This window comes from Leptinotarsa decemlineata, unplaced genomic scaffold (genome assembly GCF_025532065.1).
Source record: "Leptinotarsa decemlineata unplaced genomic scaffold, Ldec_3_MD MMD2_tig00000035_RagTag_RagTag, whole genome shotgun sequence".
NCBI lineage: Eukaryota > Metazoa > Arthropoda > Insecta > Coleoptera > Chrysomelidae > Leptinotarsa > Leptinotarsa decemlineata.
The window spans coordinates 23,335,433-23,446,847 of record NW_027412540.1 but is presented as its reverse complement, the minus strand read 5'-3'; the positions used below and the strand labels follow the sequence as shown (position 1 = coordinate 23,446,847).

Genomic DNA, 111,415 nt, shown 5'->3' with positions numbered 1-111,415 from the left:
ACAGGTTCTAATGTTGTACTTGGAACCAATTCTTCTTATCCTCTCCGATAATCCTCTGATGTAGGGAAGTGAAAGCACTGGTTGTGACGGCTTCTCTTCCTTGCGAGGCTCCTGCTGTCTTTTGGCCAAAGTCTTTTCTACCATCGCTTTGGAGTATCCATTCCGCTGAAGATCACTTTTGATGATGTCTAGTTCCTTCTCGAGACCTTCCTTTGTATTACAAAGCCCAAAAGCACGGTCTAATAGAGTCTTGATGATTCCTCTTTTTGTCGATTGATGGTGGTTGGATTCGTGGTTCAGATACTGTCCCGTATGAGTGGGTTTTCGGTATACAGATGTTTCCCACTTAGTGTCGGTCCTCTTCACCAAAACGTCTAAGAATGGCAATTCATTGTGGATTTCCTTCTCCATTGTGAAAGTGATGGAAGGTCTCACGCTGTTGATGTGTTTCAGAAAGGCGTCTAGTTCAGTATTCCCATGGTTCCATATTATGAAGGTGTCGTCAACATATCTCAACCAGACTCGAGGTTTCTTGTGGGCTTCTTCAATGGCCAGAGTTTCAAACCACTCCATATATATGTTGGCTATGACTGGTGAAAGTGGCGATCCCATTGGCAGTCCCTCATCTTGTGTAAAGAATTCGTCCTTCAGTTGGAAATAACAGTTTCGTACACAGCATCCTAGTAATTCCATAATTACTTCTATAGGTAGATTCGTTCTCTCTTTCAGGTTCCCGTCTTCGGATAGCTTCCTCTGTATGATTTGGAGTGCTTCTTCGACCGGAACGTTGGTGTAAAGGCTTTCCACGTCGAAACTAATTAGTTGATCTTCCTGTGTGACTTCAATTGACCCTAGTAGTTCGACAAAATGTCTTGAATTCTTCACAAAAGACGATGTTTTCCCTTGTAATGGTTGTATTAAGGGAAGTAAAAATCTAGACATGTTTTGAGTAGCCGAATCTCTGGAGCTGATGATCGGTCTAAGCGGAACGTCCTTCTTGTGGATTTTGGGTAGACCATACAAGTGAGGGGGCTTACTGTGGTGCGGTGTTAGGCATGATCTTTCCTTGTCCGAAAAATAGACTTGGTGTTTTTTCAAAATCTGGTACAACTTCCTTTCGATTGATGCAGTTGGGTCCCGTACGATCTTTGTGTATCGTCCCTTCTGCAGAACCTCTTCGATCTTCTGTTCGTAGAGAACGGTATCCATTACCACAGTAGCGTTTCCTTTATCTGCAGGTAGGATCTTAATGGTGTTGTCTCTACGTAGGCCGTTCAGAGCTCTACGTTCTTCCTTGCTGATGTTAGATGTTGGAACTGGTTCTCGATCCAACTGTTCTCTAATTTTCCATCTGAACTCTTCTGCCTCGGTCTGGTCAATAAGGGAACTGGTGGATTCCACTGCAGTAATTATCTCCAAAGTGGGCACAGATGTTGGCGTAATGGCAAAATTCAGGCCTTTCCTCAACAAGGATTCCTCTATTCCCGTGAGCGGGCGGGAACTCATGTTGATGACGTTGGTGGCTTCATAGTTGTCCTGTTTTCGGTCTGTATTTGGGCATTGTTTCCTCACTAACTTCCCCCACTTTCTGTTGTGGGTATTTTCCAAGTCTTGGCGGATCTTCAAGCACGTTTTTAATTATTCTTTTTTACTTGTTTCAGGGATTTCAAATCATTTTATATAATAGACAATGGAAGTCCGAACTAGTGAAAATGAGACTTTGCCGAAACGTTGTGAAAATAATCCTTATGGGGAGAAAATACACAGAACACGGAGCGAAACCCGAGAAAACAGCTCATCATATATATATATATATATATATATATATATATATATATATATATATATATAATTAAAATACGGTTTTGATAGCTTTTTGATAATAAATTCTAACATGATTTTATGCTATGGCAGGGATATCAGTAATGAAACTTTGTGATCATCTTGATCATTCCTGAACCATATTTGTGTGTTTCTTGTGCACGGGGAAACCAGCAAATCAAAAATAGCAGAGCATGTTTGGACCCATCAACTAGCTGAGATCATATACAGGGAGGAACAATGGTTGTTGTTGTTGTATTTTCTTCAGATCATTATGACATGTCAATAATAAAAATAACAATAAATAACTATATAAATATAAATAAATAAACATATACCTATCAAATAAAACAGGCACTATACAAAACACTACAAGCGACATACTGATGCAAATTTTAAAATCATAGACAAATTATTATAAAACAACATAATATAATTATATACGATTAAAAGGTTCAACATAAAAATATGAACGAAAAGCAGTGAGAACAAGTTATATCAAGACATCCCTTTGCAGGAACTCATCTAAGCTATAATAACCCCCGTTCGTCAATAATTCTTTGATATGGTTTTTGAAACTTACTAAGTGAAGGTCCTTGATATCCTGTGGCAATGAATTATAAAGTATGATGCCGTTATACTTAAGAGATTCCTTGAATGTTGAAGTTTTGTGTTTTGGGATGGTCAAGTGTTTAGTTTGTGTTGCATAATTATGAGTGACTGACTCGTGATTGAAATGAACCATGTTGTATCTCACATGGAGCAGAGGTTTATAAATATAGATACAGGGTGAAGTTAATATTTTATATTTTGATAATAAATCTTCACAGCTAGATCTCGGTGTAATATCAAATATGATTTTATGATTCCTTTTTGTAGAATGAATACACGTCTTGCGTCAGTAGAAGTACCCCACATTAATATATTTTGAGCTATGTGAGAATAGGTCAAAGAATAATAGACCATCTTGATACCATCTAAGTCAAGCAACTCTTCGAGCTGCTGTATTGTGAGGCTCATAAGACAAGGCTTTATCTAAGTGCATACCTAGGAGTTTGGCTGTATCAGATAGTTGGACGTTTTTAAGATTCAATGTCTTTCTCAAGGAGAAACCCAAGTGAATTATTTTATTTGCATTCAGTCTCAATTAGTCTGAAAGGTGTCCCCCTTCAATTAGAAATCGACGTGTCCGAGCTTTTTTTAAAAATCTTAATTTTTATATTCAAAAACGCCTCTGTTAATTTTTCGTTGTTACACACTGTAGCTTCATCTTTCAATAATTCATAATTAAGAAAAGTTCAGCTTACAAAAGTTCAAAATTCTGAGATAGGATTTTGTTTACGAGATAATAATTTCAAAGATGAGGGAAGTAATTAACTCATTTAGTATTCATAAATATTAGGTTGTTTCAAACCATCACAGCAGAGTCCTATTGTGAGGAAATCGACTGAATGTACCGAAAAGTGGTTAACAAAAGAGTCAACAGAAGAGGTATGATTCTGCTGCACGCCCGTTTTAGAAATCATCGTCCGAAAATTAAATGAATCGAGAATCAGAGTTCTGCCTCACCCACCATGTTTCCCAGACCTGTCGCCAACTGACCGGTGGAATATTCTCCAATCAGAACCAGGCAAAAACGTCCTTCGTCGACTTTATCGAATCCCAAGAACACAATTTTTATGCTGACGGAATTAGTCGACTTGTGTTACGTTTCAAATGTGCACTTTTTCCAACGGCGCTTGAAATTAAAGTATTACTGCGATATTGCAGTTTAACATAGACTCATAAAAATTGGCAAAACGTAAATCATCTAAAACAACAAATTGTTCAAGCCAGTCTCAAGTCACACTGTAGCTCAATGGACTAACACCTAGAGGAGAACAACTACTACCCTGGCTAGTACCACGAAGGGCGTTCGATTATATCCGACAGGTGTCATTACAGGCAATACAACTGCCGCAATTGATGTTCAATTAGTGTGGAAGTTGAAATTGGCCTAAACGAATGGTTCCTTTAGATTTATATGGTTTGATTTATAGCCAGTCTTTAAGTATGCCCCCTTACTATATGAGATGGGCTAAACTTTCGAAACAACTCAATACTTGAATGATGTGAGACTATTTATTGCCTTAAAATGATGTTTATATTATGTAACGGTAAATAAAAAATTATGCCACATCATCACAATCTTTTTCTTTCTTGTGTTGAAAGATTTATAGATACGTTTTGACTTTTCATATTCACTGCAGACGCGCAGTACAGAACACTTGTGTCGTTATATTTTCGTCACATAAATTGTCGTAGTACTCATTCAGCTGAAATTATGCAGACACAAACAACACTCTTAAATCGTGATATATGCTTCAGCTGTCTCTGAGAAAATTCTATTTACGCTCTTTAGTTCATGTAGCTCGGTTTTAATTTATATACAAGTTGTATTTGCAGATTTTTTGGACAGGAAATAATGTATTTTTCATATATCGTTTGAACAGTAGAAAACTAAAGTAAGTGTCGATTTCTTGATACATTTTTTGTAATAACGAAATCCTTGAGAAGAATTCAAAGAACGACAGAAATGTATTTTTCATATACAGTGCATTTCTTTAATGTCTCCCCTCCTTTTATTTTTTGAACGGGTCAACACAAAAAATTGAAATTTGAGATTAAGAAATTGATGCATGAAAAGTTTATTTTGAAGAAAAATTGACAGATGAAACTTCCAAGATGGCGGATGGGCGCCATCTGGGAAAAAAAATTAAATAGAAAGGGGGGTCTTATGACACATCATTTTGAAGCTCATGACGAATACTTCACAACCATAAAATATGGGGTCAATATCCTCACCTACTACAAAATGGCGGAACATTTAATAATTTCTTGAAGACAAACATTAATATCGATATTTCTAGAAATATCCCTATTTATTTGCCATATTTATAACAATTCCAACAACGCGATAAGGTTTGTTGAGTTATTTTTTGTTTATAATAACTGTGTGGAGACTTTTGAAGAGGAATAGGTATCATCCACACAAAATTGAAATGGTACACCAATTAACTGAAGAAGACCCTGATTGCAGAGCATCCTACCTATCTCAACAATATTTGTTTTAGTGACGAATTTACTTTTTTTTTAACGGCAATGTTCACAGACAGAATTGCCATCAATGGAGTGACACCAACCCTCACGTTTTCCGGGAAACACATACCCAATATCCAGAAAAAATTAACGTTTGGGCAGGAATATTGGGAAACCATATTGTAGGACCTCTATTTATTGATCAAAATCTAACAGGGGAATTTGAATATGCTGGAAACTACTGTTGACCCTCTCATCACTAAAATCGTCGAAGCGAATCCTAATGAATTCGATTTAGATATTGTATTCCAACAAGATGGAGCACCACCACATTACTCCAGACAAGTAAGAAACTATTAGGATACTACTTTGCCCGGTCGTTGGATTGGCCGTCGAGGTCCTACAGAATGGCTAGCCCGCTCACCAGATTTGACACCTTTGGACTTTTTTTATGGGGCTATTTGAAGCAAATGGTGTACGAAACTGAACCCGCTTCAATATTGGATATACGGCAGAGAATAATAAATATTCGTAGAGATATTGACGTTACTTCCTTCGAAAATGTTCGGCGTGAAATATCGGATAAGCTGTTCATATGTCAAGACGTTCAAGGCAACCATTTCGAGCATCTTCTGAACTGAACTCAAGCTTATTACCTCATATTATGTAGTTAAATGTCAATGTATTCAGGCAATTATAAAAATTTCCGCCATTTTGTAGTAGTTGAAGATATTGACATTATATTCCGGGGTTGTGAAGCATTTGTCATGAGCTTCAAAAAGATGTGTCACAAAACCCCCTTTCTATTCATTTTTTTTTTCATGGCGCCCAGTCGCCATCTTGAGAGTTTCATCTGTCAATTTCACTTCAAAATGAAGTATTCATGTATTAATGTCATTATACCAAATTTCAATTTTTTGAGTTGACCCGTTCAAAAAATAAAAGGAGGGGGGCATTAAAGAAAAGCACTGTAGAATTCTTAAACTGTTTTTTCTTCAAGTGAGAATAACTGCATTTTTGCATTGGCAAGGTGTGTCTGCATCTATATATAAAGTCCGATAATGATATCTACACACAATTCCGTTGATAAACCCGGATAGAAACCGTTGTGTGAGATTATGCTGTATTGACTAAGGAGTAATAATTTTAGACAACGCGATATGCATTTGACGAGTATGGAATGTTTTGTTCAATAATCAAACTTCTTTCATTCCGGCAGCTACTTCATTATTTTAAATCCTGCATATGCTTCCGTCTTAACTCAATTAAGCTGCGTATTATTATGAATATTGTTAAGATTAACCTTTCTCGGAGCAACTGTGATTAAAGTTTCGAACTGCTAATGAAATCCACAAAATGTAAAATATTTTACAATCAAATAACTAACTGAGCATATTCATAAATCAGAAAATATATTTGTTAAAATCGTTATGAGCAATAAGTACTTTATATGTGAAGTAAAGCCAGGAAAAAGTGAACAACGCTGGTCTCAAAGAAATAATCCAAGAAAAAATGAGAATGAGATTCGTCCTCTATCTACCTATCTATAATTATCAGTATGAAGATATTTTCAAAAAATTCACTAAGAAACAATAAATATTATGATTTCAATGTCAATTTTAATCAAAGCTGACTCACAGTTCATCCAAATATATGTTCAAAATGATTACTTCCACCTCCCGACAATGAATAAAGTCTGTTTACAGAATTATTTCACACATTTTGGAATATTTCTGGGATAATTTCTGAGCAAACAGCTACCCGTGGGCGAAACCTCATTGTAATCAGCCTACCTCTGGTAATGCGGGGCTCTGCCACAGGTGACCAACTCTTCCCTTGCTACTCGTGGGAACACACATATATGAGAAAAAAACAAACAGACAACAAAAACCAATCCCAAAGCTGGACAGAAGTGCTCACCTCAATCTAAGGCGGTGGCTGGGGATGAACTGAAATGTCCACCCCAATCTACCTCTTGGATTGAGGCTGGACATAGCAGATCACCTCGTGATGTAATTCGAAGGCCAAGGCGCAAGCAAAAGGAGGAAGAGAGCGATGGAGGCAGGAGTGGCAGCAACTATAAGTGCACCCTCCTTCTTCCCCACTCCACCTCCAACAGCACTTCCTGCGGCGGGCGCCAAGAGCTCCGCCTTAAATAAAGGCAAGGAACCGGCTGTCCTTGAAGGAAAGCTCCCTCACTTGTGCATCTCTACGGAGGGAACCCCAAGAATGTTGAAGAAGCTGCGCAATGACAGTAATATCACTGCACCTTCCAAAATCTTCGCGGAGGCCACCGTGAGACACCTCAAGCCAAAGAGAGTGTGTGTTTGGCGAGTCTTGGCCTACACCTGTCAATATTGAGGAGATGTCTCCTAGTGACCTGTCCACCTTCCTGGAAAGGACAGGATGGACGATGACCTAGGAGGACAACTACTCGGGAGGATGTACAATGGATCACATGTGGCCTAAGTGCTGTGGGTCTACACTCGCCCTCCCTACTCTACAGATACAGAAGCCAACAACTGGCATTTCATTCCTTTTCATCGCATTTTTATGAAAATTTTCATCATTTGTATATAATTGACATATCACTCACTTATTGTTCAACACATTATTAATTCCATTTCACAATTTTTTTCCACAAATTACCGTTCGCACAATTATTCAATATTCATTTTTTCTCAACTTTATTATTTTTACATCTATTTAACTAACTCAAACAAATATTTCTGTCCGAAAGTTTTAACATTCTTCAGACATAAATTAAAATTTATCATTTTGAGTTTTCAGAATAGGTATTTCCCAAAAATTTATTTTTATGGAGCATCTATGTGAGCGAATTGTCTATTGTCCATTGTCAAGATGAAAATCATGGTGGTTGGATAAATAGGTTCTGGAAGCCATATACATTAATATCAACAGCAAAAACAGCACATTGTCTTCCGACAGTCCCGTTTCTCTGCATATGATGATTCAAATGACAGTGACCTGTAAAAAAACCTGTTAGACATCGTAGTTCGGCATCAAGCTTCGAAGGTTGAATAAACGCCTTGGATTGAGCCAGTCCTGGAAGATTCTGCCAGAAGTCATTGTTCATCTGTCATACAACGAATAAGTAAAACTACAAATTATATTAGTTATAATTTTGATATAAAAGATTCTAATTGGCTTAAAGTGCCCGATTTTGCCAATTCATTTGAAGTTGGCAAGCAAATTATTATTTAAATAGCGGGATTTGCATATGCTTCCATATGCGTTGAGGACAAGCGTAATTCAATTCATCCCTCTCGAATTATGTAAAAAAATGATCATCTAACTTATGTGGAGGAAAACTTTCGAAAGATCTAAATAAAATAAACAAAACATTTTTTACCAGATTCTTAAAAATCAGACAACTTTCCACGTATCAGAATTCATAAGAGCTATTTCTGAAAAATATAAAGATATTAGATTCCATTTCATAGCAAAGCAAACTAATTTTGAAGAAACAAAAAGACGGTTTTATAATAAATTGATTATTTTCAAAGGACATTAAATTTTTACATTTGTTCAAGTACATATTTGATATACCGAACATAAAACCTTTTTTACTATTTACTGTAGATACGTATCGATAGAAATTAAATGAAGGTGTTATCGTCTTATTATGTTTTTATTAACATTAAATCCATAACGATTCATACGATTCTAGATTTGTACTTGAACCTGATGTAAGGACCTGGCTTCGGCTCCAATACCCCTTACCGCACTTCAGGCTTCACTTGCACGCAGCTATAGTTTACTTATGCACATTTCATTGGTTTCTACGTCCATGGTATAAACCAAGTTTCTCTGAATAAAAATTGTCCACCGAGTACTAGGTATACTACACGTTGTGTTCACTAAGTGCGGAAACCGGAAATAACAGGGGATGTATATATATAAATGGTTCATTTGCATTTGTATGTTTAGTTAGAATGAATAATTTTTATTTCAAGGTACGTTCAGTACCGGCTTATCGGAGCCGCTTTCAGATGTCATATCAGCAGGTACATAAATAAAAACTAATTACTCTAGGTGAAATAACCCGTAAGTGTGTTGGTGTTTTTCAGATAGTTCAGTTTAACATTCGTTGAACATTTGTTTGTCTACAATGGGAATATTTGCAAATAACTTATCTGATAAAAATTAATGGCGTCACTATTAAGCCTGGTGAAAGTCTCAGTAATAATATCAGTGGAAATTTGTCTATACTATTATAAATGTGAAAGTTTGTGAGGATGTATGCATGTGGTTCTTTCACGCCTAAACGACTGAACGGATTTAGATGAAACTTTACATAAATACAGCCGATTCTTTTATCATGTGGTAACATTACTATACAGGGCTTTTCATGATGAGCGTTAATTAGCCGTTTCTGACAAACTATTCAACGGATTAACCTGAAAATTTCACAGTATGCATAAATCAATAAGACCTACACGCCTAAAATATTTCAGACGAAGCGGCGTTGTTGCTTTTACTATAAAGTAGCGGCTTCTTTGATTTTTCAAATGAAACACCCCGTATATAATATCATATTATGATTCATTATCACTCTGTCAACAAATTCATATATATTTCCCTATACCTATCTATTACCGTTTAGAAGATATAAATTAATTTCGATATTTTTTTACCAAACATGAAATTTTATAAATGCTGATAATCTTGAACTCTCTTGCACTAAAACGATCAAATTTGAAATGGAGTGGAGTGATACTATGAGGATCTTCACTCCAAGTCATATTTTCATTTGCCTCATACAGGGTCTTCAAAAAATGCAGATACTTTGATCTCATGAAAAAATGAGTGGAACTCAATTTTTTCAAATGGAACACCCTATATATTTCAACATTTTTGAGCTCTACATCCAATTTTAGATCAACTTTGTTCAGATAATACTATTTCTATTTTGAACCGTTTTCGAGATAAACTGTTACAAATGGAAACTGACGTGGTTTTCTTGCTCGTTTTTTTGAATTCATCACTTATTTTGGATATTCAACATTTTTTTTATACTTAGTAATATTTCTTTTTGATCCAGTTTTTTAACTGTCTCAGATCAGTCAATTCGAAATTGGTATGTACCTACCGTAGAAAAAGTTACAATTTGTATACATTGAGGTATTGGTCTCTAACGTACAACAGTACACATTAATATTTTTTAATAGTGTGCTTTGGAAAAATAAATAAACCAATTATTTAACGTCAGCCTTTCGTTGATGGTTTTGACTGATTGTGATAGCTACAAATTATAATAGAATTATGTCAAGATTGGGTTACAGTAATGAAGATTTCTTGAATTTATTAATAATTTATGGTGAGTGTAATAGAATTGCAAGTAGAACATGCCGAGTATTTCATGAAAGATATCCACAACTTCCGAAGCCGAATAATAATGTGATAAATCGACTACTAAAAAACTGTAGGTTGAATGGAACCTTCCGTCCAAAAATCATTCGTAAGAAGACTAAAGTGGATGATGATGACAATGGTATAACAGTTTTGGGATACTTTCATGCATTTCCAAATGCTTCTCTGCACGAGGCTGAAAGGGAGGTAGGTATACCCTACGTGACAATTTGTCGAATTCTTAATGAGCATAAATGGCATCCCTATAAGTTCTACTGTGTCCAACATTTGAAAGAGACTGATTTACCTCGTAAAGTGGATTTCTTTGAATGGTTACTTGTCAAGACTCAAGAGGATGAACATTTCGTTGACAATATCATATGGATAGATGAGGCCAAGTTCACAAAAAATGGAGTTTTCAATAGAAACAACAGTCATTATTGGGCGCCACAAAAACCCCCATGTTGTCGCCCAAAGGGGTTTTCAAGAAAGATGGCAATTCAATGTATTTTGTGCCATAAAGAATGAGTCAATTATTTATATCGAGTTTTATGATGATAATTTGAATGCATCAAAATATGAAGATTTACTAAGGAATGGAATTCAAATGATTTTAAATAATAGACCAGGAAGAGAACGTGTATGGTACCAAATGGATGGTGCTCCACCCCATAATTCTCATTCAGTCAGCGAAGCTTTAAACGAAATCTTCGAAGACAGATGGATTGGTATTAATGGACCTTTTCGTTGGCCTTCTAGAACACCAGATGGCAATCCTTTAGATTGCCATCTGGTTATTATTCTATTCAAAGTGTAATATGACGATATGATAATAAAAATTCGATAAAACGTTTCGTGTCAACATGGCCACCATAAACTTTTTTTGCAAATACGGACCTGTCATTTTCATTACAGATATTGATTAAGCGATAAATTCACAATCCAAGGGTGTATCACATTTGATATTTTTATAGCGTTTTATTTGAAATAACTACCATCATCGGTGACAACAATTTAAAATTACGGTCCTGTTGTTACTTCTTTTGTAAATTGTTTCGATTTCCTCAAAATATAATTCAGACAACCCAATAAATTCGAGGTACGTACCCTAACACAATGAAAATTCGTACTTTTTCGTTTTGTAAATTTTTGTATTGCCGTAATCCTTCTTTCAAGGCTTATTTCTCCCTAATCAATTATAATTCGTAATATTTTTATAATTTCCAATACTGGAAGTTATGAAAATATCGGTTTTTCGTCAAAATTCTATTGTTGTATAATTTGGAAGGATCAAATAGCATGTCAATTCATTTACCATCTTAACGTAGGCTTTGCTTGGTTACTATGGCAGGAAAAATGAATGCGTTGTTGATATCTATTGACAACTGTCAGACTTTTATGAACATATCAAAGATGTATTCAAATGATGAAAGGACTGATATGCTATTTAGTTATGCAAATTCAAATAAAAACCCTCTTTTAGAAAGGAATATGCATGTTGAGCTATACGCGAATCGTCGTATTCCGAACATCCAAATGTTTAGACGATAAGAAAGAAATTTGAGGGACTATGGTGTATTTGACAGAAAGAAAACAAGAAAATGTATAGTTGCTGGAATTGTGAGGAATCAAATAAATGTTATGGGTTAGCAAATATTACCACATAAAAATTAACACAGTGAAAACATCTTTTTTTTTAAATTTAGGATTGGCCAGTTACAAAAATTAGGCTAATCAAGATTGTTCTTCACGAGAAATTGCCCACGAAATGGGGATTTATGTAAAATCCACCAGAACTATTTTGAAAAAGAACAAATATAAATGCTACAGGATACGCAAAGTTCATCACCTCAATGAATGGAATTAGGGACGGGAATGGGGAAGTTGGAAATGTTTAAAAAAAATAATATGGACAGACGAATCAAAATTCACCAACAATGGCTGGTTTAACAGAAATATCCATCATAGGTGTAATAATACTAATGAACATTTACCTACATAGGGAAACCAATTTCCAAGAAAGATTCGGAATAAATGTTTGGTTGGGAATTGTGGAAACAAACATCTTTGGCCCTTTGTTTTACGATGATCATTTGAATAGTGAAATGTATCTTCACTTTCTATTCAATGATTTCGATGGCTATTTAGATGAATTGCCACTGAATATCCGCCATGAAATGCAATATTTTCAATAGAACGGCGCTTCTTCCCTTAATGCAGCAATAGTATGGGAACATTTAGATGCAATATTTCCAAGAAAATGAATTGGAAACAATGGACCAATTAACTGGCCAGCTCCATCTCCAGATCTCACTCCTTTAGATTTTTTTGTCTGGGGATACAGAAAGGATAAAGTTTTTTCAACACCAAGTACAAATATCAACCATCTCAAAGAAAACATTATAGATGCATGTATTATTATTACACCTATTATGCCAGAAAATTGTCAAAGAAATTGTCTGGACCGACAACTTATGTGCATTCAACAAAGAGGTCGTCAATTGGAGCATTTAATGCAGATTGCCATGTAGCTTTGATTTTCCGTATTGGTTTCAATTTTTCCAAAAGTTTATGATAAAATAAATTGTTTTTCTGTTTGATCGTTGTCACTGATGATGGTGGTTATTTCACATGAAACGCCATAAAAATATTAAATGTGATATACCCTTGGATTGTGAATGTATCGCTTTATCAATATCTGTAATAAAAAAGACAGGTCCGTATTTAAAAAAGTTGATGGTGGCCATGTTGACACGAAACGTTTTATCGAATATTCATTATAACATCGTCATAATTCACATCGAATACAATAACATTTTCTCTTTCCATTTTTTAATATTCTCCGAAATAACAATTCCACTCGAAAAAAACGAAAAATAGCTTTTATTGTTTTAGCCGTATAACTCAAGAAGGGCGAGACTACCCGTAAATTTTCTTCGATCATTGTATTGTTCCCGATGACAGGTACTTTTTTTCCCATTTAATTGTCTTCGTATCTGTTATGGTTTAGAATATAGCAATGTTACCATATGATAAAAGAAACAGCCTGTATAGCTTGTTGAAATAATATTTTCAGTTATCAGATTTACCTGACTAGTAGATCATCACCAACATCTTTAAGTTAAACAGATTCTCAGAAATTTTTCAAAAATTCATAAATACATCATATGTTCCAGGGCCGCCTTACCCTAGATTTATTTCAAACTACCTAGAAAATCAATATTTAACTGATGACCCAATGTGTCTTGGTGCTTTTATTGTTTATAGGTAATCTCCAAGCCACAAATTAAAACGACATCATACATTGTTTACAGGAAAACTCTAAGCTCAATAATTTCAAAAACGTGTTCACCTCAGATTTCAAGGCGCGATTTGGGAAAGCCGGTTCTGGTTTATTAAATAAACAATTACAGAATGAGTTCTTATCGTTCATGAGTTGTGAAATAGTCGGTATCCATTTAGTGATCTCAAGGTGTGTTAGTGAAGCGTTTCGTCTAGGAAAAGTTATAGTGAAATAAATCAAATCAGAGGTAAGTACTTTGTTGAAACAGTTTTGGGGTGAAATTTCTCATTTTTTTTCAGTCAGTCAGTTGACTCTTAAAAGCAATTATTTTGTTTTTTCATATAGAATTTTGACTTCAAAAAGATGAAGATGAAATAGTTACACATTTTTCCATATCAATTTCCATCACGTAATTATCTGCTATCATAATACTCATATGCAATCTAGGGTAGAGTTGAAAGTAAACGATATTTTAGTATTTTCATTTCAACAAATTTTCAATAATGTCTTCATCAAAATAGTGCGTTTACTTAAAAGAGTCAACCATACCAACAATAGTATAGCATTTAATTTATAACTTGAGCTCATCAAGTATGGTACCTATCTATAAGCCACTCACTTGAATACATGATGAGTATAGTGATAAAAAATTACTTTTTATCTGAAAATTTCATCAAAGTTATATACTCTATATCATAGAGCAAAATGTATACTGAAATAATTCGTTGAAGATATGTGCCACTGAGCATATCATACCAGTCAATATCACTAGCTAATCTAATGAATATATTATATGACAAAATAATCCAAATTGTTAATATTTAATTTTGGGAGCTGTGTCAATATGTATATGTCGTGGTTTGCATGAAATGGAAACGAACCTGAAATATTTTGTTCAGTAAGATTGCCATTAGGTAGTTAGGTTATGCTAGGAAAAAAGTGAATGGGTCAATTCGACCCTCCACCGCAACCCGCAAGGTTTTATTGTGGCTCACACCCATTCACACTCGACCAAATAAACTTAGCTTCTAAACGAAGCCGACTAGTGTATATGGTGAGTAGTCTTTTAGGTCAGACGGTAAGAGTACGGCTCTGCCAAACTCTGAAAACCTGATTCGATGACAGTGACCTGTGAAAAGATCTGTTAGACATCCTGGCCTTCTAGGCCAGGAATCCAGGCCAGGGACAATCTGTTGAGTCTTCCTATCGAGGAGAGTCGTTTTTTGCAGTTGGCTACCAATTTAGAGATTGCTCGGTAGAGGCCAAGAGCTTCCAATGCCGCTTGACCGTCCGAGAATATTTTTATTGTTTTGTATGAGGTTGGATTCTTCCAATCTCTCCGCATACAATGGGGATTATTACGAGAAACTCATCCGGCAGAGTGCGCTGAGTGTTTGTCACACACAAGAAATGTTCATATGAACATTCCGTCTCAAAATTACCTAAAGAATAGTCTGTTAAATTTATGGTACATTCTTAAGTAACACCTTGTATAAACATGTTTTATTCAGATATACATTTCCATAATAATCCACATTTCTGAATCAGTTTCAATTTCGAAACATTATAAATCAAGAATTCATATAAATAAAAACTCTGCATATTTTGTTTCGGAAGAAATTTATAACGTACTCGCATTAGTCATGAAATATTATTATTAACGAATAAGTAAAATCTCAAATGAAGTGAGTTTTACCAATAAAATTATTTCTTTTGCAGATCACCAATCTAACAGTCACAATGCCAGAAAATACCAGTAAGTAAAAATACGTTCTATTCAGTTGTTAAGGCAGGAGTATGTGAGCTAACTTGTGGCTCTTGCTCAAAACTGTATTTTGGCCAAACAGGGACAATACTTTCCCAAAGAATTAAAGATCATATAAATAGTTTTGTAAATAGAAAGACCACATTCATATTTGCAAAAAAACCTTTCAGCAGAAGGACATGAGTTCAATTATGAATACGACGTGTTACATTTAGAAGAGATAAGTTTGAAACTCAATCGTCTAGAATGTTAAGAAATCAATAGATCCAGGTATAAGCGTAATTTACTGAATGATCAATTAGAATTGAATAACTCCCCGTTACTAAATATTTTTCAAATGTGGAAACTGGGACATTAGCACAGGTAATTTAATTCATTACAAACTTAGGTAAAAATCGGGTACTTGAAATGTAGGTACTTCTGATGATAAAACTAGATATATTAGGCATATTTAGAATATTGTTAATAAAGACACACCTGAAGAAGCCACCGCATGGCAAAACACGTGTTGCGTTTTTGTAAAATTGTTTAGTGAAAGTCTCACAAAGTGTTTTTTAAATACGTTAGTTGAGGCATCAATCATGCCAGACATTTCTCTGGGGACCTACTCCACGGAACACACCTATGTCTCAGGGTTCCTAAATTCATAAGGGAAAAGGAAATGGAATGGACTTTTTCATTTGACACCGACGAAATATGTGAATCAGCCACTTCAGCAGACTATTCTTATTATAGCAGAATTTTAAAATATATCAAAGCAGGCGAGACCCAGTGGTGACATTTTGTGACCTCATTTGGGCAACCAACTGCGTCTGTCACCTCCAATATTCAGCAAGATACATTCAGTATCACTTCCAAACAAATGACGTATAACATTGGAAACTGTCTCGGATTAGCTTCAATTTGATTCAGTCAATATACTTGCTGATTAAGTATATAAACTTTCGTCTTTATCGGTATTTAGTCATCTTCAACACTGCGACTTGAATAACAGAGATATGGTTGATGAGATCATGTGTCGCTTCATTTTTATCATTACGTTGATACCACTCACTGATAACAATAATTATTTCATTCTCATTCTGGCAAATCTAATTCGGGATTCTCAAGTACATGAAATACGGAAACAATATTTTGATTCACGTTGCATCAGTGCTAAATTTGAATCAAGCATTTCGATGTTCTGAAATCATTCTATATGAATGTATACCAGTGACTTGTAAAACAGCTGTCTAGGATCGAAAACTCCTGATTGTTTATATAGCATATCACTGGGATAACGGGGCGGTTTATTCAACATCTGTTCCAAAAATGTTCTTTGAATGACTTCCAGTGGGCGAAGATGTGATTTGGATACCCCACCCCATCCTATAATGCAGTATATCAAATGGCTTTGAACCAAACTGAATTAAATTATATTTTTTTGTTCAATGTTGAGTATAAATTTCAGTTGGCGAAATTTGTACAATATACATCGCAATTTGTTTACAGTGTGCTTGATATAAAAGTCCCATTTCAGGTGAGGATCTATGAGAACCCCTAAATACTTTATATGGTTAGCTGGGGATATCTTGAAGGAGTTTCGGATAGTTATTTGATTGAATTGAGGAGGTGTAGCTTTATTATCAGAAAATGGCAAGTAATAGGTTTTATTGGAGTTCAATGAAAGATGTTTATGGTCGAATCAATCTTTGATTTTTTCTAGATCTTTCTCTGTCAAGTCTTTGACCTCAGACCAAGATTGCTCAGAGTAAAGAATAACAGTATCGTCTACAAAACTTATTATGCGTCCTGCGTTTCCAATCGAAAACAATCCGTTCACATAAATATTAAAAAGTAACGGACCCAGAACAGTTCCTTGCGGCACTCCGCATTCAATTTTCTTCTCACCGCTTTTCATATTCCTTATTTGCACAATCTGTTTTCTACCCGTGAGATATGCCTCTATCAATTTATATGCATTACCTCTTATTCCAATATTTTCCAGAGTGCATAGTAGAATGGAGTGATTAACTGTATCAAATGCTTTTGATAGATCAATAAAAATCTCTAGTGATGGTTTGCCTCTATCAAGTGCTTCGTAAACGTAATTAGTAAGCTGTAATACCACATTTTCGGTGGATTTTCCTATCCGAAAACCAAACTGTGAGTCAGATAATATCATATGTTTTTGTATAAATGAGTCTAGCCTTACTTTGATCATTTTTTCTGGAATTTTACTGAGATTTGATATTAAAGATACCGGTCTATAGTTAACTACCTCATCTCTACATCCACTCTTGAAAACAGGAGTAACTATGGAAGTTTTCAAGCACAATGGAAAGTAGCCGATTTCTACTGCTCTATTAAATATGTGGGATATCGGTTCTGCTATAAACTCAGCCTCCGCGACGGTTATGGAAGATGCAGCGACCTTACTGTCTTTGCGCGGCTTCTTCAACCTTCCTGAGGTTCCCCTATATGAGGTGTTCAAGCGAACGCGCTTTCCTGCAGGAGCAGCCGGTTCCTTGTCTTTATTCAAGGCGTAGATATTGGCGCCCGCCGCAGGAAGTGCCCTTGCTGTTGAAGATGGAGTGGGGGAGGAGGAGGCTGCAATTATAGTTGCTGCCACTCCTACCTCTTTCACTCCCTTTCTCGTTTTGGCCGCGGCGCCGCAAATGCCCGGCTTTGTATTACATCACGAGGTGATCTGCTATGTCCAGCCTCATTTCGAGCGGTAGATTCATCCCCAGCCACCGCCATAGATTGAGGTGGGCACTTCTGTCCAGCCTCGAGATTGGTTTTTGTTGTCTGTTTGTTTGTTTCATATATGTCAGTTCCCACGAGTAGCAAGGGAAGAGTTGGTCACCTCTGGCAGAGCCTCGTATTACCAGAGAAAGGCTGATTACAAAAGAATCGTTCATAACCGCATATCACCCTACGGCCATTTAGCTGTCGGCATGATTCCTTACACCTTAGCTTTGGTAGGCTGGTCCACGGTGGCATGTTTCGCAAAGGCTTTTGGGGAGTTTTAGTTCCCCTCACCCTACTTATTTCTGCCACTGACCAGGAGTCCGGCGATCCCCTCCGTAAGGCCACATATTGGCTTTGCGGACAGGGCCCCCAGTCCCCTAGCCGTTCCCCTATCCGCCACCTGAGGACGCGCCCGATGGGTAGCCCAACCCACGGATATGGCACTGATGTGTCAAATACAATTCATTATTACTGAAACTATATGATTCAGTTCTTCATGAGAGTTCAATAATAACACTCATATTCCCAACTTTTTCATATTTATGATTTATTTACTTTTATTATTTTTCAGATGTTTTTGTGTCCACTCCAGGGGCTGTCCAGTGTGCCATAATAATAGCTGGACAGGAACATACTCATGCTGTGCTTGGTTGCTGGCCATTTTCTGTTTTCCATGTGGAATTATTTGCTGTTGCTGTATGAGAAGAAAGAAATGTGCCAAATGTGGATTTGTTGTTGGCTAGAAGACGACGTAATTTGATACTTTTATTAAACCAACCTTTTTAAGACCTACTTATGATAAGAGAAAATTCTGTTTCTTTTAGGAGAGCGAATAAACATTTTTTATAACTGATTCGTAATTGTTTTCATGTTGAAAGCTGTGGCTTGAGCTGGCATTTGCAAGATGTGTTACCTCTCCATGAAATGGAGCTGCACAACTCTTCGAAATGCTAGCTGTTATGGTGTTGAAACTGAGAGATATTTGTAGTATTGAGATGAGACAACTTTTTGAAAACTTCATTCAAATATCAGTCTCAGTGACATAGATTGCTTCTCGATATGATTTCCTTTAAAATTATGCTAATACAATAACACAAATAACTGATTTGATACATAAATACCTAGATAATACATTGTACAGTGTTCCTAAGAATAAATTCTTTTCAATTTCATACAAACTGAATAGGGAAAAGTGATTTTCTTATAATTCAATGTTAATATGAATCTAGTTGTTCTAAAAGGTTATATTTTCCTTTCTTTGAAAGTTTCTCATATTTTTTGTTTCGCAATTATCGAAATAAACTATCGATAGCAGCAGCGATAATGAGTTTGGAAATGTGTCATATGATATTTTCAAAGCAGCAGCTGCTACTACAGATCAATTATTGCCCGAAAAATGAACGTCCAGATACGAAAACGTTTATGAATTTATCTCGAACTGGATGGATATGAAGTAATTCAAAACTATTACAGAGGATGTAATTTTAGCTCCCAACCCAGAATTCGACATCGGTTGATAATTCGAGGCATTTATCAATAAGTTTTTTTATAAATTATAGACAATTAAAAAAATATGTGACGTGTATATTTTGATTTCATCAACTGAAATCCCTAGTTTGTTCAAAAATGTCCAAAAATTATTCAAAAAAATACTTTCAATTCTGATTTTTCTCATCAAATTGTTGACATTCCTGAAAGATATTTCTATTTATGAATTACAACTTTCTTTTTATTTTTTCCAGTCCTGTTCATGTTGAGTGGTCCAATCCAGTTTCTTATCAACTTTCCTATGATATCGCTGTATAATAAATCACCACCACAAGAGTTAAACAGCTGTAAAGAATTCACGTATCGTCAACTAGATTTGGGACTACTTTTGAACTTCTTCAACGGCTACTATTTGAAACCATTCCATGTATACGTAGGCTACAGTCAAAGATAGTTGCTATTGAATATATAGGTATTAAAGACTATTCATGTTGTTATAAAACATTTATTAAAAATATATACAATTTAAAAATAACATACAAAATTTCAAATGAATTGTTAAATAATTTACGTCTGTACTAATGTTGCATTAACATTTGTTATGAAGAATATCACATGCAGTGTACCTACTCATACCAAGTAATATTCGTCATTTCACAATTTTCATTAGGAAAAAAGTGATGATTTGATCGTCTTAGAAATGGACGAATATACAGATATGAAACATAAATATTCTATCCACCAATACGAATGCATTTCTTCAAAAATAAAGAAATAATAATTCGTTGGATTTGCTCTCTCAGCAAACCTTCAAAATAAACATGCTCTAATGAATTTTCAAAATGAGCTGTACAATGTACCACATCGAGTCAAATTTAATATACAGTTCAACAATAGGATGGGATCTATTCTTGACAGCTCGAATTTTAAACAAGAGCCACATTTTAAAATGTTATTTTATTAACGATATTGTCGTTTGGAATGTGACAACTTTAAAAGACATTTTCATTGGAAAGGGTCAAGAATAGTAGAGCAGAAAAACATATCTTTGATTCCCACGAGTTTCAAAATCCTAAACTGATTCACTGTCATTAACAAAACGACGGTATCGTTTAGATTGTGATAATACATAGAAAAGTCTGAGGAGAACTGGAGGATCCGTCCTTGAGAAGTGAACTCGAAATCGTTTGCAAATATTTCCATGTGTTCAAAAAACACACTTTGAAGTGGGATTTTCACTTGATAGTTTACAAAATCGCGACTACCATATTTCTCAAGTATTTTCACTTTTTAAAGACTAATGTAGGTTCTCAAGGGCAGTGAACTAATGTTATACGTCTCAAATTTGCTTGCAAAGGATGGGGCGTATCTTTCAATCTGAAACATTTACATTTATTTGACAATATCCTCAAGAGGATTAAGCTTATTATTTATTGATATAGAATACACAAACTAGTCAATTACGAATTGCATATCAGTCATTTTCTGCATATGAAAAATAATTATTAATGATTGAATTAATGAAGTTATTGAAAGAATGGTGAACATTGAACTACAGCAATTTTTTATGACAGGTTCTTCCTATAACTATAGTAGATTCTTATATTTTTTGTGAACTGCTCTTGATAGTTATTTTCATTGACAAGATAGCTCAATGCGAAAAAATATTTTGACTACCTAAGAATTTCTTCAACTACTATTTATAGAGCTATTATAGGGCTCAATACTCAAAAAGTGTCATTGGAAGTCGATAGGAAGTGTTTATATTGCATATATTCATAAGGATGACATAGGTTGTTACAATTTCTGGGATGTCAAATCAGTTGGTAATGAAGCCGAGCAAAGGTATCCATGATAGTGATTATTTTCTAATAAAATGTTGAAACTGAGTAATATACTTAAACTAACCGCTTCAAGACTGGAAATTACGGATTGTTAGGAAAGCATCAGTCACAAAAAATTTACATTAGTATTTTTGAAATATTGTCTCGTTCGTTTTCAGTATCTTCCGTTCCGATCGGAGTATTTTCCAGAAAGTTTACTGACTGAATATCGATCGCTGTATCTATCATCCCCATACTTCTCCTCGGCTTTGTAGTGGATTTCCGAAGATCCAATATTTTTTTGCCAGTGATGTGTCCAGTAGAGATCGTCAGGATTCACATCTCCCGGTCGTTTCACATCTTTGCAGATAATAACGCAGTAAATCAAGCTTCCGATGAGAGTGAGGAATCCAAAAATCAGGAATATTATTCCTAATATCCTGAAAAAAAACATGAAGATATCAAAATACGATCAACTCTCACTAACATTGCTAATCTCAGTGATTGCTATAAGTTGGGACGGTACTGTGGCTCTCTGCATGATTTTGAATCTCAAGAAATGTTTGTCTTCTGTGAGAATAAAAAATTCTGTAGTTTATGAATGTATCATTGATTTCAAAATTTGGAAAGGACAGCAGAAGTATGCGACCATGGAATTCTCCATATTCAGTTGATTTTCATATAAGAGGTCTATCGTTACTGAAAGCTTACAATCACTTGGTTTTGTCACCAGAAACTTGAAAGATTTGTCTGATAGATTATAACTAGCCTATGGCTAATATATCATCAATCTCTCATAATTTAGAAGAAGTTCAAAACAAATGGATATATCTCAATATTCCCTCTTCAGAAACTATTGAGCATAACATGATTCATTTGTTCTGTTTGAAATAATATCCGGTGAAATAATACAATGATAGTCATACCATTCAGAATTCCATATCACGAAACGAATTACCGATCATTATCCAATATGCTGAGATTTGGTATTGGTAGGAATCGCACGTTGAAAGGTAACACCTCGTTAATCCTTAGGTCACACAGGTTTCAACTTTTTAGGGTTGTCGTTCGTTGGAAAGTGACCGCTACGCGTTGGTTGACTTGAAAACAGATTTTAACAGACCCTTTTCAACAGTTAGAATTGTTGTCTCATTGCCATTATTTACAAACCCACTTTTATTAGGATTATCTTTCTGGTGAGATCACATTGATTACAGTTTTGATAAGATGATGCTCCGATTGTCGATTTATTCACTCTAATCATTTTTGAGGGTGCTATTTGCACTGAAATAATTTTTGGAACTACAGACGCGCTGATTGTACTACTTATTATTGTTTTGAATGGTGGAATTTGTCATGTTGTTTGAAGTAATATATGAAATAAATATTCAAGTATTTCAGTTTTAGAAAAGAGATTATCGTTTTAGGCAATATCAAAGAATACAAAGCCCACAAAGGCTCATAAGTACGATTTTAGTATAACCTGAAGTTTATAGTACCTACCCTGACCACCAAAGACCGATGACGCCTGTCGGATATAATCCAACGCCCTTCGTGGTATTAGCCAGGGGAGTAGTTGTTTTCTGATAAGCGTCAGTCCATTCAACCTAGTGTGTAGGTATATCTGAGACTGGCTTGCACATTTAAAGTTCATTTCTTTAGATTTGTTTACTGCCAGTCACCAAGCATAGCCCACTGACTAATAAGAAAGTTTTTCTTCCTTATTCGAAGGAATCGGGCAAATTTCAGATATACAGTTGGTTGGTACCTCGTCCACTAGATGGAGTGACATTTTGTTGTTCGCTTCAACTTAGGAAGATGAATGAGATACTCTGAAAGAATTCCGATTTTCAATTATGGAATTTCATTGACTTTAGGTCGATGATGGCCACTATCTTGCACTGATGAGTGGCTAATGAGCCTGAAACCGGTCTGCAAGTGTGCCCGTTCCAAAATTGAAGTTCAACTCTTTCAGTTGTATTGCCATTAAGAAATTTTCTGTGAAGACTCCTGCACTGATGCCTGTCGGAGATAATCCAACGCCCTTCATGGTATTAGCCACGGTAATAGTTGTTTTTGGATAGGCGTCAGTCCATTCAATCTACTGTGTAGGTATATCTGAGACTTGCCTGAACGTTTAAAGTTCCTTTCTTTAAATTTGTTTATTGCCAGTCTTTAAGTATAGTCCACTGTCTAATAAGAAAGTAATAAAATTTTGTCGTACATCGCGACTTCGATATGATTCGGCGACTGCTATCCAATGGGCTTGTTTCATGCCATGCAAAATGATACTGGTTTGCTGCTTATATACTGATCGAGTTAGGGGTATACTATACCTATCAAGCCTAATCGATCCCAAAATCTCTCTATATTTGCAGAAAAAAGAATAATTCGAAAAGAAAGAATTCAAATTGGCCGCGTGTCTGTTGACCAATAAAATTTATCGTGTCTAGAGCGGAGTTGCCAAGTGTATTGGTTTTTAATATCCAATCACAGATCTGATGATCCAATTTTACAGACGCCATTTTTGTTGTTATTGTTGACAACTCGGTGTGAATACAACTGTTACAATTATCTAATTGAAGAACGTTTTTTTTGTAAAAGGTGGGTCTCGGCGGGTGCCTATTTTGCTGCATATTCCGTGTCATTAGTTTACATTCCGAAAAATATTTTTTCAGGTTATTTTTGGAATGATATGTTCCGGAGTAATTCTACATTTCACTGTACATATTTTTGCTTCTCTTTTCAGTCACCATACTGCTTTTTGGCAGAAATGAAATAAAAATTAAATCAAAACTTTTCATCCTTCGATAAAAGACAAAGTCTGGAATGAATGTCATATAAATAAAAGGGACCTTCTAAATATAACACCTACTGTTTCAATTTTTCATTCTTCATTTCGGTATCAAAGTATTGCAAATTTTTCAAGTAAAATTCATCGATCGTTTCAAAATCGACTTGGTAAGTTCTCGGGAGTCAGCTTTAACAAAACTAGGCTCAGCGTTCATTTCGAAATTATTTTAACAAAAATACGAAGTTTGTGGAAAACATTGACATTAGAAAGAGCACATTGTCGCATGCACTACAGAGGGCGCTGGCTGACTGGATGACAATATGGCTAATATGTCAGTAACGTTGAATTTCTTATTTTCGGTGGGTGGCATGAATGCATAATTGATTTATTTTATTAGGGTTCATGAGCATTGGAAAACCATTTGAAAATGCAGCTCGTTTAATCCTATTTAGAATCATATTTAGATGTAACTTGTACTATATCAGTTATCAAGGCAAATATTATTGTCCATTTTTATGCTTAATTCGTGGATTCGAGCGATCTTATTATTGTATATTTATTTGCTTGCTGGCTATATTCTTAAAAAAAATGAATGAATAATTACAGAAAATTTCAATCGATCGTTCATGAAACAAAATTAATTGAATGTTATCATATAATTAATGGTATTATTACCTCAGAAGCTTTTGTTGGATTAGTTCGAGTACAATCAATTCTGTCTATACTTGACCTCATTCAACCTTCCTCTCAAGTTTTGGAAGATTCAACAGATTACCCAAGCGAGCCTATAACGCTTGCATTTAGTAGCTATATTAGAAAGAGATACGTATGTATGTATAATAAATTGCAGTTGTACAGATTGAGGATTGTAGAATAAATTGAATAGTAGAAATTATTCTTCAATCCAGTTTGCTATATTTTTGATTTTCATAACTGTATATTATTAAATAATGCATAAAATCATAGTGTAGGTAAATATTTTGTGATTTTAGATATAGAACTTATTTCCAAACATGATTTTTCGTGTACATTTTATTCCATGCGGATAATTTTTCATTAATTGAAACGTTAACGGGTTCATATACACTTCCATAATTAAATTGCTAATTATAGGCTCCGTGAATTGTACGATTTGGCAACGTTGATTCTATTGATCCTGATTATTTCGATTCTATTGATCCTATTGGTCAATCGAACAAGAAGCGGAAATAGGGTCGTGACCTCACCACCCTACCACATTCGCTTTTTAATAATTAATTTCGGGAAAACTACGGTACTTAGAGAGATGAAACAAAGTGCAATGTTTTTCAATTCGAAATTTTTATCAAGTGAACTATAAACAAAAAATCATAAAACAAGCCCATTCTTTGGGTAACCACATCAAATACCAACATGGAACTGCCGTCGGCCTCTGGTGGTCAGGGTAGGTACTATAAATTGCAGGATACACTAAAATCGTACTTATGGGCTTCTATGGGAAGTATGCAGAATGCTAAGCATCCCCACATTGAAACTAGGGCCTCTCTCGTCAAAGTTTGCTGTTGCCTCAAATCGTCATCCAACATTTCAAACAGTGGCTGATTCAAAAATAAGAAACTTCAGATTTTTTTTTGCAATGATCTTGCTGCAACCAGTATTACTCTCGTCTTGTATGTTGAGGCAGTTTCTGATAACAGTTCTTTGTGTTCGTTTGGCCACCTTGTATATTGTCTCTCAGTGTACCGCACTTATGAATTCTCGGGAGTTTTTTCGAAAATCAACAACACTTAATTTTACAAACTTGAAAGCCCCATTATTCAGATCATTTATGTCGAAATATGTTTTTGCAGTTGTCAAGGGTATCATTAAAGATATAGGCAAAGACAAATAAGTAAATATGGCTTTGTTATTTCTATTAAACTGGCCATGAAGTATATTTCTCTACACTGAAACCTATTTTATTTAACAAATAACGTACGTGTTGAATGTCTAATGGATGACACAATACTCACCAAACATAAAGGGGATCGAAGAACTGAATGACGATAACAAATCCTAAAGTGACGAGAATAATGGCCAAGTTCAATAGAAGCATCAAACAACACATTCCTTTGATATTTGGACAGAATGGGTTAGGTGCTGCCATGGCTTCTACGGTCATTCCGGCTTTTCTGGAACCTTTCGATTTAGCTGTGCTCGCTACAGATGGTGTCATTCCGCTTCTGTATGAATAGTGGCTGGGAGCACGAGCCCTTGAGGTTCGACTATAAAAAAAATGAAGTATAAGAAAGCATGAAATAACTGACTTCAATATCAGGAATATTCCCAAGTTTTATCGCTGACACCAGTATTACCTTTATACAGTGTGGATGTGAAAATTCCTGTTACCCTATTAACTTTTGAACAGACTAAATGCCAAGGTCAGACAACATTTACATTTTTCATAAAAACCGAACAGTATGAGCTTTTCGCCACCAAAAAGATGTTATCAACTTTTATTTCTCGTTTAATGGGTCTTTAATTTCCCTATCCAGTCCATAAATACAGGGTGTAACATAATAACGTTAAATTATTCAAGTGACGTATTCCTGAGACAATTTCAAGAGAAATAGTCTACATGAACTTGTGTCCGGAAATGCTTCGTTTCGGAGATACGCAGTGTTGAAAATGAATTTTTTTGTTCGCTTTTTGAAAATAACTCTTGCAAAAAGTAAGTTATTTGCACGAAATTCGGTACCCTGGGTTTTTTTAGACGCGGGAAATCTAATTTCGTATTAATTTTCATGTAACATCTAGAGGGCGCTGTGTACGGTGTCATTATTTATTTCAAATTGCCCTAACTTTTTTGACAGTAAACTTTTGGTACTTTTCATGAAAACAACTAATTCCAATACCTTTTCCAAGTAAGAAAGGTACACGTCCTCAACAACGCTGGAGGTGATCGTTTTCGAGATATTTACAATTTTCTATATCGATATATATTACTTAGCATCTAGGGCGCTAAGTGAAGTTGCTGAGAACATTACAAAAACTAAGCATGTGGTGGATCTCGTTAAAATAAACTTTTTCCTATCAAATGTTTAACGAAGAATGATTCGTTTTCGAAATACAGATTGTTGAAATTCGGTTGAATTCGGTTTTTATCGTTATTTAATTTTATATTTCGATCGATCAATACGAAAGTCCATCTATAAAACGGAGAGTCCTTCAACAGAAAAACTTAGGGAACGGGGAAAACTATTATTAGGATAAACTATATTCTATAGAAGTAGGTAGGTACCTACTCTTCCGACATATCTTATAGAAGAATTAGCTTGTTATCTTCCTTAGTCTATTCATTTCATTGATGGCGTCATTATTACATGGCCGAGTCCCAGTTAATTTCGAACAGTCTAATTCTTCTATCAGGAGGCCTTCTATTGATGTGACCTACTTGAAGCCACGTACGCTTGGCCGGCAGCGAACAACTTTGAACAAGTATACAACAGCGTGGTCAACCGTACTACCCTGCATTTTGTGAACTGTACAAGCCCAGCATAAAACAATTGGCAACATTCTGCGTTCAGCTGTACCATGGCTAAATTTAGCTGGAAATATCACAGATTTCGGTTGAATAACGTGGATCCCATCTTTGCCGAAGTCGATACGGACTGATGGAATGTCTGTGTCATACATTTGTGCTCTCCGGAAACAGGGCCATATAATTTCTATTATATGACTGATGACATCATTTACTAAACCCTTAGACGCATCAACATTGTATCACAACATCACCTTGGCCCCCACAAATATTTTCATGTCTTTAGGGAACCCCCCAGTCTTGTTTATATCAGATGGTATAATATTATTCAAATTTATATTATCATTTTCTTTTATCACACTCAATTATCTTGTGCAATTATTTAATTACAATGCAAATAAATATGGGTTCTTACAACCTACTACACCATTTATTGTCTTCTTTTTAGAGTCGGGAAGTAGGTATTTAAAGGTGAAAGCTTGATTTAATTTTTTTTCTAGAATTATATTTTTTTATTGAAGCCAACCCTGGATGTGACATCTATTCCATAGTGGGCCTACCGACTGCCTATCATAAACGAATGCGTATACAAAATTTCGTGTCCCTGATATTCACCGCTAAGGAGATCTCTCGTACGGAGCCGATCCTGGCAGCAGCATCAGGTCACGTTTATGATTAACATGCATTGTCATCGGTTCTGGACCAGCATGCAAAATTTCAGGTCAATCGGATACGGAGAAGTGGGTCAAAATAAACTTGCAAGATTTGTTAACATACATACAAGTCAAGTTAAATAAAAGCTTTTGAAAATAAAAGATCGTTTTGGTTGTACAAAAGCGCAAAGAAAAACAGTCCTGGAAAAGTGACGACTTTTGTTGATCGTTCAAATCGTGGAGCATCCAGTTTTCGAGCATTTTCCAATACGTCTGGAAAAAATTCCTAATTTTTTATTTTGACATTAAGTATGCCATATTAGTTACCGTTGTTATCTGTTCTTTTATGCACATTACTTGTTCAAACCAATTTCGACCATCTGCTGGCGACCCGTGACGGCGCACAAGTTTTTTTTCTGTACCTATTTCAATTTAAATATGAATACATTTAAATGATATGCAATGAAGATGATGATATCACCAGTCTTTTTCTTTATAGACGTTATTCCAATTCCAATAATGAAATCGACTTAAAGAATGAGAAACTATTACATCATTCTACATTGTTCGTAAGGATTTCATGAATAATTTCAATCTGTATCAATTCACATGACTGTAATGATGTATTGAAGGAAATAGAAAGTGGTGCCGCTGAACTCAGAAAAAAATTTTTTATTGGCGTTACTAAATCTATTGTTACTGTTATTTCATAGTTTAGGCACACATAAAAAGAACACGTGGTTGGATTCTCATTAGAAACATGCCTCTTGTTTTCTTATGAATGGGTTTCAGTCAATGGAGTGAAAGAAAACAATAAGGTATACAGTGAAATAGTCTTTCAATTTCATTCAAATTCATTCATTACTCTATATTATATAGTTGGATAGTATGCTGTGGATTATTTACTACATAATCTCTTGTTTGTATTTGTCATATATTGTTCAAAAAAATATTATATGAGAGAGAGGAAAAGAGAAAATGGTTGTATGGAAGTAAAATTATCTATTTAATATCGATGAGTTTGATTTAGGTGAAATCTAACATACGCCGACTGTTCAAAAAATAAGGTGAATTGTGAAATTTCGTGGACTACGTAATTTCTTTTAATGATTTTTTCATTATATTGTAACAAATTAAAGAATTAACTGTATTAAACAAATTTATTACCAACAATATTTCTCTAATCACAAACTAATTTATTTACAACACTTAATTAACTAACGCTTAATTTATTTCCACTATTTGAATTTCTTGTTTAGCCGCTCGATTCACTTTCTGAACTGCCTTCTTGGATCGGTAACGGTCTTTTCTAGAAATCTGTAGTCGGTACGGTTCTAGAGTTTTACCGGCGATTCCCGACTGCATTCTTTCGCGATGATGTTTGTTACATGAATCGGCCGGCGTTCTGGTCAGGGGCGGCTTTAGATTCGTTACAATATCATGTCGGTACACACCTTTCGAACACGTTTTCACAGTTTCATCTGTTTAGCAAGATCAGTTTGTTGGTGAGAGGCATAACAGTTAGGACTCTTTTGAGTGTTCGGCGATTTTCCGCTGTCGAACAAAATAGATCGAAGAATTTGCATGGAATTTTGTGTAAAAAATTCAATTGGGTGCTCAAAATTACTTGTGATGTTGACAGTGGCATACGATGATTGTACGCCGTCCTCTCATGGGCCCCTTCAATTTTGGAAACGAGAAAAATTCGCAGGGAGCAATTTTTTTCACAAAGTTTCATGCAAATTCTTTGATCCATCAGCAACACGAAAGTTGCTTGATATTGCTCCAGTGGAAACGTAGTTCCAGAGAAGATACCTCAGCTTTTTCAAGTTTCTTCCTAGATTTGACAAGCTGTATACTATTTGTATTATGCTAACTGTTTCGATTTAACTTTGTGTTGCTAGAACATGATAGAATGGAATAATTGCAGCGAAAATTGAAATGATTTTTTCAATGTGGACGTCATTATTAGATACCCTTAATTACTTTTCCTTCCTTCGGAAAATAACTTGTGATTATGTTGTGATTAATAAAAGTTTAATGAGGCGATTATCGTCTATCGAATAATAGGTAGGACAACGACCTATTTCATCGAATGGTTACAAGGTGTCTAATTTACTCAATTTAGTTGCCGAAAGAAATAATCATGATCACTGGAGTGACGATATCGAAATTATATACACACCCATAGGTCATTTTCCCAAAAGATATAGTATTATATAGTGGTATTTTTCTATAAATCAGTGAAAATTGGTTTGTATTGAAGATATCATAATTGTCGAATGGATTTGAAATCAATGTCATTTCAGTAAACCATGCAAAGATGATGAAAAAATGTATATTAGTTTATTGATTATTTCCATAGACACAAATGACCAAACTACAAGAAGCGACTTTTTATAGTCGTTATGCCATAAAATGGTCTCAATCGAACTCATGCGCATGTTTAACGATCTAACTCCCATAATCACCGTAATTTTTCATAACAGCGGTCGGTATCTCAGCCCATTAGATTGTTCCAGCTGTTGCAACATAGGTTCCTAATTTTTTTAATGCTTTGGGGTCCTTGGCAGAAGATAGGACGTACTGAAAATGGTTGTAGAATATTTTTATTTTCATGGGAAATTTTTTTTTGACTTATTACTTCTCCATTATTGTAACCTAACCTAACCTAACCTAATCCAAATAAACCGGATCTTTTGCCCACTCCAGAACATGGTACGTATAATTGTCCCTGTGAAGATTGTGAATTGTGAAATTGGGAATTGTACATGTTCAAAATGAACTGGCACATCTGTAGGTAGGTATAATAGGAATTCGTGGTATTCATATACTTTCACCTCGGAACTTGCCATTTAAAATGATGGCTTCGACAATGATCATCATTAATTTTTAATGAATAATCACGTGCTGTTGTACAGCCGTGGTGGAATCAAATTACGGAGCGATCCAACCTTCAGTTGTAAATTATGCGATGGCATGCTTGGCATATCCAATGGGTTCAAAAACCCTCTTGGATAATTCTCAGCTTCTGTAGCATCGCGAAGTATATCTACGCTCGATAGATAAACAATAATAGTGGCCGAAAACTGTGTAGGAAGTGAGAAAAGGTTTATTGTGTGAGTGAGACAGGAGACCGGCTTCGTTCTCATTCCTACTCCGTGCTGTTTACTGAGTGAGAAGTGACACCGATTGACACCTGGCGGAAATAGGGGAAAAATAGGGGTTGGTGATAGAAGGGTAAGAATTGAGGGTTGAATGTATTTATTAATGGCATATCGTGAAAAAATAAAAACAAAGAAATTTGTCAAAAAAGTACAAAATCAATGTTTGGGGTAGAACTTCATAAAAATGTATTATTTTTGAATAGATTCTTCATTATCGGTAATTACTGTGGTTGATTGTAAGACCGAGACAATAGGCTTATGACATGAGAACTAAAATACGTATGTTTTCGAATGAAAACTAGAAAGATATCTGGAGAAAACTACAGCGATTGTTGTTCCATGTCTTGTGGTAGGCTCATTTTGGTTATTATTCCTTCGTAGTTCTAATTTATCTTGTAGAAAGTTTACCAAGAGTTGTTCACTTTCGAACGCGAAATTAACATTGACATCTGCTAAAATTACTGGCAACGTATGATAACAGTTTTCTCCTAATTCTTCAGAGTGTACTCGACCGTAAATGTGTTCTTGCACCCCCCTCTCTTGCCCGTACAGTAATATATGAAACGTAACTCTCTCTCTCTCTCTAACTTCACTAACTTGTACAACCCTCTCAACTTCCGTTCGCCTGGCCCGATCACACTTTTCGTAACGCTCTAGTCACGCATCTTACTCCCCATGTCAAGTAAAGACGTTTTACTTCAATAAAAACTCTTCATGAAGATACGTAGAGCATATGCGAAACCCAGCTGTTATACTTTGAAATTTGAATACGGCGTTAAGAAGTGTTTATGACTGAGTGATTTTGGGATCGACTTTGAAACGATTTTATTCTACCTGTTGCTGAGGAAGGTACTGCTGTATTGAATTGGAATAAAGTCGAAAGATTTATTTTGATCAATAACTTTGCTGGTGCTAGTATTGGTGACGTATAGTCAACTACGTCTCGATATCTAATTATTTGACATTCATTACCTCATTTCCGAAGGTGCCTTATACGCTCCGCTAGTGACGTAAATATCGGAGCCATTTGTGTCGTATCCACTTCCTCGACTCAAAGCAGAAGGAGCTCTGTTGGGCGTGCTGTGGTGACCATTTTGATAACCACCGTTTTTTTGCTGGCTATTGTATTTTCGTCCGTTTCGTTCGTTAACTATCGTATATGGCTGTAAAAAAAATAATCAGATTAACCTTGATTGAAACGTATTTCGAAAATGTGCACAACAATGGAACAGTATATTAATTAATTAATTAATTAATTTATTGCACTTATGATGCACTGTTTGGAACCTTTGGTGTAGTAATGAATATTACTGGAGTTTTTTCCCAGCAGCAAATCGTTATTTTCAACACCTCGACACGTGTTTCGATCACCAAGTGATCATCTTCAAAGAGGAAAATTAAAACTAGAAACTAATGCGAGCTAGCCCTATTTATGCTATAAAAAAATCAGCAGTCGCCCATCATATTTTGCAACAAAAGGATTCCACAGACTTCAGTTCATTAAGATTGGTTAGACAAGTTAACTATAACAGGCAACTAGATGCCTATGAGGGTGTAGAAATAAGTAAACACAATAATATTATGAATAACGATGACGGACCTATACCAAAGAGCATACTATATAGCTTGTTAAAATAAAATAATGTTGTTGGGTTTACTGATTACTACATAAGGACACATTGCAAAAATAAATTTGGATAGGCAATATTGTGAAATTAATTTTTATGTAGCTGAAAATTGTTTTATATAAAAATATATTGTAAAATAATAGATAAGGCAAAATTGTAGAATAATTTAGGTTGGTATACCTGTATGGGTGGTACGCCTGGATGGTTTACCTGTATGGTTTACCTGTGTCGAGGTGTTAAAAATAACGATTTGGTGTGTGTTGGAAAAAACTCCAGTAATATTATTTATTTATTGCACGATTAGGGATACAAGTTTTTAAATCTAAGGAAAGGTAACCTTATGTGTATTCAATGAAATTTTTGTTACCAACTTTGGACAATCGACACGGTTATTGAATATTTTGTACAACATCAATATATCTGACATTTTTCTCCTATCTGTAAGAGATAACATGGAATAATTTTTGAAAACTGGACGAGGATTTCCATTGATCATAGAAATGTCAGTTTTACGGATTAATTGTTCGACGAATTCATCTTGAACACTTTTAATTCTCTGTTGGTAAATTGTATTTCGCCGACTCCAAATGACAGATGCAAAGTACAAACGACTATATATATACAAGGTGTTTATTAAACATGCGGCAAAAAAGGGACTATTCCTTGGACTATTCTAAAGATATTTTATCTTCTGATGATTTTTGACAGGGCGCTTTGTTTGGAAGATACGGGACGAAAAAAAATTCGACTATAACAATTTCGGTAATTTTGAAACTATTAACGTAGCCGAAATAAAAGTATAGCGTACTACACTGGACCAACCAAGTCATAAAAAATCTGAAGTCATCAGTTTATTGTACTCAAGTGGAAGATTTGAGAAATCGAATATCTGCTGGGTGTAACACAATCAGAAACGATCCTGATGACTTTGAAAGAGTTCGGGAGTCGATGAGAAGAAGATCGGATTCTTGCAGTCAAGCGGGTGGGGAGGTCATTTTCAACAATTCTTATAGATCAAGAAACATCCCAACAAGCAATTTCGTATTTTATAATAGTTGCGGAAACGTTTCGGAGAAACAAATTATAAAACTACATTTCTCCCAGAAATGTTTTCAATGTGTTTATAAAACTGCTATAAATAGGAAATTGGCACCGTTTTATAAAACATTATAGTTATAATCATCATCAATATTTTTCAATTCTGTGATTAGGAATCGATGTCAGCTGGTTATTGTTAAATGCTGCATTTTATTCTTGGTGGCAGCAAATATATATTAGCAAAAGCAATTTGATTTTATAACAGTTATATTAGTGTTTTTGAATTGTAGCTAATATACCATGCTATAAAATAGTTGGGACATTATCATTGAAGTGACAATATGGTAATGAAAATAAAATAATTTCTGAAAGCATTACAATAAAATAATTTCATTAAAGCTACAGGAAACTGTTATAAAATTAGCTTGAAATAATTTATAACTATCATAAAAATCTCGTAGAAAACTGATACATAACAATTTACTTTTATAGGAAAATAAGTTTTATAAGTTAGTTGGAAAAACGTTTCTGTGATAATTTCCTGACTATTTTATAATGGTTTTTTAATTTTATTTCATAAACGTTCCTATGACAAATTTATAAAACACTTTTATTACCTACAACTGTATTGTGTTCACCGATCATCTAATATAATCAATTAGCATTTTGGAAGTAATTATAAAATACTAATAAAATAAAACTATTGCAATATCATGGAATCATAAAACAACTTTGCTGGTTGGGATTACATGTAATTATTGGTAATAAATTGTTATTGTCAAAACAAAGCGCCCTATCAAAAATGATCAAAGGACAAAATATCTAATTAGAATAGTTCAAGGAAAAGCCCTTAAGTTTTTGCCGCATGTTTAATAAACTATATTAGGAATAATATAGATTCAGCAGAGTTTTTGCGTTTCTGAAATGTCTTGTATTTCTGATATTGAATCCCAATAAACGCCTACACATATTAACGGTTTTCTCTATGTGAGATTTAAAAATCATTTTGGAATCTATTACCACTCCTAAATCGCGTACTCCATTCACTGTTTTAATTGTATTATTTCCTATTTGGTACTAAAAACAATGGGATTTCTATTTCTGGTAGGAGTTATTTTGTGGAATTTACCGTGATTAGGAATAGTCTTCTGTTGCCACAGAATCCTGCAGATGCATCAAGATCATTTTGCAATCTCTCACAATCATCGATTTCCTTGATGGTTCTACAAATCTTGAGGTCGTCCGTATATAGTAAGAAGTTGAAATATTCAAATTCATCTACAATATTGTTAATATAAATTATAAAGAATAATGGTCCCAAGTGACTTCCCTGTGGTACACCTGATGTAACCACAAACGATTTCGACTGATAACCGTTACCATTCACAACTTGATGTCTTCCTGTGGTATTTGATATATGGAAAAATACAAGAACAAAAGTGGTCATATTGGATGGGTTCTGCGAATAATCATGTCTAATTTTTTATTAGTGAATCTGATGGTTTGATTTCTGTTTCGAAAGTTGAATGAACTCATATTTTCGGTGAATTTTATGTATGTTATTTCTAATCTTACAAACTGTTATAATCCCAAAGCATATGTTTGTAATTAAATACGATTTTATGTATATTTCCATAGCCAATCAGCATTTCGGTCATTAGCCTGAGAATTATCAATAAAGCAGTAAACAACAAAGTATTACAATAAAGTTACCAGCGAAGATCATAAAACCACTGGGAAGAATGAATTTCGAATATTTCACTGGAAGAAGAGGGCTGAGTTGTGATCAAGTTTTCAAAGTATAAACTTTTGAAATTATTGAATTTCTTTAATTTGAATTGAAGGGGTTGAATTTTTTGGAGTTTTTTGGCTTTCTACTACTCCATCTTGATACATAAAAAAAGAAGTAATCAAAAGGAAGTAATCAGTTTGAAAATAAATAACTCTATACATGAATGTGTAGATCATGCAAAGAAGTAACTTTCAGACACAAACTGAAAGAAAGTCCTCCTGAAACAGCTACTTTCAGTGAGGATGACAGTGTTCCATGTAAGTGCAATTTGTTACCATTCATTTAAAGTAGAACTCATGTGAGTGATATCTGATTTTATTCCACAACGTATCTTCTGTATAATTCAGTGTTCATATAGAAGTATTTTCGAAAGAATGTTTTTCTTTCGTGTAATTCAATGTATATGAAAGTAGCTGTTTCAGGATGACTTTCTTTCAGTTTGTATCTGGAAGTTACTTCTTTGCATGATCTACACATCCATGTATAGATTTACTTATTTTCAAATTGATTACTTCCTTCCTTTCTTTGGAAGATTCCCTCATCTTTTTTTTTTGTATCAAGATGAAGTAGTTGAAAGCCAAAAACTTTCTTTCCCAAAAATGAATTATTTTTTATTCACTAAGAACTGCGTCCTTTCTTTGGCAACCCAGAGAACTCTCGATTTTCACACCTGTTTCGGAAAACAGTTTTCATTCATGGTACCTAACTCAAAAATGAACTGTCAGGCAAGTTATGTGAATTCATCTCAGAAATGCTTACAGTTTATCCAAAAAATAGATCTAATTGAGATTCACACAACTTTCCCTAACTGATGTGCTTAAAAGACACACCTCTTGGCATTATCATAGCATTATTCACTTAGACTTTTCCGTAAAGTTCAAAGTCTCCAGTGCAAGTGTACGAGTATAACATCTGACCCTGAATTTAGTGATTCACGACACAACTTTATAAAAATTGTCACCGACTTTGTACAAAAGAGAAACTTGCTTTGGTAATGCGAGGTTCCAATAAATTTCAAGTACAACATGATTCGACTATTTACCTACATAAATAATCGTTTATTAGCTTTACGAGTTACCTCAAATAAACGCACGAACTTGTCCGTCGAGAGTTATTTCCCATGTTTGTGGTAAAAATGATCGTAGCAAAAAATTGAAGGAAAGTTTGACCTAGCTGTTTCAAACCGAAGTGATTCCAATCACAGATTAACATTTTCCCTATGGTGCAATTGCCTGGTGGCCGAAGGTTTTACAGAAAACAGCCCAGGCTTACAGAGACGGACTTGTCTGGCCATCAGTGATGCCATCAGTACCACACTGTCAGCGGCCATGGAGATCCTTCTAGATCTGCCTCTTCTCCACATTTTTCTGGAGAGAAAGAGGCTAGATGGACTGCATATAGACTTGTGCATATTGCCAATCGCACAAATCAATTTGAAGCAGAGTACAATAACAGACTGCTGGTTGACACTGGAAGTTACAGCATTCTGGAAATTACCTCTGACTTTATGCATCCAACTGTCCTTTAGGAACTGCCTTATAAAGTACTGTTCCCGAGTAGAAAGGACTGTTAGTTAGGGAAGCTATAGATTATGCTGTAGATGACCCCTCCCGATATAGAAGGTCCCGACACTCTGTCGAATGAGGCCCTCATGTTCCCCTTTAACGGACGAATAGATTTTTCATCCATCCCACCCCAGCCAGATAGGGGAACCCCGCGAAGGGCGGCACTGATATCTAAAGACTTTATACCGCCAATATCTCCTTAGTCATGAACCTATTTGTCCTTCTTCGTCAAAAATCAGCTAAAAGGGTAGGAGCTGGGCTCCTACCCTGGATGAAATCAAGACGACGTGTAGAGAGGACTGGATCCTGCGGGAGAAGGAAATATTAACAGCAAATTGTTGTTGGTTCACAGATGAATCAAAAACACCTTCCGGTTCTGGTGCAGGTGTTTTCAGTCGCAGACACAGGACAGAGATATCAAGGAACCTATGCGAGTGTATTTCAAGCGGAAATTTACGCTATTGAATACACATACATACACATACACAAGTCAATAAAACTATTCTCGGACAGTCAAGCGGCGTTGGAAGCTCTTGGCGCCTACCGAGCAACGTCTAAATTTGTAGCAAATTGCCAAAAACGAGTCGCCTCGATAGGAAGACGAAACAGATTGTCTCTGGTCTGGATTCCTGGCCATACTGGCCTGGAAGACAATGAGGATACTGACTCCTTTGTAAAGGAAGGAGCTGCAAGCAGCTTCATAGGACCAGAACCTGTCATTGGCATCCGTTTAGGGTTTACCAAAGAATATTTATGGACTTCTGGCAGAATCTTCCAGGATTTGCTCAGTCCAAGGCGTTTATTCACCCTTCGAAGCTTGATACCAAACAGTTGTTGGACTACGATGTCTAACAACGTAGTTCATCCCTACTGTAGTGCATCCCTACTGTATTTGTCATTTGAATCACCATATGCAGAGACTCGGACTGTCGGAAGACAGTGTGTGTTTCACCCTACAAGTTGAATGTCCGCAGCCGTTTGTAGTAATCGGAATATTGTTGATAGGTACCAACACTTGTAGGTCCAGTGTAGTACGCTATACTTTTATTTAGGCTACATTAATAACTCAAAAATTACCAAAATTGTTATTGTCGAAATTTGTTTTCGCCCCGTATCTTTGAAACAAAGCGCCCTATCAAAAATCATCAAAGGACAAAAAATCCTTAGAATAGTCCAAGGAATAGTCCCTTCATTTTTGCCGCATATTTGATAAACATCCTGTATAAATCAGGTAACCTGTTATTATATATATAGTTTCATTAACACCGGCCAAAACTGTTGTGTGGTTTATGGAAAATATAATTCCTAACGTCTAGCGCTAATAATGCAATAACTCACCACTGATGTATATTCGGATAGGGTTCTTTCTGACGGCGCCCTTTGGCTTTCTTCTCCATCTGAGTAGGCTGCGCTCCTGGCTACATGTACAGGTGTAGGAGAATGACTGTGCCTTGGAGAGGCAATATAGTGATTTTTGGCCACACGTCTTGCCATTTCAGGAAGAAATCAGACCGACGTCATCTGTGAGGAAAAATAAAAATTGATTATGAAAACATAAAATGTTTAATTTATATTTGATTCGAAAATATTTAGGTAACAATGAAAGCTTCAACTCCCTATATAATAGGTACAACATTTATAAGAACTATAAGGACTGCAAAACAACTTCATTCTATGAAAAAAAATGGAAAGGTCTGCAAACAAACAAAAAGAAAGCTGGGCAATCATCAATGACCTCAAGGGAAAAAAGAATATTGCTCCTACGAAAACTGAGCTAAAATCTGATTGTATTAGCAAATACTACTGCACGGTGGCACATAATTTATCCAAAGATATAAAATCCAATATTAATCCTTTGACTTTTCTTAAAGACAAATCAGTTTCAGAAACGTTTTTTCATGCCTACAGATGTTATGGAAATTAGAAAAATTCTTGGATAAATTAAAAATTTAAACTCGGCTGGTTGGGATGACATGAGCATAAAAGTATTTACCAAGTTGCCCAATTCCGCTATCACCGCTTTGGTAGAAGCTATAAATACAAGCTTCATAACGGGTGTATTTACGGCATGTTTAAAAACAGCAATTGTTATTCCTTTGCACAAAGGAGGCGACTCTAACAATCCTGCAAACTTTAGGCCTATTTCTATGCTACCTACCCTTGCTAAAATCATAGAAAAACTTGTTAAACAAATAATTATGACGTTTTTGAAAAAGCATAATATTATTAGTAGCAGTCAGTTTGGGTTTCAGAGTTTGAAAAACACGGAAGATGCTATGTTTCATCTACTGGAAAACGTATATGTCAATTTAAATAATCGTGAAATAGCAGCGGCAATTTTTTGCGATTTTTCAAAAGCTTTCGATTGCGTGGATCATGAAATTCTGCTGCAAAAACTGGAAGTGTATGGATTTAGAGATATATCTTTGAAATGGTTCAGATCACACCTGTCAGAACGTACTCAGAAAGTCAAACTCCCGGACAACATATCCCATCTCCAGACAGTTACTTGTGGTGTTCTAGATATCAACCTAGGTACTCAATTAATAGAAAACAACATGTCAGCAACATTTCTGGGATTACAAATTGATAAAAATTTGGATTTTGAAGGTCACATAAGTATCCTATGTAAAAAAATTTCATCAGGATGCTTTGCAGTCAGAGTATCAGCAAATGAGTTGGGCACTAATATGGCAAAAAATGTGTACTTTGCTCTCATCGATTCCCATCTGAGATACGGTATCTGTTTTTGGGGAACGTGTTGCCAATACATGTTTGATAGGGTGTTTGTACTACAAAAAAGAGAAAATTAGAAATATGTGTAGACTTGGATTCAGGAATTCCTGTCGACATTTATTCAGAAAGCATACAATCTTGACCTTGCCTTCCATACTTATATCGGAAATGTTATGTCTGGTGAAAAAAAATACAGGACGGAAATTTTCATTTCACCACGACGAAATACCAGAAATGAGCTCGATATAGGTTTACCGATTCCAATATCATCAAAAATTGAGAGGTCTTTCATAAATAATGTAAAAAAAATGTTTAACCATTTGCCAATTGGGATCAAAGGCATAACATATACCACTAAATTTAGAAAGTCTGTAAAAAAGCTTCTGATTTCGAAGACTTTTTATTCTTTAGACGAATTCTATTCAGACAGAAATTCAAATTATATAAACAATTAATTTTAATTATTGTGTTTCAGTACCTACTAGTATTTAAACTATGTGACTTTTTGAACTTTTTGTTTAATGTTTACATTTAGCTCTGAACTTTATAGTTGAAAATGTTTATGGAGTTGATACTTACTGGTATTTTCTATGCATTCACTTTTATATTTGTATGCTTTACAGTTTTTATATTCTTATACTTACATTTATGTGTTGCATGAGAATATTCATTATTATTATTATTTATTTAAATATGTAGCATATATATTATTATATTTTAAGTTGTGTATCTTATATTTCTTTGTCAATGAGATTTCATCTTCGACAATAAAGTATATTTTGATTTGACTTGATATTGAAAATGTCGAATGGATTTTTCAATAGTCTTTTCTCCTGTTCGAATCACATATAAATTGTACAGTAAACTATACAGGGGGTTCCAAATTAAGTTCGTTCCCAGCCTACTTTGAGGTAAATCGATAAATCCAAATAATTCCATCAGAGATTTATCTAGAGAAATAGCTGTTCCACTGTCGATAGCCAAGTGGTTCGGCGTGGGTGCTTTGTTCACTCACTCGAATTGACTGCCGTGTTGGTCGGTGGTTCAAGCCCTAGTCTGAACGATCGATCTTCACTTGCTATCGTCCAACCCGTGTTAGGAATCACACGTTGAAAGGTAAGACCTCGTTAATTCTTAGCTCGCACAAGTTTCGACTTCTGAGGGTTGTCGTTCGTAGGGGTGCGACAGCTGGTTAACGGAAAAAACAGAACAGAACAGAACAAAAGCACGTGGTATAGGTAAATACAATAAGTATATGAAAATGACAGGAACAAATAAGTAAATATCACAGATAAAGATTGATGAGTAGAATGTAATATGAAATATTGAAGTTACTAGGAAGCTTAAATTTGATATAGACTGAAAATGGTGATTTGTCCATGAATTCTTGTAATGAATTTGGCTCAATGTCACACAACAGATCGAAAACAAGTTTTTTAAAAATTTGTCTTGTCCGATCTTCTTTGATAATCAAGGGTAAATGGTTGTAGAATTTAATTGATGCGTAATGCGGCCCATGCTCTGTGTTTTTCAATCTATGTTTAGGAACCATATAATTGGATTTCTATCGGGTGGAATACTCATGTCTATATTTGTCAGTTTTGTACTCGTTGAAATATCTAGTCTTTCACTACTGACCTGAAAATACTCCGGAATAGAAATATTCACGTGAACAGTTTTAAACAAAATGCAGTCTCTTTTAGATGTGTTTAACAATAACTTGTTGGTATTGAAATATGTGGATGCTATAGAAATGCTATTTGAAATGGATTTTTCCAAGGTGACGTTCCTGTTTACTGGTACAATGAGATTGGAATAATCTGCATAGCTCACAACTTTAGTGCTTGATTTTTTGTATATTTCAAAGGAATTATTTATGTATAAAATAAATAGTAAAGTCCAAGTACACTTCCCTGTGGTACGCCTTTTTCTATTTCAGTGAAGTCTGAGAAAAACTCATTATTTCGTTGCCTAATATGTTCTTTTTGTTTCCTGTTACTCAAATACGATTTCAAGTGTTGATATTGAGAATGTCATTACGAATCGAAATGCATTATAAAATATAGGGTGTTCCATTCAAAATATATCATTTTATGAAATATTTTGAAAACGCGACTGTCAATTAATTTGTTTTCGGCATCAAGAAGGCCATCAAAAATGCTACTAGTTTGCCCATTCAACCGAACTCGAAGAATCAATAATTACGGAGTTATGAAAATTGAAACATACATTTTTCTCATAGGGAGACTTGATAAATTGTTTATGGTCTAGATTTCTGACCACACTGACCAGACCTACACACTTTGAACATAACATAATCTAACCTACACCTGGGCGAGAGTGAAATTGGCCAAGTCACGAATACAAAAAAAGTCTTCTTTCTTTGAAAAAAAAGATGTGTGTCGTTGTTTTTCAGAAATTTTGTCGTACTTTCTGTGATATTTTCGGTTAGACACCATATTCACCCTTTTCATTTGGGAATATATTTTCCAAGAAGTTAAGTACATAAATTGAGGTTATTCCATTGTATTGTTATGGAGTTATATTTTCTTCCACGGGTCAACCAAGAATTCGAATAAAAATCCTTGACTCCAATATTAAATCATTCAATAGTCGGCCATAAACAGTTTACTGTAGCATTGAAACGAAACTGAGCATACTTATCCACTCATTCCTATCACGCCAACAAGAAAAACAAAATAATTCACACCTGCTTCATCGAAAAAAATAAAGAAACAGGTAGCACCTCGTTTCTATTTTTCATATTTTCGTGATTCACCATATTGTTCTTGTTCACCGAGCGTATAATACATAACCATTGTTGTTGGCTTTGCAGTTTCTGAATTTTAATGACCCGTTTCTAGGTTAGCGAATCCATAAGGTTAAAAATATTGTTGTTTGTATGATTGTTATTTCCAGGTAGAGACAAACTCGATAATCTAGATTTGTTGCTATAATTCGGAAATGAAACGTATAAATTTTATAAAATTTCTGTGTTTAAAAAACAACAAACAAATAATTCGTTAAATTTGGGCACTGAAAATGTGGCAGTCCTAAACTCAATACCAGTTTGAAGGACAACAAAAATGAATAAAATAGGCAACGATCATTTGATGTTTTGTTACATTATCAGCATGATATGCTAACATAATGACCTGAAAAGATTCTTTATTTGTAAATAACGGTCGCTCTGCATACACCACTCAATTATTCACAATTGCAGTTTACTGCAATCTCATTTCCACTTCACAATAAAGACCAACTTTATCATTAGTTAATGCTGACATAGATTCTCGAAATCATTGGATAACAATCATCGTAAACAGATGTTCAGCGTAAAATCCGCAATTATATGTGATGAAATTATGAGTAATATACATTGAGGATGGAATACACTTCACTAGATATCTTTCTAATGAGAGAAAGGTAGGTATATTCAATTGAACTTTTGAATGATACAGCTGGTGGAACCATAATCAGGTCCTGTGACGTAACATAAAACATTATTGGAGGAACGAATATTACTGGAGTTTTTCCCAACACCGAATCGTTATTTTAACACCCCGACACGTGTTTCGATCACCAGGTGATTATCTTCGAGAAAAAGATCAAACTAATCATACTAACAGAGCTATCCTTATTTATACCATATATATCTGTTCTAGGTAACCAATGCCACAGTTAGTCCAGTCATTATAGTAAGTTCATCTCGGAATTCGAGATACCCAGCTGTAAGTCTGTAAATACTTGTATATTGACACCCTAAAAGTTGTCTCAAAACCTACATATGGTAGGGTGTAAGCAACTATTAAATTTCAAGGTTAAAGGTCACAAAAATCGGTTTTTTGCGCTTTTTTTGGAAATATCTCATTTCCTATGGGTTATCAATATTGTAGAATACAAAATTATCTACAAATTTTGTTTGAAAAAATTTTTTATACGGTGAACCGTTTTCGAGATAGAGGGCGGAGAGCACGCGGTCACAGCATCACTTCAGGTCAACCGGTGCCTCCGGTCGAAAACGCGCCATATATAGTTGATGAACTATCGATAAATCAATGATTATAAATATTTGTCAATTTTTATTAACTATTATATTATATTTTATCATTTTTTCCTAACTTATCCACTTTTCATTCAGTATTAATTTATTTAACAACACTTACCTGCCCATGTAATTGCAGAATTGTTAATGAAAATATAGGAATTATATTTGAATTTTAACCTAATTAATATTTATAACTTCTTACATGATGAAAAAAAAAACAAATAAATTATGAATTAATCTTTTTATTAAAAAATATCATTGAATACATTTATTTTTATTGAAAGTAAAGAAATGGAATAAAGGGTACAAAAACTACAATTTATAATTTTAATCATCTTCTTCCTCTTCATCGTCGTCTTCTGGCTGCTGGTAAATTTCAAACTGGTCTTCATTATCGTCTTCAACGACATTTGTCTCAAGTTCTTCCATGATTTCGGAGTCAAAGGTTCCATCTTCGTTAATGTCGCTCTGATATGGTAGAGCATTGAGACAAGCTTGCCCATTACATTGGCCACAAGCTAAAGAGCATTGCAAGCCCGCTTTCCTGCATCCGCATCGTGAACCACAACCACTCTTGCAGTTGCAGAAAATTGTATTTAGCAAATCTTCTGGAGCAGGTGGTAAAATTGTCATGATAGGCTCCAGAAAATCGTTTCGCATTGCCCAACCCCATACCTGGGGTTCCAAATCATGTCCTAACCAAGTTTGAACTTGATAATATACACGGTTGAAATGTTGATGAGCAGCTGCACTTGTTGGTGGAATATTTGAAAGCTGCACAGGTTTATTAAGTTTTGTAGACTTGACGTAATGCATATAACGAAGATGATCGAGACTTTTCACAGATTTCGGAGCATTATAGACTGCCAATAAGGTTTGAGTTCCACTCTCTAATAATCTCTGGGCCGAACAATTTTCTTCCTCAAATGCTGCAGCTAGTTCATCCAAATTTGTCAGTTTCTCAAAAACTTTTAAAAATGATTTTTTTCCCTTTATAAAAAGCGCAGAAGTTGTGTCACAGCCACTTAATGCGTGCAGAAATTAAATATGTTTTTTAGAATGAGGATAATTATCAAAACTTTTAGTCGAGTATATCTCCGTTTTTACATTATCTTTCCCAACTTTTTTAAAGAAAATTTCTTGTTCGTAAGACAGTGTACGCCAAATTAAAATGACAAATAAATCAATATCTTGTCCTATTATAACTGCATTTTTTTTAGACTTTGGAAAGCGCAAAAAACCGATTTTTGTGACTTTTGACCTTGAAATTTAATAGTTGCTTACACCCTACCATATGTAGGTTTTGAGACAACTTCTAGGGTGTCAATATACAAGTATTTACAGACTTACAGCTGGGTATCTCGAATTCCGAGATTCTTACCTAATTTAAGCTTAAATGACTGGATTAAGTCATTTAAGCTTAAATTAGGGAATTATTAGAGAAAATAATTTTAATAATAACGAAATTGATGAAGTTGTTTCTCTCACAACAGGAGGAAACGGCTATGGGTAACCCCTTGTCCCCCTATCTGGCAAACCTGTTCATGAGCAGATTCGAAATGGAAACCAAAGAAAAGTCAAAGTATTTTCCTAGGATATGGCTAAGGTATGTGGATGATATTTTCTTGATATTTGATAACAAAAAATCGAATATTGAGGGCTTTGTTTCCTTTTTTGAATATTAGATTTCCATCAATAAAATTCACTTCCATTTCTTGACGTTTTGGTAATGAGGAGCCGATATGGAGGATTAGAATACGATGTATTTAAAAAGGAAACAAGCACGTACAGGTATATTCTTGACAGTTCACATCACTGTGGACAGCACAAACGTACTGGGTTGAATTTTCTAGTGCATCGTCTTTTGACTTTTCCTCTGACACATGAGAGGTTCATAAAAGAAAAACGTACAATACAGGAAATAGCAGCCACTAACGGTTTCTCGAGGGGTATTGTAGATGACATAATAAGGAAGAAGAAGTTTAGGTTATGAATGAACGAAATCTCGATTTTCAGAAAAGACAAAAACCAAGAAAAATATATCTCAGTTCTATAACATCAATACAAGAAAAAATTTGTAAAGATTTCCAACGAACTACGTATGTAGGTGGTTTTTAAAACAAGTCATTCACACACTACAGAACCTTTTAGGAAGTACAACAGACAAAGTCGAGAATTCGGAAATGTCTGGAATTTACGAAATTATATGTAAGGACTGCGATGCAAAATATTATGGATAGACAAAAAAATCTAATGGAATAAAATATAAGGAACACTTAAAATATTGAAGACCTGAAAAATCAGCAGTCGCCCATCATCTTTGCAACAAAACCATTCCATAGACTTTATTATGGCACATTATGACACAGATTAAATGAATATGATTAGTTAGACAAGTTAACAACAACAGGTATCTAGATGCCTATGAGAGTGTAGAAATAAGTAAACATAATGATATGAATAACGATGGTGGACCAATACCTAATAGTATACGTATACTACATAGCTTGTTGAAATAATAATTTATTTATTAGATTTACCCGACTATTGCATAAGAACACATTGTAAAATTAATTTAGGACAAGTAGATAGGGCCATATTGTGAAATTAATTTTATATAGCTTATAATATTTCAATTATTAGATTTACCTAAATATTTCATAAGGACACATTGTAAAATTATTCAAGACATTCAAGACGAAGATACCTAGAATAGGTATCTATGGTATAAATAAGGATAGCTTTGTTAGTATGATTAGTTTGATCTTCCTCTTGAAGATGATCATTTGGTGATCGAAACACGTGTCGAGGTGTTAAAATAACGGTTTGGTGTTGGGAAAAAACTGCAGTAATATTCATTACTACATCAAAGGTTCCAAACAGTGCATTACAAGTGAATTATATACATAATTCGAACTGAACTTGAAGAAATTAACTGGTTTATCCAAGCGAACCATCCCATGGGATAGAAGATGACACAGCATTGCAACTGTGTGTAGTTCATCCATTGAATAAAAGAGAGTGAGCATGCTATTTGTCCGTGGAAATGAAAAGAATAGCGATAGACTCGTAAATGGTGTGCATCATTTTGGAATAGTTTATTGCTATAGAAAAAATTGAAAAAACGTGCTACTATTTACAAGTGTTTTTTGTGTAATTCGGATAATGGTTTAATTGATTTTAATGATGAAACTTTTAAAAACTGTTAGCTTTTCGGAAAATAAAAATCTCACATCAAAGTGTTTTTTTTAATACGTTATAAGGGATTTCCATAAAGAATAGGACAGTTCTATCATACATTCAACTAATTTATCTTATTTCTGAAACTAGTTTTAATTTAAAAAACAATCACTTAAAAAACTGCGGATGGAAAATCAGTTTTGTAAGTACTTTTGAAATTTGTTGAACGTCAGACCTGGAATGCTCATAAATTCGATGTACAATTACTCTTCATCTTTTATCTACTGTTCTCACGAGCATAAATCCATTGTTTCTTAGGAGCACTACAATGTCATCAAATGAGGATTCTGATGTCGCCACCATTACGATTTTAATGGTCTGTGAAGCACCGTTATCCAATTATAACCAGGAAAGATGAAGTCTGAGGCTTATCTCGACAATTGAAGTTCCATTCCACTGATAAGAGATAGTCTTACGAGTTTATAAAACTCCAAATCGGATCGAAATCAAGAGATGACTGTATGCAAACTCCATCCCTACTTTTCAACTCTCGTCTTGATTTTTGGAATCATGTTTATGATACCTGTTCAACACATCTGAATTTGAATCTAATCTAAACGAATATTATAGAAAGAAAGTATGTGTTTGTTGATTGTGATCAAAGTTCATGCAATTTTACAGGGTGTGATAAGTGTCAGATATTTTACAGGACGATTCCTCAATTATTTATTAGGTAAAAAGTTCATGCATGCATGGGTCCGCAAGGCCTTCATTTTCGAGACACAGGGTGTTGAAAATTTATTTTTATTTCAGTTTTTTGTGAATAAATTTCAAAATAATATCGATAATATCGAACAAGAGTCTGCAACTCGCGCCAGCTTTCGTGTGGCTCTTGAAATCAGAAAACGTGGCAAACCATTCACCGATGGAGAAATGATAAAAGAATGCTTGATTGCAGTAGCCGAAGGAATATGCCCCGAAAAGGTAAATTTATTTAAAATTGTCAGTTTGTCAGCAAACACCGTGGCTCGGAGGGTGCAAGACATCGCAGAAAATATATCATCTCAACTGTTCGACTAAAATGGACATCATGAGTGGTTTTCTCTAGCATTGGATGAGTCAACGGATGTGTCAGATACTGCTCAGGTGTTGATTTTTATTCGCGGAGTAGATAAAAGCTATGAAGTGTATGAAGAACTTCTGATATTGATAGTATTCACGGCACGACAACTGGGGCAGATATTTTTAAGGGAGTTGAAAATGCCATTAATAAAAAGAACCTTCGATGGAGAAATTTGAAATCTATAACAACTGATGGAGGCAAAAATATGTATGGTAAAAATAAAGGATTGGTTGCACTTGTGTCAAAGGCTGTAGAAAATGATGGTGGTTCAAAACCATTAGTCTTACATTGTATCATTCATCAATAGTCCTTGTGCGGAAAATGTTTGGATATGTCTGAAGTTCTAAAACCAGTCATATCAGTTGTTAACTTCATCAGATCCACTGGGCTGAATCACCGACAATTCCGCGAGTTTATTCACTAGATTGGAGAAAATGATTTACCATATCAAGCTGCCGTACGCTGGCTTAGTTGCGGAAAAGTCGTTAAGCGCTTTTTTAAACTTCGAGCAGAGATCGAATTTTTTTTTAAAGAGAAGCAGCGCCCTTTTGCCGATTAAGAAAATAGTGAATGGATGTGGAAGTTAGCCTTCTATGTCGATTTGACAAATCATATGAACGAACTGAATTTGAGATTGCAAGGAGAAAATCAGCTTCTCCCTGATTTATACACCAATATCAAATCCTTCAGGCAGAAAATAATACTATTTCAATCGCAATTACGTAAAAAATGTTTCACCCATTTTGAAATATTCAGCCACACTACAGAGACTGAATTTCCCGTCAATTTTTCAATCGAAACTTTCAGTGCTTTGAAGATAATTTTGATACTCGTTTTTCAGATTTTGATGTCATTGCGAATGAAATTCAGCTTTTCAAAATCCTTTTGATTCTAACATTGAAACCCTGGCTCCGGAAGTCCAAATGAAAATTATTGATTTACGGTGCAGTGATATGCTTAAGAACAAATAGGTATCAAAATTCATCTTTGTTGGAAGTCTTCCACTGGAACAATTTGATAATTTGCATAAATTTGCTCATGGGTTGTTTTCTGTTTTTGGTACTACTTACTTGTGTGAGAAAACGTTTTCCTAGATGAAGTACACAAAGAATGTTTACAGATCTCAATCAACCGATGAGCATCTTAAATCTCTTTTGATAAATAATTGGTACAAGTAAAATTGATCCACAACTACAATACTACAGTATTGTCAGTGGAAAATCACAATTACATAAATCTCATTAGTGTTTTTGTTTTACTGTGATTCATCTCTCTTTGTTACTTCTTAATATGCTTAAACTTAGATGCTTAAGTTAAGTTTTCTTTGTCATCATTTCTGTCGTTAAGTTTTACCTTGGAAGTAAATAAAACCGAGTAATTACATTCTGTGTTTTCTTCTTCAGCTTATCAGAGCAATAGTAACAACAATTAGGTAATCATTGGCTGTCGCGGGCCAGATTGATGACAGTAAATCATTGGCTGTCGCGGGCCGGATTGATGACACTGGCGAGCCGGATTTGGCCCGCGGGCCGTAGTTTGGAGACCCCTGATTTAAACAATCATAAATATAGTTATCAGGTATTGTATTCAATTGTGGCTTGTTGAAAAATCAGTTATTCACAGACTGAGAGTAAGAAAAATAATTCCGATTTCAATTTCTCGAATGTATTTCTTTCAGCGATTTGAAAGTTTATGGATAACTTTAATTGGAATAATGAACCAATTACTATTACGTTACACATACCACTGAGCATTGAGATTATGAATATGTTTTCCAATTTACAGTAACTTATGCAAGTTATTAAACGATTTTGATGTTTTTATAACATTCTTCAGTGCATAAAATTCATTTTAATGGTTTAGTTTTGCATTAACAACCTTTAATAATAACCAGAATAAGTATTCAATTATTACATGCACTCACGTAAGAGTTATAGAACTAATTTTTATGTAAGTCAATAATTTCAATACAACTTTCTATATAATATGAAAAATTAAATCGAGTATTGATTAGCACATATAAATTGATATGAGGTGTTAAAAATCTACTTTCCTTTAGATATTACGAAAAGTGCGAGGAACAATTTCAGTTGTGACGAATAAAAAAAATTACAATTAGGATCACAAATTATAAAGTATTCAATATTTGATTGTGAAATCTCCACAAAACACTTCTGGAAAGAAAGTAATTTTTTCACTTGATGTTGTGTTGTGATTTCGAAATCTGTTTGGTTTCGTTAAAATCTCACAAAAAAATGTAAAATGCGAGAAATATAACTAAACGAGATATATAATGAATGCCAGGATAATCATAGATAATCTAACAATCTCAACGTGTGCTACAAATCCGTAACATAGATTTCCTGTTGAGAATTCATTATGAATCAGATATTCGTTTGCCTAATATTTTTTTGTCTGCACTATAATTGAGAATAGTCAAAAGTAGTCTGGATAGTATACGAATTAGACATTGGAAATGAATTATGTCGAAAATAATTACAAATGAGACAATAGAAGAGTTAAAACCTCTCAAAGTCATAATTCATGGACCACCAGCTTCTGGAAAGACAAAACTTGCTGAAAGACTATGCCAGCATTATGGGGCTCATTACATATCTGTCAAAACTATGATGAAGAAACCGTGGAAAAACTTCATCAGAATGTTGAAAGAGAAAACGAAACAAATCGTCTTAAAGCTAAAAAATTCGGTAAGAAAAAGAAGGATGAAGACGATGAAGAAGACGAAGAAATTGAGGAGGAAAATAAAGTGAATGTAGATGTTGAAGACTGATAGGAACAGATTAAGGTTATAATGACGCTGATAGACAATAGTGAAAATAAACGTCTACCAGATGAGTATGTTGTGCGGTTGATGGAATCATTTATGGCCAGAGTTGTGTCAAACTGGTGGATATGTTTTAGACGGATTTCCGAAAACTATCGAACAGGCAAAGGAGATATTCGGGCAGGCCGCCGAAGGAATAAATGAAGAAGATGGGGGTAAAATTGGTGTGGAAGTTCCAGGAGACGGTGGTACAGTTGAGGATGGAACAGAAGCCAAGCAAGTAGGTTCACTGATAGGTAATGCTTGCGATGAAATTATTCCTGGCTATGTCATCAGTTTAGAGGCGACATATGAATTCCATTATGAAAAGGTTATGAAGCTTCCTCAAAGACTAATACAGGATACCCACTACGATGAGGTAAACATGCTGAGAAGATTGGTGGAATTGCGAGAGAACAACAATGAAGAAAAAAGTGTTCTTAACTTCTTCGACGGAGTTGGAATTCATCCATACCAAGTGAGTTTGGTTAATGAAGAGACACAAGAAGAAAGAGATTTGAATTGTATATTCGATTTTGTTTGTGGCATTTTTGGTATACCAACACCTGCGGAAGAGGCGGATACAATTAAAAAATTGGAGCTGGAACAAAGACGGCTACTTGAGGGTCAAATTGGTGAGAGATTATTAGAAGAAAATGCGGAACGCCAAGAATAAATGGATGAACGGGCAGAAACATTCGAAATGCTCCGAAAAGAAGAAGAGGAAATGTTAATTGCTCAAAGTGAACCTCAATGTTTCTATTTGATGAAATATATATTTCCTACACTATCTAAAAGTTTGATCGAAGTTTGATCCTGTCGACTTTCTTGCGGAATTTTTGTTCAGGGAAAATCCAGAAGAAAAAATGTTTGATTCCTCATATACTCGTAAAAGAGAGAAGATTTTGAAACAGTGTGAAGAAAAGTTGTGGGGATACTTTTAGGGGTATTGGGGTGGACTAATGAATAATGCTTTTTTGATTTAGATGATAATTTTTCCTAGAGTCTCTCTCAATTTAGTCGTATTTCATATCTAATAACAATTATAAAGGTTAGAAAAACCACACATTCCGGTATTTGGTTTTCTGTTGAGAGAATAAAAATAATAAATGAGATATATATATATCAAATTAACAGTTGCAATAACACGTCGGATTCCGTTGTTACTTTTGATTTACAAAAAATCTTGAAGTAATTCAATCCATTCGTAATTTCTGCCCACATGAATTCAATTATATCTGTTGGCTCATGTTCAAAAGCGTAGAAATGGAACGATATAATCAATCTTGGTATGATTAATTCTGACCGGTTCATAGTTTTATTTCTACTTAGGTTACGGATATTCCTGAAAGGAATGTTGTGAGATATTTTCATGTCTTTCGACTGTATAACTCCAATAAGTATATGGTCATTTACACTAGATTATGCACAATAAGGAAGTCCAAAACTCATCGCCTCGTGACTATGGTCTTTTGAGATCTGGAATGCTGACACTTCTAACAAAGTTTTTGGTGTTAGAAAGCACAGATATTACTCCTCTGAAAACTTGAATTTCTTCCAGTATAGATGATTTTCAACGTTGAATCTATCATTCTCATTGTAAGTGGTTTCGTTGACAGGCGGTTGTTCATTTGAACTTCACGAGTCTTTTACCTTTCTGATGAAACAAAGAAAGAACTTCATTCCAGTACTCAAGTTTATGGTAATTTTTAACACGAGTACGACTGACCAAATTAGGACAAAAACCATTTTTTTGCACTGAGTCTTCTTTCGAAAGAAGGTAGATGACTTAATGCTTTTGGGGTTTCAAACAAATGGGTATACGTTCACCAGTTCACTTTTATTCAGTGAAGATGTGTGTTGAAGGTGAAAATGTACTTTCATTAGCTTGTTAGTTGACATAAATTACATGAACTCATACTATACTCATGATATATTTCCCATAAAGTGTTTTCACGTTTTAAGAACTGCTTCAGTAAATGTTGGAATGATAAGGGCAATCTGAGAGTGAAACTAATTGTTACATACTAGATTAGATGAGATTGTCGAGAAGCTCTCCCATGGCGTGATTCACTGCCACCTTTTCAGATATATTGTAATGCTCCTTAGTTGTTAGAGCTCATTGTCTAGCTTGATCTCTTTGATGAGACTCCATAGCCTTGACACTGACCCCTTCATATAGCGAGCAGACTCTGGTTTCTCTTCCCCGGATCTTGCGTGTCTCAGCCTTGCTATCACTTCGCATTCACAGAGCACATGCAGTGCGGTTTCTTCCTCTTCTTGACAGAACCTGCATTGCGTTTCTTCTGTCAGACCCATGTTGTTCATATGTTTTCTGAGTCGGCTATGCCCCGTTAGTAGACCCACCACTACCCTTACAACCTTACGGTTGTGGTTTAGCAGGTCTTCCATTAATCTGCGCGATGGTTTCTCATTTCACCAATCTATCGATTTGGCTTGCATCCATGAATTTATGGTTGTCTTTATACATGCTTTCGCTACCCCGCAGAAGGGTTCTGGGCCATGCAGAGCCTTATATGCGCCTTCACGGGCTAGAACATCGGCCTCCTCATTGTCCTTGTGAACGTCATGTCCGGGTACCCAGCTAAAGTGACCTTATTTTGGGTACTTAGCTCTTTGAGTGTGCTCCAAACAGCTTCCCACCAGTCTTGAGAAGACTTGAAATGAGCCGAGCGCTTCAATTGCCGCCTAGCTGTCGGAGAAAACGCCAATGGTTTTATTTTGGACATTATGTCCGAGGCTGAGTGCGATTCTCGTCTTTGCTCTGTCTCCGTATATACTGGCTCCTACTCCTTCTTGGGTCTTTGAGCCATCTGTATGCCAAGTTTCTTCCGCTTTTACCGGTGGGCCGTTTTGCCAGTCCTTTCTACTTGTTGTGATGATTTTGAAATCTTTTTGAAAGTTGTATTGCGGAACTGTGTTATCCACGGGCATTTCGAGTATTGGATCTGCCTTCACGTCGTTGTACAGTTTCAAGTATTCTGCACCGTGTGACTGGTTGATTGGGGTTTGCCCCTACATTAGCCTGTGTGTCACCAGTCGAGCTTCTCTTTGTATATAGATGTGCAATGGTGGAAGTCCGAGTAGGACCTCAAGTGCTGCAGTTGGGGTCGTTCTCATGGCTCCTGCAACACTTAGGCACGCCAGCCTTTGTGTGCCGCCTAATAGCCTAGCCGTACCCGATTGTTTTGTTCTTGTCCTCCAAGTCACTACATCGTATGCTATCATGGGTCTCACTAACCACAGTGTCATTGTTGGGTTCAGCCCCCAGTTTTCCCTGCACATTCTTCTGAAGATTCCCAGGGCCATCCTGGCCTTATGTGCTGTGTTTTGGATGTGGAGGTTCCACGTGAGCCTGTGATTGGAAGTCACAATTAAGTATTTGACTTCCGTGGTGAAAGGGATCTCCACTTCATTGAGTATTGGTGTTTTTAGTCCTCGCATCACTCTTTTCCTTATGAATACGACGACAGTGTTTTTTTTTGGCATTCTTCGAGAGGTTCTCATGTTCGTATCATCTTCCGACGATGTTCAAGGCTCTTTGCAAGCGCTCCGAGATGACGCCTGCACATTTCCCTTTTGTGACTATCACCAGATCGTCAGCATATCCCAGGCAATATATGCCTTCTTCAGATAGCTTCCTGAGGAGATCGTCTGTTAGGGTTGCCCATAGCAATGGTCTTCTTCTGGGCATCCCTTCTATGCTCTTACCTGTATGGTAGCAGCTCCTAAAGTGGTGTATATCATCCTTCTTTCTAGGCTGGCTTTTATCCATCGACACACGACAGCTGGTACTCCTCATTGTGACATATAGTCTATGTTATCTTAAAATGTGAGTGGCATTTACGAAATTTACGAAAAAGTCCCAAGTCTCAACAAAATAAGTTCTATTTAGAAGGAAAATTTATCTATAATAGGATACAATACAGTAATATAGACTCAATTTCGATAAAGTGAAAGTCTCTTAGACAGTGTAAATCAACATTTCTCATGCATCAAATTAGTATATTTTTATATTAATTCTTTCGATTGTACTGGTGACATATGTCAATCATGATAATTCTCCAAATTATTGCCTAGGAACTTTGGTCTTGGTAATATTTGTATCAAAAAGTTCAACAAAAAGGTTATGGATTAGCATCTGCCTTGATTAAATACACTGAAAACATATGGATCTTCTACTATTCCCTCAGTTTAATTTTTCCCAGAGGGGGCGTTTCAGTTATCAAAATTTAAGTACAGGATGCTTTCTGACGAGTGTTTTTATTATTTTTGATCGGGAGGTAAAAAGTAGGCGTAATTGGTTGATATGGTGAATATGAATATTACCGGAGTTTTTCCCAACACCAAATCGTTATTTTCAACACCTCGACACGTGTTTCGATCACCAAGTGATCATCTTCAAAGAGGAAGATTAAAACAGTTTTATTCTTCCTCTTTGAAGATGATCACTTGGTGATCGAAACACGTGTCGAGGTGTTGAAAATAACGATTTGGTGTTGGGAAGATTAAAACAGTTTTAATCTTCCTCTTTAAAGATGATCACTTGGTGATCGAAACACGTGTCGAGGTGTTGAAAATAACGATTTGGTGTTGGGAAAAAACTCCAGTAATATTCATTACTACACCAAAGGTTCCAAACAGTGCATCATGGTAAATATGGTTGATAATTCGTCCATTGTTATGGACGATTCTATTATAACTAATAATCAAATGAATTTTCAGTCGGGTTTCTCTGAACGTGTTAGTGTATGGTAGTGTATGGTATTTAAATTCAATGTCAAATCGAGTTAAAATTTTCGGGTATTTTCAGATTTGAATATTTGTAGAAAAGAGTTTTAAAAATTCCTAACTGAGGAAAACATCAATTTATTAGATACAATAAAAATACATGCTGTCAGGCTCCCAAGTAGCAAAAAAGCATGGAAGTAATGATAATAAATTAAATTTTGCACTACTTTATCTAGCGACTCGTTTTGTCATAATTTTTCATCAAATGTCAACCACCTGTCGATGCCAAGTGAGTAGTGCCAAGGAATAATGTCAACATATTATTTTTCGAAACTAAAAATATTGTCTAGATGCAGTGACCTCGCATAGAGTGAAGGTTTAAAAATCAGTTATGAATAAAATCATGACCTCACTCTTTGACAACCTTTACTCTGGTCACCATCATATATTATAATTATTGAACCTCAATATACGTCCAAAATGCTATATAGGTAGCATAGTTGATACAATTAAGGAATGTATCACAAAATCGGTTTGAAAACGCTGATGACGATGTTAAATAACTGCTCATAAAATCGAAATTTCTTAAAAATGAAAAACATCACCACGTCTCCAACATTTTATTGGTGTTTGAAAAGGAGTAGATAGATGACTTTTTTTGCCAAAACTTATCTAAACAATTGAAGAAATTTATAGATAAACAAGTTGGCATATACGAAGAATTATTGAATTTGTTCAAGCTGCATATAACTTTTTATCAACAATAACAATTCCAAGTTCTAGTGGATAAGAAAAGACTATGGTGCAGAATCATGTTGAATTTACATACCGTGACCGGGAGCAAACGTCAATCCTGGACAAAAACACTAGATGGATCCACCCATGTTCTCGTAATTCACTCTCACTTTTGAAATAATATCACGATAACGTTTCCAAAACCCGCTGAAACGCGTGGGTATCGAAATAACACTCACTTGTTTTCGTTACCTTACAAAGACAACTATAATGCCGTTCTTAGGTTGCTTAGCACTGGAGTAGTGGACTTGTGTGGGGAAAGCTATGACGTTACGTCATCGCGAAGGCTATGAAGTGATTCTTGCCGATTCGCAGATGTTGGTTAGTCGATTATATGTACGAGTATTCTTTTATTCCAAATTATATCGGTGTGAAAACTAACGATTCGATTCACTCGCACTTTCTTTATTGTTGGTACCTAGCAGATGGAGACTTTAACAGTAGGATGAACGAGCAACCTCGTAAGCTGTTACGGAATTTGTTGCAAAACTGACGGATTAACCTTGAGTTCAACTCGCGTCCTGCATAGGTGGATCTTGAATGTTTACAACGGAATTTGTCTCTCGATGTTATCAGACTGCCCACATTCCACAGTTATCAATGTATCGTTAGATACACGTAATCGGATTCTCTGGAATGTAAATCATTAATGAGCGAAAATTAAGATAGAGCAATTGCAGATAACATATTTTGGCATTTGTCGATGAAATTATTGGGATACTCTGCAATTATAGGTATATAATTACATAAAATTTGTGCGAAACTCATTTTCCGGGTTTTTAAGCCGTGGTCTGCAGGTTTATATGTCTGACGTTTCGTCTACTACTGCGATAGACATACTCAAAGGAGAATCGACTACAGAGATGGGTTAGGTTAAGTTAGGTCCAAAGTGAGTGTGTCTATTCGACCCTCCACCGCAACCCGCAAGGGTTTATTGTGGCTGACACCTATTCACACTCGACCAAATAAACCCAATTGTTCGCGTAAACAACAAAAATATATACTTTTCGGATTCAATGAAATTTCTGGGCACATATTTAGATGTAAAATTGAAGTGGAATACACACGTTGATCAGGTGTGTAAGAGGCTCAATAGTAGTTATTATGCAATTTTGCAGCAGAAAAATATATTCACACTAGAGCAATTAATAAACATGTACTATGCTCTCTCATATTCACATATTTCTTATAATATTGTACGGCCAACGCTCGCAGAGTTTTCATCAGTCAAAAAAGACTAATTCGTCTAATCTTTGGCTTAGATTACCGAATGACGTGTAGGAATCATTTTAAAAAGTTTAAATTACTGACAATACCATCGATCTACATTTATAAAACTGTAACATATGTTAAACTCAACATCAAGAGCTTCTCAAAAATTTCTGACTCTCATAACTATGCTACGAGGCATGGTGACTTATTTAGAAGTATAAAGCACCGTACATCACTTTACGAAAGCAGTCCTAAATTTAATGGAATACGATTTTTCAATCATCTCCCAAGTGATATCAAAAACGAAAAAAATATTAACAAATTCAAAGCAAGTTTGAAAAACTATTTAGTGGAGTCTTGCTTTTATGACATTAGTGGATATTTTGCTAATTCCTAGTTTTGCTGTTTGCTTGTTTGTATGGACGATAAAGAAATATAGTTATATGTTTATCGTATGTATATGTATATATGTGTACTTATATATGTCTGTCTATTTACATTTTATGACTTGTCCTATATCATGTGTATGATCTTAAAGGATGAATAAAGATTATTATTATTATTATATTATTATTATTATTTCTTAACGAAGCCGATTAGTTTGTATGATGAGTGGTCTTTCAGGTCAGATGGTAAGGTACGGTTCTGACGAACTCTAAAAACCTGATTCGGTCCCCAGCAGGGCAGGCACAAAGTATGTGCTCTGCTGTTTCATCATTTTCCAAACAGAGGCGACACACACTGTCTTTCGACAGTCCGAGTCTCCGCAGATGATGATTCAAATGACAGTGACCAGTAAGAAGGTCTGTTAGACATTGTAGTTCATCCCTACTGTAGTCCAACAACTGTTTGATATCAAGCTTCGAAGAGTGGATAAACGCCTTGGAGTGAGCCAATCCTGGAAGATTTTGCCAGAAGTCCATAAATCTTCTTGCCCTCCATTTGTTCAATGTTTGTTTGTTAAAGCTAAAAGCGATGCCAATTACTGGTTCTGGTCCGATGAAGCTGCTTGCAGCACCCTCCTTTGCAAGGAAGTCAGCATTGCCTTCCAGGCCAGTATTGCCAGGAATTTAGACCATGCAGAGACAATCTGTTAAGTCTTCCTATCGAGGTGAGTCGTTTTTGGCAATTTGCTACCAATTTAGACGTTGCTCGGTAGGAGCCAAGAGCTTCCAACGCCGCATGACCGTCCAAGAATATTTGTATTGACTTGCTTATGAGGTTGGATTCTTCCAATCTCTCCGTACACAATTCAATAGCGTAAATTTCCGCTTGAAATATAGTCGCATAGGTTCCTGGGCAGGTTGATATCTCTGTCCTGAAAACACCTGCACCAGAACCGGAAGAAGTTTTTGATCCAGCTGTGAACCAACAACTATCTCCTCTTAATATTTCCTTCTCCCGAAGGATATAAGGCTGTTGGTAGTTGACAGTTGGAGGCATAAAGTCAGGTCATTTCCAGAATGCTGTGATTTTCAGTTTCAACCAACAGTCTGTTGCACTCTGCATTAAATTGATTTATGCAATTGGCAATATGCACAAGTACAGAGACGAGTACTTATACTTCTTTTCATGGTTACAAGGTATCCGGTAAGTTCTAGGTATTGCTAAAGGTTCTCTGGGGTACTCAACTGATCGTAGACTTTGTCTGTCAGTTTTTCTGGTCTGAATATTGGTTTCACGTCGTATCTCTCTAAGATCCTCCCAATGTGGTCTGTAACATTTTCCCTTGACTAGTCTAGTTGGGGTTACTTTGGCGTCCTCTCTTCTGGGTCGTATGACCTTCTCCAATTCTCCTTCAGTGTACCCATTCCCTTTGAAGGCAATTTTGAGGTGATTGACTTCCTCAGAAAGACTCTCAGGATCACAGATACGTCGGGTTTTCTCAACCAATGTTTTATTTACCTCACTCTTTTCTTGTGGCTGGTGGTTAGACTTTTTATTCAGGTACCTGTCTGTGTTTGTTGGTTTTCTGTATACTCTGTGGCCCATTGCATCATCTTCACGTCTGTTCACGAGAACATCCAAGAAGGTTAGTGGATGGACCCACAACAAAGTTAAAAGTCGCCAGGTTTCGCCATCTGTCTGCCGGTAGAGTAAGCAAAATCAGATAGGTATCTACCACAATGAATTTGTTACTGAAATACTGTTGCTGAAGGAATTTAATTTTCAGTTATAAAATCCAAAAACCCCTTTTCCGGACTTCATAACTGATGGCAAACTTCATTGTTTAAGTAGGCAGAGGAATTGTATTAAAAATTTATTCCATTTCAATAGGGTTGGAGACAATATGGATCTCTGAAGAATTACCAATTACCGGCATTGATGAAAAAGGTATCCGAGAAAGAACTATCTAAAGCTACTTGAATGGAATAGTCTTTGAGACAGGGAAATTCAAACTATAAATGAGTATATATATATATATATATATATATATATATATATATATATATATATATATACATCGGAAAAGTCTAGGCATATTTTTTAAAATGGCAATAATTTTTTTTAGAACGCTTTAGGGAAAAAAAGTTGACGGGTGATTATTAAACGAATGTAACTTACAACAAAATTTATTAAATGGTCAAAAATACTGAGTGCGCATATAAGCAAAACTAAAAAAAAAATGGCTCTTCTTTGGCACCCCAAAAAAAATCATAATACAAAAAAAATTGGAATCAGTACAAAGTATGGCCTCCACGCTGGTTTATTATGGCCCTACATCTATCGTGCATCGACAAAATGAGATTGTCAATGTCTTGTTGAGGTACATTTGCCCATTCAGCGATTAAAAGCTCTCTCAATTGAAACGTTGTGTGAATGTTTCCCATATGCGGAGTAATTCTTCGTTGAAGCATGTCCCACACATGCTCGATGGGATTCAGGTCCGTTGATTGTGCTGGCCATGGCAATACATCAACTCCTTCGTTGGTGAGCCAGTCAGTCACTAGACGCGCGACATGTGGACGAGCATTATCGTGCATTAGGTGGAAGTTTTCACCAACAGCACCATCAAACGGACGGACGATAGGTAGAAGAATGGTGTCGAGGTACTGTCGAGCTGTGAGGGAGCGATTTGGAAAAACGAGATCGGTTCTACCGCCGATCATGATTCCGCCCCATAGCATTACTGTACCACCTCTGTATGTGTGGACTTCCTGGACGTGTCTCAAACGTTCATTATTTCCAGGTCGTCTCCACAGTCTTACTCGACGAGAATCTGGATGAAATCCAAATCTGGATTCGTCTGTAAACAAAACTGTGGCCCAATCATTTGCATCCCAGTTTTGATGTTCTTGACACCACTCTAATCTTCTACCGCGATTGCCTCTCGACAAAGGTGGACATCTAAGTGGCCTTCTGTTGTAGAGATCTGCTTCATGCAGTCGATTTCTGACAGTATCACGACCAATGGTTACCTGGTGCGTCTGCTGCAACACGTTAACCAACTCAGGTGCTGTGATTGTCGGTTGTCTTCTTGCGGTTAAGACCAAAAATCGGTCTTGAACTGCAGTTGTAGCGCGTCCTCGCCCTGGATGTTGTTCGGCTGGACTGCCAGTTTCACGGAAACGCCGCCACAATTTGTCAGATGTAAAAATACTATTCATCCCATGAGTATTTTTTTAAAGTAGATATATATATTAGAACAAACTTTAAATTTTTGAACTTGGCTGGCAGCTTATTATAAATTATTACACCATGGTGAAGTGAATGAAGGAACAAATTTTAAATTGATGAAGTGAATTAAAATTCAATAACATCCTCGTTTTATATAAATTTTCAGTTAGTTCTAAATTTGGAGGTTAATGAATATATTTCATATATTTTGGACATGTGCTAATTTTTCTTCAATATAGTATCTGCTGTTTGTACTTAGGTTAATAGGTAATAATGTTCCTATAGATCCACCAGGAATTTGATCGTTTCTTCCTTGAATTTGTGATGTTTTATATAGGGCCTTATATCTGGCATTATTTTTATTTTCCGGTTGTACAGATCTTTACTGTCGTTTCATGTGGACAAATGGGTTAGGAACAAGTCAAAACGGCATTGTTATCAATTCAGTATTTATTTTTACAATATAACAATTTGGAACAATACTTTTTTTAATTGAAGCAATGCTTGTGAGTAATTGCCAATTCATGATAAATTTTGTACTGAAACTCGTAATCCTATCTATACTATAATAAATAATGAGTCTGTTGCTACCTACAGATGGAACTATGAGTCATTCTCCAGCAAGTAGTATAGCTTATGTCAGATTTCAACACAATCGTGGATATGTAATATTGAATCCTGAGCAAGCAACTGAACACTGAAATTTATCGTTTATGGTAATAAAATATATAACTGGAGAGTGAAAAAATTCCATGGGTTTTTCTCTTGTTGACTGTCGCGATGAAGATAAAATCAAAATAAATAAAATTGTCTGATACCTATAGCCTGTTACTATTGTAATTCATTAGAGTTACTTTTTTGGCATGTGCTTTCAATCTTCGGCATTGATTTTCGTTTTTATTCTAATCTACACAACTATATTTTGTCTCCCTGCACGAGAAGCAATTACTATTATGGTTGTCTTGCAGCGATATGTTAATGTTTCACGTTTTTCCTGAGGCTAGAGTTCTTACGATTTCATAGATGCAGCTATAGCTACCTGCTAATAAACCTATGATGCCTATAATAATGAGTCCGATGTCTTTCCAAAGAATCCACCGTCCTGGACCCAGATTGTCCGGCCAATAGGCACAAAGTTCAATGATAGCAGGAAAGGCGATGCCAAGGGCAGAAAGGCAAAATGCTCCTACCAAGGAGATGAATAGACCTAGGAGGGGAACTGTCACAGCCAAGATAACTGAAAAAAACATTTATTTAGGTTAGTGGTCAAAGAAATTGCATTATATGGGTGGAAATGAATATCAAAATGAATGTGGAATCTATAGCTATACAAGTATTATAAATGTGAAAGTTTGTAAGGATGGATGAATGTATGTAAGTGTGACCGTTTCACGCCTAAACGACTGAACGGATTTGGATTAAACTTTACATAAATACAGCTTGTACATCAGAATAACATATAAGCTACAATTTACAAAGGTTTTGTGTAATTTTGATCTTGATATAACGATAAGTATTTTAAGTAAGTCGAAAAAATTCTTGCTCCCTTAGGGCTATCTTGGAGGGCGTTGCCTATACCGTCGAAGTTACCGTGAGATTGTTTATCTTGAATAGTTCTAAATAAAAGTCCGCAATATCATACAGTGCATTTCTTTAATGCACTGTGATAGTTAATCCTGAACAGTCTACTTATTCCAAAGCGAATGTTTGTGAGGTATCTCTTTTTATTATGTCAAGACTTTTGAAGAGGAATAGGTATCATCCATACAAAATTAAAATGGCACACTAATTAACTGATGATGACCCTGATCGAAGAACAGAATTCTGCGAAATCATTACGGAAACCACTGCAAGACATCCTACCTATCTCCACAATATTTAATATTACTGGAGTTTTTTCCCAACACCAAATCGTTATTTTTAACACCTCGACACGTGTTTCGATCACCAAGTGATCATCTTCAGAGAGGAAGATTAAAACAGTTTTAATCTTCCTTTGGTGTTGGAAGAAAACTCCAGTAATATTCATTACTACACCAAAGGTTCCAAACAGTACATAATGAGTCCACAATATTTGTTTTAGTGACGAATGTACATTTTTTTTAAACGGCAATGTTCACAGACAAAATTGCCGTTATTGGAGTGACCCAACCCTCACGTTTTACGGGAAACACATACCCAATATCCAGAAAAAATTGACGTTTTGGCAGGAATATTGGGAAACCATATTGTAGGACCTCTATTTATTGATCAAAATTCAACAGGGTAACTGTATTTGAATATGCTGGAAACTACTATTGACCCTCTCATCACTGAAATCATCGAAGCGAATCCTAATGAATTTGATATGGATATTGTATTCCAACAAGATAGAGCACCACCAGATTACTCCAGGCAAGTAAGAAACTATTTAGATGCTATATTACTGGAGTTTTTTCCCAACACCAAATCGTTACAAGTTTCCAAACTATATTGCCTCCCAAAAATCCATAAACCGGGAAAATCAATGCGCCCCATCGTGTCAGCTATTGGAGCTCCTACCTACCAAATAGCGAAGTGGCTCACTAAGGAATTTGAAACCTTGTCTATTGCGGAACCAGGTTTTAGTATAAAAAATTCTTTAGAGTTCATACAACATATAAAAAACATGGTTCTGCAAGAAGGTGAGATTTTGGTTTCTTTTGATGTTAGTTCATTATTTCCTAGCGTCCCAATTCCACCTTGCAATACCTCAGGGAACTACTAGAGAAAAATAATTTCAATAACATCGAAATCGATGAATTCGTTGTTATTGTTATGTTATGAATTTGTGTATGAAACAAAATCGTTTCCAGGTAGAAGGTTGCTTTTATGAACAACAGGAAGGAACGTCCATGGGAAATCCCCTGTCCCCTTACCTGGCAGACCTGTTCATGAGCAGATTCGAAATGGAAACTAAAGAAAAGTCAAAGTATTTTCCTAGGATTTGGCTAAGGTATGTGGATGATATTTTCGCGGTATTCGATACCAAAAAATCGAATATCGAGGACTTTGTTCCCTTTTTAAATAATAAATGTCCATCAATAAAATTCACGTATGAAGTAGAAAATAAGGGACAACTACCATTTCTTGACGTTTTGGTAATGAGGAGCAAAGATGGAGGGTTAGAATACGATATATTTAGAAAAGAAACAAGCACGTACAGGTATATTCCTGACAGTTCACATCACTGTGGATAGCATAAACGTGCTGGGTTGAATTTTTTGGTGCATCGTCTTTTGACTTTCCCTCTAACACATGATAGGTTCACAAAAGAAAAACGTACAATACAGGAAATAGCTGCCACTAACGGTTTCCCGAGGGGTATTGTAGATGACATAATTAGGAAAAAGAAGTTTAGGTTAAGAATGAACGAAATCTCGACTTTCAGAAAGGACAAAAACCAAGATAAATACATCTCAGTTCCATACCACCAATATACGAAGAACTTTGGAAAGATTTTCAAGGAACTAGGTATGAAGGTGGTTTTTAAAACAAGTCATACACTGCAGAACCTTTTGGGAAGTCCAAAAGACGAAGTCGAGAATTCGGAAAAGTCTGGAATTTACGAAATTGAATGTAAGGACTGTGATGCAAAATATTATGAACAGACAAAAAGATCTATTGAAGTGAGATATAAGGAACACATAGCACACTTAAAATATGGAAGACCTGAAAAATCAGCAGTCGCCCATCATATTTTGCAACAAAACCATTCCATAGACTTCAGTTCTTTAAGATTAGTTAGACAAGTTAATAACAACAGGCAACTCGATGCCTATGAGAGTGTAGAAATAAGTAAACATAATAATATTATGAATAACGACAACGGACCAATACCAAATATCGTACTATATAGCTTGTTGAAATAATATTGTTGGGTTTACTGATTACTACAAAAAGACACATTGTAAATATATTTAGATAGGCAATATTGTGAAACTAATTCTATATAGCTGAAAATTGTTCTATATATAGCTGTAACATTTAAACATACATAAGGACATATTGTAAATAATAGAAAGGCCAATTGTAAAATTAATTTAGGGTGGTACACTTGTATGGGTGGTATTACTGATTACCTACCTGTATGATGTACCTAATTAGTATAAGTAGCTTTAGTTTTGAGTAGTTATTAGTTTTATCTTCCTCTTGAAGATGATCACTTGGTGATCGAAACACGTGTCGAGGTGTAAAAATAACGATTTGGTGTTGGGAACAAACTCCAGTAATATTCATTACTACACCAAAGGTTCCAAACAGTATATCACAAGTATTTAGATGCTACTTTACCCAGTTGTTGAATTGACCGTCAAGGTCCTACAGAATGGCCAGCCCGCTCGCCAGATTTGACACTTTTGGACTTTTTTTATGGGGCTATTCGTAGCAAAAGATGTACGAAACTGAACCTGCTTCAATAATGGATACACGGCAGAGAATAATAACTATTTGTAAAGATATTGACGTTACTGTGTTGCAAGATGTTCGGCGTGAAATATCGGATAGGCTGTTCATATGTCAAGAAGTTTGAGGCAACCATTTCGAGCATCTTCTGAACTGACCTCAAGCTTATTACCTCATATTATGTAGTTAGATGTCAATGTATTCAGGCAATTATTAAAAGTTCCGCCATTTTGTAGTAGCTGAAGATATTGATATTATATTCTAGGGTTGTGCAGCATTCGTCAGGAGCTTCAAAGAGATGTGTCACAAGATCCCCTTTTCAATTTGAGTTTTTTCCCCAGATGGCGTCCAGTCGCCATTTTGAAAGTTTTATCTGTTAATTTCACTTCAAAATAAAGTATTCATGCATTAATTTCATCTTCCCAAATTTAAATTTTTTTGAGTTGACCTGTTCAAAAAATTAAAGGGGGGGACATTAAAGGAATGTACTGTATATCTACCTCTTATGTGGTAGCCTTTTTATGCAAAACACTGAGTCATAAATACAATTGAATTGGATACTTTTTTCACAATGCCCTTTTAGAATATCTGTCGAATTCTTATGATAATTGATACAATTGTCGTTTCAAGTATTTAATAAAGATAAACTTTATCTGTTGCACTAAGCAATTTGCACGAATGGTTTGAAAGTTATCACAAGATTAACTTGACGCAACGCAGTAAGCCATTAGGCGTCGCGTCGTGTCTACTGTAAGACGACGAGCGACGATGCGACCCAAAACTTCAGGTTTCCAACTTTAAATCTGACGAAACTCAATACAATATTTGAACCGCTATTCCCTTTCTTGATGCTTATTTACGCTATACAAAGAATCTACCTGCATATTTCAAGATTCTAGGTTCAGTAGCTTCGGCTGTACGTTAATATAAGGGTGTCAGTCAGTCAATAGGTAACCACTTATACAATACTAGCTGTTCCCGATCTTTTACACGCGTTATCGTGGGAACCTTCTCTATATGTTATTCCAATGTATTTCATTCTAATCCTTTCAGTTTTTTTTCTGATGCTATTCAATATTGTATAAGTGGGTGCCTACTGATTGACTGACACTCTTATATTAATGTACAGCCGAAGCTACTGAACCTACAGTCTTGAAATATGCAGGTAGGTTCTTTGTATAGCGTAAATTAGCATCAAGAAAGGGAATGGGGAATTTTCAGCCCCAAGGGGAAAATAGGGGTTTGAAGATTGTATTGAATTTCGTCAGTTTTGAAGTTGGAAACCTGAAGTTTTGGGTTGATAAAGAATATTGTAACTATTTGTTTAAAATTGTCACAAAACTTAATGAGACAAACCAAATTCTACGCGGGCGATGCCGCGGGCAGCAACTAGTCGATTATAATCCTTCAATATAATCGAATAGATGAATACGGACGTAATACAGAAGGGAAGTAATAACACCAGCATCATGCAGTATACAGCATGTATACTGTGAATTCTTTACTTACATGTAAGAATAACACAAGCGACACGTAGTATGTACTCCCACATCAATTTTTTATTACTGTTTTCCAGTCTAGGAATCATGTAGTTTGTCCAAATAATTTGTACAGGTACGTATCCTTGTAGACCATAGGAAATGAATATAGCTATCGAGTATAGTATTCTGATTGCTTGTGCTAACCTGGAAATATGAATTGATACAATATTAGATCATAAATAATAACAATGTTGGTCAGTCTACTTCCGAAAACTAAAAAGTATTACAAATAACTTTTTATCGCTGTTTGTGAAATCGTCTGTCTTTATTACTTCCAGAAATAAAAAAAGCAACAAATTTGCAGAATGGTTTTTTAAGTTATTCACATTGTTTTTTTAAATCCCGTTGGTGATCCTGGTTCAATTTTGATGCATATATCAGATTATAAATAACGTTGTTCCATATATCGTTACATCATTAACACAGCAGTAATTTTTGTCGTCGCGAAAAGTAGTAAATTTTTAAGAACTAAGAAAATAAAAAGAATTCAATCCAATAATATGAAATATAACAAAATTCAATAGTTTGAGCGATATGAAATAAAAAACATCAATAATCTCGAACATGAATTACTTATTTCGTCAAAACGTGTACTTACGCTTCTTCAGGGGGAAAGTTGAGAGTGATACTCGGCTGGATTTTATCTCCGTATCTCCAATATCCCATCATTGCCATCAATACATATATAGCTGTGACTAAACCCATACCGACGTTGAGGACACCAAATGCTCCCCGAAATTTTTTTGGCGTTTCCATATTATTTTCTAAGGCAATGACCTGAAAAAATATCTATTAATAATACCAGTCGAAAATACTCAAATGAGAATTTTTCAACAAGCTCTTCCTATTTTTAAATTAGTTTTTTATTATTCGCGAATTTTACACAGTAACAGTATTTTTTTCAAAAGCTGTTTTTAGACTATTTTTCCCTTTTCGTCAGTCAGTTTGATTTATATCTTTTCTTTTTCTTTGGTATCTGCTCACTTTCGAAAATTAAAATTAACATCGGATAGCATTAAAAAAAAAATAAAAAACATACAGTGCATTTCTTTAATGTCTCCCCCTTTTATTTTTTGAACGGGTCACTCAAAAAATTGAAATTTAGAATAATGAAATTAATGCATGAATACTTTAATGAGAAGTGAAATTGACAGATGAATATCTCTACAAATATTTATTATTTTCTGCCGTATATCCAATATTGAAGCAGGTTCAATTTCGTACACCTTTTGCTTCAAATAGCCCCATAAAAAGTCCCAAGGTGTCAAATCTGGCGAGCGGGCTGGATATTCTGTAGGACCTCGACGACCAATACAACGACCAGGAAAAGTAGTATCCAAATAGTTTCTTACTTGTCTGGAGTAATGTGTTGGTGCTCCATCTTTTTGGAATACAATATCCATATCGAATTCATTAGGATTCGCTTCGAAGCTTTCAGTGATGAGAGGGTCAACAGTAGTTTCCAGCATATTCAAATACAGCTCCTCTGTTGAATTTTCATCAATAAATAGAGGTCCTGCAATATGGTTTTCCAATATTCCAGCCCAAACGTTAATTTTTCTGAATATTGAATATGCGTTTCCCGGAAAACGTGAGGGTTGATGTCACTCCAATAAGGGCAATTTTGTCTGTGAAAACTGCCGTTAAAAAAATGTATATTCGTCACTAAAACAAATATTTTGGAGATAGGTTCCATTCATCAATTAGGGTCATCTTCAATTAATTGGTATACCATTTTAATTTTGTATGGATGATAAATTCCTCTCCAAAAGTCTCCACATAATAGAAGGAGACACCTCACAAACATTCGCGACGGAATTTGTAAACTGTTCAGGATTCACTACCATCTCACCAATTATTTGCACTTGCTGAACGGATGACCTGAGGGCTTTTTGTTATGTACACTACCGGTAGTTGTGAATTTGGATAGATGTTCCCTTAAATATTTTCTACAGATAGGACGATTCATAAAACGTTCATTGAAAATCCTTTCGGTCTCGTGAAAGTTACGCGTCTCATCGTAAATAAAAATCGCTTCAATTTTTTCTTCCAATAGACGAGAATTGACCATTTTAGAGATTGTTGACGTGGTACCTTTCTACTAATAAAACCGAAAACTAAAGGGTTTTTCAATAAGGGAGGGTGGATGTTGAAATGGAATAAAACAAGCTGTGTGTGAGGTATTAACAAAATTGTTCTTTTATTTGAAAGGCGCATGTATGCCATTTAGTGTGGAATATGACATCATTCAAATGCCCGCCTCGGCTTCTTACGGTGGCACGGATCCGAGTGGTCCAATTTTCAATGACTCTTCCGCATAGATCCGGCTGAATTTGAGCGATGGCCTGTGTTATGTTCACCTTTAGGGCATCGGTCGGTTGTGGTTTATTTGCATAGACCTGCGACTTCAAGAAACCCCACAGGAAAAAGTCTAGCGGGGTGAAATCGCATGACCTTGGTGGCCAATTCACATCACCCCTGCGAGAGATAACCTTACCCTCATATCGTTCATGCAAAATGTCAATCGTGGCGTTTGCTATGTGGCACGTAGCGTCGTCCTGTTGGAACCACATGTCGTCTAGGTCCATATGGTTCAATGTGGGCCATAAGAAATTAGTTATCATCGTTCTGTAGCGCTCGCTGTTGACGGTGACCGCCTTACTAACGTCGTTTTAAACAAAGTACGGACCAATTACGCCGCCGGCCCAAAATCCACACCAAACGGTAACTTTTTGAGGATGCATTATCACCTGGTGATCCTCGCGTGGGTCCGTATACGGCCCGTATACGGCAATTTTGCTTGTTAACACAGCCATTCATCGAAAAATGCGCCTCGTTACTGAAGATGATTTTTCGGCCAAAATTGGGGTCCTCTTCCAAACGATTCGAAGCCCAGTCAGCGAACAAACGGCGTTGTCTATGGTCATGAACTTTGAGCTCTTGGGTCAGTTGGATCTTGTACGGGTGTAGGCCCAAGTCCCGACGCAAAATTCACCAAGTTGAAGTCTGCGAAAGGCCGAGTTCTAGTGCACGGCGAGGAATAGACTGCCTCGGGTTCTGCTGTACACTTTGACGGACCGCGGCGATGTTCTCGGCCGATCTTGCGTTCCTTGAACGTACGGGTGTTGGCTGATTGTTTACTGAACCGGTCGTCTCAAATTTGGCCACCAAACTTTGAAGAGTCGACTGTGAAGGGCCACCACGTCTTCCGTAAAATGGGCGCAATTCGCGCAATGTTGGCGTTAACGAACACTCATTTTGATAATAAAGTTTTATCATTTGGACGTGCTGTTCAATCGTGATTTGGCATAAACAACTGAATAATAAACAAAAGATTTGACAGATGCCACCAAAACAAAATGGCCGCCACGGGGCGCCAAAATCTACCCACGCCAATTGAAAAACCCTTTATATGAGAATATTCTAACTGAACAATGATGTTCATTGTCGTACTGACATTTTTTGAAGTTTTTATAAACAAAAAATAACTTAACTTGGAATTGCCATATGGCAGATAAAAAGGAATATTTCTAGAAATATGAATATTAATGTGTTTGTCTTCAAGAAATTATCAACTGTTCCGCCGTTTTGTAGTAGGTGAAGAAACTGACTTCATATTCCAGGATTGTGAAGTATTCGTCAGGAGCTTCAAAATGTGTCAATTTCACTTCAAAATAAAGTATTCATTTTAATAATTTCATTATTCCAAATTTCAGTTTTTTGAGTTGACCTGTTCAAAAAATAAAAGGGGGGGGACATTAAATAAATGCACCTAACCTAACCTAACCTAATCTAACCTAAACATACTAAAACGCTGAATCTGTGAACATATGTTCAATTATATTAACATGAAGAAATAAAAAGTCCTTAGCCCGCAAAACTTGAACCTTCACCTTACTTGTGAACAGACCTCGTATATCACATCGAATATTGAAATTCTGAAAAGTCACGAATACTCACCACACCGACAGCCTGTAGAGAAAATAACGTAGTTCCGAAATACAAAGGATAGTTGAACAATGTTCCAAACGATGGCAGACTAGTAAAGGACGGCAGATTTTGACAAACGTAGTATCCAACAACACCAAATGTAACCAAAGTGATGATATTGGCCACTATAGAAAACGGTGCCAGCAACTTGAGGTTCCTGATACATATGATCAGGACGAAAGGTATGAAGAACATCAGAATATACAACGTGAGCGAGATTTTCGTTGAAGTATACTCGTCTCCCACTGCTTTAATGTTGACTCCTACGAACACTACGTATACGCAACATATTCCCATCTGGTAAAATATTAGAAAAAAGTTTGTTATTCCCCTGAAATAAAATGAAGTATTCATAAATATATCCGATGTCACGGAATATCAGTTGAGTGGTTAAACCGTATGTGTGTCGATAGATCATCTCAGAAATATTATTGAAATATGCTCAAACCAGTTGGACAAGGTCGGAGAATCAGTATTAGAATGTTAAACAGATACTTAACCCGGATGTTTCTGGGTTTATCAACCTTGGTCTACAGGTTTTTACACCTGACATTTCGTCTGCTACTGCGGCAGACATTATCAAAAGAGATGCGGCAACGGTCCCAGTGATCTACCTTTCTGCGATGTGCAAACGATAATAATCCTGGTGCATTCGGCCGACTGCTCTTATATAGTTCAAGTTAACGATATAGTGCAACCTACATTTCAACAACTCCCCTTTAATTATATAGTTAGGAGCTAATTGATTTCGTTATTCAATATCATTTCTGATTATATAAGAATCACAATAACTATATAATGAATTGAAGGGGTTATATTTTTTTGAAGTGATTACTTTTTGAAAAAGAAAGTTTTTGGCTTTCTACTACTCCATCTTGATACAAAAAAAAGATGAGGGAATCTTCCAAAGAAAGGAAGGAAGTAATCAATTTATAGAGTTACTTATTTTCAAATTGATTACTTCCTTCCTTTCTTTGGAAGATTCCCTCATCCCTTTTTTAGTATCAAGATGGAGAAGTAGAAAGCCAAAAACTTTCTTTCCCAAACTATATAATATATATAATAAAAATATATATATAATACATAATTGGTTTATATAGGTGAGTGGGAAAGTAGGGATTCAAATAACAGAGTGATAATTGAAAATACTTGAATACTACTTACTCACATATATATACATTCGATCGCTTCAAAAACACTTCACTAAATTTTTTCAAAATCTTCTGATAATTCCTCTTCCATATTCTCTGTTTCACTATCACTGTCATTTGAATCAATAATGAATTTATTTCCACCATTAATATGGAAGTGTCTAATCTCCATATAGTCTTTTTCAACAAAAATCACTTTTTTAATCCTTTTCTGCCAGTCTTCTTTGGTAATATTAGATACTTCTTCTTTAATTAGCTCTATCACCTTCTTATCAAATTTTGGAAAATTGTTTTTACGCCTGATGCTTTGTTTCAATTTTCCCCAAATCAACTTGATGGGATTGAGAACACAAAAATTGGGGGAAAGTCTCAGTATGGTGTTTCTATACTTTTCAGCAACACTCTCAAGAGCAAACACTTTTTCAAATGTTTTTGTCTGTAAAACTTCAAGTAGTTGGTTTTTGGTATAGTAATCTTCAGAATACAAATTGTTATTCATTAAAAAACTTTGTATTTCATCTTTCCTCGAATTTTTATTCGGTACTTTGATGAGCGGTCGCGAATGATAGGAATCGTTGTCAAAAAATATTACACTTTTCGCATCCAAATTTAGGATCGATGTGTTTTCAAACCGATTAGTCGCAATCCTTTGTTTGCATGTATGTTAGGCGTACACATTCTCGAACCATCAGTTCACCCTTCCGTAACTGTGTCGTGAGTGTCATACCATGTTTCGTCCAAATAGAAAATTTGCCGTTGTTTTTGTCTATATTTAAGTATTTGTTACGCAATTCCACTATTCTTCTGCTTTCCATAACTGCTTGACGTTTGTTTATTATTTTAAATCAAAATCCTGGTTTCTTTATCCAATTCTGAAAAGTTTTGTCACAACAGCTCAAGTTATGGCCGGAAGTATTCAATTTCTTCCTTATGATTTCAGTTGTGGGAATCTCATATTGCTTTTGTAATATTCGTATTTTGTTTTCTTTAATGATTTCATTAGATGAACATCTAAAGGTTTTGGTAATCCTGTATCACATCGCGTCTTGCGTTCATGAGGTTTGTTTTTGACTATTTTACGTACAGTTGAGAGAGAAATTTCGGTCAAATGTGATGTTGCTTGTAATAGTTTATTTCCTTCGAAACCAAACTTGAGATATAGATTCTTATATACATTGAAACATACTCTCTGTGTTTCAATATTCAAATACATCCGAATCTTATTCACTGGTATCTCTTTTTCGCATTGTTCACCATCGCTATTGGAACCACTACACTGGAAAAGTCTGCGTTGCTATCACACTCGTTATTACTATTAGTACTTGTCCAAGGACGCCACATTTCAAATAGATAACAGAAACTTTAAGTAATTATAACTGCACCAATATCGAATTTCAACAGTCAAATCACGATCAGTTCCTGAACTGAACACGACGGCGATAACCATCCCCACATTCCCCGATTTCTAATCATCACCGTAACATGACTTCAAATTAAATTTTATGACTCTTCAACCAATTATAAAACTTGGTTAGTAAAAATGATTCAATACAAATCGCCAATTCTACATTCCACGTGGACTAGTTCTCAGCCGATTAATTTCAATGTATGGGTTTTTTGGCCTTTGAGTGCCGCCAACTTTAAATGTGCACAATATCGTTTACTTCGACTAAACTTGAAAACAATCTCTAACTCGGATGTTTCCGGGTTTATTAGCCTCGGCCTGCAGGTTTTTACACCTGACACTTTGTCTGCTACTGCGGCAGACATTGTCAAACGAGATGCGGCAACGGTCCAAGTGATCTACCCTGTTGCGATGCGTAAACGAAAATGGTCCTGGTACATTTGGCACACTGCTCTTTTACCTGATTGGTCCGACCCTTTTTCAATTATCGGGAGAATCTTTGTGTTTTGTTGCCTACCATATGGCAGACTATAAAGACCTGAAATCGTGGAGTTTCAGAATTGCTGAAACTCATGAAATTCCTTTAGTCAGGGCCCGCTTCAAAAGGAATCGCATATCCACGAGGTGAGGTTACTGAGTAACACCAAAGGCTCTAGAGAAGAACCAAGTTTCATCGATGAATCCGGCGTCGAAAATCAGGATTCTCGACCGTTCCAAGCCTGAAAATAGGCAGCGAGTTGCAAAAGTCAGGGAACTGAACCCCAACTTGTTTGATTAGAATACGACGCCGTATTAGAATACGATCACTCCGACCGTGGCCGCATTGCCTTTGCCTGCCGCAGTAGCGAACGAAACGTCAAATATTAAAATTTGTAGACCACGGCTATTGAGCCCAGAAACATCCGACAAATTGTTAGACATCGGCCCTGAAAGCGTATACACCATGATCAAGCTTCAATATTGTTTGGAGAATTTCAAAATTCATCTTGAGAAAATACTGGGATTAAAAGAAATAGTTTTCAGTTTATTTAACTTAGTATTACCATATTTGCTTAGTAGTACTAATCGAGAGTTTTTTTTAATGAAAACTGAAAATTATTTTAAGAAGTTTCTGTATATATGGTGGCTTATCAAAGGCTCGCCCCTATAACTTTTTTCTCTCGGTATCAAAGTGGAATTTTGGTGATTGAAATAGTATCAGAAAAGTCCTGACTTGATTTGAACCTAGATTAAGGAAGCAAATTGAATTAGTTGTTTCGGGCTTTGGGGTGGATTGCTTTCTTTTTTTTTCCTTACCATGTTTTTGTGAAAATGAACTCATATCACCAGGTGGAATGATTACCTAAAACTTTTTCAAAAATTGCATACTCACGGTGCGTATGGCGCGAATCTCCTAAGGCACATTGGACCTATTTCGCATGCTGTTTTCATAGATTCGGGATACGTTAGGAGCGCTACTTTTAATTTCTTACATATCACGTACTGAGCCCTAACCTGAAATTATTCAATTAGTTAATTAGTCGATACAATAAGTGTGTTAATACTATATGGGCAGCTGTATATCAGACGAGGATCTTAATCGAGTTAGAACCCAGGATATTAAATGTAATTTGAACAATTAAAGGTCATCCACCTTTACTTTATAATGATGGGTGAGCTTGTGAGAAATGTAGAACACTTAATTTGGAGGATATTTCAATCCAGAGTATTGGACATCTTTTATTATAAATGAAAATTGGTTTTCGTTCATCTTCAGCCCAGTTTTATATACAATGAATTATTCAATAAATTTATATTATTACATACAAGTGGTATAATACAAATCATCAAATTATGAAACGAAAAAAATTAATTGGCGCTCCGAGGCGACTTCATTGATTCCAGTGGCGCATTGGCTTTTTCAGCTGCAGGAGAAACCGAAAAAACCCGCAGCACCACATCATCTAAGATCTTCATCTGCCAATGTCCTCTCTTTCATAAAACAAAATGTAGGGTGTCTTCAGAGGCTCCACTAGATTCACTGTATCGCCAGAACACTTAGTGACACGACTATCGTCAAACTGAAACCAGTCCGTTTCGTCTTTGACCAGATTCAACGCAAGAACCACAGTAAATAATGACTACATGAAGATTATAATAGTGGTCAGTTAAATTGAAGTGTTCATCTTCGTGTTCATTCGTGTTCATTCGAACCTTCGAAGAGTTTAGTGCTTCCGTCAGAGGTTGAGTCATGTTTTAAGATCATCAGTGTTCTTATTAGATTGACTGGTGCCTCAGCTATACTTGTTTTCTTATAGTCAGTTAGTTTGGCGCATGTTTGGCAATACAGTTGATCATCACCCGTTAAAAGTTCCATTTTCAGATGCTTCAACAATAAGCTTTACACGAACTGGTTACGAGTCATATTAGGAAACGCTAGTTGAAGTTCGAGAAAATCATATATGTTTCTGCTATCTCTTGAGCATTTACTAGAAATTAAAGTAAGGATTTTTCCAGCAGAAGATGTACAAACAAATGTCTTTTGTTATCATGACTTCGCCCAATCAGAAGAGATGAGCTTTGTCATTTTGAGTGACATGGAGATTTTTGTCGCTTCAAAGTAACAGATTTTTTATCTCTGGCTGATGGATCTTGGAAAACGAAAAAAATATGTTGAAACCCAAATAAATCAGTTTCAACCACAAGCTGCCCTAATCTGAAAAAACACACAAAGCGTCAATAAGGTAAAATATCATTGAATCTAATAGTGAATCTCATTTGGCTTCTTGAAGCTGTGTCAACAAATGAGGAATATAGTTTCACTGATTACGACAAAATATTCCACAGGAAAAAAGCAAAGTGACTTTGGAAAATAATCGATGAAGCTTGACAGGTAGAACAGGAACATTTGGCGTAGTCGATGAAGAAGTTCAATAATCAAGATTTGAATTACCCCTCATCTGTCGTGTAATGAGTACGACTCTAATGGTCAGTACGTAACAAACAAACTTATTTATAATCAAGTCTTTTAAGTCAAGATGTTTTTCCTTGTAATGATTGTATTATGGAGAGTAAAAATCTGGACAAGATTTGAGTAGCCGAATTTCTGGAACTAATAATCTGTCTGAGCAGAACGTCCTTCTTGTGGATTTTGTCCATACAAGTGAGGGGGTTAACTTTGGTGCGGTGATAGCGATGATCTCTCATTTTTCGAAAAATATACTCGGTGTTTTTTCAATATATGGTACAACTTCCTTTCAATTGATTTAGTAGGGTCCCGTATGACCTTCTTGTATTGTCCCTGAAAAACCTCTTCGATATTCTGTTCGTAGAGAACAGTATCCATCACCACAGTAGCGGTTCCTTAACCTGCAAGTAGGATCTTGATGGTGATGATGATAATTTTCTGCAACCGGGCCATATCATCACAGCAGAGACTTATTGTGAGGAAATCGACGAAATGTACCAAAAATTGTGTCGTCGACTTCCATAATCACTGGACTTGTGTTGCGTTGGTAAAAGTACACTGATTCAAAAGGCGCTTGAATTGAATAAATATTCACTGAGATATCACAAATTGAATTAGACTTATAAAAACTGACAAAACTTTTGAAGCAACCCAATGGTTTCATGGTATTACTGATAGTTTTGGTTCAAATTGTTCACCCATATCTGGGAATTTTTATGTAGGTAAATGAAATTTTATAGTTTGAACTCTGCTGTTAGTACCACCACATTACACAAAGCTCAAACGAGCCAGTTATATGCCAGACATTATATTACATCCGAAAACAGGTGTAAGGATTTTTTTTAGGTGACGACACTAGTGAGGACCTATCAACTTCGAACCTATAGTTACCATGATGTAACTTCATCTTCAGTAATCTTTTTTGCCAGCTAGGTATATTTTTTACATAACTATCCATGATAAAAGACCCTGGTAGCATAGCACTTTGTGAAGAACAATCCATTCTATGGTTGGCTTACCAGCGACGCGCGACCTTGAAATGTGCCAAAAGTCTCTTTGTTCATCTACTATGGTTCATTTTCCCAATCTATTGGGGACCTGATCAGCGGTCACTCTCCGACTACATTCATCAGGTAGATAAGCAACACAAATGTATCACTTGGGAAGTAGGTCTCCTGTTACGCATTTCATGGGTTTCCCATGGAAGAAAAGTACTAATTACACCCATCAACCCGGAGACGCTATCCTGGTCCTCTCAGGCAACCTTTGCGATCATCTTCCATAGTCACAATGGCATGTCGATATTGAAATTGTCGACATTAGATTCAGTAAATCAGGGTTTTTCGCATCTGGATTGAATTAATGAGCTAAAACGTTGGCTGGCCTGTTCATGTTGATTTTTTTTGTCTTCTGAAGGGTATTCTGCTGTTTGAGAATTTGATGTGAGGCAGATTCATCCTGTTCCTGGGAGGGTGGCAGGTTGATTCCTGGCTGAACCATCTAGCATCCTAGGTGGTGCAGGAACGGATACTTTGGTTACTCAAGGTTCCTTAAAGGATCCCACGTGAAGCTAGGGTGTTTGGTACCTCGAAAGTACTGTTACTGACACTGAATGGGCTCAGAGTCATACATTCCTCCAGCATGGATACACACACCTTGGGATGATGCCTCATTTAAGAGGACTATTAGCTTCACGGATCATACCTCATCTGGCAGGGGTATCCTTGGGCCTCCCCACTGCAAAATGGAGGCGTTACCACAGTTCCAAATACCCCATAGTCGCGTGATTCAAACTCTCAAAAATCCTGATATATGCAAATGATAATTTCCTGTCAATTGAAAATATAATACTTACCAATACGTGTAGGCAATATGTACAGAGTAAACCTATAAGAAGTGTCGATACTATTCCATTCGCCATTCCCGAATATTTGAAAGCCTCAGGCAAAGCCAAGATACCTGTTCCTAGACATCCCTTTAGTAAATGAATGAGAGTTTCCATATTTCTGGAATGTAAGAAAAGACAAAAATTACGTTGTGTTAAGAGACCACTTTTACATAAAAAAAACTGAGAAATCATACAGCTTCAATAATAATAATAATGAAAGTATTTATTAAATTTCAGTTATATTCATACTTGTAAACTAAATAAGTAAATGGGCGAGAATCGGTATGACAATCGGCACTGGAATGAATATAAACATTAGTCTAATCAACAAGTTAAAAAACATGAAAAATAAAGATGAAGGTCCTAAAAAAATGAGTGATAGCTCATTCGATTCGGAATCACCCCTAGAAAAGTGTTTTTGAAGGATTTTGGTGTAGGTAAAAATTGCAATTGTTGGGAAAATTGCAAGAATTTAGACTGAAGAGCAGGGGCCCCAATACTGACCCATGTGGTACTCCTTTACTCCATAAAGAAAAAATATTAATCAAGTGGCCCAACAAATGCTAAAAACTGTGATGTAGATTCATCTTTTAGGATTAGTTAGGTTGATTTTTTGAGTTATATTATATTTAAAATAGCAAGGGTTGAGTAGTAGAGCACCTCGAGTAGCATAAGGAGAATACCATTTGAATTGAAGGGGTTATATTTTTTAGGAGGGATTAATTTTTGGGAAAGAAAGTTTTTGGCTTTCTACTTTCTATCAAGATGGAGTAGTAGAAAGCCAAAAACTTTCTTTCATTTTCATTGGAAATAAATACATTATTATTATTATTATTATTATTTTCACCGTAGTGTGCGCTGGTCAGGCCCTATCCCCCGAAGCCCCGATATATTCGGGAGGGCGCGCCAGCATAATCAACCAATGACCACTCCCCACACCGTGGGGTAAGTGATCATTGAGTCCGAGAATCATGTGCCCTGAGCAAACGCAGTGAGCTAAGAATGACAGCCTTCTGTATCTGTGCGGCTAATTATTCAACTTAGACACTCCAGCCCTAGCGCAGTTTGAAGCTTTCAACAGAGAGCTTTGACAGCCTGAGCCCAATGAACTGCGCAACCCAATAACCCCGGATGACGTTCGAAGGGCCCTTGTTGGTTCCAAGAACTTTGCTGCTCCAGGCCCAGATGGGCTGAACACGTATTGGTGGAAAAAACTACCAAGTACCTACCGCCATCTGGCCAGAGTTTTCAACTCATGGCTGGATGGAGAGCAGCCGATTCCGGATTGGTTTGTCGAGGGGCGGACCGTTCTCATCCCCAAAAGCGGAGATTTGTCGATTCCTAAGAATTACAGACCGATAACATGCTTGAATTCGTGTTATAAGTTGTTTACAAGCATCTTATACACACGAATACTCACCGCAGTTGACCGAGTGTTCGAACGGATATATGAGCAGAGAGGGTCGAAGAGAGGAGTCGCTGTATGTAAAGAGAACCTGCTCATCGATAGATGTGTAACGCAGGACTTGATACAATATAAGCGTAACCTCTCTATGGCCTGGATCGATTACCTTAAGGCATTTGATACAATTTCGCATGAGATCATCTTGCATTTGCTCAGATGCCTTGCGGTACCTGACAACATAGTGAGATGCATTGAACAACTGACACCACTTTGGCGAACTCGCTTCACCATAACATCTGGTCAAGCAAGAGTTCAAACAGGGTGGATCACTTTCAGAAGGGGTGTATTTCAGGATGATTTCCTCAGCCCCCTTCTATTCTGCATCTCACTATTGCCATTATCCGTTGCGCTCAGAAAGACTCGAGGGTATAACTGTGGCACCCCCGGAAACCGGAGGCACAAGGTCACTCATCTGTTTTATATGGATGATCTTAAACTTTATGCCTCTGGAGAGAAGGATGTCCATCAGTCCTTGAGGGTGGTGGAAGAGTACACGCATGCTATTATTTTTTTTTTCACCGTAGTGTGCGCTGGTCAGGCCCTATCCCCCGAAGCCCCGTTACATTCGGGAGGACGCGCCAGTATTATCAACCAATGACCACCCCCCACACCGTGGGGTTAGTGATCATTGAGTCATTATTATTATTATTATTGAATTCATCAGAACGTATTTTTATTATCAATCACTTTCCCATCTTCAACTGGGAAAATGTGAGTGGTAGTTTGTAATGAGTGAAAAAACCCCTCTTCCTTATTCATGACGAGCTGAGTAGAGAAAAATATATCTACTTACGTTGTGGGGTTTTCTATTTCCCTATGTAGATGAGGATCATAATCGTCATCTTGAGTCCGGTTCGTCCCATCTCTGAAAAAGTATCACCTTCAAAATATGTCATTAACAAAAGCGTTTCAAATGAAATGACAATGTGGGCAATGAACATTTTTGTAAGTTGTCCGAAGACTGTATCGTTTAAGAAAATGAAAATTTTGTAATGAAATCTCGAAAAATGCATCCAATCACCTACACCGTAGGTTCTGGTAAATGACTGTTGAAGAAGAACTACTTTCTTGGCTAATAACACGCTGGATATTGAATTATATGACATACATTTATGCAAGATACTCCACAGAGGTTAGTTTCATAATTCATCCAGCAGCAGAAGAAATTATTCGATTAGATCACCTTCAGACTGGTTTTGAGGTATTACCTTTCGTCAGTACAGGTATTACCCCAAAACTTTCCATTAGTGCAGCATGATTTCAGCATGGCCCTACTGCTGGATGAACTAGAAACATCTGCGAGACCAACCAGGACTTAGAGTAGTTTACAAGTACTATAGGGTTCTAATTTTGGTTTGAATTCGTAGAGAAGTACAGTGTAGGCAAAACAAAAGTGCTGACTATTGGCAAGTGCGAATATTGTTTTTTTTAAGTAGATTATTGATTGAAATAATATAAACGAGACGTAGGAATCATGCGTTTTTAACAGGCAATTACTATTTGATTGTTGGTATTAATATAAGTGCATTTCGTTTCCTTGCTTCATTATTGTTTTGAATTTTTGCCAATATTGGAAAAAATATTGAAAATAGTTATTTTTCAGATATATAAATATCAGTACATTTGAATACTGAATTTTCTCAGTTAGAATTTTTCCTTTTAAAAATAACGGGATAAACCGAAAACTACTGTTTTAGAGATGAACCTAGGGTTTCACAAGATTTTCATTGTGAAAATTTTTTCTATTGTATACGTTGAATACGTAAGTATGTAAGCCATCAGTAATCAAATATTATCCATAAATATTTCAGTTCCTTTTGAATTGTTCGTTTCTAAAATAGGAGAGATAACAGCGCAATCAAATTTTCAAAAATCACTCAATATGAGAAGGCGGTAAGTTGTTTATATCCATCATAATTACAATTGATATGAACTGGATGGTTTTGAAAGAATGATTTCCTCCTCAAATAGATTAATGACTATAGTAAACAAATTTTCATACATTTTTGAATACCCTCCTCTTTTCTTGTTCGAAGAACCATTGCTCCAGAACTTGCATTGATTGAGCCACTCTGACAACATATTATTTTTTCACCAAGAGTATTTTTAAATTGAACAGTTAGTTATGTTTTCAAGTCAAAATTACTACATAATTGACGTTTTGTAAAGCAACTACACTGACTTATACTGTCAGATAAAGCTCAAGATACTTTGTGATGAATAATATTTTGCATAAATTCCACTTTAAATGTTATTGAATGATAACTTCATATCAATTGTACCGCATGCACTAACCCATTTTCAATAATTGGAGTGTATTACTAACCAAAACAAAACGCAAATTTATCATGTTTTCAAACAATACTATAAATACAACTTCCAGTAGTAAATATGATGACTTTTAGATAAATTATGTTCAACATGATGTGTATAAATAAATATAGTGAGGTGACCTATGGCGCCAACGGTGAGCTGCTATCTACAGAATTTTCATTCAAAAACAAGTATAAAAATCTCACTGAATGTTAATACTTTTACCCTATTTCAAGCAGGCTTGTTTCCTCACCAGCTGTTCTGGAAAAAACAAACATGTCTTATTATTAAGTTGAATGACAGATATCAGAAAATGCTCAAAACTGATTCTGTAATACTAAGATGAAATCACTGTTATATTTCTATAGGATTGTAATATCAATACCCCAACTTCCATAGTCATACCTGAAAAAGTTTAAAATATTGTAACGAATTAAAGAATTAACAGTCTTAAACAAATTTATTTTTGACAATATTTCACTATCACAACTAATTTATATTGCACACTTAGCAACTAACACTTAATTTAACTTCACTGTTCGAAGTATTTATTTAAACGCACGATTCGCTTTCTGAATACAGACTGACTGCCGCTCAGGACGGAAAGCGGCCTTTTTATATCGTCAACGAACGCTCCAGATCCTCTAGGGGTTTCGGCACTCATCTATACCTTTCGCGGTGGTTCGCGATGAGTCATGTGTTTGTTGGCTGAGATATCGGTCAGGGCCGGCTTCAGATTCGTTACAATATGAATTTATATAACAGTTTCAGAATTGTACTTGTTATATTTGTGAAAACATATTCCAAGTAGAAACACCCATTTTGTGACTGCAATTCAGCTGTTTCTCCAAAGATCTGAATTCAATCTGATAAAGTGACATCGAGAACAACAACATTACCTCCATTTTCGTTCATTTCTATCTAGTTATATGTATACAGGGCGTTCCAACGAAAACTTGACCCCCATGTGAGTCAGAAACGGACGTGTAATCGAAAATTTCAATGAACACGTCAATTTTTATATCTAGGGGGACTAATTCTGATAGGAAAATCATGCCTATAACTTCACCCTATGTGATCAGCAACTACCCCCCTTATTTTTTTTCGAAGGCATGGGGGTTGAGTGATACATCATTTGAAGGGACTTTTATCCCTCTATTACTTCTGTATTTTTTTTAATTGGTTCATTTGTTATTCAGAAATTAAATGCTAAACGTTTTAATTAAGAAAACACAGAAAATTCGCTATCGCTCATTCAATTGAGGAAATCAACAAAAGTAATATAATGGCAACACAATCAACGGATAAAGTGTTCAAAATGACCTCCATCTAGTTTCATTCAATAATACAGTCTACTTTCGAAAGCGTTCCTTGCATTATTGAAGATGGCCGGAGTTAAAAATCGGCATTCCCAAACAATTTTCTGTCGCAGGTCTTCTAGATTTGTAGAATTTATTTAATTAGTACTAAACGTTTTGAAATGGACGACACTGTTAGTTTTTTTGGCACTGGCAGTTTTTGTTGAATCTAGTCGCAGAACAAAAAGTAGATAGTTGGCCACTGTCACTTCTTCACGAATTATTATTCAGTCATCCTTGTCCACTGTGTTCCAACATGGTTCATTCCACTGAAGGAAGAATACAAATGGTTGCAACCTATTATCGAAATAATGAATGTGCTGAAGCTGCTCCAAGAATTTATAATATAAATCATCCAGACCACAACGTGAGCCATCAGTACGTTAAACAGTTAATAGATAAGTTTCAAACTTCAGGTTCTCTCCACAGCAGAATACATGTAGTATCCCGTCCTGTCAGAAATGACGAAGTTGAAGTTGCAGTTTTAGGACATGTACAAATGGATACTCGACAAACAATCAGACAAGTAAGTAGAGCGTCTGGTGTATCAGCTACTAGTGTTTTTCAGATTTTTAAAGCCTACAAATTCCATCCTTTCAAAATAAGGCTAGTTCAGGAATTAGACGAAGATGGTCGTGATCGTCGACTTCAGTTTTGAGAGGTGTTCAGCGAGAAATTGACCAGTAACCCAAACCTATTGTACAATACATGTTTTTCAGACGAAAGTTCTCTCATGATGAATGGTGAAGTGGATGGACGTAATTGTCGTTACTGGAGCGATGTGAATCCTCCTTTGGTGATGGAAACACATTCACAAACTTCACAAAAATTGAATGCCTGGGCCGGCATTCTTGGTAATCATATTGTTGGACCATTCTTCATTGAAGGTAATCTCAATGGAGACACATACCTAAATTTATTTCCAGACTGTGTAGATCCTATGATTCCACAAACATTAGAAAATGATGGCAATTCAGTAGAAGATAAAATAACATTCCAGCAGGATGGTGCACCCTCACATTCTGATGTTCGGGTGAGACAGTTTTTGGACGAACGTTTTCCAATGCGTTGGATTGGCAGAAGGGGTCCAGTGGAGTGACCAGCTAGATCACCTGATCTCTTTCTGTGGGGACACCTGGAGACGAAAGTGTACTCTAGTGAGCCTGCAAATCTAGATGACCTGCGTCAGAGAATTGTCGGGAATGCCGATTACTGACCCCGGACATCTTCAATAATGTAAGGAACGCTTTCGAAAGTAGATTGTATCAGTATATGGAACTAGATGGAGGTCATTTTGAACACTGTATTCGTTGATTGTGTTGCCATTGATAATAATTTTATTGATTTCCTCACTAAAATGAGTGACAGCTTTTTTTTAAATAAAACGTTCAACATTTGATTTCTCAAAACATTAGATTTCTCAGTTACAGAAGTAATAGAGGGACAAAAGACTTTACAAATGATGTATCACTCCCCCCCCCCATGCCATTGAAAAAAATAGTTGCTGACAGCGGGCGGTGAAGTTTTGGGTATGATTTATATCAGAATTAGTCCCCCTAGGTATCAAAATTGACTTTTTCTTTGAAATTTTCGATTACATGTCCGTTTCTGACTTACAGGGGGAGGTGGTCAAGTTTTCGTTGGAACGCCCTATATATTCACAAACGTTTCCAGGTGTTCATCCGTTATGTTCTTCATCAAGTATCAACAATTCGCCATCATCTCAGAAAGTATTTTCATGACTGGTTACTGCTGTTTCTTTTTTGATATCTTCTCGTTTACGTAAATTATAGCGAAGTATTTCCTGATTTGTTGAATCTGGTATCTGGTGTTTGGGATGTTAATTACTTCACATAAAACTGATACCTCTGGTAACTCATTATTTATTAATGGTTATTATCGCTGATTATTGTTTTCTAAATTGTTATTCAAATCGAAATTAATCTGTCTCTAGGTGGAGTTTTTGTGCTCCTGGCCCTAGCGGATATATCCTTCTGCTGTTCTGGCCAATATATTGTTGACCACAGTTGCCGCAGTAGTGATATTGTTAAATATGGTTTATAGACAGTCCGGAAATTTCGTCTCCTCAGTATTTTCCCGATTTTGTCGGTAACACCTTTGACGAAAGGCAGAGTCATAGAATTAGCTGAAGTAAAAAGACCTTTTCGCAGAGATGGAACAGTAAAAAATGTCGAGCTGACAACTTGACCACGCTTGCGTAAATTATAGCGCGGTATTTCCTGAAGATGTTGATTTCGGTACCTAAATGTTTGGGATGTTGATTACTTCAGATGAAACTGATACCTCTGGTACTTTATTATTCATCAATGGTTGTTTACGGTTATTATCGCTGTAGTGTATTGACCAAGCTTTGAAACGGAGTTGTGTGCTGGTGCGATGTGGGTGTAGAGCAAATAGTAATAATAATAATAATGTTTATTCAGATTCAAATCACAAAAAGAAATAACTAAAATAATACATACAGTTGAATAAACATACAATAAACATGTGGTGAAAAGGAGATCCAAAGGAAAAAAATGAATATATGATAAATATTAAAGCATGAGAATGGTTTATATATAAAGGGGATTTGCATATGAAAATAAACTACTTAATATATGAAATTAAAAACACATAAGATAATATAAAATCACAAATATCAGTATAAATATAAAAAGTTGTCGGTTTTGATATAAAATCATAGAAACATAAAACTAAATTGACAATTAAATATAAAATCACAATTGTAAAATACGCGTACTAGTAATAATATATAAAAACATGTTGAAATCAATATGGATGTTGTTGAAAATGAATGTGATATATATATTAACAAAACGATAGTGCCCATATATACACATATATACATACATATATGAACACATATGTATAACAGAATTGTAAATGGACAATATAGCAAAGGTACGTATGGTTTTTTTCCATTTACTCAAATAGACGTAGAAGTTCAAGTCTCTGACTTTGAAGAATATGCTTTTTTGGGAAAGAAAGTTTTTGGCTTTCTACTACTCCATCTGATACAAAAAAATGGATGAGAGAATCTTCCAAAGAAAGGAAGGATTAATCAATTTGAAAATAAGTAACTCTATACATGGATGTGTAGATCATGCAAAGAAGTAACTTTCAGACACAAACTGAAAGAAAGTCCTCCTGAAACAGCTACTTTCATATAAACATTGAATTACACGAAAGAAAAAAAAATCTTTCGAAACAAATACTTCTATATGACCACTGAATTATACAGAAGATACTTTTCTCTATTCAGTTTGTATATCGAACATTTGTGGAGGAATAAGAATCAGATATCATTCACATGAGTTCTACTTTGAATGAATGGTAATAAATTGTACTCACATGGAACACTGTCACCCTAACTGGTATACACGTGTTTCGCCTTAAGACACTTGCCCTAAGGCTCTTCAGTACCAAATTGGATAACATTATAGAAAATACACACACTTCATTCATGAATTACGATTTTGAATGCCACGGAATAAGCTTGATCTGCTTATGTCATCGATGACATCGTAATGACATTCATTCACCTATTTGATTTAATCCCAGCCATGAGAAATCTTATTTGATTTGAAAGGGTTATATTTTTAGGAGTGATTAATTTTTTGGGAAAGAAAGCCAAAAATTTTCTTTACCAAAAAATCAATCACTCCTAAAAATATAACCCTTTCAAATCAAGAATATGCTGTTTCAATAACATTGAATGTATTTGCAATTAGCGTTTTATCGGTTAAGATTTCATTGTTTGTGGGATGTTTTATTTCATCTATAAGAATTTTGTGTGTGTACATTCATACAATGGTACACAATAATTTTTTTTTCTTGAAATTATTTTATTAAAACAACGATAAAAATAAAATAAAAACAACAATAAAGATTAATTGGCGCTCCGGGGCGACTTCATTGATTCCAGTGGCGCATTTGCTTTTTCAGCTGCAGGAAAACCCGGAAAAACCTGCAGCACCACATCATCATAACACTGATGATTTTCAAACAAGACTCAACCTCTAACGGAAGCAAGAAACTCTTTGGAAGGTTCGAAATAGATGAACATTTCAACCTAGCAGACCACTATTATAATATTCATGCAGTCATTGTTCACTGTGGTTCTGGCGTTGAATTTGGTCATTATTACGTCAAAGAAGAAACGGACTGGTTTAAGTTTGACGATAGTCGTGTCACGAAGTGTTCTGGTGATGCATTGAAGTTATTGGAGCCTCTGGAGACACCCTACATTTTGTTTTATAAGAGAGAGGACATTGTTAGATCAAGATCTTCAGATAATTTTTTATATTTCATTTACGGATGTGGCAAATTTTACACCAGATGCTATTAGGTACTTCAACAATGACCATTTTTGGGCCGACAAAAATCTCCACGTTATTAGAGAAAATCATTTCAAACAACAACTTTTGCGTAACGTTTGCGTAGGAATTATTGATGAGGACTTTTTCCGAGACGAGTTACTCATTTTGCTAAAAGAAGTTTCCGTGCTGGATTGGACGTGCAGGACCTCAAAATTGGCCAGCTCGTAGTCCTGATATGAATTTTGTAGATTTATAGTCATGAGGTCATGTGAAAGCTCTTGTTTGTAGAACTCGTGAACTAGATATGAATAATGTGCGGAGCCGGGGCGAATCACCAGTAAAAATATATAACAAACTTTAGAAGTTCTTTGAATTAAGTATAACAAAAAAAATAAATGCAATTAACTCACTTCTTTGGGCCGAGTGGTTCCAATTTCATTGTATCCGTTTGCATTTTGATCGGCACACTTCAACTTGATTTCTTCCACATGCATCAATCTCAAATCTTAGGTATTTACTGTGCGTATGCGTAACAACATTCAGCATAACCGTATTCTCTATCCACTCCTGAAAAAAAACATGAGTAAACACGAATGGTAGAACTTCGCTATTTCATATGTTTCTTCTTGTTTCTGTTGTCGAAAGAAGGTAGTAATTTTGTTTCAAGTTCCACGTTTTCAAGAAACCAGTTTGATTTTTCAGATTTGATTACATCAAGCAAATGAATGTGGAGTTCAATATTTCATTTTTCATTATGCTAGTCTTGAATCAACCGCCTGGCAAGTTCATTGTTTTTTTATGGTACTAAGTATGTACTCAAGTTGAATCAGTAGATACTTTTTTTTTATTTTTAGTTGCAACTACTCTTAACAAAATTGTTAAACTTCATTATTTGATATGAAATATGATACAGATCCAATTTTTTTAGAGAAATCACATGATAATGAAAACGTGTTTTGTTTTTTCGGGGTGAATATTGGAAATTTTAACGAGTGTCAACCAAAGTCTGGGAAACTATTGGCATTACTAATTTTTTCGGAAAAACTAGACATGTCGCAAGCGTACCACTAGAACAACGCAGAACAGTCAATTCTGAGTGGTACACAACCAATTATTTGCCAGTTGTCTTTCAAGAAATCAGGAAAACCAACCGCCGAAGACGGATCCCTCTTCACCACGACAATGCGAGCTCTCACACATCGGCTCAAACAACTACATTTTTGAGCACCCAAAACATCGATTTAATGGATCATCCGCCGTATAGTCCTGACTTGGCACCGAATGACTTCTTTTTATTCCCGCACGTAAAAACAAACTGAAAGGTCAACGTTTTTCGACACTTGAAGAAGCGGTTGCTGCCTTCAGAATGCATGTTTTGGAGATACCTCAATCAGAGTGGCAAAAGTACTTCGACAATTGATTCAAACGCATGCAAAAGTGTATAGATCTTCATGGGGAATATTTGGAAAAACAATAAAGTGTTTTTGTTCTCTAATCCCGAAATATAAAAGGCAACCCTCAGTTCTCTAAAAAGGTTAAGAGAGTTTTGAAAAATTTCATCACTTGAACCTGAAAATCTAAAAATATTTGTATAAACTGACTTTTTATCCGATCTGCGATCAATCGACGAAGAAACATGCAGTAGGCCTTGTTTCGAAAATTATTCTTAATTGGTAACAAAATTTTCAAGAGATTTCGGAAACCTTCAGAAACTACTAAATCTAGAAAAATTATAGATCTTTCTATATATATCTTCGAATTTTCATATCTGTAAAATGATTGTACTATACTCAAAAATATCGACAAAGTGATTTAACTGTTCTCATTCATTTCTCGACATTCATGTGTATACATAAAAATTATGTGTATACATAAAATAATACATACGGTGGAATTGAAAATGTGGTTTTTGTAAAAGTCGGTTAAAATCCTACAGGAATAAACTTTTACCTTGCACTTCTACGTACAACAGCCAAAGATGCAATTCAGTCCTTTATTATACAGGCTGATTCACGGTGGATGGCACATTAGACGTTTCTGGTGAACCAGACAACAGATCACTTTGAAAATTTAATGGAGGGCATATTCGGACATTCTCTAGCCAACTAAAATATTTTCGACAATGCGGTGTTGCCGCTTCTATTAGAAAGCAGTAGCAACTTTGATTTTTCAAATGGAACACTCTGTATATAATATTATTTTTGGAATCTCCAACAATTGCCCGACAACTTTTCTTGATATTTCCCTATACCTATCTGTTACCGTTTTCGAAATAAAAATTAATTTCAATTTTTTTCTTCGAAAATCATGACTTCTAAAAATGCCGATATCTTTTAGTTAAGAAGTACTATGATATCGAAATTTGGTTTGGAGTTAGGTGATACTTGGACACTTCCCACACGTCAGCCTAATCTTCGTTACTTCAATACAGGGTGGTAAAAAAATACAGTTTTTTCGTTGGCTTGAAAAAGTTGCTGAAATTTGATTATTTTAAATGGAACACCCTGTATATTATTGAAAATTCGGAAAGCTGCTAAAATTTGCTTTCTTTCTATGTATATCATACCTATACCTAACTAGTCAAGTTTCGGACTTATGAACATTTATTTGTGAAAATGTCCCTTCAGAATGGTATTTGCATTCGGTATTTGGTAAGCAGGCCATGATTACTATTTGACAGTAGCGTTGTGACATTCTCCTAATAATATCGACATTTTCGTCACTTCAGAAGTTGCAAATACCTTCAAAACGATGGAACAAAACTATTCAAACGAAGTTCTTATGAATTTGTTTATTATTTTTGATAGTGTGACCAAAATTATCAGCAGAACATGTAGAAAGTTCAATGAAATGTATCCGAATCTACCGCCAATGAACCTCAAGAAATTTATACGAATTCAGAACAATTTCAATATGTTTGGATAAACTTTAAAAAAGCACCAAGAAACTTGAAATTGGAAATATTGATATGAATAATTATAAAAAAGTAAAACAATCATGTGGAATATTTCAAAATATGTTCGAATCGCTGGCCGTTCACTTCCAAGCACTTTAAAATGCGGGTGTTGACAGAGTGTTCCATTTGAAAAATCAAAGTTGCTACTGCTTTCTAATAGAAGCGGCAACACCGCATTGTCGAAAATATTTTAGTTGGCTAGAGAATGTCCGAATATGCCCTCCATTGAATTTTCAAAGTGATCCGTTGTCTGGTTCACCAGAAACGTCTAATGTGCCATCAATCCGAATATTTTAAAATTACCGAAGCGACGTTTCGACGTGTATTTTTTAAAGTAAAATATATAATCAGGATCAAATGTACTAATCAAATTCGATCAAAAAACAAATCAAACAGAGCAAATTACCGGACAACCTACCAAAATTAAGTGTTAAGGATCTATTGATCCTTGATAGTTCCAACGATGGTACATAAAAATTTATCTGTATTGAAATTTTCCTGTATTGAAGTTTCTGCTGGATAAGAAGATTTCAGATTCAAAGATATTAAAATGAAGACTTCAAATTATCTGCAAAACCCGTGATCAGTAGTTGATGAAGTTTCTTAGAAATCGCACCCAAAAATGAGGTCTCATTGATCCTTAACTTTGAATTCTGAGAGTTGCTTTTTCTGTAGGTTTCCAGAATAAAAATCAGTTTTAAACCCTACCATTTCAAAACTTAATTTATAGGACGAAAGTCAAAATACTACAAACTAACGTTGTTTTTTGTTGTCAATGTGTTATTTTTTCCTATTTTATTCATACAAGTTCTAATACGGATAAATAAACGTTACATACAGAGAAAAATTGAAAAAATTTAGTTAAAAGTAAAAACGTTTTATTCTTTGTGGTAGTACATAATTAAAAAAAAATGGAGATACGGGGGATCGAACCCCGGGCCTTTCACATGCAAAGCGAACGCTCTACCACTGAGCTACATCCCCGATGTATTTTTGTTGAAATAGACATTGGTGGATTAATACATATAGGTATTCCATAATGTTTCGGTTAACATGAGAATAAATTCATCAGGTTTGAGTGTATACTACAAGCATATTCCGAATCAATAAAGATATGTATTAACCGTACTGTAGAGAAGATCTTCAGGTTTTGTTTTCTTTCATTTCAAACTTATTTTTACTACTGTAATACCAATTTTTCATGAGATATGAGATATCTTGTAAAACATTGCATAATATATCTTATGTTATATATTCAAAAGCTAGGATACAACATACAGGGTGACACAAACTTATTGTACACCTCCATTATTTTCTTCATTTTTACGAAACTCGAAATAATGGATATGCTCACAAAGAGGCATTTTTTGACGTAACGGAAGATTTTTCCAACTTGCAGTTTTTCTAGAAATGACATCAAAGGTGGCTTGCAAAATCATCCGACTCAACCCTTATTACTAACTAACAATAACAGTTTATCGAAACGCCTTAAGTTGTTTTATTGTTTCATAGCAATTTCCCCGGTAACATGCGAGGTCTTAAAATAGGTCTAAAGGGGTTTTATGTAGGGTAATCTTGAAGGCCACCTGATAGAACCATGTGCTCCAAGCTCAAATCCATAATTCAAATATGAAATATGGGGTGTCATTGGATTCAAAAATTATGTTGGAAAAGTATTTTCGTATACCGCATACCTAACTTATATGAACCAAATACGGTAAATTCGGTAAATTATATGTCGACATAAAATTTTCGAATTGTCGAATTGCCGGAGTTTGATTAAACAAATTCCTTCGGTATATTCGCTGATACAGTAGCAATCGCTTCATATTTCAGAATTGGTCTGAAGTTAGTCTCGAATTCAAATTATGATGTATAACTTATTTCAAGAAGAACAATTTTCGAAATGGTTCATATATACATAAAAATAATACTTTTGTAGTTATCTTGCTCCCGGCCAAATTCCTCTACTCCAAATTTGTTTATCGGTTATAAATGATTTGCTAACAGTTGAACTTTGAACATCAAATCAAAACTGACCTATGAATAATATAAAGAGTCGGCAGAAAATAATATTTACCAAACTACGAGGTAAATATTTGGATGGAAATATTGTAGAGTAAATTATTTCTGTATCAAATACACAGGAACCAAAACACTTTTTGAAAAAATATACTACAACAAATAACCCAAACGGCAATTTTTCAAAAATTGTTTCTATTGCCATTCGATTCCTTTTTTGTTCATAGGCATTTTTTATTCAGATGAATGAAAACAAAAACAGTTTCTTGCAACCTGAATTGTGTAGGTATATTAGTCTAGATGTCTAGATCATGGGTTGAAATTCATGTTAAGCTCTTTAAAATATGACATATAATTCATAACATCTTGTAGAAAACTGGGTTGTGATGATTCAACAGCATACAAAAAGTTTTAATATTACTGAGTTTTAGCTATTCAACAGCTGATACAGACCAGACAAGCAGAAATTTCAACATAAGGTACTGTGAGCATGTGTTATCATATAAAAAATCAGCTATATATGGATTTCTACAAGAAACAATCGACACAATGAATAAAGAGAACATGATAATTCTCCGTAAGGAAAGGGGGATGAATTTATTGGAACCATTGGAAATGATTGAATTGAATAAAAACTTCAATTTTGAAACTCTCAATGATCAACTACAACTATGCAGGTCTCCCCTTTTCAATTTGTGAATTTTGACAACTAGTTTTGGATTCATTGGTATTTGGAGCAATCCACAAGAAGTTTTTTTGGATCAAATCAGTAATTTTGATATCTTATGACTGTTCTGGTCTCAGCAGAGGTATGAAATTCAGGTAACATTGTTTAAATTTCAGGTAGTTATTTCAGGTAACTAAAGGACATTGGCCATATCATTATGTATTCAAGGATTTGTTTGTCAATCTACATCAGTTTTTGCCCGTGTTCAGGTTGCGTTTTTGGCGAAGGCGCTTCATTGCTTAGACCGCCCCCTACCCCCGCGCATCGTCCCTCGTCGACTTACAGCAGACGCGACGCGTAATGGCATACTACGTTGCGTGAAGTTAATTTTATCGTGATAATTTTTAAACGATTCTTCCAAATTACTTAAAGTAAAAGACAACTTATACCTAAATTAAATACTTAAAATGACAATTGTATAAATTTGTATAAGAATTTGTCGGATATTCTAGGAAAAATTTGCATTCTAAAAATGTATCCAATTTAATTGTATTTATGTCCCAGTATTTTGCATATAGTGGCTACTACATATACAGTGTGTCAATTTTGAAACTTATAATAGGCTATATCTCACGAACGAAAGCTGATATCGAAAAATGCTTGAAACCGTTTCTAGGATAGTAAGGGGGAAGTAAAGTGACATGAAAGAGAACTCACCCCCATCTACCCCCTAGGTAGGCCCCACCCACCAAAATACAAAAAGTTTAAATTGCATACCCCTACTTGTGATACATCATTGAAAAGACTATAAAAATGCTATCCAATGGTATAATTAATAATTGTACACGGTGAAGCAATAATTGTGAAACTTTGGCTTAAATGGAATATTTAGGTACTTAATGAGGTTTTTGTTGAACTACAAATTTATTAAAAATGTCAATTAAGTAAATGTTCAAAGTGGGTTCCGTTGTCTTGTAAACAATAATACAGCCTATTTTCAAATTCTGCACGAACTTTGGCAAATGTTGTTCTTGTAAATGGCGCGAAAAGCTTGCGTAATTCTTTCTCGAAATTCCCCAAGTGACGCAGGTTGATTTTTATAAACAACTGACTTGAGGTGACCCCACAGAAAAAGTCAGGTGGCGCCAAGTCTGGTGACCTCGCTGGCCACTCAATGGGACCTCTCCTTCCAATCCATCATAACTGGAGCTGCATAGTGAGAAGGTGCTCCATCTTGTTGGAAGTGTAGGAAGTCTCCGTCTACAGCTAAGTTGCCTTGGTCGTCCCTTTGGTTCTCTAATTCAAGCACAATTAAAGGTAATTGAGGTGCAAGGTCGCCACTTAAATTGCCTGGTATGAACAAGGGACCAATTGTAGCATAGCCTAATATTACTGCCCAAACATTCAGTTTTCCAGGATATTGAGTGTGACCTTCTCTGAGTGGATGCGGGTTCGCACCACTCCAGTACCGACAGTTTTGTTTATTTACATTACCATTCAGCATAAGAGTACATTCATCACTGAAACAAATATTTTTTAACATTCTCGGTTCAACGCGAATTCTTTTAGTCATGAGTTCACAAAACTCAATTCATCGGTCTGTATCATCATCACCTAGTTCTTGAAGAGTTTGTGTTTTGTCCGGGGAAACTTATGTAATTTCAACACCATTCTAACCGATTCATGTGAAAGTCCTGTCACTGCAGATACTTGACGTGTTGATGCAGTAGGCTCCATTGCAAAATTTCCAAGGACCTCAATTTGGGTTGCTTCATTCAGTAATCTTGGGGCATTCCTTTTTTTATTTTGCACTGATCCCGTTTCTCTAAACTCTTCAACTAATTTGCGGACGAACACGTGACTCACATTTTTGTCCGGATGCCTTTCATAAAATATTTGAACTGTTTTCAAATAACACTGGTTCTGGGAGGCAAATATGAAAATTATCTCCAAGCGCTCAGGTATACTGTAAACCATTGTGACAACTACAGCTGAATGACAGTACACATCGTACAAATGATAAAAACTAATGACATTTAAAAGTCTCAAAGAAACCAAAAATTTTTTACTCTGACAGAACCAAAAAAAACAGTTCTTTCCAACTTGTTTTGCAAAAACGGTATCGACAGACACTTATTATTCAAAATAATAGTCCGGGAGGTAGCATTACAAATAAAAAAGTTATAGTAAGCCGGCTGATATTGAATTTTGTGCAGACTTTGACAATAGGCTGTATTATTGTTTACAAAACAACGGAACCCACTTTGAACATTTACTTAATTAACATTTTTAATAAATCTGTAGTACAACAAAAACCTCATTAAATATTCCATTTGAGCCAAAGTTTCACAATTATTGCTTCACCCTGTACAATTATTATTTATACCATTGGATAGGATTTTTTATAGTCTTTTCAATGATGTATCACAGGTAGGGGTTTGCAATTTAAACTTTTTGAGTTTTGGTGGGTGGGGCCAAGGGGGTTGATGGGGGTGAGTTCTCTTTCATGTCACTTTAGTTCCCCCTTACTCTCCTAGAAACGGTTTCAAGCATTTTTCGATATCAGCTTTCGTTCGTGAGATATATCCCGTTGTGAGTTTCAAAATTGACACACTGTATGCTATCGCGGACTTTTATTTAGAACTATTCAACTATTCTCACCTAGGGTGAGAAGTGAGCTATTATTTACCGAGCATTTTTATATCCTGAGGCGCGTAGCGCCGCAGAATTTCTCAATTCTGCATTATAGTGAGAATAAAATTTCCTTGGTTATATGATAACCCAAGACAGCTATGAATTGTTGCATGTCATATTGAAATGGTACAGTTTCCATGTTGAATACGCGATGTCGATGATAAGCGCGCAACATCTACTTAGGCCATGAAAATGTTTGCCGGCGTTCCCATGACAATCAAACATTGCACAATGATTATTATTGCTGTCAGTTTGCCAAATGCGGTTTTAATTCAAATTCAGATGTCATTTTGAAGAAGTTAAAAGACCTATATAAGTAAAACGTCAATATAATTGAAAAATGGGTGAAAATTCAAGTAACGATGATTTAGACATGATGTGTACCCCGCCTGAAGTTAGAGTGGTGGCAGCTAGTACAAGTATTGCCAGAAAAATCAAAGAGACTGTACATGAATGCATATAACCAACTGAAAATATGGTGTGAAGAAAGGTTGCTAAAGTAACAGAAAATGTTTTATTAGCGTATTTCAAAGAGAAATCTGAAGGCAAAAAGGTATCGACATTGTGGGCAAATTATTTCATACTAAAATCGACACTTGCAATAAAAGAAAATATTGAATATAAACTTAAGAAATCAAAAGTATTTACAAAGGAAGAAATTGACAAATTTATAGTTGAAGCAAATTAGAAAATCCTGAGTGTTATACTGGTCATTCTCTAAGGCGTAGCTCGGCAACACTTCTCGCAGAAAACGGAGGAGACTTACTAAGCCTGAAACGGCACGGTGAGTGGAAGTCGGCTGCAGTGGCTGAAGGATATATCGAGGAATTAAAAGCTGATATGAAGAGAATCGCCGAATTTGTGCAAAAATGTAATTTACCCAATGAAGCTTCAAATATAACTTCTTCTGCAAGTCAAGATGGTGTCTTAGAAAACGTCCATGTTGAAGATAATTTAGGGGAAAAAGGTAATGAATGCGTTCAAAATACGAGGATTGTTTGTAACACAGAAGTGAATTTACCTGGTCCAAATGTTAGTTTCGTTAATACAGGAAATGCTGGAATACACATGATTTGTCACAATTGTACAATTAATTATAATTTCAAATAATTTTCAAGCGTATTTCTAATGTTCAATTTCCTACTTCTAGTTGATGATTAAGTTAACAAAAGTTTCTGTGAATATCTTTGATATTATAGAATTGTTCTCATTATTTACCTAGGTGATTTTTTATTATCATTATTTACCAAGGGTGAGAAATATTGATTCTCGTTAGGGAATGGAGTAAATAATGGCAATTTCTCAGGTTAGTAGTGAAAAAACAATCTTACGGTACATTATCTGCATGTAACTCCAACGGTATAGGCAGCGCACGCCAACGTAGCTTTCAGGGATCAATATTTTTCCGACTTATCGTTATATTATGACCAAAACTACATGAAACCTTTGTAAATTCTAGCCTTGATGTTATTCTAATATATAAGCTGTATTTAGGTAAAGTTTCATCTAAATCCGTTCAGTCGTTTAGGCGTGAAAGAGGCACAAACATACATACATACACATCATCCTAAGAAACTTTCACATTCATAATATTAGTATAGATATTAATTTTTTTGTATTCATTGTTACTGTTTCATTCCCATTCAATACTAATTGCTCAATTCTTCTGGTTGGCAGTATTTTTATCATTTTTAATATTTCATTGTTTTTTTTTCTTTTTTGTAAAAGTTTCAAATCTGTTTATATTTTTGGACACTGAAATTCCGAATCTCTAATATTATCAACTACATTTGAACAGAATTATATAAAAACGTGTTGACATTGGAAATATGGATTTTCTCATTTCAAATACGTATTCTTAATAATCAAATGATTGATATGAAATAATATGAAATTCAAAAAGTTTCAATGTATTTTCATTTCGAGTTGTCAGGTATGCCCGTTATATAATTTCTATTCTAACTTTAACTCAGTGGGGATTTCTGCAACCAAATAATGTTTTTGTTTTATTTTGGCAGGGTTCCTCCAAAAAGTAATCATAAGAACAGGAAGTACTTTCTACAGTTGTATATTAAAAGCATATCATTAAAATGTAGCGAATGGTATAAAACAATGTCCTCCGATACAAACGTTTATTGTCGACCTAAATTAACACAAATTACTCTTTATTGTTCGTGTACATTACCAATTGATGAAACCAGCACGCCAGTCACCCATACACACTTATCCAGGAAAACCGTCGACTTATGTAACAGTATTCGAGATGTCAAGCAGACTAGACCCTTCCGGAGACTGATGAACGTAACTCTCATTCAGCGCCAAATAACTTATTGGATTGTTGCTATAGCTGTTGTTTTCTGTCTTCCACTAACACACTACTTATTCAACGGACGTAGTATTAAACTGATTTTAATAGATGCAGGAGTTTTTTTTAATGTTAGGTCAAAGGTATGGTTCGATTATTTTCAATACTGGGTGTTTACTAACCGTATACGACTGGGGATTTTTGATAGTATTTACAAAATTTATAATTTTGAACGGGACAAATAACAATGTTCGACAAAATCTTGGTGTTACATCACTTGTCGCCCAAAGGTCGCTACTAACTTTTTTCAAATGGAAAAAAGGGGGTCTTTTGATAACTCTTCTGATAACTTCAATTCTCTATCCGAATTTTTTTAATTTTTGAAAATCGTATCAGTCATTCTTGAGTAATCAATTGTTTCAGGGTCTCTTATTCAAGTAGATCCTCTGCAGACCCCGGTTTCGAGGTATTGCCACTCGTCAGTACAGAATAATTTCAGTGTGGTCCTAAACATCTGCGAGACTAGCCTCTGTGAGGAATCTTGCATAATGAGATATCTGTGTATGACCAACTAATGCCGCAAGTCAAACTCCTGATCTCTGCAATCAAGCATGGCTTTCTAGCAAGTAAGTATACTGTATCGAATCCCTGCAGTATCAAGCAGACAGAAAAGGACAAGTTGACGTTATATACACAGATTTTGCAAAGGCCCTCGACAGAATTAGTCATTCCACCTCACTTAGAGAAAATAGCTCAAATGGGTTCAAATCTCTCACCAACTCAACTTCTACGCTCTTATTTGGACCAGAGAACCAATGTTGTTTTTTATAACAGATTTACAATACAATACAATACTTTATTTTTCCTGAGCCTTTTTACAAGCATGGAAATCGTCATATACACAGTAAAGATTGGAGTTGAAAAATATCAAGTGATAAAATATGGAACATACATAAAAAAATTAAATCAATAGTAGATGTAGGAGATAATTATTAAAACAAATACATTGTATAAACAGTAAAATATTAACAAGCAAACAATCGTGATGTCAAGCAGCCAGAACAGCTTGAAAATATTCATCAAGTGAATAAAAGGCATTTTTGTAGAGAATATTTTTAACGCTATTTTTGAAATTAATTGGATTTGAAAGTTTCTTAGTGAATGTTGGAAGTTTATTAAATATTTTTATAGACATAACATGAGGTCCATTTGATACAGGTGTTAATTTGTGTACAGGATCTATCAGATTATAATTTTGCCTGAGAGTATAACCAGCAGCTATGCGGATAGTATCCCTTTGCTGAAACTCATGGTAATGGTTCTTAATGTAAGTGACACAATTTAAAATATACATAGATATCACAGTTCAAATTTGTAACTCAGTGAATAACTGCTTACAATAATCACCATATTTTTTAAAACACATGGTTCTTAGTATCTTTTTTTGAGCAATCAATAGATCATTCAATTTGCTGCTGTTACCGTAGCAGACTAAGCAATAATTTAGACTTGAGTGAACATAGGCATAGTAGTAAAACTTAATAAAATATTTATAGGGACAGCATTTCTGAGATTCCAAATGACGAAACAATGCTTGGAAAATTTTATAGAAATAGAGTCAATATGATCATTCCAGGATAATTGGGAGTCAATGTTTAACCCTAAGAATTTGACTGGTTTTTTCTGCACAATAGATTTAGTATTATCTGTAACTAATATACTGCAGTCCATTTCTCTAAGCGAGAAAACTGGTATTAGATTTATTGCTATTCAGTACGAGGCCGTTTCTGGCGCAGTAATTAAGCATATTAGCAACTGCAATATCAGCCTGATCAGATAACCCTTCACAAGAAGAAGAACTCAATAAGAAGGACGTATCATCAGCAAACTGTACAGTTCAATGTTGTTGATTAATATTAGAGATGTCGTTGACGAATAAGAGAAAGAGAGTAGGACCCAGGACACTACCTTGGGGAACACCTGTTGATATGTTACGATTTACAGAATGATATATTCCAGATTTGAGCCTAACCTTAACAGATTGTGATCCGCCAGTCAGATAAGTCTTAATCCATTTAAGATTTTGCCCGCGAATTCCAGTATAATAAAGTTTATCGAGGATAAGTTGATGGTAGACGGTATCAAATGCACGTGACAAATCAAATAGAATACTGATCGATTTTTCGCCATTTTCAAATTTGGATAAACCATGATTGGCCAGAGAAAGAGTAGCATCTTAGGTGGATAAACCAGATTGGAATCCATATTGGCTCTTTGCGAGTAGGTTATACTTTTTACAGAAGGATACAAGTCTGATGAGATAGGATTTTTCGAAAATTTTTGAAAATGAAGACAGCAATGCAATACCTCTGTAGTTGGAGATTAAGTGCTTATTACATTTCTTGTGAACAGGAACAACAATAGCATGTTTAAGACACAAGGAAAATGAACCCTCAAGGGAAGAGATATTAAGCAGGTATGTAAGTGGTTCAATGATTAGTTCAGCAGCATACAACAATACTCTACCTGGTAATTCATCAATGTCACTAGAGTTCTTAGACGATATGGACTTGATGATATCAAGAAGTTCAGTTTCGTCTAAAGGATGAAGAAAAAAGAGTTTGTTTTTATATCGTGATGATGTTCACCAGCAGGTTCAGAATCATCGATTAGAGAATTTACAGAGTCAATGAAATAATCATTAAAGACTTGAGGAATAAGAGGACCACCATGAACCCGAGTTCCATCATCAGTTTCAAAATAATTCGGAAAACAATTGCTCATATTATTGGATGTTGTATTCTGTCTAATTATATTCCAGGCAACTTCAGATTTGTTATCAGCTTCAAGGAATTTGTTACTGAAATACTCTTTTTTTGAATGGTCAATTTTTTTTCTATGATTCTTCAACATAATTTCGTACTGCTCAATAACGATTTCGTTAGGAATCACACGTTAAAAGGTAAGACCTCGTTAGTCCTTGGCTCGCACAAGTTTCTCAACTTCTGAGAGTTGTCGTTCGTATGGGGGCGACAGCTGATTAACGGAAAAAACAGATCACATTTAGTTCTGTTCAGATTGAAAACATCACGAAGAAATATACCTTCATTGATGATTTCCTTGGTGATCCAGGGTTTGCCTTTAGGAAGGTGGGTGTTGCTGATTTTACGTAAAACAGGCGGAAATGCTTTGTCATGCAGATTGAGGTATGAGGAGTATAATTTGGAAAATTCAGTGTCAAACTCAGTGTTGTTTTGATATACGAAGTCCCAAGATTGCGTCTGCACCATACATCTCACCATACGGTGTGCCACAATATCACCAATGATAGTTTGTCCAAACTATAGTTTGGACAAACTATCATCAAAATATCAACTTTTCATGAATTGAGAGTACTGATGTACTTAATTCCAATTAAGGCTATGTTTTGGACCATATTTAGCACAATTTATTTTTTATCTCGAAAACAGATAGAGATAGGTATAGGACATTATCAACAAAAAAGTATTCAAATACCAGAGCGATTCCAAAAATGTATTATTATATGGGCTGTTCCATTTAAAAAATAAAGTTGCTAGGACTTTTTGATGGAAGTGGCAACGCCGTAATGCTGAAAATATTTTAGTTCGATAGAACAGGTAAGGAAATGTGAGGAATTTTCAGAAAAATCATGCTTTGCGTTTTCGAGAAACGTCTAACCTACCATCGACCGTGAGTCACGCTGTATATCCCGTAAATGGATTCATCCGTTGAGCAATAAATTTTGTTTTTCTTCTTTTCTAAAAAAATGTCTGTCGGATATAATTCAATATCCAGCGTGGTATTAGCCGGGGAAGTAGTTGTTTTTTGGCAGACGTTCATCAGACCCTACTGTGTAGGTAGTTGGGAGCGATTAATATTTCGAAATTCATTTCTAAACATTTATTTCCTGATCTATAGTTACTTGAAACTTTTTTGGGAATAGGCTGAACGCGAGCAATCTTCCAACAAGAAGGAAAAACCCTTTCCTTGTAGGACAGGTTGGAAAGTCTGCAAAAGGATACCCTTCTCAATTGCATTCTCATTCTTCTGAATGAGTTTTTGCAGTCTCGCTGGGTGTTGAGCTAGCCTCAGATACTGCTGCATTTTGGTATCTCTTAATGCGTCGATAAAGGCATATACTCAATTCTTATGAGCCTCTGGAATGTGCCCAATCGTTAATTGAGTTGAATGTTCGTGTAATCCAAAAAATTAATGGACAAATCATATCAAAAGCTTTCGATGAGCCAAAATGATGATAAGAAGAATATATTTGTTTTAATGAATTTCTATTCATACACACTTTTTCAGGAGGGTGTTCATTATCATACTGTTTTTTGTGAACAATGATATTTCAGTCAGAACAATAAATTAACATCTGCAAACGAACACCAAAAGGAAGATCTCGAACTAGCAGTATTCATATGAGAAGGAAGTCAGTGAAAACGGTTTCCTTCTGTAAAAGTTTTCAGCAAAAATAGTCAACTGTCCAATATCTTCATAACTTTACAACCTAAAAGTTATTTGCAATATTTTCTTTGGGCTAGACTGTTTTCACATCACTTTTATTTTGTGAACTCTCCATAACTTACTAATTAAACACATCAATTCGCTTTGTTTACTGGAAACTGTTTGTTTCGTGAATAATACCAATTTGCTAATTGAAAAACTGGCAAACTTCCAATCTCCTTGAATATCGTAACCAAGAACTAGTACATGGAATATAAAACAAATTCGCTTACCGCTGCCTGTTCCTATATATGCTTAGATCTCTACAACGGATTCTGATGCGGTTTTTTTTAATATGGGTTTAATAAAAGTTTATATGTATATAACATACATAATATAGTATATGAACACTGATAATTTTAGAGGTTTCTAATGTGATGTCGTAAATAAACACATAATAATGATAATTTTAGAGGTTTCTAAATAAACACATTTTTCACGCTTACATTGCAAACGCTGGCTGAACCCTACGAGATTAAAAAATGTACCTACTATAGTATTGTAAACTTTAAAAGGTCTACAAAAAGTCCGCGATGTTATATGTCTATCTCTTAGGGATAACCCACAATAATCATTTTTTATCCTTCACTTTTTTACGAAGCGATTTTAAGCAATACAGCATTAATTCTTATCCAATTAAGTACCTCAAATACATTGTGCATTTCAATATTTCCCTTCACAGCATGTAATCTAAATGAATATTTTCTAAGATATTACAGATTTAAAATTCAGGAACATAGCGGTTGCGGCGGTTTTGCCGGGGGGCCGGTACCATAGGCCATAGGCTGCTTATCTATTTTTTTCAATACACCAATGACTCGGATTACAAACAATGGCCTGGCATCCATAAACTTGTAAAAAAGCCGGAAGAAATTGTAAAAAAAAATTTAAATACAAAACCCAAATGAATTTACTGCGCATTGTTTCCGCTACATATAACTATGTTGAAAAGGCATGGGAATTGGAGATCATCAACAATTGCCGAAGGTTAAATTGAAGAGTATATAGCTGTAAAAACAAATGTTGGTGAAAGACTTTTCTCAGATCCCAAAAACCAAAATATCCTTGGTTGTAGTAGTACTTTACAAATGAATAAATATAATTACACGATGATGCAAAACGGATTATTGCGCCAGTGGACTCATAATGAAAAATTGTTCGCACATTGCTATAAATATCCACAACAATCATTGATATTATACAATTTTATTTGCTTATATTTTCTGTTATATTCTGTGTTTTGATTATCAATGTCAAAGTTGAATATATAATAATATTCTGAATTTTGGCGTTCTTATTATAAGTATCTGCATTCAATTATTTCCACAAAAACATACTTTGTACAGTGACTTGTTGGTCGAGTGCTCATGCAGAATGAAATAAAAAAAAACAAAGTTTTTTTTCAATGCCTAGGCATTTGTTAATGCCTAGGTTAATGCCATTGAACAAATGAAATTACAATAAAATAAAATACAAGCAACAATTTAAAATTGAACAACACAAAAAGAAATAAAAATTAAAGGATTTCAAACCAAGTTACTTCGCGACGTTTCGATTGTAAGTATCCAGAATCGTCTTCCGGTGATGACTATTTATGGGTTATGCAAGTGCTTTCACCTATCACCTTTCCGCATTACCGGTTTCCAATTGATTATTGGTTTCCATATGTTGCGTATCTCTACCCTGGCTTGGCTAAATGCGTTGTTGGACAACATATATGCGGCTTCTTTGAATTTCCTCTTAAACCAGTGTTTCTCTCTGTGGATGATCTCAGCTTGGGACCACTTGATGTTATGTTGATGAGTACAAACATGCTCTGCTATTTCCGATTTACTGGTTTCTCCTTGCTGTGTGTGTTTCTTGTGCATGGCAATGCGGATTTTCAATGGCCTCATAGTTTCACCGATTTCACCGTGAAGCAACTTGATTTGAAAATTTTCAATCCTTATTTTTTTTGTATTGTTCAATTTTCAATTGTCGCTTGTATTTTATTTCATTGTAATTTCATTTCAGGGGATTTTTTGCTATTAATTTTATTGATTCTCAAATTAAATTCAATCAAATCAAAATATACTTTATTGTCTGAAGATTTGCATATTATTGACAAAGTCCAAGAAATACAATGTGAATATAGAATAAGTTCTAAAGAAGTATAAACGTAGATATAAAAAAGTTCCAAAAATGTATAAATGAAATATAAAAAAAAATCTAAAAATGTGCAACACCACCATGTATGAAGTGGTAGAACAGAGAATGAGTTGCTAATTCATTGTTAAAAGGATTCGATAAAATACTCTTCTAAACTATAATAGGGTCTATCAACAAGTAGGTTCTTCACCGCCTTTTTTCTGTCAGGGATTTCAAATCAATTTATATCATAATAAATAATGGAAGTCCAAACTAATAAAATTTATCACCAAAATGGATATAGTTTAAATTTCCGTATCGGCGGAAAATGTTTCCTGATTTATTGAAAGCTTTGCATTTTTCACGTTTGAAGAAAAACTAGTGTGTTCTATTCGAGCAAAAAGAGTTTTGTGTACTTCGCCCTTTTTTCCAATAATTATTTTATTCATAAGCAAAATTTATAAAACCAACTTCATGACTAATTAGAATATTGAAAGATTTATATCACGCAATGAAATTTCGTGTTCAACTTTTCAGTTCTGGAGCAAATTCTGTGATTTATTAATTTTTTTTAGTGGGGGTGAAAATCCAAAAAATATCAAGAAACGAATTTTCAAATCATCAGTTCCGTTAAATAATATTTGTGAAACGTGAATCAAGATCAAATTTGTTTACATTGATGCAAATTATCATAAACTTCAATATGAGCACGTGCCGAGTCAATGAATGACAATATATTTACTATTTTTATTGATGAACGTTTATTATTCAGAATTTGACCTCGTATCCATTAAGCAAAATGTATCTCGTTGAACTACCACCAGTTGAACTCGCAATCAGATTTGAATGCAATACCAAGAAAATTTAGTTCAATTATTGAGGTATAAAGTGCCTACGTCTTGTAACGGGTCTTCAAACAAGGGCTTTCGAACTTTGACAATTGATAACGGGCAGCTTGTTGAAGCTCCATCTGTCAAATTAGTTTTGATTCATACAGTATGTTCTTCAAAATCACCGTGGACGGATATAGCATTCAATAACACGTGCAAATAATAAACCTGCCGCTGTCTGTGAGAGTGTGCAGAATAATCCAACATAGACCATAAACAACGTTCACTGAATGGCCTCTTTAGCAGTTCTTGTGGGGTTTTCCTGAGTCGCAGGTGTATAATGATAATAATAATAAATCTGTTAAAAAAATCTGTTTTTCCGTTAATCAGCTATCGCTCCCATACGAACGACAACTCTCAGAAGTTGAGAAACTAATAATATTAATAATGACTTTTATTGATGGTTGATTGGTTACAACCGATCAAATGACAGTATTCAATATCTGCGTATGATAAATCATCGCAGAGATTGCTCCAACCGTCAGAACAAAAGAAAAAGAGAAAAAAACAAAAAAAAACAGTATGCTATCAAGAACAGTGCAACAAGTATAACCAGCGAAATTAAAATACAAATATATTATTTTGTTGAGTTTGGAGAAAGGTTGATTGATTTCGACATAATTCGATTACTTGGATCTATTTAGGTATTGCAAGAAGATATTTTTTATCTTTCGTTTGGAGCTTCCTAATGGCAGAGGTTTATATTTAACGGGTAAGTGAAAGATCTGCGTAATAGATAAGTGTTATGCTGTGGTATTGTTAAATGCGTCCTGAATCTCAAGTCAAGATGGTGTACGTCAGTTCTAAAGGATATTTTTTCGAAATGGTAGGAGAGTTTGTTGTTTTAAGGAGTTTTGGAAAAAATGTTGCAGAATGAAATTTCTGGATTCCATATTCAACCAAACCACATCCCCGAACAGATGGGAAATGTGTTCCCGTTTCCTCCTATCCGTAATGAGCCTAATGCATGCATTCTGGAGCTTTTGGATTCTAAAATTGTCACTCTTCAAAAATCCCGGACCATACACAATGTCTGCGTAGTTGGCATGTGAAAGAACTAAAGCATCGCAGAGTATCATTTTACTTTTTTCATCCAGAAATGCTCTGTTGGAGTACATTATTTTCAAATTTGCTTAACCCTGTTTCAGAATTTGCGAAATGTGTGTTTTGAAACGAAGACTGTTGTCAATATATAAGCGCAAGTTTTTTGTAACTCCTTTCAAGGGAAGTTCTGTTCCATCTATTACAATATTTATGAGGCCAGAACAATGATTTCTTGCCAATGTTCTACCAAAGAGCATGACATTAGATTTAGAAGCATTAACAGATAGGCAAAATTTAGTTGACATATCGATATCGGTAATAATTTACCATTGGGCCTCATTATTTGAATTCTCGTCGAATTCCATGTACAGCTGAGTATCGTCGGCATAACAATGCATGGGTGTGAATCGCAGTGACCTATGAAATTGAGATGTGTATAAAACGAACAAGAGAGGGCCCAATATTGAACCTTGAGGAACACCTTTTTTAGTTTATATTAAATCAGATTTTTCGTTATTATACATAACTCTTTGAAAACGATTGCAAAGGTAACTTTTTAGTAGTGCTACAGCATGTATTGAAAAGCCTAGGTAGCCCAAAATAACAAAGAGGAGGTGTATGCGATCGAACGCCCAATCGAATAGCCCAATCAGAAGACAGAGTTTGTTATTATCAATAGATCTGTGCACATCATCCTCAACTTTCAGGAGGGCAGTCGTACAACTGTGGTCAGGTCTGAACCCTGATTGACACTCCGGTAATAAATATATCGAAGTAATTCAGATAATCACACATCTGCAAGTTCAATATTTTTTCAAAAACATATGAGAACGCACATAAGATGCTCATTGGCCGGAGATAGCCTAAACTTTCAGGGTTAGAATTTTTGACCAACGAAAGAACAGATCGCCTAAAATTTCGGGGTTAGAATTTTTGGCCAACGGAAGAACATTTGCTTCCTTCCAGATGGATACGAATTAGTCGATATGCAGTGATTGATGTGTGGAAGGATTTTGTGGGGCAGCAGTATAACAACATTTTAATGCTTATCGCATCAGGTCCTACAGCATTCGACTTCATGTTCAGAATAAACTTAAAGATTTCATCGTCATCAGTGGCTTTATAGGAGAAGTTGGGATTTTTTATATTATTACTCGAAAAAAATTCATAATTTCATCATCAGGGGAAAAGTTGCAGTTGGATATACTTCCAAAAAATTTGTTGATATCTTCAATTAAGCCACAAACCACAGCGGTCCTCAAATCCAACCTAACCCATACCTTCGGCCAAATTCAGCCTGATTAATGTGCCAGAGTCATGGAAAATTGGACGTTTCGTGGCAGACATTTGAACGATGTTACAATCCACACATAATGGCAGCAATTTCGAAGATATCTCTCACAGACTTTGTTTTATTTGAATTTGAAGATAGATAGAAAGCGCTTGATCTGTTTAAAAAATCTGTTTTTCCGTTAATCAGCTGCCGCCCTCATACGAACGACTAACGAGGTCTTACCTTTTAACGTGTGATTCCTAACACGGTAATGGTGATGGTAACGGTGATGGAAGACCAAATACATTATTTCGAAATAAAACTCTCAAATCTGGGACGAACCGGAGCGAACCCAATCACACACTGGATTTTATGACGAAGAGAACTTCTAGTCAGTATGAATATAACTGAAAGAAATACTCAGAGGATAAAGGTTGGAGAAAAGGGAAATCCCCATTAAGAGAAGATGGAAAAATCAACTTGAATTCATATATCCTCAGAACAAAGCTTTTCCTATTGTGAAACACAGTAAAGTCGTGTCCACATCTAAGTATACATTCTAATGTCTGAAAAAATACTCCTCAAGAAAGTTGAAAGTAAAATACTGAATCATTCGACTTTATTCATTGAAGTTTCATTTAATGAATTGTCAAAAGCTTGACATTCCATATAAACCTCAGCCAATTTGACAGGGGAAGTGACAATGTCAAGGTAATGTTGTTACATCACTGGATTGAAAGAAGAAGTAGCATTGAATGGTGATCACAGTCACCAGATTTGTCTTCGCTTGATTTCTTTTTATAGGGGTGAACTTTTCAGTTTGGCCTGTAACTATTATATTTCAGCAGATTCCTTATTGATTTAGCTCTGTTAATTTTTCAATTTGTAGAAAGTAATATACCCAAAAAAATAGTAAGAAGTATTGAATGCTCCACAGAAAAAAATTCAAAGAACAGCCCAGTTTATCCTTATTATAAATCGCTCCTTCAAAATTTGCGGGAAATTTAACGAGACAGTTTCTCGCCAATTTCTACCCGAAATTATTGATGTTTTGCATGTCTACCCTGATAGATTTAATGTAGACCAGTTTTAGAATAGAGAATTTGTATATTTTTTTCTCCTGAAGACGCCAACTTGGTTGGTGAAAAGCACGTCGAGAAAATATTGCAGTTCTGGTGTTTGGGAACAGTAGTTGTTTTGGATGAACATCTGTCTCAAAATAATAATAACACTTTCAGTAAAAATTAATCACTGAAGTATTCAATAATTAAGCTCAACTATAATAATTTTAGCACCCTTATGAAAGTAACTTTCTCTGAAAACCACGTGTCGAAATATTGAGGTTCAAATTACGTCATAAAATATTAACCCTGGAGACAATTGATATCCCTGACGCCAATGCGCAATTGACGGCGGCGTTTTCAAGAAAAACAATCAAGTCTGACGTGGAATACTTTCAATTGTTCTTGTATAAATCTAAGCTAATACGATCAAATAGCTCGGGTACTCACATAATTAACAATCAGCGTCTCAATCAATGCAAACACGTACGTTATGCACTTTCGTTTCGTAACGACACACCTCCAAAAATAGATGTAACAGTGACGTCGCCATATTGAATTCTGATTCAAAGCGTCCCGACGGTGGGGTAGCAAGAATAACCCGACAGGAGCGGACTGGCTGACTAATGGTTAACTTGGAAAAAACCAATTACCTTCCTATCATTTGCAATGATGTAAGCAGACCGCATTTTGATGATCTTGTAATCGTTACTTCACAAAACCAAAGTTTCTCAATATTATCTGTAAAGGAAATCAAATACTTAGGTGTAATCATTGATAGTAATTTGAAATGGAACAGTCACATTCTGTATGTCGTCAAAAACTACAGAGCATCCTTTACAAATTCAGATACCTTAAGAAAATGTTGTCATTCAAGCATATGAAAACACTATACTTTGCTTTAGTAGAAAGTCACTTACGTTACGATATAGTAGATTGGGGTGGGGCCCTATACTAACACACATCAAACCACTAAAGATTATCCAAAACAGATTCTTAAAGTTGATTTTAGAAAAACCTCATCGATATTCTACAGATCTTTTATATAATAAATGCGGGATCTGAGGCAACTATATTGTTTGAATGTTATATTGAAATATAAAAAATAAAAAATCACGCCAGTTCAACTACGCATAATTATGGTACCTGACAAAGACACCATTATGTTGTTCCACAGATGAGCGAATCTGTTTGTCAGCGATCATTTTCTTATATAGCACCCAAGGCGTTCAATTTTATTC

The 111,415-nt window shown here is 35.4% G+C and overlaps 2 protein-coding genes, 1 long non-coding RNA gene and 1 other non-coding gene across 10 annotated transcripts; 1 reads left to right on the top strand and 3 right to left on the bottom strand.

Annotated features, from left to right (window-relative positions):
* The first annotated feature begins 13,645 nt into the window (after positions 1 to 13,645).
* Positions 13,646 to 21,719, top strand: LOC111511808 (uncharacterized). 3 transcript variants are annotated; one of them, XR_012464726.1, is made up of 4 exons: positions 13,646 to 13,802; positions 15,275 to 15,311; positions 18,625 to 18,776; positions 19,796 to 21,719. It is a non-coding gene; the product is annotated as an uncharacterized lncRNA (long non-coding RNA). The 3 variants fall into 3 exon arrangements; XR_012464725.1 differs by having other exon boundaries at positions 13,647 to 13,802; positions 18,625 to 18,804; XR_002722985.2 differs by lacking the exon at positions 19,796 to 21,719 and having other exon boundaries at positions 13,647 to 13,802; positions 18,625 to 18,906.
* Positions 20,033 to 57,455, bottom strand: LOC111511807 (uncharacterized). Its single transcript, XM_023167827.2, has 5 exons — positions 56,993 to 57,455; positions 38,839 to 39,021; positions 32,450 to 32,640; positions 26,150 to 26,401; positions 20,033 to 21,804 (listed from the first exon to the last, which is right to left on the bottom strand). The coding sequence occupies exons 2-5, from the start codon at positions 38,992 to 38,994 to the stop codon at positions 21,540 to 21,542; spliced, it is 864 nt and encodes a 287-aa protein (XP_023023595.1). The 5' UTR covers positions 38,995 to 39,021; positions 56,993 to 57,455; the 3' UTR covers positions 20,033 to 21,539.
* A 4,765-nt stretch (positions 57,456 to 62,220) lies between these two features.
* Positions 62,221 to 110,767, bottom strand: LOC111511806 (proton-coupled amino acid transporter-like protein acs). Of its 5 annotated transcripts, none has more exons than XM_074172045.1 (9): positions 110,625 to 110,767; positions 89,019 to 89,175; positions 81,391 to 81,462; positions 79,100 to 79,250; positions 75,670 to 75,791; positions 71,712 to 72,072; positions 68,350 to 68,528; positions 67,720 to 67,895; positions 62,221 to 63,025 (listed from the first exon to the last, which is right to left on the bottom strand). In XM_074172045.1, exons 2-9 carry the CDS (start codon positions 89,060 to 89,062, stop codon positions 62,772 to 62,774), a joined length of 1,359 nt encoding a protein of 452 aa, XP_074028146.1. In that variant the 5' UTR covers positions 89,063 to 89,175; positions 110,625 to 110,767; the 3' UTR covers positions 62,221 to 62,771. The 5 variants fall into 5 exon arrangements, with proteins under 5 accessions (XP_074028146.1, XP_023023594.1, XP_074028147.1 ...); XM_023167826.2 differs by lacking the exon at positions 110,625 to 110,767 and adding an exon at positions 99,133 to 99,323; XM_074172046.1 differs by lacking the exons at positions 89,019 to 89,175; positions 110,625 to 110,767 and adding an exon at positions 83,316 to 83,479.
* TRNAA-UGC (transfer RNA alanine (anticodon UGC)) lies at positions 92,477 to 92,548 on the bottom strand. The gene has a single exon. It is a non-coding gene; the product is annotated as a tRNA-Ala (tRNA).
* Positions 110,768 to 111,415: the final 648 nt, after the last annotated feature.

What these genes read in the sequence shown, in the direction of transcription:
- LOC111511807 (XM_023167827.2), bottom strand. Translation starts at nt 38,994, where the DNA reads ATGGCAAGACGTGTGGCCAAAAATCACTATATTGCCTCTCCAAGGCAC. An exon ending in AAGGCACCTTCGGAAATGAG is followed by an intron (nt 26,402 to 32,449) that starts GTAATGAATGTC and finishes TTTTTTTTATAG; the next exon opens with TCGAACCTCAAGGGCTCGTG. An exon ending in TTCGATCCCCTTTATGTTTG is followed by an intron (nt 21,805 to 26,149) that starts GTGAGTATTGTG and finishes GTTTTTTTTCAG; the next exon opens with GATATTAGGAATAATATTCC.
- LOC111511806 (XM_023167824.2), bottom strand. Translation starts at nt 82,679, where the DNA reads ATGTTGTCAGAGTGGCTCAATCAATGCAAGTTCTGGAGCAATGGTTCT. An exon ending in GAAATAGAAAACCCCACAAC is followed by an intron (nt 79,251 to 81,390) that starts GTAAGTAGATAT and finishes CTTACATTCCAG; the next exon opens with AAATATGGAAACTCTCATTC. An exon ending in AGATTCGCGCCATACGCACC is followed by an intron (nt 72,073 to 75,669) that starts GTGAGTATGCAA and finishes ATTTTATTTCAG; the next exon opens with GGGAATAACAAACTTTTTTC.